At 31.1% G+C, this 144179-nt stretch overlaps 1 pseudogene; it reads right to left on the bottom strand.

The window, feature by feature from the left end:
- Positions 1-24352: 24352 nt before the first annotated feature.
- Positions 24353-136588, bottom strand: LOC147808565 (cytochrome P450 6l1-like; annotated as a pseudogene).
- Positions 136589-144179: the final 7591 nt, after the last annotated feature.

Genomic DNA, 144179 nt, shown 5'->3' with positions numbered 1-144179 from the left:
CCTATAACTATTTCATTTAAATATGCAAATTTAATTGCTAAATTTATTTAAAGAATTATAATAATAATTAATTTATTATTTATCTTTATAAATGTAGTGATTAGTTATTACATCATACCTTAGACTCCTTAATAAACTATGTTTATTAACTAAATATAACAACTAAATATAATAATAAAAGCTTGAATGGAATCTTTGCAGGATTTTGTGCCAATTATTAGCTAAATTATTATCCTATTGCCGTCTTTAATGTCCTAACGGGAACTGGTAGGAAAAATCCATTTAAAGACAATTATCTAGGTGAAAAATGGGTGAAGTTTTTTTAAGGTGACATCCACCGATAACTGAAGATAATTTCAAAAGGCAAAACTTCCCTTAGAGAATAATATTCGAAATACTGGTTTTAAGAACTTCAGAGAATCTTTAGGAGGGAAGTAGCCCTGGCATCCTTTTATAAAGTGATTGCATTTACAATGCGAATGAAACAAGAGTTGAATACTGCCCTTAAACGGGAAAAATCTGCGGCCTTAAAAATTATAAGGATTTATATTCTAAAGTACCTAGGAAAGAAAAAGTACCTCCATTGGTAGTTTTTCCTTACAGAAGAATTCGTAGAGATAGTACAGAATCAGTCCCTGCTACATATTTCATTGGAAAAAGCTATTCATGAAATGAAACGATGACCACAGCAACATTTTACAAATATATTGTAAATGTTTCTACCCATGGCTAATTAAAAATGCAATCAAATTCCTAATTTTGCTTCTTCTGGATAGGTATAAATCTCATATCAATTTGAAACTGAGCAAGTTTTGTTCCTCAAAACAAATTTTCTGGTTTAGTTTTCTACGTAATTCTCGGAAATCTCGTTAGATCTTGAAAACAAAAGAATTGTAAAACAATATGTCTAGAAAATTTTACATCCATTTTTAAATAAGATTTGAGGCATCAACTGATGAAGTTAAAATGCTTTTATGAAATGCGATATTTTTTCATTCGATGTAGAAAACGTTGACTGTAACAAATGCATGCAAAACAGACACCAAGAGTTAATGAGCAAGACAACTTTTCAACAAAACACATGCTTCGAGAGTAACGATGCGCTATTTCTTCAGAAGCTTGAGAAGGAAATCTCACAAGTTATGTTGCAAATTTTTAAAGGAACATTGACAGAAAAGTTTAATCTCCCAAATATCCAATAGCCTGAGCTTTTCTCAAAATTGAGGAATTTATTTCAAAAAGAACAATCGTATAATCAAATTTTGGCTCTGAAGCTGAGACAACTAACATTAATAATGAAAGTATCTTGAAAACTGATTTTGAGATAAGTCCTCTTGAGGCATTGTTAGTTGCAAAAACGATTGGTTTCATAAGTAACTACTAGATATAAGTCAATGAGAGATGGGTTTTACTCAAACTTCGAAACTCCTTTTTCTCATTTATTATCCAGTGAGGAATTCTGGAAATGGAACTGGAAAATCAAAAGAAATTTCGAAGATACATTTACATTGGCCAAAAATTTGGAAAAAAGAGGAAGGTTAAATCAAAAGAAAAAGAAATAAATTACTCATGACGAAGAGAAAAAAAATACTTAAAAAGATTAAAAAAAAAGCTTAAAAAATATGAGGAAAAGATTAAACAAAAAAATGATCGAATTATAATAATAATAAAAACATCATCAGATTACACAATGATAAACATTCATAATTTAGAACGGACTATTAAACTGTGAGAAAAAAATGAAAAACATTTTTTTAAAATTATGTATTCAAACATATTTTACTTTCCATTCCATGACTGAAAAAAAAGTAGCATTTTCCACATTAACTATGGTTATATGCCGTAATTCCAAGAAAAATCTTGTTTTTAGACATTTGTGTGGCCTATGGATTCCTAACGAGCATCAAACATTATCAAAATTAAGTGTTCATTCTCTGGAAAATTTAGTGTTTATTCACTGGTAAGAACTGTTCCTTCACTTGGTCATCTTACTACTTATTATTTAAACCACCAAAAGCTTAAAACAATATTATGTAAGTTATCTAACTTTTTTTTACATAATTTGCATTTAATAACAAATATGTCGACACCATCATTTAGCTAAAATTACAAATTTTGAAATTTTTAGGAATTTTTTTTAAAGGCAAGCTAAGCTTAAGTGTTCCTTCATTGTTTAGTTTACCCTATAAGATGTTGAGAAATTTGCGATGTTGTGAGAGATGTTTAAAAATGTTGACTACGTATTTTTATTAATATTTATAAAATATATATTCAAGAAATTGATAAATATATTATTCCAAATCTATGCATACATATGTATCTTATGGAAATTGTATCAGTTATTGAAAAACAAAATAAAAAAAATAAAAAATAATCACATTAAATGAGCACAATCTGGTGTATTCTATCAGAAGCACGCTTTTTTAAAACTAGACATTTGTTGAATAAAGTGTTTTTTATTCAAAATTCTTTACTAAATTGCAAATAAATTATTAAATGACTAAAAAAGAAACATCGTATTTTATAGTGTGAAAGAAATAAAAATAAAAAGATTAGCAAACGATTATTAGCGAAAAAAATATGAATGAAATTTTACGCTACGCGCGCGAAGTCAAGTTCCTCCCAAGTTTATAACATTTTAATATTAATCGCCCCAATTAGTTATTTCTTCATTGTCGCCAAATTATTTTTTTAAAAATAATTAATTTTAATTTTTCTCAGCTTCTAATAAATAAAAACAGTTGAAACTTTAGATTTTTCAATTGAAAAATATGTAGATTAATATGGTATAAAAAAATTCATACCTTATAATTCAATATTTTTTCATCCTCACTTTAATTAAATAATAAAAAATAATAAATAATTATTAAAAATTATTTTTTGCATAAAATTATCTTTGGGTAAATGAGTTTTATGAGTGGGTGCAATTTTTTTTGAATTGCTTTATTAGTTTTGAAAATATGACTGAAAACGCAAAAAGCGAAATTAACATTAAGGGGTACGAACTTTGAATCGCTCTCCTGACCAAACTATGGGGACCACATTTCCCAGATTGCGGCTACCCCCTATATTTTGAGGATAAGAAATCCAAATATGTAAAAAAAAATGCATGTTTATTCAGAGAAAGTACGTTTTTGTGTCTGATTTCGTAACTTAATTAATAGTTAGCACTAATTAATTAGCATATTTGAGGTCACCCCCAGGAACCATTAAGATTGACACTTAGTTCGTAAAAATCCGATCATTAGAACAAAAGTTATTCAGGGTGATTCGTTTTTTTTTTTGCGGACTGTACATATCAAATCATGTTTTATCTTTATTTTTAATTTAAGTCTACAATCAATATTTCTAGTGTTAAGTCAATTTGTCATATTAAATTTCATTGTTTTATTATTTCACAAGCAAACGGCTTAATTTTTTTTATGGTTACCACAATGTATTCGAATGAACTTCAATGTATGTCACAATTAAATATGTGCTAGTTAAAATATAGAAATTTAATTAGTGAAATATGTATCAATTTATGTTATTATTTATTTATGTCAACTTATGTATATATATGTCAAATTATGTTTATATTTATATATATCAACTTAGATTCGATGAATCAGATATTCAAATGTTATATTTACTCAAGCAAAGTGCTTGTTTTTCTATTAGCTACCACATCGACTGCTAAATTCAAAATGTTATTACTATAAATTTTCTGTAAATTTCTAGATGTATGGGATAGGGGCCGCTAAGTGGCCCAGGTGCCCAATTTTTGTAAATAAAGTAAGTAAGTAAATAAGTCATACAGATATGACTGTAATTATGCATCTAATATTATGCCACCATCTATACTTAATACCACCATCTAATATTATGTATTAGACTGTACAGTCCGCAAAAAAAAAAACGAATCACCCTGAATAACTTTTGTTCTAATGATCGGATTTTCACGAACTAAGTGTCAATCTTAATGTTTCCTGAAGGTGACCTCAAATATGCTAATTAATTAGTGCTAACTATAAATTAAGTTACGAAATCAGACACAAAAACGTACTTTCTCTGAATAAACATGCATTTTTTTTTACATATTTGGATTTCTTATCTTCAAAATATAGGGGGTAGCCGCAATCTGGGAAATGTGGTTCCCATAGTTTGGTCAGGAGAGCGATTCAAAGTTCGTACCCCTTAATGTTAATTTCGCTTTTTGCGTTTTCAGTCATATTTTCAAAACTAATGAAGCAATTCAAAAAAAATTGCACCCACTCATAAAACTCATTTACCCAAAGATAATTTCATGCAAAAAATAATTTTTAATAATTATTTATTATTTTTTATTATTTAATTAAAGTGAGGATGAAAAAATATTGAATTATAAGGTATGAATTTTTTTATACCATATTAATCTACATATTTTTCAATTGAAAAATCTAAAGTTTCAACTGTTTTTATTTATTAGAAGCTGAGAAAAATTAAAATTAATTATTTTTAAAAAAATAATTTGGCGACAATAAAGAAATAACTAATTGGGGCGATTAATATTAAAATGTGATAAACTTGGGAGGAACTTGACTTCGCGCGCGTAGCGTAAAATTTCATTCATATTTTTTTCGCTAATAATCGTTTGCTAATCTTTTTATTTTTATTTCTTTCACACTATAAAATACGATGCTTCTTTTTTAGTCATTTAATAATTTATTTGCAATTTAGTAAAGAATTTTGAATAAAAAACACTTTATTCAACAAATGTCTAGTTTTAAAAAAGCGTGCTTCTGATAGAATACACCAGATTGTGCTTATTTAATGTGATTATTTTTTATTTTTTTTATTTTGTTTTTCAATAACTGATACAATTTCAATAATATACATACGTATGCATAGATTTGGAATAATATATTTATCAATTTCTTGAATATATATTTTGTAAATATTAATAAAAATACGTAGTCAACATTTTTAAACATCTCTCACAATATCGCAAATTTCTCAACATCTTATAGGGTAAACTAAACAATGAAGGAACACTTAAGCTAAGCTTGCCTTTAAAAAAAATTCCTAAAAATTTCAAAATTTGTAATTTTAGCTAAATGATGGTGTCGACATATTTGTAATTAAATGCAAATTATGTAAAAGAAAGTTAGATAACTTACATAATATTGTTTTAAGCTTTTGGTGGTTTAAATAATAAGTAGTAAGATGACCAAGTGAAGGAACAGTTCTTACCAGTGAATAAACACTAAATTTTCCAGGAATGAACACTTAATTTTGATAATGTTTGATGCTCGTTAGGAATCCATAGGCCACACAAATGTCTAAAAACAAGATTTTTCTTGGAATTACGACATATAACCATAGTTAATGTGGAAAATGTTACTTTTTTTTCAGTCATGGAATGGAAAGTAAAATATGTTTGAATACATAATTTTAAAAAAATGTTTTTCATTTTTTTCTCACAGTTTAATAGTCCGTTCTAAATTATGAATGTTTATCATTGTGTAATCTGATGATGTTTTTATTATTATTATAATTCGATCATTTTTTTGTTTAATCTTTTCCTCATATTTTTTAAGCTTTTTTTTAAATCTTTTTAAGTATTTTTTTTCTCTTCGTCATGAGTAATTTATTTCTTTTTCTTTTGATTTAACCTTCCTCTTTTTTCCAAATTTTTGGCCAATGTAAATGTATCTTCGAAATTTCTTTTGATTTTCCAGTTCCATTTCCAGAATTCCTCACTGGATAATAAATGAGAAAAAGGAGTTTCGAAGTTTGAGTAAAACCCATCTCTCATTGACTTATATCTAGTAGTTACTTATGAAACCAATCGTTTTTGCAACTAACAATGCCTCAAGAGGACTTATCTCAAAATCAGTTTTCAAGATACTTTCATTATTAATGTTAGTTGTCTCAGCTTCAGAGCCAAAATTTGATTATACAATTGTTCTTTTTGAAATAAATTCTTCAATATTGAGAAAAGCACAGGCTATTGGATATTTGGGAGATTAAACTTTTCTGTCAATGTTCCTTTAAAAATTTGCAACATAACTTGTGAGATTTCCTTCTCAAGCTTCTGAAGAAATAGCCCATCGTTACTCTCGAAGCATGTGTTTTGTTAAAAAGTTGTCTTGCTCATTAACTCTTGGTGTCTGTTTTGCATGTATTTGTTACAGTCAATGTTTTCTACATCGAATGAAAAAATATCGCATTTCATAAAAGCATTTTAACTTCATCAGTTGATGCTTCAAATCTTATTTAAAAATGGATGTAAAATTTTCAAGACATACTGTTTTACAATTCTTTTGCTTTCAAGATCTAACGAGATTTCCGAGAATTACGTAGAAAACTAAACCAGAAAATTTGTTTTGAGGAACAAAACTTGCTCAGTTTCAAATTGATATGAGATTTATACCTATCCGGAAGAAGCAAAATTAGGAATTTGATTGCATTTTTAATTAGCCATGGGTAGAAACATTTGCAATATATTTGTAAAATGTTGCTGCGGTCATCGTTTCATTTCATGAATAGCTTTTTCCAATGAAATATGTAGCAGGGACTGATTCTGTAATATCTCTACGAATTCTTCTGTAAGGAAAAACTACCAATGGAGGTACTTTTTCTTTCCTAGGTACTTTAGAATATAAATCCTTATAATTTTTAAGGCCGCAGATTTTTCCCGTTTAAGGGCAGTATTCAACTCTTGTTTCATTCGCATTGTAAATGCAATCACTTTATAAAAGGATGCCAGGGCTACTTCCCTCCTAAAGATTCTCTGAAGTTCTTAAAACCAGTATTTCGAATATTATTCTCTAAGGGAAGTTTTGCCTTTTGAAATTATCTTCGCATTGCACTGAGTTATCGGTGGATGTCACCTTAAAAAAACTTCACCCATTTTTCACCTAGATAATTGTCTTTAAATGGATTTTTCCTACCAGTTCCCGTTAGGACATTAAAGACGGCAATAGGATAATAATTTAGCTAATTATTGGCACAAAATCCTGCAAAGATTCCATTCAAGCTTTTATTATTATATTTAGTTGCTATATTTAGTTGTTATATTTAGTTAATAAACATAGTTTATTAAGGAGTCTAAGGTATGATGTAATAACTAATCACTACATTTATAAAGATAAATAATAAATTAATTATTATTATAATTCTTTAAATAAATTTAGCAATTAAATTTGCATATTTAAATGAAATAGTTATAGGAACTATTCATACAACATTTAACTGAATTTTAGGAGTCCTCTATGTCGCTGAACTACTAATTATCCAAGTAAAATCATATTTCACACATACTATTCATTCACTGGGAAATCTATTCTCAGTGAAGGAATGCCTGTTCCTTCACTGGTTAGAAGTTGTTTTTTTCTATTTTTAACATAATTTTGATTTATAATATGACAAAAGGTACAAGAAAATTAAAATTTTTCTTTTATTTTCATTAACTTGAAAAAATCCCAGTAAAGGAACACTTGTTTATACATTTGTTTTTCATCGTTCTGTAATCCAGTCAATAAACACCCCCTAATCTCAGTACTTGCTTCTGTTATGATGCTTAAAATAAATAAAACGTAACTTCAATGACCATATTTTTAATTCTTTTTTTCACAATGAAAAGAAAAAGCATTATTATATGCAATTAATTGTAGTTTAAACGGATAACAACAAACACTGACCTTATAATTTTGTCAAAGAAACAAGGCGTTGAACAGATACTAACAAATTCAAAACTTTTTCCAGAGAAGTCTCAAAGACCAGATAACTAAATGCATTGTTAGAGGACTTCCTATTGTTAGGTAGTAAGATACTCTTACCAATCAATCTAAATTAAAACGTTTAAAATCTTATTTCTAAGAAATACCTATGAAATGTTCCTTCATTTGTTGGTTTACCCTATATCATCCTAATCTTAAAAGAAATTTCCGGAAGTGTATCGCAGAACTATTTTACCAACTATTTAATAAAATTTTAACATTTTAAAATTCTTATTCTTTTCCATTTTACGTTTATTATTTCTTCATTAATATACTAATAATTTTTTTAGAACTTTAATTTGGATTTTCTTTAATTTAGGTTTCCTTTTCAAATTATAGCCAAGTTTTTTTTAAAGAATTATTGTCTGCTAGCTAAGAATAAAACCTTGTTAAGAAATTAAAAACATTCAGCTGTTTAAAATTATTTAATGCAAAACAGCTGATTATTTACTTAGCATACTATTTTTTTTGAAAAAAGAATATAAATTATTGATTGTCTTTTTTTTTTGTTTCTTGTGACTTCAACTTAGATTATCTAAAATAGTGTTGATGTTTTATAAGTCACTGCAAAGAGGATAAAAATACCGAACATTAAAAGCTGTGGAATACGTAGCGAATTTTTTTAATGTCTTAAAATATCTCAGTATCTTAAATGTCGTCCTACTATCTTAGTTGTGAAATTAAATTTTTAATTATCTGACCACGTGTGATTCACTAATTATTTCATTATATCTTTTACTCTTTATGATACCAAGTAGATTTTTTTTCTGATAATATACTAAACTATTTAGTATAATTTTTTACTTTAGCATGATTTCCAAGATATTATTGTAGTATAATTTATAATCAGGAAAATGCCTTATTTTGTTAATCAGGAAATACTAAAAATTGAAATTTGTAAGGATTCCGAAGCTGTGCACACAATACACAATTTCCGACCTTATTTTAATAAAAAAAATTTTAAAAAAAACGTGGCAAGTAGGCTAACATACTTTTTACAGAAACTGTGAAAACTAATTTTTCCTATATTTCGTCAAAAGAGGATAAGAATGATATTGCTCCAAGGGACCTACTCAATAATTTCGCTATTTCCAGAATGAAATCTGTTTGATCGAAACATATTATTCCTTGAAAATTACACGAGGGAAAAATTAATTTTTATTATTTATCTAAGCTTATTCCATTTATTTAATGATAGCGGTATTAAGGTTAAGGATATGCGCCGGAAGCTTCGTTTATTTATTATACTATAAATGCATTAAATCATGTAGCTTGAATAATTTATTTTAAGTAAATTATTTAATAATTTTAAGCAAATAAGGGTGTAAAAATAAACTCGATCGAAATACTCCGAAAGTATACCCTGAAATATATGTAGAATAAACTTTGGAATCGATATATAAAAAATACCTTTTCAAACAACTTCGAGTAGGACGGAAACGCTAACTTGTTTAAAAAAGTTGTCCTTGTTACTATTTAATTTCGATTCCTGGTACTAGGGGACATTCCATTTTCACATTCGACTTTTGAAATTTCAATTGTAAACGGAATTTTTTTATGACCTTAAACTAAAATGTTAAGGCTTGCAGCAAAAAAAAAAAACATTTTTTTTTACTGCATTAATTTTTTTACAAAGTAGTGAATTATTATTTTTTCAATCTAAGAACCTGTGCCTATAACATATGTAAAACTTATTTTAATATCGAGTGAAATAATTTTATATGTTGTGTAACTAAATGGATAATCCCAAGAAACTGAATCGAAAATATAAAAACTTCATTGATTTAAAAAAATAATAGATGATAATAAAAATAGACATGTTTTGAGCGTCCAATAATAAAAGTCACAAGTTATCCAAGCCTGACAAGTCTTGAGAATGGGCGATTATATTTGAAAACTCGAAACATATCGACTTTTACTTCCCTCTTCATATGTTTTGAAGCCAGTTGAGTTTTTATCGTCAATTATACTGTTTTACATTTGGGTCTTGATCATTATTTTGATAAGGATTTTACACTAGTTAAAGTAAGCATATGCATTTTAATATTTTATCAGGATTCATATGGTCTTTAAAAATGTAAGAACATCAATATTGTAAAAGTCATATTTAACTTAAAAATTAACATTTTGACACCAGATATTTTGAGTTAATGAAATTAAATATTTTATCTCTTAAGTTTTTGTGCCCCCATTTCAGTATCTTAAGGATCTTACGAGCTCTGTTTAAAAAGAGATCATCAGATATATATAAGAAAGCAAAAATAACCATAGTAGCAGTATTTGGTGGTAAATGTAGCTTATCGTAATTGAAGAATATGCTATGCGACATTTTATGGTGAATTTGCGAACGTATAAGTTTCAGAATGTATCGAAACATGAGGATGCTATTTGCTAATCATCTTTATCCAAAGGAAACTATGTAACCTAAATATCTAGTAGAATGAAGCGATTTTTTAAAAAATGAATCCTACAATTTGCAACATATTATTTCAATATCTTATTCTTAAACATAACATATTTCAATCTTTTTAAAAGGCCACTAAACATTCAGCAATTCCTTGAGTTATAGAAAAAAGAAATATCGTAAATTATAGAAAGCCTTGTGAATGTGCATTAGAATTATTATACAATCTCTATTTTATTTTTCAAGCACTTTTTTTTTCTTCAAACTTTCTTGCCTAGAAAACTCGATTAATACTGTAAAAATGATTATCCCTAAAATTTTGTATATAGCTATAATAAGTTATGCTCATTTTATTTTAGTATAAAATCCTCGAATAAATATAGTAAAAACAGTGTAATCTAAATAATATCAGATAAAAAGTTAATGTATTTAAATTCTAAAAACTATCATAAATAATTTATAAATCGATTCAAATTTACTTTTCAAAGGAGATTAAAATAATATTTTTTTTGCTTTTTGGACAGAAATCCCCTAAAAAAATTGTTTATGGCCTGGAAACTTCGAGATATTTTCTATTAACAATAAATTAAGCCCCTCCGAGCAATCACTGAACACTATTTCAATTTTTTTACTATCAGAGTTTGGTTGCGTAGCAACCTAGTAAAATTAAGCACTCCTCTTTTGAATTAGTCAATGGGTTATCTTAAAATATTTATTTACGCAGGCGACTTTTTTTGGCGGTTTTCTGGACTATCGCCAAATATATAAACCTTTATTGCGGCCCAATTTACCACCCAATTTTTTTAAAATTTTGTCTACCCCCACTAATTCAAGGGTCTAGATTCCAAATATGTAAAAAAAATTATATGTTTATTCAGAGAAAGTACGTTTTTGTGTCTGATTTCGTAACTTAATTAATAGTTAGCACTAATTAATTAACATATTTGAGGTCACCCCCAGGAACCATTAAGATTGACACTTAGTTCGTGAAAATCCGATCATTAGAACGAAAGTTATTCAGGGTGATTCGTTTTTTTTTTTGCGGACTGTACACTCTTATGTACAAATTATCAACTATACATTATTATTTTCTCAAACGACTTTGCTTGCGTTGCCTCTCTGACCCCCACTCCTCCCTAAATCTCCCATTAACTTCGATGGAGGTGTAGATAGACCTTCGGGCTAGGAACATCAAAACAATAATTTTATATCGGTAATATTATGTATTGCAATGCCTCTTAAAAAGCAAACAAAAATAGTCAACTGTTAGTAAAATTTTCTTTGTTGTTATCTACCGATTAATTAATTATTTTGGCGTGTCAGGAGCAGTTGGCATCTCTGTAATAACAGTGTTACCAACAGGCCTAAAATTACCTACATATAAAGACGGGAAAACAGTAAAAACTGGTAGAAAATAAATTTCGTTTTCAACTTTTTTTCGGGAATAATAAAATATCCATACCCACCAAATTTTTTTCACGGATACAATTTATATATTGAATTACTTCTTTCCCAAGAAAAAATTAACAACAATTATTTGTTTGTTGCTAAGAATAGATTTACTTCTCCCGAATATTTTCTATTATTGAAATAGTTCCACTACCAGTATTTCCTCTTTTCCGTCTCGCTTTCAGGCCTGGTTACCAGATTTAGAATCAGATATTTTATTATATAAAATGTAATATTGTTTATCGCAAACTGTATCGCTAATTCAAAGATGCATGGTCAAAATTAAAGATCAATCCCTGCATGTTTAACACGTTGGGCGCCACCAACGCTTGCGGTAATATTGCGGTCATGGCTTGAAACTTGTTAAAACTGAAATCTAACTAGGGAAGTGTGACTCGCCAATTTTGAAATAAACTAGTGGGATGTATGCCTTATGAGGAATAATTTTAGGAGGCAACATTCGTTTCGGCCCATAGAAGGTCCCATGAGAGATAAAAAATAATTCAATATATAGAAAAATCGGTATTTTATTACTTCAATGGAGACTATTAGTTATTGTAATTATCTCATACTCCAATAAATTTTGTGGTACTTTCACGTACTACATAATGCATATTTATTGTCAAAATTGATTTCGAAAATTTTATATATCTGTAGTTTTGCAGAAAAACCTGTTAAGTTTATTAAAAAAAAAATTGGCATGAAATTATTAAAAAAAAAAATTTTCAAAAAATTTTCCAATATAAAAACAAGTGAACAGTAATAAATTTTATTTATATGAGAGTCGAAATAAAATGCGCATTTTCCCAAACTGGGGGATTTTTTTGTGAGTATAGCTTATGTAACATCCAAAAATGTGATTGATTAAAAATCAATTTTTTTCATATTGTTAGATCTTGCAAAAAAATCTGAAATAATTTATGTGATTGCAAGAAATTAAAATGCATTTTTTAAAATAGTTTCAAATTTTTTCAGCGGGAAATTTGAACTTAAAAATTTTTTAATATTTCAATTCGATTTTTTTCATAAAAGATCAACTGTACTGTATACACAAAATTTGAGGTGATTTGTCACTTTAAGGTGGAAAATCCACTGATATCTATGTCCTGTGAATTGTTCAATATTTTGTCAAAACATTGCTATTTTTATAATATTATTCATGCAATTATTTTTATATCTGATATCCTAGCTAATTTTTGAAATATTCAACTTTTAAAGTTGGCATTCTCCAATCTTGACGCATAGGTAAGAGTAGCGCCGCCATATAGAATAGCACGGACCTAAAACGTGTAGTCTCTTTTTATATGGCTGCTGTACTCTAAACTATGTTTCAAGATAGGAGGCGGCCAACTTTTAAAGTTAAATATTTGACAATAAATACGTATTATATAGTACGTGAAAGTACCACAAAATTAATTGGAGTATGAGATAATTACAATAACTAATAGTCTGCATTGAAGCAATAAAATACCGATTTTTCTATACATTTAATTATTTATCTCTCATAGGACCTTCTATGAGAGATAAAACGAATGTTGCCCCCTAAAATTATTCCTCATAAGACATACATCCCACTAGTTTATTTTAAAATTGGCGAGTCACACTTCCCTAGTTTCCCTTGTAAGTACTTTCGCGAGGGGAAAGTCGCGGGTAACAGCTAAACGGAGAAAATATTTGGCTAATGCATTGTTTAAAACTAATTTACTTGTTATGATTGGAAAACGGGTTGAAGAATTAGAATATTCAATTACCGCAGTTGTGCTGTATGTTAGACTTGGATATCATTAAAGTTTATATATTGAAGATTGTTTTGAAATTCTACTAAATATGATCACCGAAGGTGGTTGCTAAAATATTAAGGTATATATTAAGGCTTAATATAAACCTTAATGCAATCCCTAAACAAATTATTGGACGCACTATAAGATTTCATGTAAAATCTTAATTATCATGTGATACTATACAGCTTTATTATTTTTACTCTGGTTTGCACTTGCAACCAGCGTTCGCGTATCATTTGATTAAATTAGACGATATATAATAAAAATTCGATGAATCGATAAATTTAGACGATATATTATATAAATTTGGAATAATTATTATATTAAGTATTATATTTGTATATAATAAATTAAACCAAATTATTAGATGCTCCGTAGTGTTTTAATAATTGCATGTTTTGCACAAGTATTTTTAACTTTTATATTTAAACATACAAGTAATGGGTTTTTATTCAGGAGATTTTGTATATGCTTCCTATTTGTATTTATTTTTAACGTATTGCATTACAATATTAACCAAATGATACACGGACAAAAGCAAGAACAAACCGGTTATATGTAAAATTATTTATTATAATAACGTATAAAGTTGGGCAGAAACTGTTTGACTATATAAAACAAATTATAAAGATGATGATGATCATCATTAAAATTTATCTGGGAGCCAGAGACCGTCAAAGGCCCTTTTCTAACTCATCTTGAAATTTTATCTTTAAGGTGGATCTTTCTGGTAATTTGATTGCAATTTGGAGTGAAAAGAAAATCAAATATTTTGTATTTTAGATAAAGTTGCGTAGCTGCAAAAATAAGCTACCGTGGCCAGAGGTTTACGTTTTATCTTAAGTTTTCAAGAGTAAAAGTTTTTTAAACCCTACGGTGTCACAATTTATGGTCTTTTCAAAAAATTTGAAATTTAGTTTTGCAATATGATAATCTAAAAAATCTATGTTGAGACCGCGATCTATGTTCTTATTTGGGATAAACGATCTTGCAACAAAAAAAAAACTAAATTTTAATTATGACAAATAGAAAGTAAACAGATCTTTAAGATCATCTAAAGAATCAAATTTACTTAATGCTTGAACATTCTAATCGAAATGTATTCATATCAAGAATAAAAAGTTATCTAAATATATCGATTGTCAAAGTGATCTAAATGACTAAGAACTTGTGGGAAATCAACTTGCTATCCAAAATGGCCGTCAGCGAAATCTATCAAAAACATATTCTACATTTGATTTCATTTTGTGGACAGAAATAAAACGATATTGAAATATTTTTTATCTACCACATCAAAATATAAATTATAATGAATATAAGTTTTAATCACATGGACTGGTAAATTTTTAAATAAATCATTTATCAAATTTAAATAATGCATCCGCCAGTGAAAACCTCAGCTGGTAGATGTAATGAGTACATTATGAGAATTTATACTTAGTTAACGATAAAATTCAACGCATAGAAATTGACTCGCCGGCATGTAGTCCAAATTCTACCTGTTCTGAAATCGGATAATAGTTTAGGTTTCTTTAAAATTGTGGGTGTACACTTTTATGTGAAAAGGCGTCTTTAATACAAATAAAGCATTACTTTGATTTGTGTGTTTAGAATATCATGGATTAACCCCAAGTTCGAATGCCTTATATCTTTTATTTCGATTTACATATGTTGCAAATAATACATTAAGAATTTCTAAAATAAAAGTAAGTTTGAAATGCGCCGTTGCAGTATATTTTTTAATGCAAAATACTTAACGCACTTGGCAAACTCTTTGGCCAGGGACTGTACCTAAGGTGGTTTAATATATACCGTTGGTAATATATTTAGGTGAAATATGTTAAGCTAATATATATTAAGGTTTAATATATTAAAGAGTGTATTAAACCTTACTGTAATAAAGTTTAAAAGCCAATTTTTAAGGCTTTGTGTAACAAATCGTAAAAGATCTGCGCGTGAAGCAAAATTGCTGAGCTGCGTCAGGTGAAGTCGTTGTTGTAACACAGTAATGCTGGGCGGCTTCCAACTTTTTACACTTTGTAAAAATTTATTCTAGCTACGTTTTAATTTCAATATATTATTTTTTAATAATTTGAATTTATCTTTCACACCACAAGATATAAATGATTTAAAAGTTCATATACAAGGCCACATAGGTCTAATTTTTCCTTGTCGAAGATTATGAAATGTTGGTAAAATCACCCATCACTTTGAAAGTTTTGGATTTTAAGTGTCTACCACTGTATAAAATATTTTGCATACAGTTTAGTAGCTGACAGGTCTGGTATAACATCACGTACCTGCCAACGATTCATCCTTTCTAGAAGGATTTACCCAAGAGACACTAAAATGGTAATTAAATTGTAATTTTAGGCAGATATCATATTTTGCATTTTGGAAAACTTTATGCGGAGTACAATGAGCAGTTTCACATATTAATATAACAATTGTTAATTTTTTTGCAAAAAAATATTGGTGGTCGAAAAGGTCATAAATTAAGATTTTACTGCCACTTTAAAAATAGAAATAACATTTTACGCCAAATGTGTAAAAGTAGGCAGTTATGATATTATTTAACCTCTTATGGACGGGCGAGTCTTTCATGCATTCTCAGGGTGTGGATAATCAGGGTAAAAATAAGATAAAACTGGTAGCCAAACTGGTTACTATTTAGTTCGAATTAAAAATTCATTCAAAACTCAAATATTGTATGTGTTAAATTTAAAGTGAAATCAAAAATAAATCTGTCAAATTAGCCTTGCCCAAATTTAAGCTACCATTTTCTATTTTTCACTATCATGATTCTGAGATTCCGAACGAATACATTTATGACTTGCCCGTCCCGAAAAGGTTAATGAAACTACTTACATTGAAGCAGGAGGATGCATTCTCAAAGTTTCTGACACGGTGGAGTCCATAATCTTTATTTCTCGAATATCTTCATTTCCCAATTTTCCCTAAAATGTAGATTAACAGCCCACTCATATTTAAGTCTTGTGAATAAGAGAAACGGCACAATTCTTAAATAATATATAGCTATCTAAGAAATTGAATTATGGGTCACTATTTCAGATCATTGAAGTTTTTACTCATAAAAGTATTGAAATGTTGATGTTTTTGCGTGTTTTCTGAATTATTACAGAAAAAAAAATTGTGAAACACATACAATTTTATTGTTTTAGCTATAAGTGCTTAGTATGTTTGGAAAGTTTTGTTTCCATTAATATTATTATTCTCTCACACATTTATTGATAATGGTTAGCTGATAAAGTTTATTGATATATACTTAAAAATATATTGATAACGAAATGGCTACCATTCTTTTATTTATATGTTTGTTTTTTTTTAAATTTACTTTAGATTATAGAAAAGGAAAACGATATTTGTTTATCTACCGCAACAAAATATAAATTATAATTAATATATATTTTCATCTTCCCAGCTATTATAATGATTTTTATAATAGTAATTTTGATGTGTATAATACATCCGTCAGCGAAAAATGCAGCTGGTAGATGTAATGAATACATTATTAGAGTTTGTTCTTAATCTGCTGCAATATTTAAGGCATAGACCTTGACTCGGTATATAATCCAAATGCTCGTTGTTCCGAATTCGTATAATTGTTTAGTTTTCTTTACTTAGGTTAATTTTTTAGGAATGAGGACACTTTTTAGTGAGATCGCGTTTTTAGTACAAATAAAGCATTAATTTGATTTATGTGTGTTGAATATCATAGATAAGCCGCAGTCTTAAATCTTTCATTTTGAGTACCATATATAATGCAGATATTCATGAAACCATGAGGGATCAGTGGTTTGCGGACATTTCGAAAAAATCAGATTCAATTCTTACCGGCGGCTTTTCACAATGACAGTTGACCACAAAGGAGACATTGCGGACCCTCAACTATCAGCTATTGATATTTTCGCAGGAATGCTTTTTTTTTTACCAGTGTATGAAATCTGGATTTTTATAGCTTTATATAGAATGCCTAAAATTGACCTACAAGGTTCCAAATTATTATTATGATATTTGTTCCAAATGATATTTTATGCACTACTACCAAGCATTCAATGGAATGCCTAATGACAAACAGGCAATCGCGGGAAGTACAATTCCTAGTGAAATGGAACCTTGAATCAGGTAAGATACTTGTATATGAATGCAACAATAAATTTGTTTCCCAATGTAATTTTTATGGTCCTGTTAAATTGAAAAGTATCTGGTTCAACGGAAAATTCTGGCCGTGAAGGAATGCCCTCAATTTTAAAAGGATGCAAAATGTGCCGATATAAATAACTGAAAGAGAATTCATACCCTTCAATATGTATATATCAGATGCACTGCTTAGCTTTGTTGGATAGTTTCTTTATATGCATATGCTTTTTTCCTCTATATATACTCTGTCTCTTTAAGCTACAACATTACCATTGAGTAAAATTCTTTACAACATTCTGTAAAATGAGGCTCTTGTTTTCGAAAATATAACCTTATTGTTGTCCTAATAATTGCCTCAAAATACTGCATAAGTTGCAGAAGAAACATTAATTCTCGTTTCTTCCACAAGAGTATGAAATGTGTTTGAATATGAGAGTATGAAATGCCACTTTGCTTTTAAACTGTAATTCAAAAGCAAGTTGGCATTTCACACTTTTATACAAAACACCGAAATTATCTTTAAATTTAAATTTAAAAACAAAACATGGTAAAATTAGCACAAATTTACATAAGTTAAAAAAAATATGTTTGAAATTTAGAACCTACAGTTGTATTTCAACTGTTCAAGCTCCTCTCTGTTTGTTGCTCATCCATGTTGATCTGTTTCGTCTTTTTCAACAGCAAAATTATTTTCCTTTTCTCTGGTTTTTGATCTTCAACAGCATCCATCAGATTTTGCAAAAAATCGTCGTATTTCTAACGCTAAAGTAACAAGCGAATTAGGCATAACTTTCAAAATTTAGGATAATCAAATTCTGGAAGAAGTTAAAAAGTTGTGATAACTATTTCATGAGAAGTAATAATAAAGTCTTTAATTTTAAAGGCTTTATTCTCATGTTTAGGTTGTATATTTTCTACTCTTTGCGTAGAAATTCTTTTGTGGTAGTAAATTTTTCTTTTTAATGTCTGACTTTTTGCTGAGTAATTTTGATGTAAAGTTATACTCCCAACCACAATAAGTAAATGATTCAAAGGCTGATATAAAAGAACACCTCTTCTTCAGTTTCTGGCGTGAATACTCAGATTTTACTGTAACTTAACAGAGACTTCACAGCCAACACTTGAATCTTTTTTCTTGCCAAAGCCATTTAGTCTCAATTTATATCATGCTATCAGACGGAGGTACTCTGCTACAATTTGTGCCAAGTTTCTGGTGTAAAGGCGCTAAAAATGTTATCAAAATTAACTAATATCTGGAAAGATTTCGTTTTAAATGGTCTGTCAGTCTATAAAATATTTTGCCAAAAAAGGCTGTAGTTGGTTCCCCTGAATGAGAAGCATTTTTAGAGTATCTATAATCAGGATGAGAAGAAAAAGTGGTATCAGAGCTACAGGGTCTACCGGAATGTGTCCCATTATACATTAACGTGTCCCATTATACAAGGATTATACATTAACGTGTCCCATTATACGAGGATTCAAAAGGTGCTTTTAGAAAAGAAATCGTTGGGCATTTATCCTTAAATGTAGACCTCTCATGTATAGCTTATTTCTGACTGATACTTGCATCACAAGTTTGGACATGCTCTTTTGCGCCATGCATGCCGTGTCTCTTTAATCTAGAACAATACCATTGATTCAAAGGGAAAATAACCCAACACTTTTATTTGTGAAACAGCCTTTTGCATTACTGTAAATTACTGTTTGTACTACTGTTTTGCATTACTGTACTGAAGGTGTATTCTTTCGAGAACAGAATTATCCGGTAGAACTAATATCTATCATAGATTTATTAGATAGCTGGGTGGCTTATTATTCTTTGCCTCATTTTATATACTACCCCTACTTAAGTAAAAAGGAAAATAATGCAAGCATGTTCAAAACTAATGTTAATTTGTTATGCGGATAATTAAGTATAAGTAAAAGCGATTCTGTTACATATAACATACTTCTACAAATTTTCTTTGCCTTGCCTGAAAAAATCGGAAGTATTGTCTACTCAGGAAGTACTACTACTGTGACTATCGGAACGACTCTGTAACTTAGAGCGTTTAGGAATAACTATCCTCATTTTTCTTTACATGTTCATTACATATGATACCCATAATGTGCGCTGTAACAAGACAATACCATTTATGTAACACTCAACAGTATTATTACTTGAAACTCGAATGAAGGAATAATACCGAACGCAAGTTTATCGGTATACAAAAGCACTTAATGATTCCCTGTAAGTAAGGATGTGGAAAGGGGGTATTTTCTAGCAGCTGTTCTTTCTTCTTTTAACATTAATGCAGAAAGAATCTGGAAAACAGAATTTTTATTATATCTTAATTCAAAACTTTAGTTCTTCAGAATTTTCACAATTTTTGATGAAAAGATTCATGTCGAAAAAAGAGTTTTTTAACAATTCACATTTTTCAAAGTTGCTATCTAAACAGTAAATTATTTTACCCCCTTAAATATTTTCAAATAAAGTTCTTTGAAGTCAGTATGTCTAACTAATCTTAATTGCATGATTATCAGGTCCTATATATTTTTTTAATTGTTGTAATGGTGTTCAAAATCATTGCAAATCATAATTATTAAACCCAAAATTAAATTAAGTATTATAACTTATCTTACTTATACTTCAGAAAAATTCTGTTGTAAGAATTAGGAGAATTGGGAAAGTAAGACAAATAAAAAGTATAACTGATAACATGATTCTTAACAATAACCTACCACAATTTCGCCAGTAATTGTAACAATGTTTGTGTTTACAAGAACTTCATTTTCATGTATTCAAAATCATTGCAAATCACAGTTTTATTAAATCCAAAATGAAATTAAGTATAATAACTCATCTTACAACTCTATTTATTTCAGAAAAATCTATTGCAGAAATTAGGAGTACTGTGCAAGTTAGACAAAAAAAAAAAAAAAACTATAACTGATGACATGATTCTTAACAAAATACATTATAAAAATTTTAAAAATATTATCATAATTAATTTTTTTTAACTACCACTATATTAAAGAAAATTATATTACAGCTTAGCGTTGCTACGCATGTCTTATTTTTAGATTAAAATTTATCTATATAATTTCGGAACAAGCTTTTGCAAAGCTATACAATTTTTAAATAGCCCTGTTTTATCAAGATAGTTGTCATCCCTAATGCTTTTTATAATAACTGTTATTTTTTATGAAAGACCTGCTGATACCGGGTACTTTTGCAGTTTTCCTCTTTAGACAAAATTTTTAACAAGTCTGCCTACTTTCTAATGTTATAATACTACTTCTTCAAAAATTACCGAAGTCTAAACTTTCAAATTTTTCTGTTATTCAGACTTCTTGTAATCGCACTTGTATCTTATCAATTATTATTACAATATTTTTTTTTGTATATATCACACATTTTACTGTTTTGTATATTAGTCATTTGACGGCATTCGTCAGTTAAATTTGGCAATTTAATCTCAGAGAAATAGGTTATAGAGCCGCAAAGCTTGTGTCTTGATGAAACGCTTACTTTGAAGCGTTGGAAAAGGGAAACGAAATTTCTCTATCTACCACATTAAAATATTAATTATATTGTATATAAATGGTAATTCGAGCCATAACCTAATACCACAGTAAAGAAAAGTAAATCTAAATAAGACAACTTCCAGCGAAAACTTCAGCTGGTAGATATAACGAGAACATTATGAGAGTTTATTCTTTGTCAGCACGAAGGGCCCTCGTACCGTTGCTTCCACACCAGTTAAATTAGCACACAGACTCGCATCACTTGTGAAAGAGCTCCAAGACCTTTTAAAAAATGAAGAAGCTATTTACAGAGGATCATAGGAGAGACCTCTCTAGCTCAGTGATTATTTTATTTCCCAATTCCTTTTCCCATCAACACTGAACTCTAAATTTCAGACTTTCAGTGTATGTCATAAATTAACGTGTGCCAATTAAATATAGAAATTTAATGTGTGAAATATGTATAAATTTATGTTGATATTTATTTATGTCAACTTATGTATACATATTTCAAATTATGTTTATACTTATCTATGTCAATATCTGTCAAATTATCTGTGTCAAATTCTGTATATCTGTGTCAAATCTGTATATCTGTGTCAAATTAGATTCGATGAATCAGATATTCATATGTTATATTTACTCAAGCAAAGCATTTGTATTAGCTACCAGCAAATATATATGAAGCCGTGAGAGATCAGTGGTTTGCTGAGACTGCCAAGATATGCGGTTCAATTCTCTGCGGAGGCTTTTCACAATGACAGTTGACCACTAAGGAGTCATTGCTACGACATAGTAGACCCTCAACCTCTATATCCTAATATTTTTGTAGCAATGATTTTTTTTTACCAATATATGAAATCTGGATTTATATAGCTCTATATAAAATGCTTGAAATTGACCTGCAAAGTTCCAATGATTATTATGATATTAGTCCCAAATGATATTTTATGCACTACTGCCAAGCATACAATGGAATGCCTAATGACAAACCGGAAAATGCGGGAAGTATAATTCCTAGTGAAATGGAACCCCGAATTTTGTAATATCTAGCATTTGTATTTAAATACAACAATAAATTTGTTTCATTTGGTTCAACGGGAAATTCTGGCAACGAAGGAATGCGCCAAATTCAAGAAGTATAATAAGGGAAAGAGAATTTGTACCCTTCAATATATATGTATCAGATGGACCGTTTTGGTTTGCCGGAGAGTTCAGTTTCTTTATAAGTGTAAATATGTATGCACATGCTCTATCTCTTCTAGCTACAACATTACTATTGAGTTAAATACTCTACAACGTTCTGTGCTATTTTGAGGCACGTGCTTTCGTGAATATAACCTTATTGTAGACCTAATAATTGCCTCAAAATACTGTATACGCTATAGAAGAAATGTTAATTCTAGTTTCTTCAAGAAGAGTATGGATTGAATGAAATGAGTTATTATTTTTGCTAATATTATTATTCTCCCTCAAGTATATTGATAATGGTTAAATGTTAATATATATACTGACAAATATATTAATAACGAAATGGTTACCATTCTTTTATTTATAAGCTTTTTGTCGAAATCTACTTTAGATAACAGTAAAGAATATGTATATATATATTATTCCTCTAGATTAAATTACTCCTCTGTGCATCTGCGACGCTCATTATGGGAGGAGGAGAGGCAGAGAGGTAATGTAGTCTATCCAAACTATTACTCTCTTCTAAGATTAAGATCTACATCATCTATTTTCGCTCCACTGTAAATAGGTATAAACTAGTTTTTCGACTTTGTTTTTACTCACTATGTTGTAAACTTGAAAAATATTATTTTTTCGACTATGTAAATAGCTTAATTTTCATGTTATTCTGACTTCTTGTCATCGCACTTGTATCTTATGAATTATTATACAAATCTTTATATATATATATATATATATATCCCATTTTACTGTTCTGTATGTTAGTCATTCGACCGTTGAATTTGGCAGTTTAATCTCAGATGAATAGGCTAGTGCCGAGAGGCAGGTACTTCGATAAATGCGCTCACGTTAAAGTATCAGAGATGCCAACTGCTCCGGACACAACAAAAAAAAAACGGTAAATAACTGCAAAGTAAATTTTGCAAACATTTGACGATTTTGCATGCTTTTTAAAAGGTATAGCATGACTAAAGTACCATAAAGTGGTGAATTATATACGCTTACGAATTATTTAGAAATAGTGGTGGATAAAAATCTACTAAATTGAATTTATTAAACCAAGAATGAAAATTGATAAACTACCACTTTAAAATATATATTTGCTGTTCGGAGCAAGTTGGCATCTCTGAAGTATTAAAAAAGAGAAACCAAAATTTATTTATCTACCACACCAAAATATTAATTATAATTAATATAAATTTTGATCATTGCAATATATCTGAGTTTTAAATTATAGATTTTCAATTTAAACAATACGTCCGCCATTGAAAACTTCAGCTGGTAGATGTATTAATGAGTACATTATTGGAATATATTCTTAGTCAGCCGTAAAATTCAACTCATTGAAATTGATTCGCCTACATGTAATCCAAATCCTAGCTGCTCTGAATTTGTATAATTGTTTAGGTTTCTTCTAATAAGTAGGTGGACACTTTTTTGTGAGAACACGTTTTTAGTACAAATAAAGCATTAATTTGATTTTTGTGTATAGAATATCATGGATTGACACCTATTAGAAAGCTTTAAATCTACACTTGTTGCAAATCATGTATTCAGAATTTTTAGAATAAAGGTAATTTTAAAATGCGCCTTTGCAGTACTTTTTTTAATGCAAAATGTTTAACACACTTGGCAAACTCTTAAGACAATTTTTTTTTTATCTTTCTGACTACTTTCTAATCTTATAACACTGTTACTTCAAATATTATAATAGTCTAATACTTTCAAATTGGCTGTTTCGATCCCACTAAAAAAAATCCAAATGAAAGTGCTGTTGCTAGCAGCTCTGTTCTCGGCACTAATTTATGATCTATTAGTTAGTATATGATTCAAAAGAATATGAAATACATTTCCCCAAAAAAATGAAATATTTATTTCCTTATAAAGAATTTCTACAATAAAGGTAATCCTTGATATACACCTTTGCAGTGTTGCTTTTAAAACAAACAATTTAAAAGGCCTGCAAATAAATTTAAAACAAATTCCCAAATTAATCATTAGGTAAAGAACTTCTACAACGAAGGAAACCTTTGAAATACGTTACCTTTCAAAACACGGCATAGTATAAGTTAAAGATACATTGCGTCACGTAACTTCCAATACACTTTTAGAAATTAGATTTTTGCTGTAGTGAATTTATGTCTTGTTTCTAAACCTAGAGGTAATTCCTATACACTGAGAAAAGGCGTGAATTTCCTGTACTCCAATGGTACCTGCAAAAAAGTCACTAAATTTAATATTTCTTTTAAGATCTATAAAAATAAATTAGTAAAATCAAAGGTTATTTACTTTTGATGTTAAATGAGTTTTGATTCTATAATGATGCAATATGTTTGCCGTACATAATTTGATTTCCATCAGAGCGAATCTCATCCCCAAACAGTTTCTTGGTCCTTCGCCAAATGGTAAATAGGCGTACTGAAAATGCTTTTGCGGAGATGAATCCATGAATCTAGAAACAAATAAAATGGAATTCGATAATCATGTTCAAAAAGGATGAAAGAGTGACATTAATATAAAGATATCAGCTATGGCGTTTTCTTTTTATAAAGTAGTTTTTTATGCTGATTTTAGGAAAACCGTTATGGTTTTTACTACAGGTTTTGAAGACATTAGACAGACTTTGGAAATTTACGTTACATTCCGTACGCTTTCCTCCGTAAGATTTGAAGCATGCTTTTTTTTTTAATCTTGCTAACCGTTCCGTAGTGCAAGCTTCAAGGACTCTGACCATTCTGCCAAAAACTTAGCTTCAAATTAACATTAAAGCCGTGTTCCAAATTGATCAAATAAAACGCCAACACAAAATGAAAATGAAGGATTCGTTATTACGAAATGTTAAAATGAATTTTGTGATGTTACAACAATCGGTTGATTAAATTTTTTTTTAAATTATATGCGTTAGTTTAAAATTTTGGTCGTCGAATTGTAATAGGTCCTTAAGAAACTAAATATTTTTGGTTATTTGAAATTAGAAAATATATTTTCTTTAATTATACAATTTAGTTTAGTTTAACTTCCATAATATCCACGTTCCATTATAAATGTTCGTTTTGGATATGTGGTCGAAGGTAAGATAATATTCCACAACGATAAAGTGATTAAATTTGGGGAATTTTTAAAAATCTCTTTTTCATTCACGTAAATTTGATAATTTTTCATGGACACAACTGTATTTTACTAGAATTGAAGCATGAGCACTTCAGGAGCAATTACTTCAAATCATACGTACGGCGGCATACGGAATGAAACATAAGAGTGTGAAATCTACTTCTTTTTAAAAAACTCCATTTTCATAGAGTTCAATTTCCATGGAATTTACTTAAACGAGGTGCAACAACTACACATTTTCGCCACGCATACAAGGAACTTGCGAAATGTTTTCCAAAAGGAATAATTTTCGCCAGAACCACCTAAAAAAGCGAAAAGAAGAGCAAGGAAAAAGAGCACTGGAAAATAGCATAGGTAAACAGCACTACTTGAACACCTACTTGAATTTACTTCTTCAATAAGAATACACTGTGTGAGTTCGTTGCCAGACTCAAATTTACAACCTATATAATTTACTGTTCCACGAACGGTAACCACAATTCTGATTATTTACATTTTCATAGCATAGCATAGCATTCGCCTCCAAGAAAATTATGATCCACGTTTCACCTCTCGGGATTAAATATTTCAGGATCTTGAAAATAATCATCGTCATAATGCATTGCGTAAAGTGGAAAAAGTATAATCATCCCCTTTGTCACCACTATCCCTGTGTCTCCTAATTTGTAATCTGCAGTTGCTACTCTACCTGACCTAAACAAATAAATGAATAAAAAATAAATTCAATCTAAATGGAATGTTTTAATATTAATCTTTCACAATTTTTGATCCTTTTGCTTAGTATGCTCTGGAAAATTTTTGTTTTCACTGATCTTATTATTCTCTCACAAATGTATTGATAATGTAGATTGATATGTACTTACAAATATATTGATAGCGAAATGGCTACCATTCTTTTATTTATTTGGTTTTCGTTGGAATTTACTTCAGATTGTAGAAAAGTAAAACGAAATTTGTTTATCTACCGCACCATAATATTAATTATAATTAACAAGTATTTTAATCTTTGTAATTTCAGTTAGCGTTCGTAAGTTTTTGAATTAGATTTAAATAATACATCCGCCAGAGAAAACTTTTGATGGTGGATGTAATGAGTACGTATTGAGAATTTAATCTTAGTCAGCGGCAATACTCAATGCATAGAACTTGGCTTGTTGGTATCTAATGAAAATGCTATCTGCTCAGAAATCATATAATTGTTTTGGTTTCTTCACAATCATATGGTGGAAACTTTTCATTGAGAACGCGTTTTCAGTACAAATAAAGCATTAATTTGGTTTGTATTGTGCGTGTGGAATATCATAGATAAACCACAGTTTGAAAGCCTTAAATCTTTTATGTTGAGTTTCATATATATATTGAAAATATATACATGAAGCCGTGAGGGGTCAGTTGTTTGCTGACCTTGCAAAGATATGAGGTTCAATTCTCAGCGGAGGCTTTTTACAATGACAGTTGACCACTAAGGACACATTGTCGACCCTCAACTTCCATTTCCTGATATTTTTGCAGGAATGCTTTATGCTTTTTTTCCTTTTTTTTTTAAACCAATAAATGAAATCTGGTATTCTATAGCTTTATATAGAATGCCTAAAATTGACCGACAGAGTTCCAAATGATTATTATGATATTAGTTCCAAATGATTTTTTATGCTCTACCGCAAAGCATTTAATGGAATGCTTAATGACAAACCGGCAAAAGCGGGACGTACAATTCCTATTGAAATGGATCCGCGAATTAGGTAAGATCAAGTACTTGTATATAAATGCAACATTAAATTTGTTTCCCAATGTAATTATTATGGTCTGGTTAAATTGAAATTTATTAATTTCAATAGAAAATTCTGGCAGGAAAGGAATGCGCCCAATTTTACAAGGATATTTAAGTGAAAGAGAATTTGTACCCACCAATATGTATGTATCAGATGTACCGTTTAGTTTTGTTGGATAGTTTCTCTATAAGTTTAAACATGTATGCACATGCTTTTTTCCGCTATATATGCTCTTTAAGCTACAACATTACCATTGAGTTAAATACTCTACAACATTCTGTAAAATGAGGCTCTTGTTTTCGTGAATATAACCTTATTGTGGACCTAATAATTGCCTCAAAATACTTTATAAGTTATAGAAGAAATGTTATTTCTCGTTTCTTCTACAAGAGTATGAATAGTTGAATGAAATCAGTTTGAATATGAGCGAATGAAATGCCAATTTGATTTTAAACTATAATTCAAAACAATGTGGCATTTCATACTTTTATACAAAACAACGAAATTATCGTTAAATTTAAAAAGCAAAACATGGTAAAATTAGCACAAATTTAGATAAGTAAAAACTATAGTAATATGTAGTTTGGAAAAAAAGCAAGGTGGCATTCTAGAAATTTATACAAAACAACGAAATTATCTCTAAATTTAAAAACAAAACATTGTAAAATTGGTACAAATTTAGATAAGTTAAAAAGTATAATAATGTATAAGTTGTTTTAAAAGAAAAGCAAGCTGGCATTTTATACTTTTACACAAAACAGCGAAATTATCTTTAAATTTAAACACAAAACAAGGTAAAATTAGCACAAATTTATAGGGTTGTTCGATAATTAATGTCGTTTTTTTTCATGTTTTCCAAAGTGAATTTTTTTATAATAACAACAAATATTAATCAATGATATATTGACCATTCTGTTGGATTACCTTTTGCCACCTTTCGGTAAGTTGAAAAATTCCACGTTCGAAAAAGCTTTGATTTTTAGAAGCGAAGAACTGGTCCAACTCATTTTTAATAGCCTGATCGGAATCGAAAGTTTTACCATTCAAATGGTTTTGAAGGGATCGAAACAAATGGTAATCCGATGGTGCTAAGTCAGGGCTATAGGGTGGATGTGGCATCAGTTCCCAATTCAGCTCCATTAATTTTTGACGAGTTATCAAAAATGTGTGGGGCTGGCGATATAATGATGAAACATAACTCTTTTGCGATTGGCCAGCTCAGGGTGTTTTTTCTTGATTTCTTTGTTCAATTTCGATAGTTGATGACAGTAGACATTTGAATCAATAGTTTGATTCCTTGGAAGCAGCTCAAAGTAGACTATCCCCTTGCAATCCCACCACGCAGAAAGCATAATCTTCTTTTGGTTATATTGGCTTTGGATGTCGATTGTGGGGGTTCATCTTGCTTGGTCCATGATCGTTTTCGGACTACGTTATCGTAAACAATCAATTTTTTATCACCCGTTAGGATTCTTTTCAGAAATGGGTCGTTTTTGTTACGATTCAGCAAAGTTTCGCATATGTTAATGCGTTTGGTGAGGTGGATTTACTTTAATTCGTGAGGAACCCAAACATCCAGTTTGTTTAAGTAACCAAGCTGTTGTAAATGCAAGTAAACGGTTGAATTCGATATGTCGAGCTTCTCTGCTATCTCTCGAGTTGTCATACACCGGTTAGCTTCGATTAACTCCTTTATTTTGTCGTCATCAGTAGTGGTTGGACGTCCAGTATGTGGTGCATCTTGCAAATTAAAATTTCCAGCACGAAAGCGAGCAAACCAACGCTGACACTGGCGTTCAGTAAGGCAGTCCTCACCATAAACTTCACACAATTTCTTCCGAGCTTGCACCTCATTTTTGCCCTTTCGGAAGTAAAACAATAAAATATGACGCTCTCTTTGAGTGTCCATTTTCAACTAAATTTTTAACCAACTTGTTGTTGACACTCTGGTTTTGACTAAAGAAAGTCTAATCTTTAAAATAGAATACAATAATATAAGCCACGCAATCACTACTGCATTAAATATGCAATTCAAATCATCTATGAGAAAAAAAAGACATTAATTATCGAACAACCCGATATATCTAGGAAAGTGCCTCTTAATTTTTGGATTTAGGAAGACGTGCCTGTCTCTAGGACGAGATGAAAAGAAACTCGATTATTCAGGAAAACTTGCATATCCGTGTGGAGAAGAAATACTATGATTTTATCAACTACATCACTTTTAATAATCCTTTCAAGCAGAGACAACCAATAATCAAAATAGACGGTAACGCAATAAAATCAGTAAATCACATCAAATACCTAGCTATAATATTAGATCATCATCTAAACTACCTAGAACCCATTAAATCACTAAGAACAAGAGCCACAACACTACACAATAATCTCATAAAACTAGCCCCAAGGACCTGGGGCATTAATACTAAAATGCTCAAACATTGGTACAAGACAGTGGCAGAAAAAGCCTTTACGTGCGCTGCAGCAGCATTGGGTACAGAATTAAATAAAACCGCGATCAAAGAGCTGCACAAGGTGCAGCGGCCCCTACTAGTCAGAATAACATGATCATTCAAAACAGCACCCACACCAGGTCTGAATGTTCTGGCAGGTTTACCGCCATTGTACCTGCAAATCCAAAAGGAAGCACTACTAGCTAACACACTTAGATTCAATAAAAAAAACACACAATATAACATAAAAGCGGGTGATTATCAACAAAAGATAAAAACACATATCGTCCACCCGGCCCATAAGACTAGCCGTAAATACACTAACCTACCAACAAGTACTGGAGCTAGCAAGACAACGACGGTACAAATCTACACCGATGGCTCCAAAACAGACAATGGCGTGGGAGCTGCATACTGTGTTTACCACAACAACCAACATACAGATACATACAAATTTACGCTGAAACAAGAAAACACAGTGTTTCAAGCAGAGGTTTTAGCCATCAAAGAAGCCAGCAATTGGTTAGAGACACACAGCTGCAAAGATGCAACAATTTTCACAGACAGTCTGGCTAGTATACACGCTATTAGAAAAACGAAACAAAAAGACCCGCACGTGGCAACAACACAAAGACAACTAGAACACCTAGTCAGAAAATGCAACACACAAATACACTGGGTGGCAGCGCACATAGGTAATGAGGCAGCGGATCTAGCGGCTAAAGACGCAGCAGCAGGTCACGGGGTTCCCAGCGGTGTTCTGCTTCCACCATCGAGCCTAAGAAATAAACTTAAAAACATCACACAAAAACTTTGGCAAGCATACTGGGACGAAAATGAAAAAGGCTATACAACAAAATCATATTATCCTAAAGTAGATACAGACCGACTCATAGGCCATCCAGCAGCAATACAATTCCTTACAGGACATGGCTTCTTCCCCTCATTCTTACACAGGATGCAGCGAATAAACACAGACACATGCCCATGCGATGACACAGGTACCCCAAGTCACTACCTGCATGACTGCCCACTAACTGAATCGTAATAAATAATAATAAATAAATAAATCAAAAAAATACCTGTGACGTGACTAGCTATTTTATATTGTACTGTTATTGTCGATGTCCATCCTTTGAGTCTGTAATGTAACACTGCTAGTTAATCTATGTAAAATTAAATTGTCGCTGCTAGGCCGGGATAGCCTGGTCAGTGGGGTGCCGGGCCCATGTCCAAGAGTTCGTGGGTTCGGTTCCCGCCGGTCGAAGACTCCCCGTGTAGTAAATGGTGACCGATGCACGTTAAATCTGTCGAGTCTCAAAGTCCTCCATGTTCCCATAACAAATCAATACCTCTGGGGGTACCGATCCAGGAGTTTCCTTGTCTTCTGGATTGGTTCAAAATTACAAGGCTACGGGGTTAAACATTAGTAGTCGTAAACCCAAAAATTGGGTCGACTGTTCAACGGCGGTCATAAAATAAAATAAAGTAAAACACTTACACAAGATAGAAATTCATGCTATGGAGTTATCAATAGTTTTTAATAGCAGAGATGCCAACTTGCTCCGGACAGCAAATATATATTTTAAAGTGGTAGTTTATCAATAGTGATTCTTGGTTTAATAAATTCAAATTAGTAGATTTTTATCCACCACTATTTCTAAATAATTCGTAGGCTTATATAATTCACCACTTTATAGTTCTATGCCTTGTAAAAAGCAAGAAAAAATAATCAAATATTTGCAAAATTTCTTTGTAGTTATTTACCGTTTTTTTAATTATTTTGGCGTGTCCGGAGCAGTTGGCATCTCTGTAATAGTAAGGAAAATGTTCATTTTTTGATGCTTTTACGCTGTCTCTGATTTATCGCTGCAAAATAATTGCAAATCACATAAAATTTTATCGTTTTACCTAACAAGTGCTTAGTATGCTCTGAAAAGTTTTTGTTTTCACTAATATTATTATTCTCTCACCAATGTTTTCATAATTATTATTAGCTGATATAGTTGATTGATATATACTTACAAATATATTGATAACGAAATGGTTACCATTCTTTTATTTATAAGCTTTTTACAGAATTTACTTCAGATTATAGAGAAAGAAAACGAAATTTGTTTATCTACCACAGAAAAATTTTAATTATAATTAATATACATTTTAATCTTATAAACTGCACCAAATGTTCTGTCGTTTTTCATAGAATTAAATAATACATCCGCCTGTTAAAATTTCAGCTGGTTGATGTAATGAGATCATAATGAGAGATTAATATTATTCAGCGCATGAAACATGACTCGGGATATAATCCAAATGCTAACTACTCTGAAATTTTATAATTGTTAAGGTTTCGTTACAATTGCATGAGGACACTCTCTTTACTGAGAACGCGTTTTTAGAACAAATAAAGCATTAATTTGATTTGAGAGTGTAGATTATCATAGATAAAACACAGTTTGAATGCCTTAAACCTTTTATTTTGAGTAACATTTATATAGCAAACATATATGAAGCCGTGAGGGATCAGTGGTTTGCTGAGATTGCGAAGATATGCGGTTCAATTATGAGCGACGGCTTTTCGCAATGACAGTTGACCACAAAGGAGTCATTTGGGACCCTCAACCTCCATGTACTGATATTTTTGCAGGAATGCTTTTTTTTATCACTATATGAAATCTGGATTTTATAGCTTTATTTAGAAATATGTATACCGATTTATTTATTAGCCTAAAATTGACCAACGAAGTTCAAAATGATTATTCTGATACTAGTTCAAATTGATATTTTATGTACTAGTACCAAGCATTAAAGGGAATGCCTAATGACAAACGCGGGAAGTACAATTCCTAGTGAAATGGAACCCCGAATTAGGTAAGATCAAGTACTTGTATGTCAATGCAACAATAAATTTGTTTCCAATGTAATTAAAATGGTTCAGTAAAATTGAAAAGTATTAGTTTCAACGGAAAATTCTGGCAACGAAGGAATGCGCCCAATTTAACAAGCATAATAAGTGAAAAAGAATTTGTACACATCAATAAGTATGAATCAGATGTACCATTTAGGTTTGTTGGACAGTTTCTTTATAAGTGTAAATATGTAAGCACGTGCTTTTTTCTGATATATATGCTCTGCGTCTTTAAGCTTCATCATTACCATATAGTTAAATACTCTATAACATTCTGTTCTGTATACTAGTTTTTCGGTTTTGTTTTTACTCATGCCGTTGTAAATTTGTACATATTTATTTTTTCGACCATCTAAATAGCTTATTTTTTCTGTTAATCAGACTTCTTGTAATCGCACATGTATCTTTCCAATTATTATTCAAATAATTTTTTTTTGTATATATCGCACATTTTACTGTTCTGTATATAAGTTAATCGACTGCATTCGCCCGTTGAATTTGGCAATTTAATCTCAGATGAATAGGCTAGTGCCACAAGTCAGGTACGTCGATCAATACGCTCACGTTAAAGCATTAAAAGAGAGAAATGACATTTCTTATCTACCACAACAAAATATTAATAATAATTATTATACTTTTTAATCTTTTGAATGTAGCGATATACTACTTGACAAAAAATCATAAAATACATTCGCCAGTAAAAAACAATAGCTGGTAGATGCAATGACTACATTAATAATATTATCAAAATAAATCCATAATTTATATATTTTGATAACTTTTGATTAAACTGAAAGTTTTGTCTCTTTGCAAATGTCTGTTTTAAGTTTTCTGTGAATTGTGAAAAATTTATATTCAAACATTCCATTTAGACTTAATTTATTTTTTCTTTATTTATTTATTTAGGACAGGTTGAGTAGCAGCTGCAGATTACAAATTAGGAGACGCATGGATAGTGGTGACAAAGGGGATGAATATACTTATTCCACTTTACGCAATGCATTATGACGCTGAATATTTTCCAGATCCTGAAATATTTATTACCGATAGGTAAAACATGGATCATAAGTTTTCTTGGTTTCGAATGCTATGCTATGCTATGAAAATGTAAATAATCGGAATTATGGTAACCGTTCGTGGAACAGTTAATTATTTAGGTTGCAAATTTCAGTCCGGAAACGAACTCACACAGTGTATTCTTATTGAAGAAGTAAATTCATGAAGTTAGGTATTAAGTAGTGCTATTTACCTATGCTTTTTTCCAGAACTCTTTTTCTGTGCTATTCTTTTTGCCCCTTTGGAGCTTTTTTAGTTCGTTCTAGAGAAAATTATTCTTTTTGGAAAACATTTCGCATGTTACTTGTATCTGCGGTGAAAATGTGTAGATGTTGCACATCGTTTAAGTAAATTCCATGGAAATTGAACACTGTTCAATGAAAATTTATTTTTGTCAAAAGGGAGTAGATTTCTCACTCTTACGTTCCATTCCGTATGATTTGAAAAAATTGCGCCTGAAGTGCGCATGCTTCAATTCCAGTAAAATACAGTTGTGTCCGGGAAAAAATAACAAACTTACGTAAATGAAAAAGATATTTTTTTAAAATTCCTTAATTAAATCACGCTATCGTTGTGGAATATTATCTTAACTCCGACCACGCATCCAAAACAAACATTTACAATGGAATTTGGATATTATGGAAGTTAAACTTCTTCCAAAGTCTAATTGAAGTAAATATGTTCTCTAATTTCAAATAACCGAAAATAATTAGTTTCTTAAGGACTTATTATAATTCGACGACCAAAACTTTAAACAGAAACATAAAATCTTTTTAAAAATTAAATCAACCGATTGTTGTAACATCAAAAGATTCATTTCAGCATTTTGTAATAACTAATCCTTCATTTTCATTTTGTGCTCGCGTTTTTTTTTAATCTATTGGTAACACGGGCATTATGTTAAATTGAAGTTAGATTTAAATAAATTAAAAAAAATTTTTTTTAACAGGAATGGGCAGAGTGCTTGTAGCTTTGTAAATCCAAGCCAACACTACGGAACGGTTAGTAAGATTTCAAAAAAAGAGTTCTTCAAATCTTACGCATGGAAGCTTACGGAATATAACGTAAATTTTCAAAGTCTGCCAAATGTCTTCAATACCTGTTGTAAAAGAGCAAAGCGGTTTTCCAATTTGAAATCAGCATAACAAACGACTTTATAAAAGGTAAACGCCATTGCTGATATCTTTATCTTATTTATCAGTGTAAGCGTCTTATAATGTCACTTGCATCCTTTCAGAACACGATTATCGAATTCCATTTCACTTGTTTCCATATTCATGGATTCATCTCCGCAAAAGCATCCGCAGTACACTTATTTAAAATTCGGCGGGGGACCAAGAAACTGTTTGGGGATGAGATTCGCGTGTATGGAGATCAAATTATGTAGGCAAAAATATTGCATCATTACAGAATCAAAACTCATTCAACAACAAAAGTTAAAAATCTCTGAATTTACTAATTGATTTTTATAGATCATAAAAGTAGTATTAAATTCAATGACTTCTTTTTACAGGTACCATTGGAGTACTGGAAATTCACATCTTTTCTCAGTGCAAAGTAATTACCTCTTGGTTTAGAAAACTATAATTCACCACAGCAAAAAATTTCTAAAAATGCATTGGAAGTTATGTGACGCAATGTTTCTTTATGTTATACAATACAGTATTTTGAACGGTAACGTATTTCAAAAGTTCCCTTTATCACAAAATTTCAAAGAACGTTGCAGCTTTCTTTAGCTCTTTCATTTGAAAATTTTTCGCAGTGGTAGCAACTAAAATTTTGCACAATGGAAAATTTTATGTTTACATAGTATTTGACGTGATAGCGGCACACATAAGAAGCCAGGGCTTGGAAATTGTTTATTTTAAAAACAACACTGTAAAGGTATATATCAAGGATTACTTTTATTGTAGAAATTCTTTATAAGGAAATAAATATTTCATTTTCTTGGAAACGTATTTCATATTCTTTTGAATGGTATACTTATAAATGGATCATAAATTAGCGCCGAGAACAGAGCTGCTAACAACAGCACTTTCATTTGGAGATATTTATAGTTGTAGCGAAACAGCCTATTTGGAAGTCTTAGACAATTATAATATTTGAAGTAACAGTATTATAAGATTAAGAAGTAGTCAGAAACACAAAAAAAATTGTCTTAAGAGATTGCCAAGAGCGTTAAACATTTTGCATTTGAAAAAAAAGGCTGCAAGGGCACATTTCAAAATTACCTTTATTCTAGAAATTCTTGATGCCTGATTTGCAACCCAAAATAAAAGATATAAGGCATTCAAACTAGGGGTTAATCCATGATATTCTACACACACCAATCAAAGTAATGCTTTATTTTTATCAAAGACCAGTTCTCTCAGAAAAGTGTACACCTACAATTTTAAAGAAACTTAAACAATCATACAATTTCAGAGCAGTTAGCATTTGGATTATATGCCGACTATTCAAGTTCTATACGATGATTCTCATAATGCAGAGATGCCAACTGCTCCGGACGAGCCATAATCAATTAAAAAACGGTAAAAGTACCAAACTAAAATTTGCAAATAATGGTTTAATTGTGTTAACTTTTTAAACGGTACAACGTGACCTAATTGCAACGAAGTGGTGAATTATATAGGCCTTCGGATTATTAAAAAATAGTGGTGGATAAAAACCTAATGAATTGAATTTATTAAACCAAGAATCACAATTGATAAACTACCACTTCAAAATATATATTTGCTGTCCGGAGCAAGTTGGCATCTCTGACAGAGATGCCAACTTGCTCCGGACGGAAAATATATATTTTAAAGTGGTAGTTTATCAATTCTGATTCTTGGTTTAATAAATTCAATTTAATAGATTTTTATTCACCACTATTTGTAAATAATTCGTAAGCTTATAAAATTCTCCACTATCTAGTATAATGTATTTCAATACCTCTTAAAAAGCAAACAAAAATAGTCATCTATTAGCAAAATTTTCTCTGTTGTTATCTACCGATTAAGTAATTATTTTGGCGTGTCCGGAGCAGTTGGCATCTCTGTAATAACTGTGTTACCAACAGGCCAAAAATTACCTACATATAAAGACGGGAAAACAGTAAAAACTGGTAGAAAATAAATTTCGTTTTCAACTTTTTTTCGGAAATAATAAAATATCCATAGCCACCAAATTTTTTTCACGGATACAATTTATATATTGAATTACTTCTTTCCCGAGAAAAAATTAACAACAATGATTTGTTTATTGTTAAGAATAGATTTACTTCTCCCGAAAATTTTCTATTATTGAAATAGTTCCTCTACCAGTATGTCCTCTTTTCCGTCTCGCCTTCAGGCCTGGTTACCAGATATAGAATCAGATATTTTATTAGATAAAATGTAACATTGTTTATAGCAAACTCTATCGCTAATTCAAAGATGCATGGTCAAAATTAAAGATCAATCCCTGCATGTTTCACACGTTGAGCGCCGCCAACGCTTGCGGTAATATTGCGGTCATGGCTTGAAACTTGTTAAAACTGAAATCTAAGTACTTTCGCGAGGGAAAAGTCGCGGGTAACAGCTAAACGGAGAAAATGTTTGGCTAATGCATTGTTTAAAGCTAATTTACTAGTTAGGATTGGAAAACGGGTTGAAAAATTAGAATATTCAATTAACCTCAGTTGTGCTGTACGTTAGACTTTGATATCATTAAAGTTTGTATATTGTTAAAGATTGTTTTGAAATTCTACTAAGTATGGGCACCGAAGGCGGTTGCTGAAATATTAAGGTATATATTAAGGCTTAATATAAACCTTAATGAAATCCCTGAACAAATTATTAGACGCACTATAAGATTTCATGTAAAATCTTAATTATCATGTGATACTATACAGCTTTATTGTTTTTACTCTGGTTTGCACTTGCAACCAGCGTTCGTGTATCATTTGATTAAATTAGACGATATATAATAAAAATTCGATGAATCGATAAATTTAGACGATATATCATATAAATTTGAAATAATTATTATATTAAGTATTATATTTGTACCAGCGGGTGACCGAGCTCCGCTCGGAGAAAACAGGTATCGAAGCTAACTCGAAGATTTAAATTTTCACTTGTGATTTATCAAAACAATACATGCCATAAGAAAATTTGTGAAACCATTGGTGAAAAGATAACCGGTTAAAGTGCACCATTGTAAACTATCTAAACAAAGTTAGAGTTTGGAAAGGGAACTATTCTATACAAAGGTAAAGTTTGAAAAGTCATAGGAAATAAAATGTAATTGATAACAAAAAATTTTACAATTAAAGAAATGGTACAAAGTGAGCAGTGTAAAGATTGAAGTGTGTTGAAGTTCAATATTTTTGACAAATTTATTTAGAAAAACCAAACATATATACATACATAAGAAACATATTATAAACCTATAACAGCATAAACATAATAAACATTAATCATCGATTGCGAAGTCTTCCATGTTGTCCAGGTAGTTTCTTGTCGGAGAGGCAGGTGCGGCTGGTGAGTTTCTCTTGTTCAGGACTTCCTTCCATACGACGTTTCGGGTGTGGGTTGGATTCTCTGGAGGCAGCAGGACCTTCAACGCACTTTGACGCTTGACTCTTGAAAACGCGACGTAGAGCATTCCGTGCACGAAGACCGTCGTGAGGAGAAGCACGCCGACGAATTCGAATGTTTGGACTTGGGACTTGTGTATCGTAATGGCGAATGCTGGAGTAACTGAGAATTGGTGCCGTTGCATAGTTGCGCCAAGCTGTGATTTGCTGGAATCGAGCGTGATCCTTGGAAGGTGTACTTGTCGGCCTGCGTGTTCACCGATGATGATCTTAGCCTTGATGATGTTGTTGCAAAGTTCGGTGACAATCAATCGTGTTCCGTTGCACATTCCTTCAGAGACGTCCAAGTTTCGGAGAAGCATGATGATGGCGTTCTTCTTGAGCTTCAGATTGTGGGGAGGCAAGTCGGCGATGTTGATCGAGTTCAGGAATTCTGGCGCGAATTGAATTCCCCCTTCATGTTGATCCTTTACCGAGTCGAAACTTGTGTATGTCTTCTCTTCGCCTGGAAGCATAGCGATAATCTGCTCGTTGATCTTGTCCTTATCGTCGTTCAATGGTGCAAGAATAGCGCGATTCTTCATTGCTTCGTAGTTCCCACTTCTGAGGCATGGTCCGAAGATTTCATCGATGAGGTTACCACCAGAGGGAATTTCTTCCGGGACTTCTATTTCGCCGAGTTCATTCACTTCGAGTTCCCCGTCGCCGACCTTTAGCAGGTATTTCGCGAATTCTTCTTCTTCGGGATCAACGCGCATGTTCTTTTCAAGCGAATAAGTCTTGAAGTGTTGCCACAGATGGCTTCTCTTGATCAAAAGGTCGAGTATTTCGCTTTTGTTGGCACGTTGTTGAACTGGACAGCTCTGTCGGAAGTCGCCACCAAGCACTATGACTTTGCCTCCAAACGGAATGCTGTTGCAAATTGCTCGTAGGAGTTCGTCGATGTTGTGCAAGCCGTATTTTGACATCATCGGAGCTTCGTCCATCAGACACATGTGGGCTCCTTTGAGTGCGTTCGCCTTCAGTGATCCTGGTTTGATGGATGATCTTGAGTCGGATGTAAGCGGGACTTTCAAGCCAAAGGTTCGGTGCGTTGTTTGACCACTCGGTAGAAGAATCGCTGCTATCCCGGTGTAAGCCATGCATTTCACTTTCTTAAGCCTTCCGGTAACGATGCGATACAGCGTGCTGTAGACGAATGTCTTCCCGGTTCCTCCTGGTCCATCTATGAAGAAGCATTTCGCAGCAGGAGTCGGGTCTTCAAGTGCTTGGATTATGGTGTCGACGATTTCACGCTGCCTTTCGTTGAGTTGCTGGTACATGCGATCTCCGATTGCTGTTGATTCGTCGACGTCGATCATATCGTGTTCCAAATCTTGCTCATAGTTGTCGATGTCATCCTTGCCATGTGTCTGCACCCAGTATCGGAAGTTGCGGCCTTCGGTAGCTTCGGTGTTCAGCTTATGCGCTATGATTCGGTAGGCACGCTTTATCGCTTCTTCTATGGAGCCACCAGTGCGTCTTGCTTCTCGAATGAAATCTTCCACGAGGTCCTCTTTGAACAGTTCCCATGATCTCTTCGGGTTTTCTGGCGCACCAAGTATCAGGATTTGAGCGAAGAGTATGCGCATAACACTTGGCATTTTCGATGAAGCAGATTCGCGGAGTCTTTCTACGTACTGTTGGTCGTCGTATGTGAGGCCTCTGGCTAGACAGGCTTGCTTGTAGGTTGCGTGCTGGACACCGTCGACAATGTAGAGGTCTTTGAAGTTAGTTGGTTCTTTGACGTGGAACAAAAGCGTGCGCAGGAAGAAAAGTTCTGGCTGGGAAACGAAGTTAACTGGATGTACGCGACCAATTCTGCTGCAAGCATTCACGTTCTTCTGCCAAGTGCTCGTCTGGCCAATCCATCGGTAGTGCTCCGGCATTTCATGGTAATAGTGGTAGGTGACTGCCTTTCCGTTCGCTTCGTCTTCTTTCAGCGCGGTGTTCAGCGCTCGAAATCCTTGAATAGGCGCCAACATGCTTCAACTGGTGAGATATAGCGAGCTTCCACGTACTTCTCCGGCTCGTTGTAGATGATCGTCTGCTGGTTTTCGACGGCCTTTATCGTAGCACAATCATGGCCCTTGTAGATGTACTTGTAGAGGTATTTCACCGGTCCGATGCTGCCGACGAATTCGACATTGATGTGGCATTGATACTTCTTGAGCAGGTAGGCGTTGTACGGGACGACGTGGCGGTTGTCTGTGGTGACGCGCTGGCCGTTGCAGTCTTTCCTGTAGATGGCTTGCTCATTCGAGAATTCTGGGTTCATTGGATCCAACAACGGATTGTAGCGTCGGCTTTTCATCGTCCACCAGCGATGTCATGTCTTGATGTTCCATTGGAAATCCCCATCTGCACTGGTCTCTTCCATGTTTGCTGACCATGCACGGAGCGCTTGGGTTCATATCACCACACAGGTTATGGATCATCCATTTCGAGATCAGTTCCTTGAGTTCCGGATCATCTTCTGAAATTCCCTCCGAGATAAAATCGTCAAGTTGGTCACCGCTGTGAATCTTGTCCGCTGGCGCCATAATCACTAATAGGTGCATGTGCGATAAACCTCGCTTTTGGAACTCGATGGTGAAGACGTATGCGGATGCTCTTCCAAAGATTTGATGTGTCATGATGCCTTCGACGATTTGGCGGAACTTGAGACGTGCGACTCTTGCAACGATGCCTGGACGGGTTAGAGCCAACAGGCTTTCCGGAATTGCGGCGTTGAATTCATTGCGTATCGCTGACAGGAGTTCTGGCCACTGCGGATTGCAGGTAACGGTGATAAAAAATTCGGGTTATCCAAATCTTCGCATTAATGCCATGGAGTCTTCGAAATTCTCGGTGTACCAGCGCGTTGATCCGGGAAAAGATGAAGGTAAGATGGTTGTTTCGCCAATTGCAGCATCTTTTTGCGCAGCCAAGCTTCTGAGCATGTTGTGAACTCCGGCGTATTTCTCGGCTTGAATTTCACGCTGATGGCTCTTTATCCACTGTATGCAATTTCTTTTGACGCGAATGTAGGTGTCGACCACGTATTGCTGGAGTAAGCGCCCGCCAAAGTGAAAGTGAAGTGCATTACACTCGAAAAATCGTTGATCTATTCCTGCATTTGTGCAATCGATCGGGAGTGGCTTGGCATAATTCGGACGGTAGGCGAGTCGGTAACAGGCTAATTCTGCGCGTGTAACATGATTTCTTGATGGATAAGACGTGAGCAGCGGCATTCCAACATAGAATCCAAAAGTTCCTCTCGGGTAGAAAAGCGGGTAGGTAAAAGGCTCGACGCGACCATCGATGTTGCTTAGCAGCGTGATTTTTTTCCGCGTTCTCGCATGACCATTTCATTCTCTGGGATGCTTTGATCGGCGTTGAGAGTCAAGACTGCGGCTATTTCGTTTACAACTGGTGCGTTGAATCGTCGAGGATCGTCGCCTTCACGGTTTGTAAAGACGAGGTGGACATTGGGCGGTTGTACTCCGGCTGCGATTGCGCGTTGGTTGGTTTCTTCGATCACTTCTCTCATCATCATAAACGATTGGGCGAACGGGTTGTTAAAGCGCATGATCTCCTCGAGTAGTTGCAATAGTTCTTGGCTTAACTCTCGGTTGAGCTCAGATCGCGCAGCTGTAGCCTCGTCCGGGTCCATGAAGTACATTTGGGCAAACTTCGGCTGTTCAAATCCACCTTGCGGGTCTTGAGTCGGGCGCGTTGCCAGGTTGATCTTGTGATGGACTTGACCGCCGGCGATAAACGCGTAGATTCCATGTTGATTGACGGTTCTGTCGTCGTCGACTTTGAATGAGGCAAGTGCAAAGCAGGCGTCGATGTTGCGGATCCTTCTGTGGAATTCTTCCGTTAGGCGGTGTTGTCGTGCAAATAGAAGCGCTAATTCGTTTGGAAATTCGGGCATTGGTAGTTTGATTCTTCCATGTAAGCAGCAGTCGCCAAATGAATCTACGTGTATTTTGTTCTTCACTCTTTCTTCTGGGAAATGCAAAGCGCCATCGTGGATGCAAGCGACGTTAAATGGACCAAGACTTTGATATTCCACGTCGGAAGTTGCAGCATTTTTGTAGGTTGACGCAGACCGAGATTTCGCAGCTCTACGGAGTTTTTCATTACGGCGGCGTTGTTCCTCTAGGCGAATGTTGCGGCCTCTCATTGTTTCGTTTTTTCGTCTGCGTCTTTCATAATCGCGGTATTTTACTCGTTGAGATGCATTAAGTTCCATCAATATATCCGACATTCGTTCCTTGCTACGCTGCTTGACTGCTCTTGTCGGGCGCAACGGCGTTATCATCGGGTCTTGGATATTCAAAGCGTGCATATTGGTCGAAGATGTGAAAGATGCGGCTTCAGATGGTCCCGACATGTTCAATTGGTCACTGTTCACAACGAATTCGTAAATTTGCTTCCGTTCATCCGCTTCTTGAAAATTCTTGTCCAGGAAAAGGCGTCGATGAGAGAGGTATTGTCGAGCATAAAAGACGATGTAAACTCCGCAGGAAGACGCGTCATCTTGGTGGTTGTAAGCGTTGCGAGTTTTCACGATGCATCCTTTCAGCTTTTCATTCGTAACAACGGTATTCAAAACGTGTCGCAGTATTTTTCTCAAAACAGCATCGATGGTCAGCGGGTTGTCGACTGGATCGCAGACTTATAGTTGACGTTCTCCATAGCTTGCTTCGTAAATTCCTAGCATCCAGTGCTCGCCTCTATCCATTTCAGCTCTCTTGTGATGGGAATGAGTAGCACGTCGAATCCTTGTTGAACGCCGTATAGATAGTTGGAAGCCTTGTTCTGGTCGCTGATATCGTTGAGAAGAGCCATTCCTTCATAAGCGCCATCCGCTGTTGTAACGTAGAAGCGTGCGACAAATTCAGGGTGAAGTACGGCAACTTTGACGGTCGGGTAAGCTTGTTCGGCGTAATGGAGAAGCATTCTGACAATGATGGTATCTTCTAGTTGTCCATTTGCGGGTAGAATTGAGTTGATCGCTAGTTGTTCCAAAATTCCGGCTCCTTGAAGAATTTCATGTAGAGGTGCGTTCTGCATGTTGAAAATGTAGCTTGAAATCTGACGAATGTTGAAATGTCGGACTTTGTTGACGGTGATTTTAACACAAAAGTTAAACTTTTCTCCACTTCGATAAATGTAAACTAATGCGAACCTTACAATTAAATTATTAATTCCTTCGTATATTATTGGTTTAAGTTGTCAAAAATTAATATTTCAATTGTAAGGTTCGCATTAGCATACATTTATAAGAGTGGAGAAAAGTATCTATAGCCATTATGGCGAACTAATAAAGTTTGAAAATATCCTATCTGTAACTCCGAACTGCTCGACCGTAGCGCTTCAAAACCTGCGCCAATCGATTCCTCGTTGCCAAAAACCCCAGACCCCCAAGTTTACCGGAGTTTATTAAATCTGGGGCGATTTTCGACTTGGCAACCATTCCTCGTATTATAGTATAAGATATAATAATTAAACCAAATTATTAGATGCTCCGTAGTGTCTTAATAATTCCATGTTTTGCACAAGTATTTCTAATTTTTATGTTTAAACATACAAGTAATGGGTTTTTATTCAGGAAATTTTGTATATACTTCCTATTTGTATTTATTTTTAACGTATTGCATTACAATATTAACCAAATGATACACGGACATAAGCAAGAACAAACCGGTTATATGTAAAATTATTTATTATTATAACGTATAAAGCTGGGCAGAAGCGGTTTGACTATATAAAACAAATTATAAGGATGATGATCATCATCATCATTATCATTAAAATTTATCTGGGAGCCTGAGACCGTCAAAGTCCCTTTTCTGACTCATCTTGAAATTTTATCTTTAAGGTGGATCTTTCTGGTAATTTGATCGCAATTTGGAGTGAAAAGAAAATCAAATATTTTGTATTTTAGATAAAGTTGCATAGCTGCAAAAAATAAGCTACCCTTGCCTGAGGTTTAAGTCTTATCTTAAGTTTTCAAAAGTACAAGTTTTTTTAAAACCTGCGGTGTCACATTTTATGGTCCTTTCAAAAAATTTGAAACTTAGTTTTGCAATATAATAATCTAAAAAATCTACGTTGAGACCGCGATCTATGCTCTTATTTGGGATAAACAATCTTGCAACAAAAAAATACTAAATTTTAATTATAACTAATAGAAAGTAAACAGATCTTTAAGATCATCTAAAGTTCTAAAGAATCAAATTTACTTAATGCTTGAACATTCTAATCGAAATATATTCATATCAAGAATCAAAAGTTATCTAAATATATCGATTGTCAAAGTGATCTATATGACTAAGAACTCGTCTGAAATCAACTTGCTATCCAAAATGGCCGTCAGCGAGATCTATCAAAAACATTTTCTACATTTGATTTCATTTTGTGGACAGAAATAAAAAGATATTGAAAATTTTTTATCTACCACATAAAAATATAAATTATAATGAATATAAATTTTAATCACATGGACTAACGAATTTATTAACAATTTACACATAAAATTTAAATAATGCATCCGCCTGTGAAAACCTCAGCTGGTAGATGTAATGAGTACATTATGAGAATTTATACTTAGTTAACGATAAAATTCAACGCATAGAACTTGACTCGCCGGCATGTAATCCAAATTCTACCTGTTCTGAAATCGGATAATAGTTTAGGTTTCTTTAAAATTGTGGATGTACACTTTCATGTGAGAAGGCGTCTTTAACCCCTTGGGGACGGGTGATTCAGAAAAGCATTCGTACAAAATCAGAATCAAGTTGTAATTAAATAAAAAACGGTAACTTAAATGTGGTCGTTGCTAATTTGACAGACTTACTTTGCTTTTACTTTAATTATTGTTAGTTTAATTATATATATAATCAATGTTAATTCAAAGTATACCTAAATAGTTTTATTTTGAACAAAGTAATGGTGAATTAAATAAATCAAACAATTATAACTCCGCCCACAAATAAACTGCTAAAGAAATACTTTGATTACCAGTTTTATATTTTTACAATGATTGATGCAGTTTTATGCTGTCACGTATTTGTGACAGTCGGCGCGAAAGGGTTAATACAAATAAAGCATTACTTTGATTTGTGTGTTTAGAATATCATGGATTAACCCCAAGTTCGAATGCCTTATATCTTTTATTTCGATTTACATATGTTGCAAATAATGCATTAAGAATTTCTAAAATAAATGTAAGTTTGAAATGTGCCTTTGCAGTATATTTTTTAATGCAAAATGCTTAACGCACTTGGCAAACTCTTTGGCCAGGGACTGTACCTAATGCGGTTTAATATATACTGTTGGTAATATATTTAGGCGAAGTATGTTAAGCTAATATATATTAAGGTTTAATATATTAAAGAGTGTATTAAACCTTACTGTAATAAGGTTTAAAGGCCAATTTTTAAGGCTTTGTGTAACAAATCGTAAAAGATCTGCGCGTGAAGCAAAATTGCTGAGCTGCGTCAGGTGAAGTCGTTGTTGTAACACAGTAATGCAGGGCTTCTAACTTTTTACACTTTGTCAAAATTTATTCTAGCTACGTTTAAGTTATAATATATTATTTTTTAAAAATTTGTACTTATCTTTCACACCACAAGATATAAATGATTAAAAAGTTCATATACAAGGCCACATAGGTCCAATTTCTCTTTGTCGAAGATTATAAAATATTGATAAAATTATCCATCACTTTGAAAGTTTTGGATTTTAAGTGTCTACCACTGTATAAAATATTCTGCATACAGTTTAGTAGCTGACAGGTCTGGTATAACATCACATACCTGCCAACGATTCATCCTTTCTAGAAGGATTTACCCAAGAAACAGTAAAATGGTAATTAAATTATAATTTTAGGCATATAACATATTTTGCATTTTGGAAAAACTTAAGCGGAGTACCATGAACAATTTAACACATCAATCTACATATTATTAATTTTTTTTTTTAAAAATATTGGTGGTCAAAAAGATCATAAATTAAGTTTAGAAATACAAGGAATATATAGAAAGCATGCAATTTACTGCCACTTTAAAAATATAAATAACATTTTACACCAAATGTGTAAAAGTTGGCAGCTTTGATATTATTTAACCTCTTTCAGACGGGCGAGTCTTTCATGCTGGATATGTAGGGTTCCACAGTAAGCACCACCAAGCGATTCATCTTATACTGGTTTGTACTGTGCCCAAAAGTAATGAAGGAATAATCTTATGCTGGAGTCTTGCATGCATTTTCAGGGTGAGGATAATCAGGGTAAAAATAAGATAAAACTGGTAGCCAAACTGGTTACTACTTAGTTCGAATTAAAAATTCATAGTTCAACTTTTAAAACTCAAATATTGTATGTGTTAAATTTAAAGTGAAATCAAAAATAAATTTATCAAATTAGCCATGCTCAAATTTAAGCTACCATTTTTTATTTTTTACTATCATGATTCTGAGATTCAGTACAAATACATTTATGACTTGCCCGTCCCGAAAAAGTTAATGAAACCACTTACATTGAAGCAGGAGGATGAATTCTCAAAGTTTCTGTCACAACGGCGTCCATAATCTCCATTTCTCGAATAGCATCATTTCCCAATTTTCCCTAAAATGTAGATTAACAGCGTATTCATATTTAAGTCTTGTGAATAAGAGAAACGGCACAGTTCTTAAATAATTTATAACTATCTATGAAATTGAATTATGAGTCACTATTTCAGCTTATTGAAGTTATTACTCATAAAAGTGTTGAAATTTTGATGTTTTTGCGTTTTTTCTGAATTATCACAGCAAAAATATTGTAAAACGCATAAAGTTTTATTGTTTTAGCTATAAGTGCTTGGCATGTTCTGGAAAATTTTTGTTTTCATTGATATTATTATTCTCTCAGAGATGCCAACTGCTCCGGACATGCCAGAATAATTAAAAAAACGGTAAATAACTTCAAAGGAAATTTTGCAAATATTTGACTATTTTTGCCTGCTTTTTAACAGATATAGCATGACGTAAGTGCTATAAAGTGGTGAATTATATAAGTCTACGAATTGTTCAGAAATAGTAGAGAATAAAAAGCTGAACTGAATTTATTAAACCAAGAATCACAATTGATAAACTACCACTTTAAAATATATATTTGCTGTCCGCAGCAAGTTGGCATCTCTGTTCTCTCAGAAATGTATTGATAATGGTTAGCTGATAAAGTTTATTGATATATACTTAGACTATATTGATAACAAAATGGTAACAATTCATTTTTATTTATGGCTACATATATTTATATGTTTTTTTGTATAAATTTACTTTAGATTATAGAAAAGGAAAACGGAATTTGTTTATCGACCGCAAATATTTCTATAATTCTGTATTTTGTCCGCTGAGAGCCCTTATAATATGCTCATAATTGTTTTGTTTATTTGTTTTAAGGATTAATAAATTGATTTGTTGCTGTTACAGGGTTCCCGCGGTCCTTGAAAAATTTAAAAAGTGGTAGCAAATTTAGGGTGGAGCTACAATATACTTTTTTATTTTAATAAACTTTTTTATCGTAAAGTGCTGAAATTTTCGTGCATATATATATTTTTTAGAAAACAATTTTTAGTGGTGGCTACACAGAAATAAAAATGTCAAAATTTCTTTTATTTTCATTACCACTTTTTAAAATTCTCAAGGACCGTGGGAACCCTGTGTTACATTGGTGGATATATTTCAAAAGCAATAATGCACATGACATAAGGCATAGAACTTGACTTGGTATATAATCTAAATGCTCGTTGTTCCGAATTCATATAATTGTTTAGATTTCTTTATTTAGGTTAATTGTTTGAGTATGAGGAAACTTTCGAGTGAGATGGCGTTTTTAGTACAAATAAAGTATTAATTTGATTTATGTGTGTAGAATATCATAGATAAGCCACAGTTTGATTGCCTTAAATCTTCTGAGTACCATATATAATGCAAAAATATATGAAACCGTGAGGAATCAGTGGTTTGCGGACATTTCAAAGAAATGAGATCCAATTCTCACCGGCGGCTTTTCACAATGACAGTTGACCACAAAGGAGACTTTACGGACCCTCTAACATCAGGTCTTGATATTTTCGCAGGAATGCTTTTTTTACCAGTGTATGAAATCTGGATTTTTATAGCTTTATATAGAATGCCTAAAATTGACCGACAAGCTTCCAAATTATTATTATGATATTAGATCCAAATGATATTTTATGTACTACTACCAAGCATTTAATGGAATGCCTAATGACAAACAGGCAAACTCGGGAAGTACAATTTCTAGTGAAATGGAACCCCGAATTAGGTAAGATACTTGTATATAAATGCATCAATAAATTTGTTTCCCATTGTAATTATTATGGTCGTGTTAAATTGAAAAGTATTTGGTTCGACGGAAAATTCTGGCCGTGAAGGAATGCGCCCAATTTTACAAGGAAGAAAAATGTGCCATTCAATATGAATGTATCAGATGTACTGCTTATCTTTGTTGGATAGTTTCTTTATATGCATATGCTTTTTTCCGCTATATATGCTCTGTCTCTTTAAGCTACAACATTACCATTGAGTTGAATCCTCTACAACATTCTGTTCTATTTTGAGGCTCTTGTTTTCGTGAATATAACCTTATTGTTGACCTAATAATTGCCTCAAAATACTGTATAAGTTGCAGAAGAAACATTAAATCTCGTTTCTTCCACAAGAGTATGAATTGTTGAATGAAAAGAGTTTGAATATGAGAGTATGAAATGCCACTTTGCTTTTAAACTATAATTCAAAAGCAAGTTGGCATTTCATACTTATATACAAACCAGCGAAATTATCTTTAAATTTAAAAAAAAAAACATGGTAAAATAAGCACAAATTTAGATAAGTTTAAAACTCTAATAATATATAAGTCTGAACTATAATTCATAAGCTATTCATACTTTTGCAAAAGAAAAACACTGAAATTATATTTAAATTTAAAAATAAAGCATGGTAAAATTAGCACAAATTTTGATAAGTTAAAAACTATTATAATAAATAAGTTTGAAAAAAAAATACAAGGTGGCATTTCGTACTTTCTGAAAAAAGAACGAAATTATCTCTAAATTTCAAAGCAAAGCATTTTAAAATTAGCAGAAATTTACATAAGTTAAAAAAAATTTCATTAAAATTTAGAACCTGCAGTTGTATTTCAACTGTTCAAGCACCTCCCTGTTTGTTACGCATCCATGTTGATCTGTTTTATCTTTTTCTTCCAACATTCTTTTCCTCTTCTCTGGTTTTTGTTTTTCAACGACATCCATCAGACTTTGCAAAAAATCATCGTATCTCTAACGTAAAAGTAACAAGCGAATTAGGCATAACTTTCGAAATTTAGGATAATCAAATTCTGGAAGAAGTTAAAAAGTTGTGATAACTATTTCATGAGAAGTAATAATAAAGTCTTTAATTTTAGAGGCTTTATTTTCATGTCAAGGTTGTTTATTTTGTACTCTTTGCTAAGAAAAATATTTTTAGTGGTAGTAAATTTTATTTTTTTAATGTCTGATTCTTTGATGAGTAATTTCGATATAAAGTTATACTCCCCACCGCTATAAGTAAATGACTCAAAAGCTCTTGTAAAAGTTCCCCTCTCCTTCAGTGTAAAGGCGTTAGAAATGTTATCAAATTAACTAATATCCGGAAAGATTTAATTCTAAATGCAGAGATGCCAACTGCTCCGCACACGCCAAAATAATTAAAAAAAAACGGTAAAAAGCTACAAAGTAAATTTTGCAAATATTTGACTACTTTTGCTTGTTATTTAATAAGTGTAGCATGGCATTAGTGCATTATGTGGTGAATTATATAAGCCTACGAAAATTATGTGGTGAATTATATAAGCCTTTTTTAGAAATAGTGGTGGAAAAAAATCTACTAATTGAATTTATTAAACCAAGAATCACAATTGCTAAACTACTACTTTAAAATATATATTTGCTATCCGGAGCAAGTTGGCATCTCTGTAAATGGTCTGTTAGTCTATAAATTATTTTGCTAAACAAGGTCGGTAGTTGAATCAGAAACATTTTTAGAGTATCTATAATCAGGATGAGAAGAAAAAGTGCAAAAATCGGAAGTATTGTTTACTCATGTTCATTACTTATGACATACCTGCCAACCCTTCCGGATTTTCCGGAAGATTTTGTTTTCATATTTAAAGTGGTAGTAAATATATACTATTCTTTTTCTTTTATAAACTTGATTTTTAAATGATTTTGATCACCACTATTCTTGCAAAAATTAAGCACATATATTAATATGCGTTACTATCATAGTTGTCAACTTAAGTTTGCTCATATACAACGTATTTGCTTGCTTAAAATTGAAGATTTCATTCCATTTTAATACCACTGGGAAAAATGATAATGGAAGGGATTAAAAGTTGGCAGGTATGCATATGATACCCATAACGTGCGCTGTAACAAGACAATACCATTGATGTAACACTCAACTGTATCAATAGTTGAGACTCGAATGAAAGAATAAAACCGAACGCAAGTTTATCGGTATACAAAAGCACTTAATGCCCTTTAAGTAGGGGTGTGCAAAAGGGGTATTTTCTTACAGTGGTACCCAATTCTTTCAGCTGCTTTTTTTTAAATATTAAAGCAGTAAGAATCTGGAAAACAGAATTTTTATTAAAATGTCCTACGTTTTCATTCAAAATTTTCATTCTTCAGAATTTTCCCAATTTTTGATGAAAAGATTCAAGTAAAAGAAGAGTTCTTTAACAATTCACATTTTTCAAAGTTGCAATGTAAACAGTAAATTATTTTACCTCCTTAAATGTTTTCAAATAAAGTTCTTTAGAGTCAGTATGTCTAACTAATTTTAATTGCATGATTATCAGCTCCTATATATTTTTTTAAATTGTTGTAGTTTTGTAAATCAGTGAAAATCATAATTATTAAACCCAAAATGAAATTCAGTATTATAACTTACCTTACTTATATTTCAGAAAATATTTCATTTTACCTATAAGTGCTTAGTTTGCTCTGGAAAATTTTTGCTTTCAGTAATATTATTATTCTCTCACAAATGTATTGATATTGGTTAGCTGATATAATCGGTTGGTATATACTTACAATTATATTAAAAACGAAATGGTTATCATTCTTTTATTTATATGTTTTTTGTTGAAATTTACTTTATTAGAAAACGAAATTTGTTTATCTACCGCACCGAAATATCAATTATAATTAATATATATTTTAATCTTCAGAAAATCATTGTATGAATTAAGTATTAAAACTAAATTTAAATGATACATCCGCCAGTGAAATTCTCAACTGGTAGATGAAATGAGTACATTATGAGAGTTTATTCTTAATCAGCTTCACTCTTCAAGGCATAGAACTTGACTCGGCGTATAAGAACTTGACTCGGCGAAGCTCCATCAAATTTGTTTAGACCAAAGCTCTATCAAAGTTGTTCAGAACAAAGCTTCATTAAAGTTGTTTAGACCGAAGCTCCTTCAAAGTTGATCTAGCCGAAGCTGCATCAAAGTTGTTCAGGCCGAAGCTTCATCAGAATTGTTCAGACCGAAGCTCCATCAAAGTTATTCAGACCGAAGGCCTATCAAAGCTGTTCAGACCAAATCTCCATCAAAATTGTTCAGACCGAAGCTTCAGAAAAATTGATCTGACCGAAACCACTAACGTGACCAAGGTCGGTGAGAAGTGAATACTGAATTTTTCAGAAATCATCTGGTTGCTGTTCAAAGTGAAATTTTTCATTAAGTCTCAGTAGAAATTAGTGGTTGATACAACAATTGACATCACAATATCTTTATCGTTTAACTAAGTTTTATTGTATTCAAACACACATTAACACAATCCCCTGTATATATACATTTTCACTCCTCTAGATGAAATTACTTCTCTGTGCACCTGCGAAGCATATTATGGGGAGAGGGGATGTAGAGATGTAAAATAATCTGATCCAACTTTTATTCTCTTCTCTGATTAAGATCTACATCATCTATTTTTCACTCCGCTCTAAATATGTATATACTAGTTCTTCGGTTTTGTTTTTACTCATGCCGTTGAAAATGTGTATATATTTATTTTTTCGACTATGTAAATAGCTTATTTTTTCTGTTATTCAGATTTCCACAAGTCAGGTGCCTCGATCAATACGCTCACATTAAAGCATTAAAAAAGGGAAATAAAATTTCTTATCTACCACAACAAAATATTAATAATAGATATTACTGCAATTGCATTCCAATTACCAGAAAGAACTCAGATGAATTAGTTGGAGCCCCTAGCGGGACTGATGCTAAGATAACAAACACATATGAGTTACCAGGAAGAACTAACTTAAAGACCACTAACGGCCCCAGACGCACAGATATATGCGATGGTCGAATTTAATCAATAAACTAAATATTTCATCCGCCAGTGAAAACTTTAGCTGGTAGATGCAATGAGCACATTATGAGAATTTCTTCTTTGTCACGAATGCAAAGCATAGAACTTGACTCGTCTGCATATAATCAAAATGATAGCTGTTCTGAAATCGTAAAATTGTTTACCACGTTCACGCCGGGGTGGCGCACCGGAGTAGAAACTGGTAACAAATAAATTTCATTTTTTAGTTTTTTTCCGGGAATAATAAACATCCATAACTACCAATTGTTTAAAAACAATTGGTAGTTATGGATTTTTATTATTATTTTAACGGATGCAATTTTTATATTGAATTGCTTCTTCACCGTGATAAATTTCCTTACAGTGAATTGTTATTGTTGAGAATAGATTAACTCCTCCCGAATATTATCTAAAATTGAAATAGTTCAACTACCAGTGTTTTCTCTTTTCCGTCTCGCTTTCAGGCGCAACACCAGGCGTGAACGTGTTAAGTCACTTCATTGAAAAGTTAGAGAGCTATCCCATGAATCACCATGGCTTGCAGTACCGACATTGTCATTAACACTTACATAAGATAGAAAATCATGCTCTGGAGTTTTTAATAGTTTTTTATAATAAGTATAATGTCCATTTTTTGATGTTTCAGCGCTGTTTCTGAATTATCACAGTAAAAAAAATTGCAAAACACATACAATTTTATTGTTTTACCTATAAGTGCTTAGCATGCTCCGGAAAATTTTTGGTTTACACTAATATTGTTCTCTCACAAATATGCTGTTAATGGTTAACTGATAAAGTTGATTCATGTATACTTTCAAATATATTGATAACGAAACGGTTACCATTCTTTTATTTATATGATTTTTTGTTGAAATTTACTTCAGTTTGCAGAAATGGAAATTTGTTTATCTACCGCACCAAAATATTAATTATAAATAATAATCATTTTATTCATCTGAGCTATGAGAAGTTTGGAATTTATACCTATTTAGGTTTAAATAATACATTTGCCAATGAAAACTTCAACTGGTAGATGTAATAAGCACATTATGATAGTTATTCTTAATCAGTGGCAAAATTCATCGCATAGAACTCAATTATGCATATTATCAAATTGCTAGCTGCTCTGAAATCTCATAATTGTTTAGGCTTCTTTACAATTGTACAAGGACACTTTTTAGTGAGAACAGGTTTTTAGTACAAATAAAGCATTAATTTGATTTGTGCGCGTAGAATATCATAGATAAACTACTTGAATGCTTTAAATATTTTATTTTGAGTTGCATACATATTGCAAATACACTGGTTATCATAAATTAAGGAAAATTCACAAAAATCGCGATAACTCAAGAAATTACACATGGAATTTTATGAAACTTACCCACAATATACAACACATAGTAAGGTATTAAACAACATAAAAAGAAATTATCAGACATTAATAGTAGTATAGAAATTAGCACATGTATAAAATAAACAAATTGGAAGTATCGGTTTGCAATAGAAAAAGTACCTTTAATATGGAATATGATTGCCTCTAGAAGCAATACAGCACAAACAGCGATGTGTGATGCTTTCAATTATGCGGTCTATCAGTTCAATAGGAAGTGAGAGCCATTGCTCTTGTAAAGCAGTTGCAAGCGTGGCAAGGGTCTGAGGGGGCGGATTGATGGCAGATACACGCCTCCCTAGAGCATCCCAAACGTGCTCGATAGGATTCAAGTCCGGGGATCGAGCTGGCCACTCCATGCGAGTAATTGTTTCCTGTTGAAGATAATCATCAACAATGCGAGCTCTGTGTGGTCTTGCATTATCGTCCTGTAACAGGAAGCAATCACCAATTGCCCCGGCATATGGGCGCACATAAGCATCAAGGATGTTGTCTCGATAAACCTGAGCATTCACGGTTCCCCTTGGAAAGACATGGAGGTATGTGCGCCCTCCTAAGGATATGCCTCCCCAAACACAGACACTGCCTCTTCCGTATGCATCTCTTTCACGGATGTTTGATGGATGATAACGGGTCCCAGGTTCTCTCCATATCAAATAACGTCTACTGTCACTTTCTAGACTAAACCTGGACTCATCCGTAAAGAGAACAGGCCTCCATTGATCTGACGTCCAGTGGACATGTTGTCGGGCCCACTGCAAACGGTCTCTCCTATGGCGTGATGTGAGCGGCACGCAAATGGCTGGTCGTCTCGCATACAGACCACCTTCGTGGAGCCTTCTGCGCACAGTTGACGTTGACACCAACCTTCCGGTGGCTGCAGCAAGAGAGGATCTAAGATGTGTCGGAGTAGCGGTTCTATTCCTGCGTGCACTTAATGTCAAATATCGGTCATCGGCACTGGTCGTAACAGTTGGCCGTCCTTGACTGAACCTCCTAGATGCCGAATCTGTGGTTTGAAATTGCCTCCAAAGTCTATGAACCACAGATGGACTCACATTTAGCCATCTGGCCACTTCTGATTGACTCTGCCCTGCCTCTAGTCTCCCGATGGCTCTCCATCGTAGTTCTTCAGGCAAATGATGCCTAGAGGTCATTATTACGAATTGGCTATCTCAGATTTTCAATGTCGCAATCACAGTAAAATTTGTGTGCTTTCTCTCAAACTTGGACTTTTATGCTCCAGGCAGATGACGTAAGCCGAGTGCAGCGCCACTAATTTGCATATTGCAATTTTACTCAGCTACTCTTAGTGGACAACATATGCAAATTTTGCACGGTTTGGCTTACTTTTGAAAGAGTTATCGCTATTTTTGTGATTTTTCCTTAATTTATGATAACCAGTGTATATATGAAGCCATGAGGGGTCAGTGGTTTGCTGATATTAAGGCGACCTTTTATTCAAACTTGCTGCATCGGGACTCCAACCCATGATCCATCTACCACTGAGGATATTTTACGTTAGCACTGTGATCAGGGCAAGCCGGATGCGAAATTCGTTTCGACAAGCGATTATTGGGATTCAGGTCACTTCATTGAAAGGTTAGCGCTCTATCCTCTGATCCATCATGGCTTGCAATACCGACACTGTCGATAACATTTACATAAGATAGAAAATCATGCTATGGAGTATTCAATAATTTTGAATATTAAAGATAATGTTCATTTTTTTATGCTTTTACGCTGTTTCTGAATTATCACTGGAAAAAAAATTGTAAAGCGCATACAATTTTACTGTTTTGCCTGTAAGTGCTCAGCATGCTCCGGAAAATTTTTATTTTTACTAATATTATTATTCTCCCTCAAATATATCGATAATAGTTAATTGATATATACTTACAAATATATTAATAAAGAAACGGTTACCATTCTTTTATTTGTATGCTTTTTGTTTAAATTTACTTTAGATTAAAGAAAAGAACGTATATATATTTTTTTCACTCTTCTAGAAGTAAATTACTCCTCTGTACACCTGCGAAGCCCATTATGGGGGAAGGAGAGGCAGAGAGGAATTGTAATCTATCCCAACTATTACTCTCTTCTCCGATTAAGATCTACATCATCTATTTTTCACTCAGCTGTAAATATGTATATACTTGATTTTCGATATTGTTTTTACTCACTCCGTTTTAAATTTTTTATATATTTATTTTTTTGATTCTGTAAGTAGCTTATTTTTTCTGTGATTCAGACTTCTTGTAATCACACTCGTATCATATCAATTATTATTCAAATCTTTTTTTTTATGTGTGTGTATATATCACACATTTTACTGTTCTGTATATTAGTCATTCGGCCGCATTCGCCTGTTGAATTTGGCTATTTAATCTCAGATAATTAGGCTAGTGCCAAAGTTAGGTACCTCGATCAATATGCTCACATTGAAACATTTAAAAAGGGAAACGAAATTTCTTTATCTACCACACCAAAATAATAATTATAATTAATATAAGTTTTAATCTCTTCAGATTCCACGTGCCTTATATATAAATTCAAAAATTAAATAATATATCAGCCAGTGAAAACTTCAGCTGGTAGATGCAATGAGTACATTACGAGAATATATCCTTAGTAAGCGGTGTAATTCAACGCTAAGAACAAACATATGCGCAATACATGTGTAGGACAGAGTCAAATTTAAATTTGATGTATGCTTATAATGTACGTACTTTGTATAATACCTCCTCCCTCCCCATCGTACAAAACACTAAAAAATAGCAAATCCCCTCCTTCGAAGTCTCTGCTTACATAGGAAATAACGGTCGTTAGCAGTGAGTTTTGCAACAGTTACTCACGGTTTTTGACTAATTTTTTATTAACTTAATAACTTTTTGAGTAAATTTTGACCATTATAAGAAATAAAAATTGTTTATTTATTATAACTTTTTTTCCCACTTCTTATGTGCTAATTATGAAAATGACGTGAAGTGTCAGGCTGAAGAGAAGCCAAGATTTTCCAAAAATACAATGCGTTTTTTCCCTAATTTTTTAATGTTTGAAAACTTATATTTTCTTGTGCGAATAAAAACTTACAAAACTTGAGAATTATTTATTGATTATAATGATTTTCTTCTAAATGAAAAAACTTCGACAAAATTGAACATTTTTAACAAAAATTATAAACTATTTGTCAGGTCTAAGTCCTAGATAATTCTTAACGGCGAGATGGTACGTATTTAGCTCATAATTATAGCTTTGTTTAGAGTTTGAGGCACTTTAACTGTGCCATTTTTATTTTCCTAGACGAAATAGCATTGAAAAATGTTATATATGGTGATACTCTTTCTGTAATTCTTTTTTTTAAAATTTATTTATTCACTTCTAAGTTCATGGATTCATCTAATGTTAAACATCCACAATATGCATATTTACCATTTGGCGAGGGACCAAGGAACTGTTTGGGAATGAGATTTGCTTTGCTGGAGATCAAGTTATGTATGGCTAACATATTGCATCATTACAGATTTAAAACTCATTCAACAACAAAAGTAAGAATTTGTATGTTATAGATAACCCAAATTATAATATTTGTTTCGGTATTGGTTTCTGTTTTGTTTTTTACTTAATGTTTAAAGCAACACAGATGAAGAAAAGCTACTTAGCTTTAACCATTATGTATTCTCATTTTTTTTATCATGTGTAGGTCACTTTATGTGGCCTGTTATTGAGGAATTAATATAAAATATTTTTTTCTTATTTCCAATGAGCTGCACAAGTACGCACACATGAGGAGACCTAGTGCGTTCTCCAGAAGTGGTATCCACTCTTTCAGGACCACCACAATGGGTGAGATACCGTTGGCCATGTTAATTTGGATGTCTAGTTTCTACCACACTAGATGGCAGCACCATCTAGAGTGGTACAATATAAAATATTTTAGGAGACATTTTTTTTATATAATTCGGAAACTTAAACAGGCTGGTCACAAGTATAAATATCTTGCGCCAAACTGCTCTCGATATATAGTCACTACTTTTTTATTACTTTTAGAGAACAAACATAACTAGAGAACTTATTTATCCCCAATATTCACAATGACTTTGAATAATAAAATTAGCTTGGTTAAATGTGAGGAGATATTACGAAGTTATAATAGTTTTAATTCATGTTTAGATGAAAAAGTGTTTTATTCCAAAGCACTTTTTACGAATTTGTTCTTTTAAACTTTATGCTTTTCTCGACGCTTAATATTTCATTTAAGAAATGCTAAGAAGTTATCAAATATTTGGATTTAAGTGATCAATGCCTTTTTATATAATACGAGCAATAAAGCACCGGGCAACAACAAAAAATGAACCACCCAGTATAACTTTTGATGTAATGATCGGATCTTCAAGCTCTAGAACTCAATCTTAATGGTTTGAGAGGGTCACCGCAATTACTGCAGACGATTTTTTATTAATTACTGCAGACGATATTTTATTTAACGAAATCAGGCACAAAAAAATCAGACATTTTATAGTTCCTGCGAAATCGAAATTTTAAAAAGTCAGTTATTTAAAGTTCTATTTCTCAAAACCCATTCGACCGATTTTTCTAAGCAACTGACGCAGATCTTATTAACGCTCGTCCACAGAGGGATTCTCATTGCTCACGTTGTAGGGCCTACGGCGGATTTGCACCAATCAGAATCGAAAATTGTTTTGCGTTTGAACTTTATTTAACTAACGTTAAAAGTAGTTGCCAGGAATCGCAACAAACTACTGTTTTTTGGTATCACACAACTCACTACACTACTTCTTTTTAAAAGTAGAGCAATACGCAACAAACTACGGAAAAAAGTAGCGACTATAGTAGTTTTAGTTACAGTAGTATAGCGACTATAGTAGTAGTAGTGAGGTACTTCCTACCAATGGTCGAAATACGCACATTATCGTTTGTTTTAGTTTTTATCTTTAAATTGTATGACTCTGTGAATGGAGCTGATCCGGACACATAAGCTGTTGTAAAAGCGACACAATCGGACTTTTTTTTTTTAATCCGTAAACCATCAATCTGTTTTGTAAGTAGATTGTATATTGGACAATTGTATATTATTGTGGCGATTGTGTGTTTGAGGAACTCAAATCAAACGGACGGAAATGAGTCAAATTGACTCATATCCGTAGAGATAGGTATACCACCTAGAGAATTTCAATATTTCCACGCTTTTGAAGAATAAAGACGAACGCAAGTTTATCGGTATACAAAAGCACCTAATGATTACCTTTCAGTTAGGGTGTGCAAAGGGGGTATTTTCTAGCAGCGGTTCTTTCTTTTTTAACATTAAAATAGAAAGAATCGGGAAAACAGAATTTTTATTAAATTGTCCTATGTCTTAATTCAAAATTTTCATTCTTCAGAATTTTCACAATTTTTGATGAAAAGATTCGCGTAGAAGAAGAGTTCTTTAAAAACTCACATTTTTCAAAGTTGAAATGTAAACAGTAAATTATTTTACCTCCTTAAATATTTTCAAATAAAGTTCTTTAGAGTCAGTATGTCTAACTAATCTTAATTGCATGACTATCAGGTTCTATATATTTTTTAAAATGTTGTAATGGTGTTCAAAATCGTTGCAAATCATAGTTATTAAACCCAAAATGAAATTAAGTATATTTCAGAAAAAATCTGTTGTAAGAATTAGGAGAATTGGGCCAGTAAGACAAACAAAAAATTATAACTGATCACATGATTCTTAACAATTACCTACCACAATTTCGCCAGTAATTGTGACATTGTTTGTGTTTACAAGAACTTCAATTTCATTGACACTGCACGGCATATTTTACAATGGACAAATACCTTGTTAACGTTTTAAAGATAAAATCATAATAATTTTTTTTCTACCAGTATATTAAATAATACTATATTACAATCAAATCACTTAGCTTTTATAAGTAATTATATACTGTTTGTCTATAAAAAATGTATTCACTTAGACACAATAAGCATCCAAAAAGGTATTTGTATATTAACATAAATTTATTTATTATACTGGTAGTACGAGGTTTTAACTTCGCTAAGTAATTTCTGTAGGTTATATTTTTAAGTTTCGAAATCAGTTTCATAAACATTCTCTGAATAAACCTTTTTTCACTGAATTTGGATTCTTAAATCTAAAATAACAGGGAGCAGTCGCAATCTGCAAAGCATGATGCCCATTTAATCATACTGAAACAATGGCATAATATTAACAATAGCTTTTTTTTTTATAAAACTTCTTAACAATGTCATTAAGCGCAAGAAGATTAATTTTAATTGTCATAACAATACGACAAAACAAAATCATTGTTTAAAACGTTAACAATCAGAGTGTTGAAATATATTTTTGTCATTCCAAAGCTTGTATTTGGTGTGATAACTTGAATTTTGTTTAAGAGTTATTTAAAAGCGGTTTTGATTCCATTATCATACCTGCCAACTTTTACGCATTTGGCGTAAAATTTCTTTTTTATATTTAAAGTGTTAGTAAATATATACTATTTTTTCTTTTATAAACTAAATTTTTAAATGATTTTCATCACCACTATTCGTAAAAAAATTAAGCTTATATATTTATATGTGTTACTTTCATGATAGGCAGCTTAAGCTTTTTAAAATACAACGTATTTTTTTGTTTAAAATTGAAATTTTTATTCCATTTTAATACCACTGGGAAAAATCATAATGGAAGGGTTTAAAAGTTGGCAGATATGCATTATGGAATGCTTTCAACGAATAAAGCGATTTTTCGCTAATTTGTGCTGCTGCGGCGGCGATGGTGATGTTGGTGAGAATGGTGATTTGGAGTTTCAGGTAAATGGTAACATTCCTCATACAAAATACTAACGTTATTAGCGTTCTGGCTAATCCAGCGTCTCAATCAGTGATTTGATTCGCCATAAATTAAAAGTGATATACTGCCAAATATCAGTGGTTAACTTTGATCAAAATTTTGTTATTTAAACAGATAGTGGTTTGACACTGGCATTGATAAAGTTGAGTCGGATGGCTCTAGTCTTTTTTATAATCATTTTAAGATTCATTAAGAACTACTCACCAAAAGGATTAAACATCAATAACTCAAAAATGTTTCCTCTTCAGGAACATCACATGGGCAACATCAAAGTCACCAAATTTTCAAGATCACACTCGATTAGTAAAAGTTTAACTACAGACTTCACCTCGTAAGTGCTATAAAGTGGTGAATTATATAAGCCTACGAATTGTTCAGAAATAGTGGTGGATAAAAATCTACTACATTTAATTTATTAAATCAAGAATCACAATTGATAAACTACCACTTAAAAATATATATTTTTTGTCGGAAGCAAGTTGGCATCTCTGTTCTCTCACAAATGTATTGATAATGGTAAACTGATAAAGTTTATTGATATAGATACTTAGACCCTATAGATAACAAAATGGTTACAATTCTTTTATTTATATGTTTTTTTGTAGAAATTTACTTTAGATTATAGAAAAGGAAAACAAAATTTGTTTATCTACCGCACCAAAATATAAATTATAATTAATATACATTTTCATCTTCCAAGTTGTTATGCTATGATACTAACAAATTTTGATTTATATAATACATCCACCAGCGATAACTGTAGCTGGTAGATGTAATGAGAACATTATTAGAGTTTATTCTTAATCAGCTGCAATATTTACTTAGAATTTCTGGAATAAAGGTAGTTTTGAAATGTACCTTTGCAGTGGTTTTTTTTTTAAATCAAACATGTTTAACGCACTTGGCAGATTCTTAGGGCAAATTTTTCTATGTTTCTAACTGCTTCTTAATCCCATAATGCTGTCACTTCTAATATTATAATAGTCTAAAACTTCCAAACTGGCTGTTTCTCTACCACTAAAGAAATCTCCAAATGAAAATGCTGTTGGTAGCAGCTCTGTCCTCGGCATTAATTTATGATCTATTAGTTAATATACGATTCAAAAGAATACAAAATACGTTTCAAAATTATTGAAATATTTATTTTCATGCATAGAATTTCTACAATAATGGTAATTATTATATATTACTTTGCAGTGTTGCTTTTAAAACAAACAATTTACATGGCCTGGCTTCTTATGTGCGCCACTATCACGTCAAGTACTATGTAAACATAAAATTTTCGACTACTAATGCAAAGTATTCTTTACACTGATTTACGGGATTCCTAAAAACTGACACTTTTTCAAAACTGCTATTATTATTAATAATCAAATAAAATGAATATAATTTTTTTAAATAAATGTCTAGCGTTAAAAAAAAAACATTGATTGATAGAGTGAAGAAAATTATTTTTTTTCCTTGAGCCGTCAACTCAGTGAGAATTTTTAAGTTATTAAAAAGAAAAAGAAATGGTAAAAGTAGACACTGTTCCTTTCTAATTATTTACATCAGCGAAAACCATGCAATCACACTAGTTATTTTTTTCAGTGCGTTTGTAATTGTAAACAATGCGTAGGTTGCCATTTTTCCTAATTTGCAAACAAAAATTAAGGTTTTGAATGCAATAAATACCTTTTATTACATTTTATAAACTGAATTGAACAGCAAACACAATTATTGAGTTTGTCATTATCAATGTTCAATTCCGTAGTCTTGTAATTTAGAACCCAATCCAGAAGACAAGGGAACTCCTTGATCAAGTATTGGAAGAAATTTGCCTTCGTGAACGACTTTTTGATAAAACTTGCTGCATCGGGACTCCAACCCATGATCCATCTACCACTGAGGTTTTTTTGCGTTAGCACTGTGGTCGGTGCTAGTCGGATGCGAAATTCGTATCGACAAGCCATTGAAAGGTTAGCGCTCTATCCTCTGATCCACCATGTCTTGCAATACCGACGCTGTCGATAACATTTACATCAGATAGAAAATCATGCTATGGAGTATTCAATAGTTTTGAATATTAACGATAATGTTCATTTTTTGATGCTTTTACGATGTTTCTGAATTATCACTGTAAAAAAAATTGCAAGGCGCATACAATTTTACTGTTTTACCTGTAAGTGCTCAGTATGCTCCGGAAAATTTTTATTTTTACTAATATTTTCTCCCTCATATAAATCGATCATAGTAAATGATATGTACTTACAAATATATGAATAAAGAAACGGTAACCATTCTTTTATTTGTATGATTTTTGTTGAAATTTACTTCAGATTGGAGAAAAGAATATATATTTTCTTTACATTCCTCTAGATGGAATTACTCTTCTTTGCACCTGCTGAGCCCATTATGGGGGGAGGGGAGGTAGAGATGTAATGTATTCTATCCCAACTATTACTCTCTTCTCCGATTAAGATCTTTATCATCTATTCTTCATTCCGCTGTAAATGTGTATATACCTTGCTTTTCGATTTTGTTTTTACTCACTCCGTTGTAAATTTTGAATATATTTATTTTTTCGACCATGTAAATATCTTATTTTTTCTGTTATTCAGACTTCTTGTAATCACACTTGTATCTTATCAATTATTATTAAAATCCTTTTTCTTTATTTTTTTTTATGTGTGTGTATATGAGCAATTCTACAAATAAACGCCAATTAGAAGGCCAAAAAAAAATTTTTTTTTTGGGGGGGGGGCACGTTATTTCTACTTAAATTATTTATTTATTTATTTATTCTATCGTTATTTCTTCTTTTTTACACCCTAAAAAGGCAGGAAAAAATCATGAACATGAAATTTTTTCTTTGTGACATACTTTAAATGACAAAATACCAATTTTCAATTTTTCCCGATTTTTCAATTTACGAACTTTGATTAAGTTTTTTTATTTTTGTTTTTTATACTAAAATATAATCTTGTAGTATGAAATCTCTATAAATACATTTTAGAGAGACATTATAATATTATATTTATGTAAAGGTCGTTTTATCTGAATAAATGGCTCAGATAAAAGCCTCATTTTAAAAACGAGATTTATGACACATTTTTTGCATATAAGTAATTAATATGTTTGTTGTTGCTGTTGTTTGTTGTTGTCTTTGATGGCTATAGAGGGCATAGTTTCAATCCTCTGCTCGCCACTAGCTAATTTAATATGAGCAATTCTACAAATAAACGCCAATTAGACGGCCAAAAAAAAAATTGTGGGGGGGCACCTATTTCTACTTGAATTTTCTTCTTTTTTACACCCTAAAAAGGCAGGAAAAAATCGTGAACATGAAATTTTTTCTTTGTGACATACTTTAAATGACAAAATACCAATTTTAAATTTTCCCCGATTTTTCAATATACGAACTTTGATTTAATTTTTTTATTTTTGTTTTTCATACTAAAATATGATCTTATAGTATAAAATCTATAGAAATACATGTTATTTAGACATTATCCTTTCATTATTTGTAATAAAATAAAAATAATAACTTACTTTAGTTTCAATTAAATTTTTATTTATAATAGTGTTCAAACCTAGCTGTTTTTTTTATTGAATTTAGTAATTTGTATTAATTGTTATGAAATTTTGCTACTATAATAAAGCTAAACTCAAAATTCTTGTAATATGTAATTGTTTCAGTTATATAAAAATTTTATTTACAATAAATAATATTTACATATAAGTGAATAAATTATTATAAATTAATCATAGATAATGCAATTTTTGGCTGCTTTTTGAACTGACTTAAACTCGGTATCGGATAAACATAAAGTACTTTTATTTTTCATTTTTTTTTCATATGGAGCATGAATTTTACACAGTACTTGCGTCGGTAAGACATCTTGAATATCAGGTGTTGCTGGCCATGTTAATACACATCTTTTTCTAGATAAAAAATTAGCTGTCAAAATACCATTTTGAATTTTTTCTATTTTTCCCGGATACCATTTATCATAAATGACTACAATCCAATCATCTGCAGCATAAGTTTCTGGGGTAAGTTTTAAGCTACTTACAGCGTCCACAAGTTCATTGGAAACCGTTTCGGTATATTTTATTGTACTTTTTTCGAGGTCATAATGATTGCAATGACCATTCAAAATACATAAATCGCAAGACAAATATCGAAAATTGAGCTGACTTTCTTCAGATCTTGTCCAGAATATTTGAAGCACAACAGTTGTTTGAGGCACTGATGGCACTTTTTCTGGTATTAAATTGTCTACTAATTTCATATCTTCTTCAGTTACTAAGAATGGTGAAATTTTAGTATCTTTACTTTTAATAATGTCAAAAAGACAACAGCAAACAACAAACAACAGCAACAACAAACATATTAATTGCTTATATGCAAAAAATGTGGCATAAATCTCGTTTTTAAAATGAGGCTTTTATCTGAGCCATTTATTCAGATAAAACGACCTTTACATAAATATAATATTATTATAATGTCTCTCTAAAATGTATTTATAGAGATTTCATACTACAAGATTATATTTTAGTATAAAAATTAAAAATAAAAAAACTTAATCAAAGTTCGTAAAATGAAAAATCGGGAAAATTTGAAAATTGGTATTTTGTCATTTAAAGTATGTCACAAAGAAAAAATTTCATGTTCACGATTTTTTCCTGCCTTTTTAGGGTGTACAAAAGAGGAAAATTCAAGTAGAAACAGTGTGCCCCCCCAAAAAAAAATTTTTTTTTGGCCGTCTAATTGGCGTTTATTTGTAGAATTGCTCATATATCACACATTTTACTGCTTAATATTAGTCATTCGCCCATTCAATTTGGCTATTTTATCTCAGACAATTAGGCTAGTGCCCAAGTCAGGTACCTCGATCAATACGCCCACATTGAAAATTAAAAAGGGAAACGAAATTTCTTTATCTACCACACTAAAATATTGATTGTAAAAAATATATATTTTAATCTTATACGGTTTAACGTGAGTCCAACAATTGTATTCCAAACTTGAATAATGCATCCGGCAGTGAAAACTTCAACTGGTAGATGTAATGAGTACATTATGAGAATTTATTCTTAGTCAGCGGTGTAGTTCAACGCATAGAACTTGACTCGGAATATAATTCAAGTGCTACCTGTTCTGAAATCGAAAAATTGTTTAGGTTTCTTTAAATTTGTAGGTGGACATTTTCTTGTGAGAACGCGTCTTTAATACAAATAAAGCATTACTTTGATTTGTGTGTTTAGAATATCATGGATTAATCCGTTTTAGATGGCCTTAAATCTACATATGTTGCAAATCATGTATCAAGAATTTCTAGAGTAAGGGTAATTTTAAAATGAGCCTTTGCAGTATTTTTTTTTAATATGAAATATTTATCGCACTTGGCAAACTCTTAAGACAAATTTTTTTTTAATGTTTCCGACTACTTCTCAATCTTATAATGCTGTTACTTCAAATATTATGATAGTCTAAGAATTAATGTAACAGTCTAAGAATTGGCTGTTTCGCTACCACTAAAAAATCTCCAAATGAAAGTGCTGGTGTTAGCAGCTCTGTCCTCGGCACTAATTTATAAACTATTTGTTAGTATACCATTCAAAAGAATACGAAATACGTTTCCAAAAATTGAAATATTTATTTCCATATAAAGAATTTCTGCAATAAAAGTAATCCTTGATATATACCTTTGGGACCGTTCAAAAAGTACGCACACAAAAATGGAGACATTTTAACCCCTCCCCCTCTTCGCACATTACCGTACATAAGGTCTTACTCCCCCCCTTAAAGTACGTACATTTTATTAGTCTGCCCCCCTTTTTCATAAAAATTAAAATAATTATGTTTTAAATAAAATTAAATATTAATTTAAAATAATTTATTCATTTAAACTATATAAACAATAACACCCAACTTTTTGAGAACTGATTTACTCATTGTTACAAGTGGTCGCCGTGTGAAAAAAATACAAGAACAAACATATGCATAATACAAAACAGGAAAAAATCAAATTTAAATTTGGTGTATGCTTATAATGTACGTACTTTGTATAATACCTCCCCCTTCCCCATCGTACAAAACCGTACAAAATAGCAAACCCCCCCCCCTTTGGGATGTACGTACTTTTTGAACTGCCCCTTCTCAGTGTTGCTTTTGAAACAAACAATTTACAAGGCCTGGCTTCTTATGTGTTTCACTATCATGCCAAATACTATGTAAACATAAAATTTTCCACCACACAAAATTTTAGCTGCCACTACTGCTAAAATTTTCCAAATGAAAGTGCTAAAGTAAGCTGCTACGTTCTTGGAAATTTTAACAAATTCCCATATTAATTATTAAGTAAAGAACTTCTATAATAAAGGGAACCTTTGAAATACGTTACCCTTCAAAACATTGCATTGTATAACTTAAAGAAACATTGCGTCACGTAACTTCAATATACATTTTTAGAAATTAGTTTTTCGCTGTGGTGAATTAATGTCTTTTTTCTGAACTAATTCCTTTACGCTGAGAAAGGGCGTGAATTTCCGGTACTCCAATGGCTCCTGCAAAAAAAAAAAGGTCACTAACTTTAATATTTCTATTGCGATCTATAAAAATCAATTAGTAAAATCAAAGTTATTTACTTTTGTTGTTGAATGAGTGATTCTGTAATAATACAATATGTTTGCCATGCTTAATTTGATCTCTATCAGAGCGAATCTCATTCCCAAGCAGTTTCTTGGTCCTTCGCCTAATGGTAGAGAAGCGTACTGAAGATACTTTTGCGGAGATGAATCCATGAATCTTGAAACAAATGAAATGGAATTCTATAAACATGTTCTAAAAGGATGCAGGTGACATTATAATAAGCTTACTCGGAAAAAGAAGATAAAGATATCAGCTATGGCATTTAACTTTTATAAAGTAGTTTGTTATGCTGATTACAATTCTGAAAACCGTTTTGCTCTTTTATTACAGGTTTTGGAGACATTAGGCTAACTTTGGAAATTTATGCTACGTTCCGTATGCTTCTATCCTTAAGATGTGGAGCAGGCGTTATTTTTTAATTCTTTCCAATCATTCCGTAGTGTTGGCTTGGATTTGCGAAGCTGCAAGCACTCTGCCCATTTCTGTTAAAAATAGTTTTTTTAAATTTATTTAAACCTACCTTCAAATTAACATAATGGCCGTGTTACGAATAGATCAAGAAAAACGCCAACACAAAATGAAAATAAAGGATTCGTTATTATAAATTGTTAAAATGAATCGTGTGATATTACAACAATAGGTTGATTTAATTTTTAAAAAAAAATTATATGCTTTAATTTAAAATTTTGGTCGTCGAGTTATAATAGGTCCTTAAGAAACTAAATAATTGTGGCTATTTGAAATTAGAGAATATATTTACTTTAGTTATACAATTTAGTTGGAAGAAGTTTAACTTCCATACTATCCACGTCCTATTGTAAATGTTTGTTTTGGATTTGTGGTCGAAGTTAAGATGATATTCCACAACATTAGAGTGATTAAATTAAGGACATTTTAAAAATCTATTTTTCATTCACGTAAGTTTGATACTTTTCCCCGAACGCAACTGTATTTTACTGGGATTGAGGCATGCGCACTTCAGTCGCAGATGCGCAATTACTTCAAATCATACGTATGGGAGCATGCGGAATGAAACGTAAGAAGTCCGAAATCTACTCCCTTTTGAAAAAAATCCATTCTCATGGAACAGTGTTGAATTTTCATGGAATTTACTTAAACGAGGTGTAACTGTATAACACAAACGGTAACCGCAATTCCGATTATTAACATTTCCATGGCATCTTTTATCATCTCTTAGGTGGCAAACTCGAGTATTTCTCAATCTATGGGCAACATTACAGTTATTATTTATTTTGTTAGGTTGTCTTAAGTAATAAAGTAAATAATGTCGAATAGTTAGAGCGACATTAACTATTTAATTAGAAAAATATATATTATACTAGGAGGCTTCGCATATATATATATATATATATATATATATATATTTATATGTGTGTGTGTGTGTGTGTGGGAGTTAGTGCAGCATTAGATGAAATAATGACGATAATTTAACAAACATAACAATTTACTAACAGCAGTTAGCATTATTGACATGTCCCGTGAGAGCTGCCTTCTCGCAGTGGTCTCCGGAATTCATGTGACTAAGAATTAGATTGTTCTATGGTATAAAGTTAAGAGTTAATTATAAATTCGGGAGTTTCCCTTCGGGACTTCCCCTTCTGGTCTGGCTGGCGCCACTCAATGTCAAGAGGATGATGCAACTTCCTTTAATATTACAAGATGGTGAATGACGTAATGTTCGAAGCTATTACACTATAATACTGTTACAACAGCTCTAAACTCCACATAAGGATAGTAATTATATAAGTAAAAATTAAGGTAGTATTGTTAAGTTGAAACACAATATTTTTAGTTTTGATGTCAGCAATACAATTCAATTTTTCACAAAAACGATTGTTCCCATTATTAAATTCAGTGTCAACAATTCAAATTTTTCTGAGGCAACTCTTAACCTCTAAATATTATTTCTTATATGTACACATTTCTAAATGTCAGTATTCAACCACAAAACAACTTAAAGTCCTCAAACTTAGCATGAAGTTGTAAAATGTAATGAAAGAGGGTCATAGCAATAATGTAAGCAGAAGTAAAGTTAGTACTGTATAATTAAAACAATATTTTTTTCAATGAGCCAAGTTCTTTAAGAAGCAGTTGTAGAAGTAGCTGGATAGAAGTTTTTTTTATTTAAAACTTTTTATAAAATTTCTTTAAAAACACAATTGTTAATCTGGACATTTGGCGATACAACACTTATAGAATTAAAGTATTTGTTAGGGCGCTTTTTCATTACACGACACGATAACGACAAAACGGATCCGATTGTCGGCGAACGACATAGGGTCAAGTAAAATACATGGTCAGCAACGGAGCGCTTTTTCACTCACCGATACGATAACGATTATGTCGTATCCGACAAGACGATATCGTTTGTCGGAATCAAATGTCGGTTAGGCAAGCAAATATCTCCTCAAATTGTGGCGATTTTATTAATTGTTGTGTATCTTTCCTATTTTATCTCCTTTTTTGATATCATTATTTTATTCTTTTAATCAATTTTAATATTTTATTAGATCATGTCAAATGTAAAATTCGAAAATAAAAGTTTTATATAATTTATTCTCATGTCTGGTTATAAATTTTTAATTTCATGAAGTTGCATTTTTTACATTATAATGAGGTTGAAAGACGTAAACAATCATAAAAGTTTCATTGAAAATTTTTATAAATTCATTATATTTCATGGTATTTTTTATAATAGTAATGGTTTGATAAAAAGGCAAATAAAGACCCTTATGTATTTCAAACAGAACTCGATCTAACTACTGGTTTCTGCTTGATTGAATAATATAAAATCTGTTCCCTGATTCAACTGAAACATTTTTTTGAAACATGATAGAACGGCTTCATAAGATAAATTTGATAAAACTCATTTAAAAAATCATCTAAAAAGATTATTCTAAATGAAACTAATATTTTAATTCGATTTGAAAATAAACGTTAATACTTTAAAACATTTAAAGAATTTAAGTAATGTTAAGGGGGGTCAGGACCCTTTAACGCCTTAAACGATACAATGAAATACCATATTTTCGACACACTGTAACTATCTTTGAATTTATCCTAAAGCTATGAAATTTTTTTTATCATTTACTAGCACTATTATCAATATAATTAAATAGCTAAATTCAAAAAAAATCATTCATAAAAAAAATACAGACTTTTTTTAATATAGTGAAATTTTTTTATTTTCGAAAAAGTGAGTTTTATTGCGCGCAAAGCGTACGAGTCAAATATCATCAAAATAATGTCAAACTAATTTTAAATTAAAGTTATAATTACCCTAAACCTGTGTTACCTAATATTATTTTGATATACATATATTTTAATTTTCTAAAAATTAAAAAAGTTTAAGTTTTTCAAATTTCTATATTTTTGGCACATTACACAATTATTTAAAAAAATTTTAAGAGAGTAATGGTTTTTATAGTAGGTACCAGTTGTAGCAAACCATATCATAAAACTTTTCCTAAAGTTTCGTACAATTCTATCAATTAGTTCTTTGTACGCAGTGCGCACAAGTTCAACATATCACATTTTGAGAAAAATGACTTTAAAGTTAAAAATTTGTTTTTTTCGAATACCACTCAATATATTTTTCTAAAAATGCCTAAATAAATAAAATAAATCATTTTACAATACCTACATACAACTTAAACAGTAATACATTAACTAAATTTGACTTATAAACAAAATAAAGTAACATTTCACAACGACTTGTCACATAACGAGCATCGAGTCAAATAGTAATCAACTTTTCAAACATTAGAAATGATTGATACAAAAACCAAACCAACCTAAATGATAGATTTTTGAGATTTATAAAAATCTAAAAGATGATGTTTTAAAATAAATTTTCAAAAGCAAACAAAAGATTTTCAAATTAGTAACTTTTAAAAAATTGTTTATAAAAATGACCACAAAGTTAAAATTTTGATTATTATAACAATATCCATTTTTATGTTTATCTAGAAATCCTAAGTAACCTCAAAGACATAGATATAAAGGAATAAATTTCTTACATTTTATTATTTTATAATAAAATCAATATAAAAAAAAAACATTTAAAAATTAAAAGCCACCAGAAATATACATATCCCCCCCTTCACTTTTTTTCATTCTCTCATTTTCACAAATCTTTTTTTGTCGTTTCACTCTACGAGCTACAATAGACTGTTCACTAGCTCGCTTTTCAGCTTTTGTTACGCGGAGTTTATCTTGAGCATGAAAGTTTTGCTTTGCTTTTTTGTTGATTTGTAGCTCCAACAGTTTCATAATAGACATCAAAGACTTTTTTCCATCGTTAAAAACACAAACACCCATACATGCAGCTATTTCGGCAACATTTTTGCCAGCACTAGCAAATTTAGGGCAAAACTTCCATATGAGTGAGTTCAACGACTCATTTGGGTTTTGGGTCTTACCCCCCAAACATCTTTTCAAAAGAGACGGATGAGACAGATCCTTAAATATTGGCTTTATTGCCTCCATAACAACTTTAGCAACCAGCATTGGGTGCTTATACTCATGCACTTTGTTGTTATGCACAGCTTTATTATAGCTGCACCAACTATTTTCGCCTTTCGGACAAAACCAGTGCATCGGCTCTTTATCCGTGCTGCAAGTATGAGCCCATATGGCCCAAATCGCTGTTCGCATGTTGACTGAGTTATTGCTGTTTTGGCGAATTGCATTGCCATAATAACTTGTAATTCTATTTATTGTTACGTCTGTCAGTCTTCCCCGACCACCTATCGTCTTACCATCTGAAAGCCTTTTTTTGCCATATGAAGTTTTGAGTTTTCGCAAACGAGTGCCCATTCTCTTCTGTATGTGTCCCACACACTCCACTTTGGTTATCGAAACATCTTTTCCATATGGCTTTGCCTCACAAATAGCCTGGAAAGTTTTACAATCACCATCGCCAATGTATGTTTCATACTTGACGTCATATTTTTCTTCAGATCTTTGGAAAATCCTCTTCATGCCGTCAACCTCCATTTTTCCAGAAGAGCCGGCATGATTTTTCTGGCACACTGTTTTATGAGAAGATAGCCACTTATGATATCTCAAGCCAAACTTTGGACCCTTGTACGAAGCACAACCTTTGCAGAATGTCGACATTACTTCTATGTCAACAGCTTTTCCTGTCTCGCCGCCTACCAGGGTACATACGCCTATTAAAGACGTATGACCTCTGGTTTTCCAGGTGCCGTCTCCACTGACGGTTAGACTGTTTGGATTATCTGATAGACACTTTTCCTCGTTAACTGCCTGTTCCATGGATGACAAAGCAACTTCTTTTGATACTTCCAATATTTTAGAATTAATTTTATCATAAGATTTCTGAGTTATGGGCTTGGGCAAGCACATCACAGAACAAAATGTCTGCAGACTTGAAAGTCCACCACCAATGCACCGCATTGCAAAAACAGATCTTCTGTTTACTTCTGGAATGTTCTTATTCACTCCTATCAGTTTGCAGCTTTTAAAAACATCCCTTTTCTGACATGCTTGACATGTTATTTCAAAAGAAGACAACAATCCACACTGGGATTTCTCAGTCATTTTCAAGGAAGCATGACAAATTCCACAAGCAGCTACATTATTGAAAAAACTTATCAAGGAAGCAACATCAATAAGGCGATAACCATCAAAAGTCTCTTTAGTTTCAGTTTCGATATCCTTGAAACTGGAACATGACATCGAAAGCTTTTTCTTAGAAGCACTTTTAAAATCCTCTTTTTCAATAAAAACATTGCAACTGCCCACATTTACACTTTGCCGAAATTGATTTCCACGAAATCTTCTCTTTTTTGGTCTCTGACCAGATCTACGAGGATTATTCATGATTATTTATAATAAATAAATCAAACCGAAACTAGATTTTTGACTAAAATGAAAGCTAATAGACGGATGTACAAATATTAATCTAAGATTAAAAAACGCATGCAATTCGAATATAAACAAATAAAATCTGCAAAGGGTTGGAGCAGAGTTGAGTTGTAGACACTTTAAATCTCAGATTATTATTAGAAACTATAAGATAAGCCCGAAATGAAGCAATTCGCGACCACGCCCACTAAAGCAATTGTTGGTGAGTGACTTGTCTTCTAACCCTTATAACTTTTGAACCAATTGAAAGATTTCGAAATGTAAGATATGAAAATGCGCAGAATAATGCAAGGAATAAAAAAAAATGATTCTTGAAAAATCGATTTTTTGAGAGTTTTAAGGGTCCTGACCCCCCTTAAGTGATTACAGACATAATTTTAAGTGTAGATTGGCGGCACTTAAAAACCGCCAAATCTGTAGCTGCTGTAGCGTTAATACGTAAGTACCATTTCGTGCACCCAAAAACGTTTCTGCACTGCTAGCTTTTTTCTTCTAAAATAAAGTAAGAAGTTTGAGACGACGATTATCATCCGGCATATTTAAAGTTTGCAGAAAAAAATCACAGCAGAACACAAGCAACTGCTCACTTGTTGGGTCTTTGTGCCAACTAAATTAAATGAACACCAATTTACGATACTACCAATAATTTTATCAAAAAAATAACATATTTTATTTCTTAAACATTTTAGAACACAACAACATTAATTATGTATCTAACTCTGTTGCCAAAACGAATTCAAAACTAAAACTTATAATTTTTCAAAACACGTTCAAATAAATTATTTAAATTTTATGTCTCTACACACTCAAGCTCAAAACATTGAATGAACAAGAATTTCTACTTCTCGGACTAACGATATCGGACAAGTGAAAAAACAATTGCTTAAACGATCCGGCAACGACATTGTCGTTCACACATTTGTCGTCCGATTTTGTCGGTATCGTGTCGTGTAATGAAAAAGCGCCCTTACGTCAAGCGCTCAAGTATCATAGTTTTGATCTAGTTGCGCTTCTATATCATTTTGATTTATGTTGCTAAGTTAACTTTCAAAAAATTCTATGGCTGGCAACTGCATTTATATTTTTTAAGTTGTTTATTTTTATTTCTTTTAGAATTCGTTCCTTTTCTTAGCGAAATGTTTTTTAACCTAACTGAATTCTTTGCCTACTGTTCTCTGTATATATGAAGAAAATAAAGTAAATATTTAAGAGTTGTGAAAAGAATCTTATTTTGTTGTACAAAGTACTTCTTTAAAAATGAAAGCTGTTGCCACCAGCGGAAAGGAAATACAGCCAAAATTTGGGAGCCACGTAAGAGAATTATATATATTAGATATTCCTGGATATGATTTCGATAATTTCGTGCCTCAATTGAATTATCACTTAATAATTTTTGCAGTATCTCGGGAATGTCCATTTGTGCAGGCAAATAAATTTTTCCATCGTGGCAGCATTTTGTATATTTGCCAGAAAAATTTCTTTCTTTGGCCCAGAAGTAAGCATTACAATAACTACATTGTTCCGTCAATGAGCCAATATTATACTCGTCGACATCTTCTGTTACATCTTGAACAGTTATTTTGCACTTGATCTCTGCAATCTACGTCTTCCATAACATTCCTCAACACTTTCTTGGGCTCTTCGAACACGTTTTCTTTCATTACGTTTAAAAGCCCTAGCAGCTTCACTAATGTTCTGCATTTTAAAGCGTGAAAATTCATTGCATAAATAAACGCGAAATATAAAAAAATTCAATGCATTCAATACAAACACTTAGACGTTTTTTAGAGGTTTAGGTTGCTCCCAGTAAAAAAACATTTCTTAATAAATTGGATTTTCATATTCACGATTCATATTAATTTCCTGGAGACTTTCATTTTGTTTCATCCATTTACTTTTAGTAACGGCCTAAATGAACAATCATGAATTCCACTATACGAATATTGGCGGCAGAGGACGGAGGACGAAACCTCCCCCACAAGAATCAGTACTTTTTGAATTCTTTAACATGTAAAGCACCTCAATGCATAGAATGCTGTCAGTAGTTTTCAGTGAACAATTAAATGTTTGCACATTTGTCTGTGTTTAACTCTCAATACATTTTTTAAAGTTTCTTTTGGCTGAACCTGATAGGGGGACCGTGCTGAGAAATTACCTTAAGATGCTGAGAAATTGATTCTCTCTGTCTTCTATATCTTTTTTATATCCGTCCTTGACAAAATTTTTAGATTACGACTACTAATGTTCAACCTTGTGACTTTGAACCCAATCCAGAAGACAAGGTAACTCCTGGATACCCAGATAACCTCAAGGTAACCCAGAGGTATTGATTTGTTATGGAAACATGGAGGACTTAGTGACTCGACAGATATAACGTGATTCAGTCATCATTTACTACACGGGGAACCGCCTTCAGTGGGTGGGGATCGATTCCACGACCTCTTGCACATGGACCAACCAGACAGTCCCTGCTTCACATCGCCAAATTACAGTCCCTGGCCATATTATTAAACGCACTGTAGGATTTTATGTCAAATTATAATTATCAGTTGATATTATACGGCTGTATTATTTTCACTCGAATGAAACCGGTTTGCATTTGTTGACGCTCCTGTATCAATTGGTTACCATTGTAATGCAATACGTTAAAAAAAATATAAAGATGAAGTATATAAAGTAAATAAATTGAATAAAAACCCATAACATGTATGTTTAAATATAAAAGTATTGCATGTAAACTCATGTAATTATTAATAAACTACAGTGCGTCAAATAATCTGATGTAATTATTATAATATACTGAGATAATGCTTAATATAATACATATTCTATATTTATATAATCTATCACCTAATTTATATTACATATTGTCTAGTTTGATACGCTAACGTTAAAAAGTGCAAACCGGTTTCAGTCACATTAAAACAATAAAGCTGTATAGTATTACCCGATGATTAAGATTTTGCATAGAATCTTATAGTACGTCTAATGATTTGGCCAGGGACTGTAGTGATTTTTCTTTCTAAAATAAGAACTTTGTAAATAGCAAAACTTCGGCCCCTTACTTGGCTTATATTTATTTTATCTTGTAAAAAGTACGATAAAAAAGCTGACAGTAGAGTTATATTTTAATGATTTATTCAATCAAAATTATTCTTCTTTTATCTGAGTAATAACCTTGTCTATTCTGAAGGACGGGTAAAATAGACAAAACAATTCCCTTAGATTTTCTTTTTAAAAAATATTACCGATTTAAATTTTTTTCTGAATTTAATATCTAAACAACAGCTCCCCATTATTTTTTTTAACTCAAAATCAAAGTTCATTATTAAAACAAGCTCTATGAACCAGAACGTTCCTCAGTTTTAGATACTTTTAGCATGTACAGCCTTTCAAACTTCAAAAAATGCCAAGTCTGCATTTTTATTTTTCATAAGATTTTATTTTCATAAAGTAAGTAAGAAAATTTGCATCTTTATTTATAGAATACGTTGCCCATTCGATTTAATGCCATTCACTTTGTCAATGAATCACCTGTATTTAAATATTTTTTCAACATCTTGAAGATCTTCCTGTCTGAAAAAATGAGGAATAGGGTAAGACTGTAATTTTTTTTATTATTTAAGCCGTTTAATTTCCTCTAAAGTATAAATTGGTAAGGAATTTAATTTTAATATTCTGTGAAATTTTTTTTTTTTTTTTAAATAACACCAGTTTTATGATTTTCCAAGCATAAGCATCGTATTTAAAGTAAACTGTAGAGTATTATGCAAGTACATTATACTCTAAGATATATATTTATAAGTGCTAATGAATCAACTATTATATATTAGTCGTGTAATAAAAGCATAATTTTGCATAAAAAAAACATTACCAAAATCAAAAATACCATTTTAGTTTTTAGCTTTAAATCTAAACAGGTCTCTGAAATTTACAAACTTATGCATGTATGTACGTCAGATTCATTTTCTGCCAAAATATATTCAAATTTTATGAAAAACATTGTGTAGGCAGCGAAAAATTAAATTAAATTAGATTAAATTTTAACGTGTCACCAGTTATAACTTTTAAACGGGTGGTCAGATTTTTATTCTGGAAAAGTGCTACATCTCAAAGAAGTCTCTAAAATGTGTATAACAGATAACTGTTATCGTAGCTATATGCTTTTTTTGACAAAAATGCACTTTTTCTGAAGAGACCTACCTTTTAATCGAATTTGTAATTTATTCCTTAAAAATAAGAGGGCAGTATACAAAGTTTTGTAACTTTTAAAATTTAGTTCCTTAAACAGTTCAAAAATATTTTACTATAATGTTATATATGTGAAAAATTTCTCTTTTTATGTTTTGAATGAATGGTTTAACTACAATAATAATTTCACAAAAAGTTATAAGCCGTCAGCTCCGAGAAAAATATTCATCAACTTATACAATTTTATCAGTTATAATTATACGAATAACTAAGTGTTGCACACATCATGTCTTTTGAACTGTTTTTACCGTATTGTTTGGCACAGCATGTCCTCTTTTGGAATAACAATCAAATATACCCAGAAAAAGAAACCCACCCATGTAATCTCTGACGCCAGCTGATCGTTTATAACCATTGTTGAACAGCAAACCCAATTTTAGTTTTACAACTGTTCAACTCTGTTAGTCTTTTAATTTTGAACCCAATCCAGAAGACAAGAAAATTCCAGGATCAAGCACTGAGAGAAATTTACCTCCGGAGAGGACTTTTTTGATCTCTGGAATTCGAACCCGGTTAACCTCATTGTAAGGCAAACATTCCATCACGGAACCAGCTGAAAGTTTTTTTTGTAATATTATTTTTTTAATAACCGTTGTTGAACAGCTGACCCAATTTTGGATTTACCACTACTAATGCTCAACTCCGTAGCCTTATCATTTCGAGCCCAATCCAGAAGACAAGGGAACTCCTGGATCAAGTATTAGGAGAAATTAGCCTTCGTGGAGGATTTTTTGTTGGAACCAACTCGCATTCGCGTTACACGGAGAGGAAAACCGCGAAAATCTCCCACAAAAGCGTAGAGAGTAATTAGATAAAGTTGCGTAGTTGCAAAAAATAAGCTACCGTGGCCTGAGGTTTAAGTCTTATCTTAAGTTTTCAAAAGTACAAGTTTTTTTAAAACCTGCGGTGTCACAATTTATGGTCTTTTCAGAAAATTTGAAATTTAGTTTCGCAATATGATAATCTAAAAAATCTATGTTGAGACCGCGATGTATGCTCTTATTTGGGATAAACAATCTTGCAACAAAAAAAAACTAAATTTTAATTATAACAAATAGAAAGTAAACAGATGTTTAAGATCATCTGAAGAATCAAATTTACTTAATGATTGAACATTCTAATCGAAATATATTCATATCAAGAATAAAAAGTAATCTAAATATATCGATTGTCAAAGTGATCTAAATAACTAAGAACTTGTGGGAAATCAACTTGCTTTCCAAAATGACAGTCAGCGAAATCTATCAAAAACATTTTCTACATTTCTTTTCATTTTGAAGTAAAAAATAAAACGATATTGAAATTTCTTTATCTACCACATCAAAATGTAAATCATAATGAATATAAATTTTAATCATGTGAATATATAAATTACTTAACTATTACTGCATCAAATTTAAATAATGCATCCACCAGTGAAAAGCTTTAGCTGGTAGATGTAATGAGTACATTATGAGAATTTATTCTTAGTTAGCAATAAAAGTCAACGCATAGAACTTGACTCGCCGGCATGTAACCCAAATTCTACCTGTTATGAAATCTGATAATTGTTTAGGTTTCTTTAAAATTGTCGATGGACACTTTTATGTGAGAGCGCGTCTTTAATACAAATAAAGCATTACTTTGATTTGTGTGTTTAGAATACCATGGATTAACCCCAAGTTCGAATGCCTTATATTTTTTATTTCTAGTTACATATGTTGCAAATAATGCATCAAGAATTTCTAAAATAAAAGTAAGTTTGAAATGTGCCTTTGCAGTATATTTTTTAATGCAAAATGTTTAACGCACTTGGCAAACTCTTTGGCCAAGGACTGTACCTAAGGTGGTTTAATATATACCGTTGGTAATATATTTAGGTGAAATATGTTAAGCTAATATATATTAAGGTTTAATATATTAAAGAGTGTATTAAACCTTACTGTAATAAGGTTTAAAGGCTAATTTTTAAGGATTTGTGTAACAAATCGTGAAAGATCTGCGCGTGAAGCAAAATTGCTGAGCTGCGTCAGGTGAAGTCGTTGTTGTAACACAGTGATGCAGGGCTTTCAACTTTTTACACTTTGTAAAAATTTATTCTAGCTATGTTTAAGTTTTGTTTTAATATATTATTTTTTAATAATTTGAATTTCTCTTTCACACCACAAGATATAAATGATTTAAAAGTTCATATACAAGGTCACGTAGGTCCAATTTCATCTTGTGGAAGATTATAAAATGTTGGTAAAATCACTCATCACTTTGAAAGTTTTGGATTTTAAGTGTCTACCACTGTATAAAATATTTTGCATAAAGTTTAGTAGTTGAAAGATCTGGTATAACATCACATACCTGCCAACGATTCATCCTTTCGAGAAGGATTTACCCAAGAGACAGTAAAATGGAAATTAAATTTTAATATTAGGCCGATAACATATTTTGCATTTTGGGAAAACTTATGCGGAGTACAATAAACAGTTTCACATATTAATATACCCATTATTAATTTTTCTTTAAAAAAATATTGGTGGTCAAAAAGATCATAAATTAAGATTAGAAATACAAGGAATATACATACCTGCCAACTTCTAATTCCTTCAATTATGATTTTCCCCAGTGGTATTAAAACGGAATTAAAATTTCGATTTTAAGGCTACACGGTACCCTTTTTTAAAAAAAATTTTTAAGGCCAGTAATATAAAAAGTAATAATAGATTTTCATTTGTATTATATTATTAAACTGATTTTCAAAAAGAAAAGGGAAATCGACAAACCACAATTTAAAAAATTTAAAATTTTTTAAAAAATTCAAGATTTTTTTAAATTTTTATAACTTTTTTAATTTTCAAAATTTTTCAGTTATTTTAAATAATATAAATATCTTAGATTATTAGGAACAAAAGTTAGTATGGATTTGATGCTCTGATACTTAGTTGAATCTTAATTATTTTTATCGTTACTAAACACGTGGAAAACCCGAAAATTCTAAAAACTCCAACTTCAAATTTTTATTAAAAAAAATGTATACATCTCACACTGAAATCCATACTAACTTTTGGTCTGTATATACATAAAAGTTTCTACAAAAAATTTCAAGGCTTTATCTTTAAAGGGAAAAAAGCCTTAGGGAATCGAAAACAGTGGTATCAACAAAAAAGAAAGTCTGAGAAAATGACATTTAAAGTAAAGAGAACCATAAAACCAAAACTAAAAATGCTTGTACAGTCCTACTTTCTTAATATATTATAAACAAACTTATTGTTGGTCCAAAAACACTAATTTACTTGAATATTAATAGTATTATATTTTTTCACATTTAAAATTTATATGTAACCTGTATCAGCTAAAATACACGTAACATTGGTTTAGACAAACAAAGCAATAGGATTAAAGAAATAGTATATTTATTATTATATAAATATTCATAATTATATAAATATTCATAATTATATAAATATTCAGTCAATCAAGTATAACAAATATTCTGTTACGAATGTATTTATAAATTAAAAAATATTAGTCTTAAAAAAGACTTTTTATAAATAAAAATTTAGTAAAAACACAACTTTAGAACGCATCCATCAAACACCGAACATAAATAAACAACAATGCTTCTAGAAGTGAAAGTGAAATTTGATAACTTTTGGAGAAAGTGAAAATTAATAATCATCGAAATAAAGTAAGTCTTTTTTTGAAAAAAAAAGTTTTAAAATTAGATTTAAAAGAAAACGAAACTAACCACGCCCCCTCGCTTGTCAAATTGTGAGTCTGACACAACTCGGAAAAATCCGAATATCTCTAAAACTAATTAGATCTCAGATGCAAAATTTTTCAACTTGCTTCCCAACCACATTAGCCACCCAAAAATGCAAAAATATTTTTTTGCATATTTTTGCGAATTTTAGGGTACTGTGTAGCCTTAAGCAACAAAATACGTTGTAATTGAAAAAACTTGAGCTAAATTTATTAAGAGAAACGCATAATAATATATATGCGTAAGTTTTTTAAAAATAGTGGTGATCAAAATCATTTAAAAATTAAGTTTATAAAAGAAAAAATAGTATATATTTTCTACCACTTTAAATATAAAAATAAAATTTTACGCTAAATGCGTAAAAGTTGGCAGTTATAAATATTTAGAAGGCATGCAATTTTCTGCCACTGTAAAAATAGAAATAACATTTTACGCCAAATGTGTAAAAGTTGGCATTTATGATTTTATTTAACGTCATTCAGACGGGCTAGTCTTTCATGCTGGATATGTAGGGTTCCTCGGAAAGCGTCACCAACCGCTTCATCTTATACTGGTTTGTTCTGTGCCCAAAAGTCATGAAGGAATAATCTTATACTGGAGACCTGCATGCATTCTCAGGGAGTGGATAATCAAGGTAAAAATAAGATAAAACTGGTTACTACTTAGTTCGAATTAAAAATTCATTGTTCCACTTTTAAAGCTCAAATATTGTATGTATTAAATTTAAAGTGAAATCAAAAATAAATTTGTCAAATTATCCATGCTCAAATTTAAGCTACCAATTTCTATTTTTTACTATCATGATTCTGAGATTCCGTACGAATACATTTATGACTAGCCCGTCCCGAAAAAGTTAATGATACTACTTACATTAAAGAAGGAGGATGCATTCTCAAAGTTTCTGTCACAACGGCGTCCATAATCTTCATTTCTCGAAAAGCATCATTTCCCAATTTTCCCTAATATGTAGATTAACAGCGTATTCATATTTAAGTCTTGTGAATAAAAGAAACGGCACAGTTCTTAAATAATTTATAACTATCTATGAAATTGAATTATGGGTCACTATTTCAGATCATAGAAGTTTTTACTAATAAAAGTATTGAAATTTTGATGATTTTGCGTGTTTTCTGAATTATTACGGGAAAAAAAATTGTAAAACACATACAATTTTAGTGTTTTAGCTATAAGTGCTTAGTATGTTTGGAAAGTTTTGTTGTCATTAATCTTATTAATGACTCACAAATGTATTGATCATGGTTAGCTGATAGAGTTTATTGATATATACTTAGAAATATATTGATAACGAAATGGCTACCATTCTTTTATTTATATGTTTTTTTTGTTGAAATTTACTTTAGATTATAGAAAAGGAAAACGAAATTTGTTTATCTACCGCAAACAAAATATAAATTATAATTAATATATATTTTCATCTTCCAAGCTATTATAATTATTAAATCATGTAATTTTGATGTATGTAGTACATCCGCCAGCGAATACTGCAGCTGGTAGGTGTAATGAGTACATTTTTAGAGTTTATTCTTAATCGCTGCAATATGTAAGGCATAGAACTTGACTCGGTATATAATCCAAATGCTAGTTGTTCCGAATTCGTATAATTGTTTAGGTATGAGGACACTTTTTAGTGAGATTACGTTTTTAGTACAAATAAAGCATTAATTTGATTATGTGTGTAGAATATCATAGATAAGCCACTGTTTGAATGCCTTAAATCTTTTATTTTGAGTACCATATATAATGCAGATATATATGAAACCATGAGGGATCAGTGGTTTGCGGACATTTCGAAAAAATGAGATTCAATTCTCACCGGTGGCTTTTCACAATGACAGTTGACCACAAAGGAGACATTGCGGACCCTCAATCATCAGGTCTCGATATTTGCTTTTTTTACCAGTGTATGAAATCTGGATTTTTATAGCTTTATATAGAATGCCTAAAATTGAGCTACAAGGTTCCAAATTATTATTATGATATTAGTTCCAAATGATATTTTATGCACTACTACCAAGCATTCAATGGAATGCCTAATGACAAGCAGGCAATAGCGGGAAGTATAATTCCTAGTGAAATGGAACCCCGAATTAGGTTAGATACTTGTATATAAATGCAACAATAAATTTGTTTCCCAATGTCATTATTATGGTCCTGTTAAATTGAAAAGTATCTGGCTCAACGGAAAATTCTGGCCGTGAAGGAATGCCCCCAATTTTAAAAGGATGCAAAATGTGCCGATATAATTAACTGAAAGAGAATTCATACCCTTCAATATGTACAATCAGATGTACTGCTTAGCTTTGTTGGATAGTTTTTTTATATGCATATGATTTTTTCCGCTCTGTCTCTTTAAGTTACAACATTACCATTGAGTTAAATTCTCTACAACATTCTGTAAAATGAGGCTCATGTTTTCGAGAATATAACCTTATTGTTGTCCAAAAAATTGCCTCAAAATACTGTATAAGTAGAAGAAGAAACATTAATTCTCGTTTCTTCCACAAGAGTATGAATAGTTGATTGAAATGTGTTTGAATATGAGAGTATGAAATATAATTCTTATAATTCTTTGTCTCGTTTTATCTTCCCCTACTTAGGTAAAAAGGAAAATAATGCAAGCCTGTTCAAAACTAATGTTAATTTGTTATGCGGATAATAAAGTATAAGTACAAGCGATTCTGTTACATGTAACATACTTCTACAAATTTTCTTTGCCTTGCCTGAAAAAATCGGAAGTATTGTTTACTCATGTTCATTTCATATGATACCCGTAATGTGCGCTGTAACAACACAATACCATTTATGTAACACTCAACTGTATCAATAGTTGAAACTCGAATGAAAGAATAAAACCGAACGCAAGTTTATCAGTATACAAAAGCACTTAATGATTCCCTTTATGTAGGGGTGTGCAAAAGGGGTATTTTCTAGCAGCTGTTCCCATTTCTTTCAGCTGTTTTTTTTTTTTTTTTTTTTTTTTTTAGACATGAATGCAGAAAGAATCTGGAAAACAGAATTTTTATTAAAATGTGCTACGTTTTCATTCAAAATTTTCATTCTTCATAATTTTCCCAATTTTTGATGAAAAGATTCACGTAGAAGAAGAGTTCTTTAACAATTCACATTTTTCAAAGTTGCAATGTAAACTGTAAATTATTTTACCTCCTTAAATGCTTTCAAATAAAGTTCTTTAGAGTCAGTATGTCTAACTAATTTTAATTGCATGATTATCAGCTCCTATATATTTTTTTAAATTGTTGTAATTTTGTAAATCATTGCAAATCATAATTACTAAACCCAAAATGAGATTAAGCATTATAACTTACCTTACTTATATTTCAGAAAAAATTTCATTTTACCTATAAGTGCTTAGTATGCTCTGGAAAAGTTTTGTTTTCAGTAATATTATTATTCTCTCACAAATGCAGAGATGCCAACTTGCTCCGGACAGCAAATTTATATTTTAAAGTGGTAGTTGATCAATTATGATTCTTAGTTTAATAAATTCAATTTAGTGGATTTTTATCTACCACTATTTTTAAATAATCCGTAGGCTTATATAATTCATAACTTTTAGAACTGTTGTCATGCTGTACCTTTTAAAAAGTAAGCAAAAATAGTCAAATATTTGCAAAATTTTCATTGTAGTTATTTACCGTATTTTTAATTATTTTGGCGCGTCCGGAGCAGTTGGCATGTCTGCAAATGTATTGATAATGGTTAGCTGATATAGTCGATTGGTATATACTTACAATTATATTGAAAACGAAATGGTTATCATTCTTTTATTTATATGTTTTTTGTTGAAATTTGCTTTATTAGATAACGAAGTTTGTTTATCTACCGCGGCAAAATATTTATTATAATTAATATATATTTTAATCTTCTGAATATTATACTATAATCTTTATACAATTCTTAAATTTAAATGATACATCCGCCAGTGAAAGCTTCAGCTGGTAGATGAAATGAGTGCATTATGAGAGTTTATTTTAATCAGCTTCAATCTTCAAGGCATAGAACTTGACTTGGCATATAATCCAAATGCAACCTGCTCTGAAATCGTATAATTGTTTAGGTTTCTTTCAACATGTATGAGGACACTCTTTAGTGAGAACGAGTTTTTAGTACAAATAAAGCATTAATTTGATTTGAGCGTGTAGATTATCATAGATAAACCACAGCTTGAATGGCTTAAATCTTTTATGTTGAGTTACATATACAGTGCAAATATATAGTATATGAAGCCGTGAGAGATCAGTGGTTTGCTGAGATTGCGAAGATAAGCGGTTCAATTCTCAGCGGTGGCTTTTCACAATGACAGTTGACCACACAGGAGACATTGTGGACCCTCAACCTCCATGTCCTGATATTTTTGAAGGAATGCTTTTTTTACCAGTGTATGAAATCTGGATTCTTATAGCTTTATATAGAATGCCTAAAATTGACCGACGAAGTTCCAAATGATTATTATGATAGTAGTTCCAAATGATATTTTATGTACTACTACCAAGCATTCAATGGAATGCCTAATGACAAACAGGCAAACGCGGGAAGTACAATTCCTAGTGAAATGGAACCCCGAATTAGGTAAGATACTTGTATATAAATGCAACAATAAATTTGTTTCCCAATGTAATTATTATGGTCGTGTTAAATTGAAAAGTATTTGGTTCAACGGAAAATTCTGGCCGTGAAGGAATGCGCCCAATTTTACAAGGAAGCAAAATGTGCCATTCAATATGTATGTATCAGATGTGCTGCTTAGCTTTGTTGGATAGTTTCTTTATATGCATATGCTTTTTTTCGATATATATGCTCTGTCTCTTTAAGCTACAACATTACCATTGATTTAAATACTCTACAACATTCTGTTCTATTTTGAGGCTCTTGTTTTCGTGAATATAACCTTATTGCTGACCTAATAATTTTCTCAAAATACTGTATAAGTTTCAGAAGAAACATTAATTCTCGTTTTTTCCACGAGTGTATGAATAGTTGAATGAAATGTGTTTGAATATGAGAGTATGAAATGCCAATTTGCTTTTAAACTATAATTCAAAATTAAGTTGGCATGGGAAAATAAGCACAAATTTAGATAAATTTAAAACTATAATAATCGGTAAGTTTGAAATATAATTCAAAAGCAATGTGGCATTTAATACTTTTAGAAAAAAACACCAATGAAATTATATTTAAATTTAAAAACAAAACATGGTAGAATAAGCACAAATTTAGATAAGTTAAAAACTATTATAATAAATAAGTTTGAAAAAAAAATACAAGGTTGCCTTTCGTACTTTTTGAAAAACGAACGAAATTATTTTAAATTTCAAAACAAAGCATGGTAAAATTAGCACAAATTTACATAAGTTGAAAAATTATCATTAAAATTTAGAATCTACAGTTGTATTTCAACTGTTTAGGCACCTCACCGTTTGTTACGCATCCATGTTGATCTGTTTCGCCTTTTTCTTCCAACAGCAAGATTCTTTTCCTCTTCTCTAATTTTTGTTGTTCAACGGCATCCATCAGACTTTGCAAAAAATCATCGTACCTCTTATATAAAAGCAAGAAGCGAATTAGGAAAGCGGGAAATACAATTCCTAGTGAAATGGAACCCCGAATTAGGTAAGATCAAGTAATTGTATGTAAATGCAACAATAAATTTGTTTCTTAATGTAATTATTATGGTCGAGTTAAATTGAAAAGTATTAGGTGCAAGGGAAAATTCTGGCTGAGAAGAAATGCGCCCAATTTTACAAAGAAAATAAGTGAAAGAGAATTTATACCCTTCAATATGTGTATATCTGATGTACCGTTTAGTTTTGTTGCATAGTTTCTTTATAAGTTTAAACATTTATGCACATGCTTTTTTCCGATATATAGGCTCTATCAACATTACCATTGAGTTAAATTCTCTGCAACATTCTGTAAAATGAGGCTCTTGTTTTCGTGAATATAACCTTATTGTGGACCTAATGATTGCCTCAAAATTCTTTACAAGTTATAGAAGAAATCTTAATTCTCGTTTCTTCCACAAGAGTATGAATAGTTGAATAAAATCAGTGTGAATATGAGAGTAGGAAATGCCAGGCACACTTTAATTTCTTTTTAAGATTTCCTTCTTTTAGATCAGGGTTTCTTAACCTGTGGTTCATGGACCCCTTAGGGATCCATGGATCATATTTTGGGGGTCCACCGACTACTCCTAATTTTTAAAACGTGTGGATCAATAATATTATTAGAGGCCCTGGCCATATTATTAGAGGCCCTGTAGGATTTTATGTCAAATTATAATGATCGGTTGATACTATACAGCTGTATTATTTTCACTCGAACGAAACCGGTTTGCATTTGTTGACGCTCCTGTATCAATTGGTTACCATTGTAATGCAATACGTTAAAAAAAATATAAATAGGAAGTATATAAAAAATCTCTTGAATAAAAACCCATAACATGTATGTTTAAATATATGAGAATTGCATGTAAACTCATGTAATTATTAAAAAACTACAGTGCGTCCAATAATTTGATCTAATTATTATAATATACTGAGATAATGCCTGATATAATACATATTCTATATTTATATAATCTATCACCTAATTTATATTACATATTGTCTAGTTTACCCGATTGATACGCTAACGTTAACAAGTGCAAACCGGTTTCAGTCACATAAAGACATATAGTATTACCTGATAATATTACCTGATATAAGCTATATAGTATTACCTGATAATTAAGATTTTGCATAGAATCTTATAGTACGTCTAATGATTTGGCCAGGGACTGTGGTGATTTTTTTCGAATATCTAGTATCTAATATCTAGTATAGGGAAATACAATTGCGAGTGGACACGAATTAGGTAAGATCAAGTACTTGTGTGTAAATTCAACAATAAATTTGTTTCCCAATGTAATTATAATGGTTCAGTAAAATTGAAAAGTATTAATTTCAACGGAAAATTCTGGAAACGAAATAATGCGCCCAATTTAACAAGCATAATAAGTGAAAAAGAATTTGTACACATCAATAAGTATGAATCAGATGTACCATTTAGGTTTGTTGGACAGTTTCTTTATAAGTGTAAATATGTAAGCACGTGCTTTTTTTCCGATATATATGCTCCATCTCTTTAAGCTACAATATTACCATTGAGTTAAATACTTTACAACATTCTGTTCTGTATAATAGTTTTTCAGTTTTGTTTTTACTCACGCCGTTGTAAATGTGTATATATTTATTTTTTCGACTATGCAAATAGCTTATTTTTTCTGTTATTCAGATTTCTTCTAATCACACTTGTATCTTATCAATTATTATTCAAATCTTTTTTTTTTATGTGTGTGTATATATCACACATTTTACTGTTCTGTATATTAGTCATTCGGTCGCATTCGCCCGTTGAATTTGGCTATTTAATCTCAGATAATTAGGTTAGTGCCCAAGTGAGGTACCTCGATCAATACGCTCACATTGAAGCATTTAAAAAGGGAAACGAAATTTCTTTATCTACCACAACAAAATATTAATTATAATTAATATAAAATTTAATCTCTTCAGATTCTGCATGTTGTTAATAAATATTAGAAAATTAAATGATACATCAGTCAGAGAAAACTTCAGCTGGTAGATGTAATGAGTACATTATGAGAATATATCCTTAGTTAACGATAAAATTCAACGCATAGAACTTGACTCGTCGGAATATAATCCAAATGCTACCTGTTCTGAAATCGAAAAATTGTAGGTGGACATTTTCCTGTGAGAACGCGTCTTTGATACAAATAAAGCAATACATTGATTTGTGTGCGTAGAATGTGATGGATTAACCCCTTTCAGAAGGCCTTAAATCTACATAGGTTGCAAATCATGTATCAAGAATTTTTAGAGTAAAGGTAATTTTAAAATGAGCCTTTGCAGTATTTTTGTTAATGTGAAATGTTTAACGCACTTGGCAAACTCTTAAGGCAAATTTTTTTTATTGTTTCTGACTATTTATTAATCTTATAGTACTGTTACTTCAAATATTATAATAGTCTAAGACTTCCAAATTGGCTGTTTCGCTACCACTAAAAAATCTCCAAATGAAAGTGCTGGTGTTAGCAACTCTGTCCTCGGCGCTAATTTATGATCTATTTGTTGTTATACAATTCAAAAGAATACGAAATACGTTTCCAAAAAATTTAAATATTTTTTCCATATAAAGAATTTCTACATCAAAAGTAATCCTTGATATATAGCTTCAGGGCCGTTCAGAAAGTACGTACACAAAAATGGAGAAATTTTAACCCCTCCCCCCTTTCGTACATTACCGTACATAAGGTCTTACTCCCCCCTTAAAGTACGTACATTTTATTAGTCTGCCCCCCTTTTTTCATAAAAATTAAAATAATTATGTTTTAAATAAAATTAAATATTAATTGAAAATAATTTGTTCATTTAAATTATATAAACAACAACACCCAACTTTTTGAGAACTGATTTACTCATTGTAACAAGTGGTCGCCGTGCGAAAAAAAATACAAGAACAAACATATGCATAATACATGTGTCGGAAAAAGTCAAATTTAAATTTGGTGTATACTTATAATGTACGTACTTTGTATAATACCTCCCCCCTCCCCATCGTACAAAATAGCAAATCCCCTCCCTCCCTACTTCGGGATGTACGTACTTTTTGAACGGCCCCTTTGCAGTGTTTCTTTTGAAGCAAACAATTTACAAGGCCTGGCTAAACATAAAATTTTCCACCATTCAGAATTTTAGCTGCTACTAGTGTTAAAATTTTCCTAATGAAAGAGCTAAAGTAAGCTGCTACGTTCTTGGAAATGTTAACAAATTCCCAAATTAATTATTAAATAAAGAGCTTCTACCATAAAGAGAACCTTTGAAATACCTTACCCTTCAAAACTCTGCATTGTATAACTTGAAGAAACATTGCGTCACGTAACTTCCGATACATTTTTAGAAATTAGTTTTTTGCTGTGGTGAATTAATGTCTTTTTTCTGAACCAATTCCTTTACACTGACTTCCTGTACTCCAATGGCTCCTGCAAAAAACAGGTGACGGACTTCAATATTTCTTTTGCGACCTATAAAAATCAATTTGAAAAATCAAAGATTATTTACTTTTGCTGTTGAATGAGTTTTGATTCTGTAATGATGCAATATATTTGCTATCCATAATTCGATCTCTATCAGAGCGAATCTCATCCTCAAACAGTTTCTTGGTCCTTCGCCAAATGGTAAATAAGCGTACTGAGGATGCTTTCGTGGAGATGAATCCATGAATCTCGAAACAAATAAAATGGAATTCGAAAATCATGTTCTAAAAGGATGAAGGATGCAAGTGACATTGTAAGAAGCTTACTCAGATAAACAAGATAAAACTATCAGCTATGACATTTATCTTTTATAAAGTAGTTTGTTATGCTGATTTCAAATCTGAAAACCGCTTTGCTCTCTTACGACATGATTTGAAGATATGAGGGGGACTTTGGAAATTTGCATTATATTCCATACGCTTCCATGCGTAAGATTTGAATCACGCGTTTTATGAAATCTTACTAACCGTTCCGTAGTGTTGGCTTGGTTTTAGAAAGTTACAAGCACTCTGCCCTTTTCTGTTATAATATTTTATTAATTTATTTAAACCTTCCTTCAAATTAGCATAATGACCATGTTACAAATAGATCAAGAAAAGCGCCGACTCAAAATGAAAATGAAGGATTCGTTATTACAAAATTTTAAAATGAATCACGTGATGTTACAACAATCGGTTGATTTAATTTTTAAAAAAAAATATCATGGGCTTTAGTTTAAGATTTTGGTCGTCGAATTATAATAGGTCCTTGAGAAACTAAAGAAATTTCGCTTATCTGAAATTAGATAATATATTTACTTTATATATACCATTTAGTTATAAAAAATTTAACTTCCATAATATGCACGTTTCATTGTAAATGTTTCTTTTGGATTTGTGGTCGAAGTTAAGAAAATATTTCACAACGTCAGTGCTGTTTAAATTAAGGAATTTTTAAAAATCTCTTTTTCATTCATATAAGTTTTATACTTTTTTTCCAGGAGCAAGTGCATTTTGCTAGAATTGACACATGCATCAAACCATACGCATACGCATATATGGCAACGTTACTTTTAAAAAGTAACGAGTAAAAGTACAAGTATTTTTAAAAAAAGTAACGAGTAAAAAGTAAAAAGTTCTTATTTTAAAAAGTAACGAGTAAAAAGTACAAGTAAAAGTACAAGTACAAAATCAAAAAAGTAACGATTTAAAAGTACATTTCTGGGAAATCGAAAATTCATAGTAACCTAAAATTGTATTGAATAATATTCTTATGTTCTTTAATGTTTTTGCAAAATTGTTGTTATTTATTTAATTATTTTTAATTTTGAAAGTTATGGACATTAATTTACTTTTAAATTTGGAAGAATATTATAATATAATTTTATAATATAATCGTATAATATAATTTCAAATCAAATATAATTTTAATATCAAACTTTTTATGGAATTGCACGAAAAAAATTTTTTATCTATTGATTTAAATTTTTAGTTTATTATTCTTATTTATTTAAATTACCATTGATTTAAAATTGTTTTACTCTATAGAAACGCGTTTTAAAAGCACAAACATAAACAAAGCAAACACGGGGTTTCAGAGAGCTTTGTGATCTTTGAGCTAGTAAAAAATAATTGAATGTGCAGTATAAGTTGAAACAAAACAGTCTAAAGTCTTATTTGTCACAATGGCTAATGCTGAAGTTGTGCGAGAAAATAATTTTCCGAACATTTCTGCCTAACGGAATAATTAAAATTTGTAAACGAATTTTAGTATCAGCGGCTAAACTAATACCTTCGAGCTTTCAAGAGTTAAAATAGTAATTATAATAGTTTTCAATGGCACAAATAGTTCTGAAGTTCTTAAGAGATCTGACTAGGCGTTGTTTGACAAGGTGGGGCGTAAACATAACTTTAGTAAAAAATGTACTAGGTAAAAATGTATTTAGTAAAAAATGTATTAAGACAAAAATGTATTATTAGTGAGTTCAAAAAGAAAACTGAAAAACGTAATAACAAAATCCAAATTTTTTTTATTTAAAATGTATTAAATATATGCATAAAACTCAAAAATGAATGAAAATAACTTGTAGCAATAAAGGAAACGAAGGAAATAAAAATATGACCACCGAAGCCGACCTCTTCAGGGGGTACCGGCCCCAGTAGCCATAAAACAAAACCTTTTCTATTGAGGGGGAGGCAATTGTCTAAAGTAACACCCTCAGTAACCCGAAGGTTTTGTATAGAAGTCCAGGAAAAAACATGAAATACAAAGAACCAATTAATTAAACTCAAACAAATTCATCAGAAAATAAAATTATTGACAATCCAAAAAAATTCACCATAAATACTAAAAATTAATTATTTAAAATTAAATAATGAACTTATATTTGGAAAAGATCTATTAACATCAATTGTCATCCTCTACAAGTTAAATAAAATGTATTTGAACTTGATTGGATAAATAGAAAGAATTATTATCTGTCACAATGAACCAGAAGGGAAAGTAATAATTTTATTTAAAAGAATGCGTCGATTTTAAATGCTTAATTTCTTTTAAATGGTATTTTTTTTCTAAGCATAATACAACTATATTCTTTATAAATTGAAGTCGAATAAAGTTTTTTTAATTTCTACCTTTGATACATTTGTTTTGTTTTTCGTTAGAGGAACTTGGAAAAAATATCTTTCTTTTTTTTAACGTTAAATTTCAACAAAAAAAAATTAAATAAGTTTTATCTTTAGTCAGTGTTACGCTCATGTTATTTAAAAATCTTTTTCAATTCTAGTGCATAAATTTTCAATGCCAGTTTGATAAAAATCAATTTATTTTAAAACAAAATTTCTTGAGATGACAGATTGGACATCTCTCATATTTTCTATTCTTAATGGAATAAAGTAAAGTAAGGTGGAAATCCTATAGCGCAATATCGGTTGAGTATGGAGGCTAGTACAATACCTCCATCCCAAATCCATTGATTTTTTACAAGGTTCATCCTCCCCACCAATGCTAATCAGAAAGATTAAAATTATTGAATCTAAAATTTGAAAAGTGCTTCAAAGAAAAGAAATAAACTGATTAAATATTTACAAGCAAGCAAGTCCCTCTAACTTTAAAATATCGTTGGCGCGACTTATAGTACACAATTATAATTAATAAACCTCAATAATGTTGATTAATGAGAAACGAATACCAAAATTTACGGAAACGACAGTTCTTTATTCTTTCCCTATTATTAACTATACCCTAGTTTATATTAACTTAAAGAGAGTATTTTTTTTTATTTAAATAAAAATTTATATTTGCTAATTCAAAATAAATATTTGTTCATTTATTTAAATAAAAAAAGATAAAAGTGGTAGAAATCATATTATTACGGAATAAAATCTAATTCGGATGTTACAAAGCTCCTTCAATAGTGAACATTTAAAATACCCAGAAGCCAAACCAGAAATCAAAATTATCTGTTTACATATAAAAAGGAGTCTCTTTGATGTCAGCAACAAAGGCAAATTGATGTTTTCTAAACATAAGCATGATACACAATAAATATCCTGAATTATACCTTCGTTGTACTGTAAACAATTTAATGATGTTCCAGTAGAAGTTAATGCACTTGCGTTAAACACAAATCTCAAAGGGGTACTTTTGGATTCAGTTCCAAACAGACAATGATGAGGAATATAATACTGCACATCTGGTTCTTCAGACTCTTGTACTTCCTCCATATGACCCATATTTAAATACTCGAGCATAAATGCTTTGTGAAGTTCACAAAATTGAGGTTCTCTAGCAAGACGATTCCATAAGGAATTGAAACACTTTACAGCTTTTTTCTTAGATTCACCCAGACACGACGGATCTTCTCTAAAGGGCATTTTAACAACATATTTTCCACTCTCAGTTCTTGATTAATTTCCAAGAAAATGCTCTTCACAAATTTCAGCTTCTTTAGTTTTAGAAATTTTAGACTCACTCTCTCTACATTTTCTATTTACCAAATAGTTTTTAATGTTTTTTCTAACTCAAAATTATCTGTAACGAGCCCACGATATATTTTATTTTCGTTTTTGGTCGGAAGACTCCCACTGACAATATACCCGAAAACGCTATTTTGCAATCTTAAATTTGTATCCTGAAGGAAAATGTGACCCGATTTTCAGATTTCATAGAAGTGTTCTGCTCCTTACAACAAATCAATAGGACTCGGAATAAATATTATTTAGCGATAGAATATTTACATTTAAGAGGATTAGCGGGTGTAAGTTCTGTAATTTTAGGAATTACTGCAAAATTTAAGTTTAAATCAAAACTCTTATCTCTATTTAAAATAGTAGCATTAACTTTCGATTTTATGCTCAGAAACATATTATTTATTCCCGATACAGTTATATTTGAACATGACCTATTTAAATTAAAAGAATCTGCTAACCTTTTATTCATAAAATTAGAATTCGCTCCCACGTCTAATAATCCTCGAACTTCAAAACACTTATTTGATTCATCTTTAATTAAACAAATATAAGTGCTGAGTAAGATTGTTGTTAATTCTTTTCCCATTGTAGTAGAAGAAAATATATTCTCCCCACCCTCACATACGACAAGCGTCTCGTAATACACAGGCATTTGGAAAATTGGTTCCTATTTTCATTATTCATTTGATTCCAAACTATTTATTTTTTGCTCTCACGGAAAGTGAAGAGAAATATGATGCCTTTTTCAGCAAAAACAACAAAAGATTTTGTTTCTACACTCACTTACGTTATGATTATTTAAACAGTTAAAGCATAAATATTTTGATTTAACGAACTCAACTCGATCACTTACGAACATATTTTTATAAATAGTACATTTATACAGAGGATAAATTTCATCACATAAAATACATTTAGTATTTTTTACATCCGTTATAAACGCTTTTGACATAGTTTTCGAGTTATTTTTATAACTCATCATCAACTACGGGTTTTCCCCAAGAAGTATAAAATAAATCTATCTCCCTAGCTAATTCTTCAAGTTTAAACCAAGAACTTGCTTCTTAAATTTATAAAGCACATAGCCTCTCTATCAAGTGTTTGATTAATTTTATCAGATACTATTAATTGCTTTAAAGTTTCGAAGTCAGTTACATTTTTTAACTTTAAATAATATTCCCAACTCGTTATTAATCTAAACGCGAACTGCACGTACGTTTCACTCGTCATTTTTTACGCTTTCCTAAAATTCTCTAAACAGATTTTTTTTTGGGGGGGGGGATGACTCGAATTCTCTCAAAACTATAGTTTTAACTTTAGAATAATCTCCCAATTCGTCATCTTTAATGTATGTAATTTGACTTGTGGCTTTTTTCCCTAACAGATTTAGAAGAATTTCAGCCTTAAATTTCTCAGGGACATTTTTTGAAATAAAAGCTCTTTCTAAAGACGAAAAGAAATATCCCCGTCCTTCTGGTCTATTAGGGATTTTATAAGTTAAAGTCCTCACACTTTTAATGAGAGAGTCTAAAGATTCTACACTTTCGTTTTTCACACTATCAACAGGTAGTTCACTTTTAGATTCGATTCGCAATTTAGCGAGCTCAAGTTCCGATTTCACTCTTTCAGTTTTTAATTTTTCAATTAATCGGATTTCATCACTTTTTCTTTCTTCGATTATGTTATTTGCTAACTCTTCAACTAATTCAATGTTATTTTTATACGTATCACAACTCTGAATTGCTGTATTTAGATCAACAATAGTTTTCATATTAGAAATGTCTACATTAAGCTCGACAGCAAGCCGAACATAGTCCTCTTTTTTAGCACTTTTAAACATATTGAACTTCAATAACTAAATAATAAATCACGTACCTCTTATTAGGTATATTATCCACTAATTTCACAACTGATAGCTCTGATAGACAGGACCAACAATGGATCTGACGATAGCTCAGATTACATAAATTCTCGATAAAATAAAAGTTCTCTAAACTCAGAAAATGGACTGTAATTATTAGTCACAATACTTTATTCACATAACTCATTTCTCCCATCCGTGCTCTTCGGATTCATAACACACACACTAAAATTTCATAGATGGTGCTTCTGGCATCAATAAGGAGCTTAGATTTATGTTAATTTTAGAACTATAGAATTGTTTTTTAACATTTTTTATTTTATTTTCGGAAACTTTATTTTATAAATAAATTACCTTGTTCGACAAATTTGATAAACATTATAACTTATGTTAGAAAATAAATTTTAAAAAAATACATTCATATACAGGAAACCCCTATAAATCCAATAAACTACAAATTATATTTTGTTTTTAAATATAAATTTTTTTTTTATTTTAAAATATTTCATGATGGCAAATTTCGGATTTGTAATAACGATGTGCAAGACTAAATCCACTCATAATCAAAAATTATGAACAAAAGTTTGATTTTAAAATTTTATGATATGAATAACTAATACGTTTACGTAATAGTATATATGTTACGTTTAATATAATTCAAAAAAAAATATTTTGTTGCAAAATAAAAAAAATTACAATATTTTAGATTTTTTTTAATGTATACTACATTTCCATTAAATAAAGCATTGTTTTTATAATTAATTACTTTAACGTTAAAAAATGTAAAACTTGTGCCAAAATTTTTTGCAATAGTAATATGAAATGTGTTATTTAAATTATTTTAAAAAGCATCCTATGCGCACACAATGTTAACAAAATTTTTAATTAACATATTTAAATGAATGAAAAATGATTCAAATTAATATTAAATGTTATTTTATAAATAGAGAATAATTAGATATTAAAATATTACTTACTTTTTTCAAAAAAGATGAAGTCTTCTTAAAGCAAAGTTTCATAAATAAGGATTCGCAATCTATGTGTAGAAATACTTGCTGAACCACCGATAGATGGCAGCGTTTATTGTAAATTAAATTGTAACCACAACTGTAAAAAGATATTGTTAAAAAAAAAAGAGATATCTACGCCTTTTGAATGTAGTTGTAGCTGTAGTAGCCTTTTGTCCTGTATATCCTTATAATATATTTTTGTTGTTACTTACCCCTTTGTGGTTATTGAGTAGTTTTCCTGTTTCTCAAGAAAACGAGAAAAATTATAAATTCACTAAAAGTTTAGATAAATCTTCGGTGTATTTCATAACCCATTAGAATTAATTAAACTGGAAAAGAGAAACTATGCACATTAGTATAGGTCTCCGCGAATAAAAAGAGAAACGTTTTTTTCTTTTCTTCTTTATGGTTACTTTTTGGAGGAGTAGCAAAAACCAAAAAAAAAAAATAATCTTTGTGTCAATAAGACGTCAAAGATACAGTTCATTTGTTATTTAGACAAAACTATTTTCTAAGAGGAAAAAACGCATTCCATCCCATGCGGTGATAACAGTATTCCATACATATAAATTCCCTATATTAGTTATTCCTAGTCCCTGCAGTATTCATATGGACATTTGTTCATTCCAACTCCCCTTGAGACGATAACCACTAGTATTCAAAACTTTGGCTATTCATGTCATCCTTTATCACAGGCAATTTTCAGAAGTTGAATATTCTGGACACACAATTCTGGAGAACACAGACCATTCACAATGATAGTTGCAGTCGAAAAAAGATCAAAAGAGCCGTCTTTTCCCTTTCAGGAATGACAATTTTAAAAGGTCAAGGTATTTAAACACGAAGTTAGCTGTGAATTCATATGTATTGCACATTAATTTTATAAATTAAAAAAACATAAGCATTTTTTTTAAATAAAATTTTTTTTAGAAAGCTTACCGAGTATTAGAAAAAGTAACGATTTTATTCGACATTTCCGTTACAAATACTTGTACTTTTTCCCTAAAAAAGTAACGAAAGTACAAGTAAAAGTACTAAATTTAAAAAGTAACGAAGTACAAGTAAAAGTACGTACTTTTTACTTGTTCCGGCGGTACAAGTAACGAAAGTAAAAGTACTGCCATATATGCGCATACGGAATCAAACGTAACAGTCAGAAATCTACTCCCTTTTGAAAAAAATCAAGTTTCATTCACCAGTGTTCAATTTCCATTGAATTTACTTAAACGAGGTGTACCAACTGCATAACACAAACAGTAACCACCATTCAGATCATTAACATCTTCATAGCATCTTTATACATAGCATTCTCCACCAAGAAAATTATTATGCATGTTTTACCTTTCGGAATTAAATATTTCAGGATCTGTAAATTATTCAGCATCATTATACATTGCGTAAAGTGGAATAAGTATATTTATCCCCTTTGTCACCACTATCCCAGTGTCTCCTAATTTGTAATCTGCTTTTGCTATTCTACATGACCTAAATAAATAAATTTAAAAAAAAGTTAATTGAGTCTAAATGGAATGTTTTAATATAAATTTTTCACAATTCACAGAAAACTTAAAACAAACATTTCGAAGAGACAAAACTTTCAGTTTAATCAAAGGCTATGAAAGTATATAAATTTTGTATTCATTTCGAAAATTGCAATGTTACCAGTAGTGATGTGCGAAAAACGAACGAATCGATATTTCAATCAACTCTTTTTTGTGAATCGATTCATCAAGTTCGTTTTTGAAAAAGAATCGATTCTTTTTTTTTTTTGACAATATTTTGTACTCTACACTTTATAAGCTTATTCAGAGTTAGAACTTATACTTACTAAACATCCGCATATGCATTTGATACACCATTTCGTTTATGATACTCACTCTATGAGTTCACATAATACTCACTCGAGTATCATGTGAATGACAATCTGATTGGTTGAAAATATTTACATGCGAACAACTTGCCAATAAGGTAGTCGTATGTGTGAGAGTTTTCGCAAGCGGAAAAATCGCATCCAATGAGAATGACCCCGATGTCAACGTTAGCGCACAACCGGTTTCCGGAGGTGATTAATAAAATGGACTCACTTGAAGGATGAAGGGAATTGAAAATACTATTAATGCGATACTGCATTCTGATGCAGTTATAAGTATGCATTACTCTCTCTTTTTTTCTTTTCATCTACGAAATTAATAAATTCTATTGATAAACAACAATTTAAAAATGTCAACAACAACTGAAAAGCTGTCTTCTCCAGTTTCGGTTCTTCCTTTCAAATAAAAAAGATATTAATGCTGTAAAGCTCAGATATTACTTTTCAGTCCTTTAATATTAAAGAGCGAATTTTTTCATTCATATGGTTAATTTTCAGTTTATAAATTTCAGTAAATATGAAATAAAGCAGAGTTTTATGTTATCGTTTATTCTATGCCAAGGAGCGAGAGCCATAGAAAATGAAACCGTTGCGCTGATTGGGTAATGAACTTACGTATGAATGCAAATGTCTGATTGGTTGAAAATGAACTGAATGAGAGAAAAAGAGTCGAGAATCGAATGAACGATTCTCTGATTGGTTGAAAATGAGTTGAGTCGAATAAAAGACTCAATGAACTGTTTGCCTATCTCTTAGCATTAAAAGAATCATAAAGCCAAATGAAACGATTCTTTTGAACTGTTTCCTATCCCTTAACATTGAAATCGGCTCAAAGAGTTGAATTGAACTTCTAAACGATTCATTTGAGTCGTTTCGTATCTCTTAACATTGATATCGGCTCAAAGATTTGATTTGGATTTCCAATCAGTTCTTTTGAGTCGTTTTCCTATACTTTAACATTGCATTCGATTCACTGAACTGTTTAAATGATTAATTTGAGCGGTTTTATATCTTTTAACATTAAAAGAACTGTTTTGTGAAACGAATCGATTCTTTTCGCTATTATCTTACTTTCTAAAATTAAAGATACCTTCAGAGGGATGGGGGTTATGAAAAGGGGCATGTAACTAAAAAATTTTTAAAAAAAGGACAGTGTTTTTTTTTTTTTTTTTTTTTTTTTTTTTTTTAAGAAAAAGATAAAAAAAATATTTATTTATTTTTTTAAGGGGTTGAAAAACTGTTTATTGAGAAAAATTTGAGCATTTAGAGTAAATATTTTTTTAATGCTGGCGGGGGGGGGGAGGGATATTTTTTATTTTATTTATTTATTTTTTGTTAGGAATACTTTTAGACAAACTTATAGAATATCAATTCACATAATTCTCATTTTTTCAAGTTTTAATTTTTTAAGTTTTAAAACGTAATTCAACTATTTATTATTTTGTTTCACGTGATACATTTTGAATTTCTTTTCATTATTATAAGTGAATTTACTGTTTTATTTTTTTACGAATATTTTTATTGTTAGTTATCCGTCTTTATATTGACAAATTTAAAAAAAAAATTAATAAAATTGTTGTTTCAAACAAATTTTAACAAAAAAATTAAAAATATTAAAATTTTAAAAAAATTATTAGTATTGCCTAGACTAGCAGTTCCCAAATGGTGTTTGGCGGAACCCTTGGGTTCCGTTTAGAATTACAGGGTTTCCACTAGTTAGTACTTTTTATAGTCACATTCAACTGGACCACCCAAGTGGAACATTCTGCTTCTGAACCCTAGAGCCCGAGATCTAGATTAACGGTTCCCAATCGGTGTTGCGCAAAGGCCTATGGATCCGTGGAAAAGTTACAGCGATTACACGAGATAGTACTTTTATAGCCACTCAAGTAGAACATTCAACTTCGGCACCCTAGAGCACAAGGTCTGAAAGAGTAGTTCCCAAATGGTGTTACATGGAACCCTTCGGTTCCATTAACAGTTACGGGGGTTTAGCGAGCTAGTACTTTTTATGGCCAGTGATGAATTTCAAAACCTCAGGTATTTAGATACAATCTGATGATACGATTCTATTTAGATACAATTTATTTAACATATAACCAATAAAATAGAAATGGCATTTTTTTGAAGAAAATATAATATTTCTAATAACAATATAATGCATAAATTATGAAATGGACAGGCATTCATAAAATATTGCATTGATATTTCTCATTACACTTTTCGAATCAAAATAATTATCTTCTTTAATAAAGAAATATGTTTCCTTAATTACCATTTCCAACGTTTTTGGCAGTTTTTCTAAATTTTCATTACGAAGTAGAACATAATTCGGCTTATTTTAACTTATTATTTATTTATTTCAAATTATTTATTTTCAACTTAAACACTAAAATGGAATTCCTAATTAGACTAAATATAGCACAAGAGCTGAAAATTTAACTTTCGGATATTACTGATAAAACGATGAAAATTCATCCTTCCTCTAGTTAAATACTTTAAAAATATTTTTTAATAGGCTATAACGGTCAGTATTTCCTTAAAAAACTTTATTTATAAAGTCAGGTGTTCCGATGAAAGAAGGTTAATTATTTAGGGTTCCACAGCCGAAAAATATTGAGAGCCCTTGACCTAGATCAACTAATTCAAATACTAAAACAGTCTAAACTAATTTGTGCGACCTCCTTTTATAAAGACTCTTCTATTATAACGACCATTGATTCTAAAGAATCGATTCCTTTAAATGAATCGATTGGCACATCACTAGTTACCAGCAAGTCTAAAAGTCTCAATATATATAAAGACGATAAAGAGTAAAAACTGGTAGCAAATAAATTTCGTTTTCAACTTTTTTTCGCTAATAATAAAATTTCCGTTGTTACCAATTTTTTTTTACTGATACAATTTATATATTGAATTACTTCTTCCCCGTGAAAAAATTAACAACAATTATTTGGTTATTGCTAAGAATAGATTTATTCCTCCCGAAAATTTTCTATCATTGAAATAGTATTTCCACTACCAGTATTTCCTCTTTTCCGTCTCGCTTTCAGGCCTGGTTACCAGATTTAGAATCACATATTTTATTAGATAAAATGTAATATTGTTTATCGCAAACTCTATCGCTAATTCAAAGATGCATGGTCAAAATTAAAGATCAATCCCTGTATGTTTAACACGTTGGGCGCCACCAACGCTTGCGGTAATATTGCGGTCATGGCTTGAAACTTGTTAAAACTGAAATCAAAGTACTTTCGCGATTGAAAAGCCGCGGGTAACAGCTAAACGGAGAAAATATTTGGCTAATGCACTGTTTAAAACTAATTTACTTGTTAGGATTGGAAAACGGGTTGAAGAATTAGAATATTCAATTAACCTCAGTTGTGTTGTACGTAAGACTTGGATATCATTAAAGTTTTTATTGTTAAATATTGTTTTGAAATTCTACTAAATATGAGCACCGAAGGCGGTTGCTAAAATATTAAGGTATATATTAAGGCTTAATATAAACCTTAATGAAATCCCTGAACAAATTATTAGACGCACTATAAGATTTCATTTAAAATCTTAATTATCATGTGATACTATACAGCTTTATTGTTTTTACTCTGGTTTGCACTTGCAACCAGCGTTCGTGTATCATTTGATTAAATTAGACGATATATAATAAAAATTCGATGAATCGATAAATTTAGACGATATATCATATAAATTTGAAATAATTATTATATTAAGTATTATATTTGTATATAATAATTAAACCAAATTATTAGATGCTCCGTAGTGTTTTAATAATTGCATGTTTTGCACAAGTATTTTTAACTTTTTTATTTAAACATACAAGTAATGGGTTTTTATTCAGGAGATTTTGTGTATACTTCCTATTTGTATTTATTTTTAACGTATTGCATTACAATATTAACCAAATGATACACGGACATAAGCAAGAACAAACCGGTTATATATAAAATTATTTATTATAATAACGTATAAAGTTGGGCAGAAACGTTTTAACTATATAAAACAAATTATAAGAATGATGATCATCATTATCATTAAAATTTATCTGGGAGCCTGAGACCGTCAAAGTCCCTTTTCTGACTCATCTTGAAATTTTATCTTTAAGGTGGATCTTTCTGGTAATTTGATTGCAATTTGGAGTGAAAAGAAAATGAAATATTTTGTATTTTAGATAAAGTTGCGTAGCTACAAAAGTAAGCTACCGTGGCCTGAGGTTTATATCTTATATTAAGTTTTCAAAAGTACAAGTTTTTTTAAAACCTGCGGTGTCACAATTTATGGTCTTTTCAAAAAATTTGGAATTTAGTTTTGCAATATGATAATCTAAAAAATCTATGTTGAGACCGCGATGTATGCTCTTATTTGGGATAAACAATCTTGCAACAACAAAAAAACTAAATTTTAATTATAACAAATAGAAAGTAAACAGATCTTTAAGATCATCTAAAGAATCAAATTTACTTAATGCTTGAACATTCTAATCGAAATATATTCATATCAAGAATAAAAAGTTATCTAAATCTATCGATTGTCAAAGTGATCAAAATAACTAAGAACTTGTAGGAAGTCAACTTGCTTTCCAAAATGGCCGTCAGCGAAAACATTTTCTACATTTGTTTTCATTTTGTAGTCAAAAATAAAACGATATTGAAATTTCTTTATCTACCACATCAAAATATAAGTTATAATAAATATAAATTTTAATCATATGGACATAAGCATTAGTGTGAAAAACATACATAATTTAAATAATGCACCCGCCAGTGAAAACCTCAGCTGGTAGATGAAATGAATATATTATGAGAATTTATCCTTACGAACGATAAAATTTAACGCATAGAACTTGACTCGCCGGCATGTAATCCAAATTCTACCTGCTCTGAAATCGGATAATTGTTAAGCTTTCTTTAAAATTGTAGGTGGACACATTTATGTGAGAACGCGTCTTTAATACAAATAAAGCATTACTTTGATTTGTGTGTGTAGAATATCATGGATTAACCGGTTAACGCCCAGCGTCATATATTTAAGACAGTTCCTTTTTTCAAAGACATTCATTGTGGTTGATTTAATTTTTAAAAAAAAAATATTATCGGCTTTAGTTTAAAATTTTAGTCGTCAAATTATAATAGGTCCTCAAGAAACTAAAACATTTTTGCTTATCTGAAGTTAGATAATATATTTACTTTATTTATACAATTAAGTTATAAAAAATTTAATTTCCATAATATCCACGTTCCATTGTAAATGTTTGTTTTGGATTTGTGGTCGAAGTTAAGAAAATATTTCACAACGTTAGTGCTGTTTAAATTAAGGAATTTTTAAAAGATCTCTTTTTCATTCATAAAAGTTTTATACTTTTTTCCAGGAGCAAGTGCATTTTGCTGGAATTGACGCATGCGTCAAATCATACGTACGGTAGCATACGGAATGAAACGTAAGAGTCCGAAATCTACTCCCTTTTGAAAAAAAGTCAAGTTTCATGCACCAGTGTTCAATTTCCACTGAGTTTACTTAAATGAGGTGCAGCAACTACACAACACAAACGGTAACCACAGTTCCGATTATTTACATTTTCATAGCATAGCATAGCATTCTCCACCAAGAAAATTGTTATGCATGTTTTACCTTTCGGGATAAAATATTTCAGGATCAGGAAATTATTCAGCTTCATAATGCATTGCGTAAAGTGGAATAAGTATATTCATTCCCTTTGTCACCACTATCGCATACCTGCAACACTTCAGGATTTTCCGGAAGATTTTGTTTTTATATTTAAAGTGATAGTAAATATATACTACTTTTTTCTTTTATAAACTTAATTTTTAAATGATTTTTATCACCACTATTCTTACAAAAATTAAGCACATATATTAATATGCGTTACTAACATGGTTGTCAACTTAAGTTTGCTCATATACATCGTATTTGTTTGCTTAAAATTGAAGTTTTAGTTCCATTTTAATACCACTGGGAAAAATGATAATGGAAGGGATTAAAAGTTGGCAGGTATGCTATCGCAGTGTCTTCCAATTTGAAATCTGCAGCTGCTACTCTACCTTACCTAAATATATAAATGTAAAAAAAAGTAAATTAAGTCTTAATGGAATGTTTAAAAATAAATTTTTCACATTTCAACTCAACAACAAGAATTTTTTTCATGATTCACAGATAACTTAAAACAACATTTGCGAAGAGACAAAACTTTCAGTTTAATGAAAAGTTAACAAAATATATAAATTTCGTATTTAATTTAAAATAATGCCATATCTGCCAACTTTCACTCTTTCCGAGAATGGATTTTCAGTGTAGTTGTAAAACAATAAACAATCTGACTCAAAAATATATTTATATTTTGATCCCGTTAAAATTTGCTCGTGCAACGATTATTCTGCTTTTATATATTTATTGTAATTATTTATAAGTAGTGGTGGTCAAACTCATTTATAATTATTATTATAATTCAAAAAGTTAATTGGAATAACCTGTGTATTGCTACCACTTTAAATATGAAAATAAAATCTTCGGGAAAATCCGGAAGAGATCACAGGTATGTGCTGCTGTTACCAGCAGGCCAGAAAGTCCCTATTTATGAAGACGGGAAAGAGTTAAAACTGGTAACAAATAAATTTCCTTTTCAACTTTTTTTCGGGAATAATAAAATATCCTTATCTACCAAATTTTTTACGGATACAATTTATATATTGAATTACTTCTTCCCTGAGAAAAAATTAACAACCATGATTTGTTTATTACTAAGAAGAGATTTACTCCTCCCGAATATTATATAATATTAAAATAGTTCTACCACCAATATTTTCTCTTTTTCGTCTCGCTTTCAAGCATGGTTACCAGATTTAGAATCAGATATTATTAGTTAAAATGTAACATAATTGATCACTATTTCAAACATGCATGATCAAAATTGAAGATCAATCCCTGCATATTAAAAACAGCTGGGATTGAATTATGTGAACTTCTCAATGTAAACTAAAGTGGATGTACAGGCCCGCTTCAATTTCTTTTTAAGATTTACTAATTTTAGATGGTTTGATTACTATTTCCCTTAGTGCTTTCTCAAGGGCATATTTAATATGTTATTTCATTTCTATGAGTTTTGGTTTTTCTCCTTCTCTGTTGATCCTTTAAGTTCTCTCATGAAGGGTAATAAATTATTTCATTTAATCTTAAAATATTCTTTGTCAAATATTCTTTTCGTTGTGACAGGCAACTTGGAATTTATATATATATATATATATATATATATATATATATATATATATATATATATATATATATATATATATATATATATATATATATATATATATATATATATATATATATATATATATATATATATATCAGGTGTCACCATAAATTCAGGTATTTCTCTATCTTTGGGCAAAGCTAGAGTTATTATTTATTATGTTAGGTTGTCTTAAGTAATAATTTAAATAATGTTGAATATTTATAGAAATATATATTGTATATTTATGGAAATATAAACTTCGTTAGGAAGCAAGTAAGTAGATTTAATTTTTGATATTTTCTAAAATGGCTGTAGAAATTCGAAGCGTAAACGGCGATAGTTTGCTGCATAATGTTGGTGTCGGAGTTCGCCGTTTGTGAGCAATATTTTAATCTATTAATACTATACTTTACCGCAATACTGATAATATTGCAGGCATGGCTTGAAAATTGTTAAAACTGAAGTCAAAGTACTTTCTCGAGGGAATGGTAGCAGGCAACAGCTAAACTGAGAAAATATTTGGCTAATGCATGGTTTAAAACTAATTAAAGTGTTAGGATTGAAGAACGAGTTGAAGAATTAGAATATTCAAATAACCTCAGTCATGCAATTAACAGGTGATACTATACTGCTTTATTGTTTTTACGCTACTGTAGCCGATTTTCACTTGCTTACGTTCGTGTATCAATTGATTAAATTAGGCGATATTTAATATAAATTCGATGAGTGGATAAATATAGACTATATATTATTTAAATATGGAATTATTATTATATTAAGTATTATATTAGTATATAATAATAATTAGACCAAATTATTAAACGCACTACGTTGTTTTAATAATTGCATGTTTTGTACGAGTTTATAGGCAATATTTTTATATTTAAACATATAAGTAATGGGAGGAGGTATTCAGGAGATTTTGTATATACTTCCTATTGGTATTTATTTTTAAAGTATTGCATTACAATACTAACCAATTGATGCATGAGCGTAAGCAAGTGCAAATCGGCTTCAGTCGCGTAAAAACAATAATGCTGTATAATATCATTTGATAATTAAGAATTTACATTATTTACTTAAAGTGCGTCTAATAATTCAGGCAGGGACTGTATTCACCTTTACCTAACGTGGTTTAACCCTTTTGAAGGCTGTGGTAAGTAGGGGAGAGTGGGGTCAATTGTAACATTTTTTCCTTAACTATTTTTAACTGACAAAAATTCCAATATATTATTAGTATTAATTGACAGACGAGTAAAGTAGACTATCCTCAACTAGAAAAAAAAAATAAATACCTTATTTTAAATGTTATTATATCAGTTATTAACAGTTTTTGACAGTCGTGCACTTGTTACAATTGTCCCCACTTACGGGGTCAATTGTAACAGTTCATAAATTCAACTAAAACATAGTTAATTATACATATTATCATAGTTGTGATATATTTTTTTATTGATCAAAATAGTAATGATATTTTAGGAGTCAAAATAATGATGAGCAGAGACCTAAAGGGTTAAACTTTAAGGAGTTAAAAATTTTAATTTATGCTGTGAAAGGTGACAAATGAAATAATGCACATGCAACATAATATAAATGATATAGGAAACTATTGGTGGTTCTAGTTAAGTAATGGTTTGTAAACATAAAATTATTTATTTTCAGCTGTTACAATCGTCCCTTTACTTATTGTAACAATTGTCCTCAAGACGCCATTTCAGCTTCATTTGTTAAAAACAATGCTAGTTAATTAACAAAACTAATCTTTTTTTTTCAAAATGTTAATTAAGGTGTCCACTTACATATTCGGTTAATAATTTTTATTTGTTTAAACAAAATTACTTTGTTACAATATAATATTCTAATACCAAAAAAAGTACTTACGTAGCGTGAAAATATCTTTTGTGAAGTAACTCTTTCAAAAGTACCTAAAAATGGTTGCCAGCAGGTGTGTACATGTAGATTTATTAAATAGACCTTGTGCGCCACCTAGGAATCAAATCTAGAACCCGACACTCGAAATATTTGCTCTGTTACAATCGTACCTTGTTACAATTGACCCCACTCTCCCCTATACTTACCACCATGTTTTACCACTTTTAATTCAGGTTTCCACTTTTCAATAACTTCAGCTTTCTTGAAGTGAGTTTGAATAAAATTGGTATCCATTTTTCACTTTTAAAAAACGTATAAAAGTTATAAAATACATAATTTCTTTTGAAGTTTGTGGCATTTAAGGAATTTATTTTATAAACAAAGAAAACTAAAAGTCAGTGAGTTCCTAATAGGTCATGTTAAATATATTTACCACCAAAAAAATGGCAGTTTTATAAACTAAATGAGTTTTTTTTTATATATCAATTACTGTTCTTAAAACAATTTCAATTTCAAAAATACTTTAATTTACCTTTACTAGAAATAAAGGGCCCGTTAAAGGGTTAATATATACCGTTGGTAATATATTTAGGTGAAATATATTAAGGTAATATATTAAGGTTTAATATATTAAAAAGTATAATAAACCTTATTGTAATAAGGTTTTAAGGCCAATTTTTAAGCCTTTGCGTATCAAATCGTAAAAGATTTGCGCGTGATACAAAATTGTTGAGCTGCGTCAGGTGAAGACTTTGTTGTAACAGTGTGATGCAGGGCTTCCAAAATTCTACGCTTTTTTGTAAAAATTTATTCTAGTGGTACCTAAGTTTAAGTTTTAATATACTACTTTTTAATCATGTGAATTTATTTTTCACACCACCACATATAAATGATCTAAAAGTTCATATACAACGCCACATCTATCCTACTTCTCCGTGTCGAATATTTCAAAATGTTGGTAAAATCATCCAACACACTGAAAGCATTGGCTTTTAAATGTCTGCCTCTCTATAAAGTATTTTGCAGAAAGCTGCCAACGTTTCAACCTTTCGAGGAGGATTTACCCCAGTGGTAGTAAAATGAAAATTAATTTACAATTTTAAGCAGATAACATGCTTTGCACTTTGAAAAGGCTTATGCGGAGTACTACGAACTTTTTCATATATTAATATATATATTATTAATTTTTTTAGAAAAAAAGTATTGGTTGTCAAAAAGATCATAAATTAAGTTTAGAAATACAAGTAATATATAGAAAGCATGCAATTTACTGCCACTTTAAAAATAGAAATAGCATTTTACTCCAAATGTGTAAAAGTTGGCAGTTATGATATTATTTAACCTCTTTCAGACGGGCGAGTCTTGCATGCTGGAAATGTAGGGTACCTCAGTAAGCGCCACCAACCGATTCATCTTATACTGGTTTGTTCTGTGCCCATAATCCATGAAGGAATAATCTTATACTGGAGACCTGCATGCATTCTCAGGTAGTGGATAACCAAGGTAAAAAGAAGATAAAACTGGTTACTACTTAGTTCGAATTAAAAATTCATAGTTCCACTTTTAAAGCTCAAATATTGTATGTGTTAAATTTAAAGTGAAATCAAAAATAAATCTGTCAAATTAGCCATGCCCAAACTTAAGCTACCGTTTTCTATTTTTTACTATCATGATTCTGAGATTCCGTACGAATACATTTATGACTTGCCCGTCCCGAAAAGGTTAATGATACTACTTGCATTGAAGCAGGAGGATGCATTCTCAAAGTTTCTGACACAACGGCGTCCATAATCTTCATTTCTCGAATAGCATCATTTCCCAATTTTCCCTAAAATGTAGATTAACAGCGCACTTATATTTAAGTCTTGTGAATAAGAGAAACGGCACAATTCTTAAATAATTTATAACTATCTATGAAATTGAATTATAGGTCATTATTTCAGCTCATTGAAGTTTTACTCATAAAAGTGTTGAAATTTTGATGTTTTTGCTTGGTTTGTGAATTATCACTGTAAAAAAATTTTAAAGCACATAAAGTTTTATTGTTTTAGCTATAAGTGCTTAGTATGTTCTGGAAAATTCTTGTTTTCATTGATATTATTATTCTCTCAGAGATGCCAACTGCTCCGGACACGACAGAATAATTAAAAAAAGCGGTAAATAACTACAAAGGAAATTTTGCAAATATTTGACTATTTTTCCTGCTTTTTAAAAGATATAGCATGACGTAAGTGCTATAAAATGGTGAATTATATAAGTCTACGAATTGTTCAGAAATAGTGGAGGATAAAAAGCTACTAAATTGAATTTATTAAACCAAGAATCACAATTATTAAACTACCACTTTGAAATATATATTTGCTGTCCGGAGCAAGTTGACATCTCTGTTCTCTCACGAATGTATTGATAATGTTTAGCTGATAAAGTTTATTGATATATACTTAGACCATATTGATAAGAAAATGGTAACAATTCTTTTTTACATTTATGGTTACATTTATTTATATGTTTTTTTGTAGAAATTTACTTTAGATTATAGAAAAGGAAAACGAAATTTGTTTATCTACCGCAACGAAATATAAATTATAATTAATATATATTTTTATCTTCAAAGTTGTGATATGATACCTTTAACTCTTTTTTTGAATTTTTAAAAACATCCACCAGCGATAACTGCAGCTGGTAGATGTAATGAGTACATTATTAGAGTTTTTTCTTAATCAGCTGATTCTGGTAACATCATTGAAAGGTTAGCGCTCTATCCCCTGAGCCACCATGACTTGCAATACCGACACTGTCGATAACATTTACATGAGATAGAAAATCATAATATGGACTAGAGGGGAGGCGTGAGAATATTCAAGAGAAAATATTATTTAAAAAAATTTATTAACTGGATGAAAGGAAAGCGCACATACACATAGAAAACAAAATACATTTCGACATATTTAATAACTTATTTAAGGGAAACAACTTATTAAATCAAAACTTAAGGTGGGGAGCCTAGGGTGGCTAGGCTTTGAGGATTTTTCCTAATTTTCTGATTAAGTCTGTGTGGCTAAATTTTTTTCTATAGCATCTTACACCTATTTCTAATATATACCACGTATACGTTTAATTGCAAAATAAAATTTCATTTATTTTATAGTGCAATTTCAAAATTTTAGCTTCTGAGCCTAAAATTTTCCACAGGTTCCAAAGGTGAGCCATATAGTGAAATCACATTTTTTCTTACCCAAATTATATTTGGACTGGCAAACGTCTTTTAAAAAGGCACTTTAAGTGTCTTGCTGGTAGGAACAAGTTTCCCGACTTATAAGATATTTGTTTTTAGAGTGTATAATTTGTTTATTGATTTTACATTGATAGCTCTTGTGTTGCGTCACTAGCGATTCTTTCGAGTTAACTCTTTAGAATTAATCAAGAATTATTGAGTAAATTTTTTCAGAAGGATTAGCCAACAAGTAAGAGTTAAAGAACCATACTAGAGTTAACTAACTAAACCCATAACTAGTTTAAAAATACCCAAATTTACAAGAAAATACCAGAATCGACCACAAAAACACTCATAACTACCACAAAAATAAGAAAATACCTGAAAAATTACTTTAAAATGCAAACAAAACAAAAAACTTGAAACGAAATATCGCAAACTCTACTAAAGTGCAGAGAACGTCAAAATATAATGAAAATTTAAAAAATACCAAAGTTCCACATTTGCTTAAAATGAAATAAATCAATTGACATTCAAGTCAATCATTCCTTTTTGAGAAATAATATGCTTCGTAATGATTTATAATTAACTCTTTTATAGATTTCACGTTTGTTTCCGAAGTTGGCCCACGTGTCCCCAAGGTGGCACCGGTGTCGGGCCACCTTGGGAACATGCATATGGTCTCTCTCGCCACTTGCACGACTTAAAACTATTAATCTAATAGATTAATTCGAATTAAAATAATGTGGTTAAAGAAAAATAAATAAACCTTCAGAAAACATATCATAACTCAAAGTTCTAAGAATTTAAACACATATAAATTACAATATCTTCTTACCCGGAAATTAGAACAACTGCAAAAAATTAAATCCCGTCATACAATGGAGGTCATTCAAGGAAATATCTTCCAATTCAGCCTCGTGCACCTCAGATACAAGATTTACCAAACAGCAGGGACATCTTACTATTCAAAATAAATTTACTTTTACTTTGGGGGGTGGGCAACGTTAGAAGCACTAACCACCTTTGGTTCACCCACCTAACTTAATCAAAACATACTAAATTTAAAAAATAAAAATAATAATTTTTATTGACTTCCTTGGGCCTGTCTTGTAGAGCAAAGTTTTTTGAGGTGAGGCTTAATATTAGAAATAGCCACTCTCAGTTCTTTTTCTATATTTGGCCGTGATCTATATTTTGTCTTTAAAGACGCCACAGCAGAAATTCCAGTTTCACAAAGGTAGGATATTGAAAATGGTAATAGAATGCGAAATGCCCTTGTTTTCAGTGCACAAAAATCATCCTCCTGCCTAAAATTCAAATAGTGATTTATTACTAAATTGTATTTTGGTTTCGCCACTTGTAGTGAAGTCTATGAAATTTTCTTCTTCATCAATTGAGAGTCCTTTGGGAGGCTTATGAAATGGATTCCTAACCCACTCATAACTTGCTATCAATTTGTCGTCAGCAGGAAAATACTTTTTAAAATTCTTTATCAGCATGGCTAAATGATTTTCAATGGTTACAAAAACAACTTTTTTATGTTCTTCTTTAGCCTTTTAAGGTTTAGTATAATCATCCGCATTTTCAAACATTGTTAGGCTTTTCTTGCTTTAAATTTTTTAAATTTCTGTTCCACAATTTCAATTTTCTACAAAAGGCTTTAACTTTATCACTCGTATCCAACATATGTGTATTTACCCCTAGGAGAAGAAGATTCAAGTTATTTAATTTCTTACTTTCTAACCTTCCGGATATCGAACGATCACCATGGTTGCATATTCCGATGCAATATTTGCATTCTATGTTGGCCTCATTCATAACATCATTTAAAACAGCAAATAATGCTAGCGCCGTCGCATTGAGTTCTATTGATTTACAGAAAAGTAATTCTATTACTGACATATTATCACAAAATCGAGCATAGGCAATTAAATGAGCATCTATATTAATATCGGTTGCTTCATCGAGCTGTATTGAAAATAATTTGTCACGCAAAATCGAGAAAAGCTGACATTGTGCATTTTAAGCTATATCACCAATTCCACGACAACAGCATCATTTGAAAAAGCTACGGACTGCGATTGTTTTGAAAAATTATCATCTAACATAGTTTCTACAATCTCAATTGATGCTGGCTTTTACTTTACTTTTGTTTTGACAGTTAGTTAAAAATAATTTAGACAGAATTCAAAATACTCAATATATATTATTGTTGTATAAATTTTACTGTAAGAGGGGGGCGCGATAAAAATTATGATTAAAAACTGGGCCGCGAATACTGAAACGTTGAGAAACGCTGGGCTAGTGCCACTACTCAGGTACAGGGGTGAAAGCGAGACGGAAAAGAGGAAAGGCTGGTAGTAAAACCATTTCAGTTATAGCTAGTTTTGGGGAGGAGTTTACTTATTCTTTTTTTAAATTTTTCAACAATATCTACTTTATATTGGAAAAGAAGCAGTTTTATATATATGCTAGAATTATAAAAGAAATCTTGATAGTTACAGATATTTCATTTTTTTCGAAAAAAATGCTGGAATGAAATGTTTTACGTACCAGATTTTTCTCTTTTCCGTCTTGCTATATAAGGGCTTTCGCCCATGCTCAGGTACCTCCACCACTACTCTCCCATTAAAACATTAAAAAAGGGAATCTTTATCTACCACGCCAAAATATTAATTATATTTATTATACATTTTAATTTTGAGGTATATAAATGTCGTTGGTTCTTAACCTGTAATAGTGCATTCGCCAGTGAAAACTTCAGCTGGTAGATGTAACGAGTACATTATTAGAATTTATCTTTAATCAGCGGTGAAATGCACCGCATAGAACATGACTCGTCGGCATATAATCCAAAAGCAACCTGCTCTAAAATCATATAATTGTTTAGGTTTCTTTAAAATTGAAGGTGGACATTTTTTTGTGGGAAACGCGTTTTTAATACAAATAAAGCATTACTTTGATTTGTGTGTGTAGAATATGATGGATTAACCCCCATTAGAAGGCCTTAAATCTTTTATTTTGAGTTAAATATGCTGCAAATATATATGAAGCCGTGAGGGATCAGTGGTGTGCTGACATTGCGAATATATTCTGTTCAATTCTCATCGGAGGCTTTTCACAATGACAGTTGACCACAAAGGAGACATTGTGGACCCTCAACCTCCATGTCCTGATATTTTTACAGGAATACTTTTTTTACCAATATATGAAAACTGGATTTATATAGAATGCCTAAAATTGACCGACAAAGTTCCAAATGATTATTATGATATTACTTCTAAATGATATTTTATGTACTTCTACCAAGCATTCAATGGAATGCCTAATGAACTAATGACAGACCGGCAAACGCGGGAAGTACAATTCCAAGTGAAATGGAACCTGGAATTAGGTAAGATTAAGTACTTGTTTATAAATGCAACAATAAATTTGTTTCCCAATGTAATAATTATGGTTCCTTTAATTTGAAAAGTATTAGGTTCAACGGAAAATTCTGGCCGCGAAGAAATGAGCCCAATTTTAAATGGATAATAAGTGAAAGAGAATTTTTACCTTTCAATAAGTATCTGATGTACCGTTTAGTTTTGTTGGATAGTTTCTTTATAAGTTTAAACATGTATGCACATGTTTTTTTCCGCTACATATGCTCTGTCTCTTTAAGCTACAACATTACTATTGAGTTCAATACTCTACAACATTTTGTAAAATGAGGCTTATACGTTCGAGAATATAACTTTATAGTAGTGCTAATAATTGCATCAAAATACTGTATAAGTTATAGAAGAAATGTTAATTCTCGTTTCTTCAAGAAGAGTATGAATAATTGAATGAAAAGTTTTCGAATATGAACGTATGAAATGCCACTTTGCTTTTAAACTATAATTCAAAGGCAAGTTAGCATTTCATACTTTTACACAAAACAACGGGAATTATATTTAAATTTAAAAAGCAAAACATGGTAAAATTAGCACAAATTTCCATAAGTTAAAAACTAAAATAATATATAAGTTTAAACTGTAATTCAAAAGCAATGTTTCATTTCATACTTTAAAAAAAAAATAGTGAGTGGAGTCCCTCCGCGCGGAAGAAGTTAAACTTCGTAACCTGCGACGTTAATTGTAGAAGAATCAGCAGTCGTAGAGGGATCACTAGTTCTATTCAACGACTCTTTTTCTTGCTCCGCTCGCTTCCGTGCTCTGTAATAACGGTAATATTGTGTATTTTTCCCTCGTGGACCTCTTGAACTAGTGGAAGTGCTTGTGGTGCCTCATCGTCTCGCCCTGGAAAATGTATTTGTATTAATAATGTATGTGAATGGGTCATAATGTAATTTCAGAAGAGATAACCTAACAATCAATTGATATTCACAAGAGACGTCCCTTGACATAGCCTTTAATCCTTCGCACTGTCTGTGGGATTGTTTTCACTCATTTTTTACAATTGTTATCCACTAAATTTGAAAATAAAGAATACTATCCTATTAAATTATATGTGTATCAAATCAAACTTAAAAAATATTTATCGAAAAACAATTCGCGATCGCAACGAACTATAGGGGGCGTTGTTGTATGAGACGCATACCTGCGATTTCTATATGAACCGTCATTCAGTTACTCTGTAGACGTCGTTAATGTAGCGTGTAGCATTGCAACGTTCCTTCTTTATTGTGGCTTATTAAATTTAAAAAAGAAAAAAGCTTGATATTCTTTCTTGTACAACCGAAAACAAAATAGTATCTCTTTTTATTAGAGAAGGAATATCCAAAACACATCGGAAAAATATTTGTACATTAACAGAAAAAAATATGTATATTCTTATAAGAGTTAAAACCTAATGCCCGAGAAATAGTATTACTAAATTTAATGATATAACATGAAAGGCCCATTTAAACTTTACATTCTATAGTTTTAAGAATCATATTAGTTCAAAAATTAAAATGAACAAAAAGTATACATAAGCCTCATAATTTTATGAAATTTAATTTTGTAAACAAAGTTTTTTGACAACAATTTTTATCAAAAAATTTCAAGTTTCAATAAAAATCATTATTTAGAAACTAAGAAACGTAAAATAAAGAATGCTGACGAAACAAAAACAAAAAAACAATTCTTTTTGTCGCCATTTTTAGTGCTACGAAAATTCGTCTTTGGGATTTGCCAAAAACAAAACAAGATGCAATTTTATTTTTTCAGGAGGGAAATATTTTACCGAAAAAACGGAAATGTACCAATTCCCACAACATGAAACTTTATCTTGGTAAACGTACGGTTTGGAAATGTTATTTCATTTGGAATCTTATTTATCAGAGTTCATATGGCGATATGATTGTTTTGAATCTATGCTAAACTCTATATCGGCTCATTTTCCACCGAAATCCGATTAACTATTTTGATTTTAAATAAAGTGTTTTATTTTATGAATTGTCGCAAAAATTTTAAGTGTAGATTGGCGGCACTTAAAAACCGCCAAATCTGTAGCGGCGGTGGCGTTAATACGTAAGTACCGAATTTTTATTCCATACTTTTCTGAGTCATATTACTTCAAACATTGGAATATACAAGAAGTATACATAAACACATAATGTTATACCATTTAATTTTTCAAAAAAAGTATTTTGAGAACAATTTTTATCAAAAAATTATAAACTAAAAAACGGAAAATAAAGAATTCTTAGGATAAAAAAACAAACGATTTTAAGAATTCTTAACAATGAAATAAAAACTTTCATATTGTTTCTTTTTTTATTATTCTTATAGTTCTTAATCAGACGTAAAAAACCATTCTGTAGAGAACCATCATCAAATGGAAAAAAAATATTTACAAGCAATTTTTTATTGTAAAAATCATTGCACTTACCTGATTTATAATTCCCGGAGAATTCCAAAATGATAAGTTCCTTGTTTGAAAACTTTATTCTCTAATAATAGATACATAGTTTATCCCTTCATTACTTTTAGATAACATGCTACACAGCAAAATTTTATAATTGATATGAATTTGAATATGTAGCTAAAAACAGAATAGCTGAATTCTAGTTGAACTTATTCTTTCAAAATTAAAAGAAACTTAGCAAGAAAACGATTTAAATTAATTAAGAATCAGCACAAATGGCACTATTTCAAGTAACTTGGATAATTTTTTATTGTTGTTTTCCGAATTACATGGATACAGAAATATATACTATTCTATAACGAAGAAGAATATGCTATAACTATTACAATTCTGTATGTTCTGAATTCATATTTATTCACTGGAATGACGAAAGCAATGTTGACTTCACTTTAATTCGTAATGAATTGAAGACAGAAGAAATGCATTTTACCTTAATACACACATCTGTAACAGTATCCGAAATCGGAAGTCATCAGTTGCAAGTTTGTTGATAATAGAAATTAAAAATTATTGAGGAATTTTTCTTCAAATGTTTGGCGTGTTCTCTTCCTGAAAGATTTACTAATATTCTGGAGATTTTTTTCAAGTTCTTCGGCCTTTTCCTTAGGGAAATTTTGTTTCTTATTTGCTGCTAAAAAATGGCGTCTGATTCTGTCAATGACTTTGATGGAACTAAATGAAAACGTGATAAATTAATGTCCGATATTTACGGGCTCCCGCTAGACGGCGTACTCGAGCGTTGCGATCGCGAATACTTTTACGACTTTTATTCTTTTTATGCTAGTGAGAAAGAAAACAATATGGAAATGAATGAGGGAAAACTGGATCCCACCACGTTATTTCCCGACCAATAAAAATGTGGCATTAAACGTTTAACGCAACCTAGTTGGAAGTCGCTTAAGAAGTATAACTTCAAAAACAACGAAATTAAGTTTAAATTTCAAAACAAAACATCGTAAAATTAGCACAAATTTAGATAAGTTAAAAAAATATGTTTAAAATTTAGAACCTTCATTTGTATTTCAACTCTTTAAGTACATCACTGTTTGCAACGCATCCATATTTACCTGTATTATCTTTTTCTTCCAAGATTCTTTTCCTCTTCTCTGGTTTTTGTTCTTCAACGGCATCCATCAGACTTTGAAAAAAATCATCGTATCTCTAACAGAAAAGCAACAAAGAAATTAGGCATAACTTTCGAAATTTAGGGTTATCAACGTCTAGAGGAACTTAAAAAGTTGTGATAACTATTTCATGAGATTATTCTTAATTTTATAAGCTGTAATTTCATGTCAAGGTAGTTTATTTTCTACGCTTTGTGGAGAAAAAAATTCTTAGCGGTCGTAATTTTTTTTAATGTCTGATTTTTTGTTGAGTAATTTTGATATAAAGTTATATTCCCCACCACTATAACTAAATGATTCAAATGCTGATATAAAAGATTACCTCCCGATCAGTGTTTGGTGTAAAGGAGCAAAAAATGTTGTCAAAATTGTTAACTAATATTCCGAAAGTTTTAATTCTTAATAATCTGTCATTCAATAAAATATTTCGCTAAAAGTGTCGTAGTAGGTTCCCCTGTTGAGAAACATTTTTAGAGTAGCTATAATCAGGATGAGAAGAATAAGAAGTGGTATCCGAGCTACTAGGTCTGTCGGAATGTGTCCCATTATACGATAATTATACATTAACGTGTCACATTATACGAGGATGCAAAAGGTGCCATTATGAAAAAAAAGTTGTTGGGCATTTATCCTTAAATGTAGACCTCAGATGTACCAATTAGTTCTGTCGGATACTTTCGTCACAAGTTTGAACATGTATGGGCATGCTCTTTTGCACCATATATTCTGTGTCACTTTAATTTAGAACAATACGAAGGCTAATTTCCCAATACTTGATGCAGGAATTTCCTTGTCTTCTGGATCGGGTTCAAAACTACAAGGCTTCGAAGATGAATGCTACGTAGTCGTGAACTCAAAATTGGGTCGGCTGTTCAACGACGGTTATAAAATGAAATAAAATAAGAAGAATGACTTATTTTCATCGTTTTATCATTCATAATCTTAAATTAAATCCGACAGTTGAATTTTTAGTCTAGTCTAGTTATGTCTAGTTTTTAGTTTAATTAACCTTATCTAGGTGTGAACTATTTTTGGTGCATATACATAAGCTGAAAGTGAATGAAATAAGCCAAAGTATTATTTCCGTTAAATTTAGAACTAAATATAACTGCATTAAAAGTATAAAATGGTTTTTAGAAAATATTTCTTTATTAACGAAATCAGTATCTAGCGGGCCAAAGACAACGCCTGTAGTAAATAGTGGCTGGTGCGCGTTAAATATGTAAGGTCATTAAGTTCTCCATGTTCCTATAGTAAATTATAAGACTGAGGGTATTGAATTTGAGATTGATAGTTCTCTGGTTCAGTTCAAAATTATGATCCTTGGATGATTGAATGGATCTTCCCTATAAACGGGCTTGACGTATGAGTGTCGAATTCTTGGCCAAAGATGACGCCATTGGGAAACAAAAACAATCGCAGCACTTGCCTTAATGGCCTATGACAACAACAAAGTTAGTTATTTTATTTTGGTTTGCAAAGAGCGATGGGGAATACTATTGCAATTTAATGCTTGCATTTTTCATAATTTATTCAATACATTGTAATTAGAAAGAATATATTTTCTTTAACATAAAAAAAAAATTGTTATTTATTTTTATTAGCACTTTAAATAATTTCGTAAAAGCAATCTAAATATGGAGTAAATAATGGATAGTCTAAATGTAATTATATTTTTCAAAAAGTTTTAGAAAATATGTTTACAAAAAGTCTTAACTCTCGGAACCTCTTAACTTTTCCACGGAACACCATTTGGGAGTCGCTGCCTCATAGAGTATGACAGTTTATCTATAGAATGAAGTTAAAATCCCACCCACCAAATTGATCCCTACGTCTTTGTTTATTTACGTGTTGTTTATTTATATTTCGAGCCTAGGATCGAACAAAATATTAAAATTATAGCCGCTCTGAAAGCAAATTTAGATTTTCGTAATTATTATCTTAAATTTGGAGCAGCACGTTTGGGTGACAAGCGTTTAAAAATAAGAAAACTGCTTTTTTTCCTACCAAAGTGAAACATTTTGCTTATTTTTAATTACTGCTTCTGACCAAACTACTTAACAAAATTTAATTTTTGACTCATATTATTCTAGGCGGAAGCAATTTTTCTTCTTTTGAAAAGTTTAGCTCACAGTAGTTCTTGTTTGCGGTGCCCAAATTAACTTTTGCAACATTTGCAGCTTTCTGAGAAGCGATTCGAGGTACATCGTTTTTCGATATAATTTCACTGAGCTATTTAAATAAGAATTTTAAAATTTGTACCAAATACACATGACATGCCAATACAATTATAATGATCCCTATTTCTATGTTATCAATTTTTTATACTAAGATTAAGCCTCTTTTCACACAAGGATTTGACTTCCAGGCTTCCATCACTTTTGAAGTGAGTGCATGCAGTGAGGATGATCGATTTGACTGGCAACATAATCTGCGCTCTAATTCATCCCAAGGTCGTTCTATGGGATTTAGATACGCGGTCTGAGGAGGCCAGTCCAGTTTTTGAACAGCCATTTCGTTAACCCACGTCTATGCAAACCTCCATGTATGAATGGAGCAGTTATCCTGCTTTAAGGGAAATGGACCTTAACTGAAATATTGCCATAGATTTAAGAGTGCAGTTTTGTCCATATACATCTCAGAGTTTCTCTTTCCAAACACAGGAACTAAAGGGCCAAACCACAGGAATCACTCCCACACCATTATTCTCCCACCACCATAAAAACCGTGTGTCTGGATTCTTTTGGCCAGACAGTGTATTTTAACACCGATGCGTCTTCCTTATATTTTTTTCAAACTTTTTCATTACAAGCACAAATATATATTATGACATTTTTTTTTAATTATAGGAAAAAACAATCTAATTGTTACTAAAAACATCCAAAATCCAAAAAAGAATATGAGAAGAGATATTTCCTCAGAAGAAACGCCCACTTTGTTTACGACACTCTGTGGTTGATAAGGTTGATAGCTCGCATAACCTCAAGCGGGCACCAAGACTCTGAATCTGAATTTTTGCCCTAGGGCAAACTGGTACTTTTGGCATAGAGCCCACTTTGAGTTATGCATTTTACGCTTATTTATAAGTGTATATGTTTTTTTGTACAAAATTAGGAATTTTTTTTTTTAAGAAAATTAAAAATTTTAAAGAGTTCCCATGCATTAAATAATAGTTTATTCGTTTAATGTCTCCTAGAAGTTACCTGTGCCATCTTATGAACCTATGTTCCAAATTTACGAACACCAAAAAATAAACTTTTAATCCTTTTTTTTTACCAGTTTTAATCGAAGCAATATTATTTAATATTTCCCATTTTATTAAAACTCAGCTGCAACAATGGAGCAACGACATGCTGTCAAAAGAATTCAACAGATATTTTCACTTTGATTATTATACAGTGGAAGTAGTAGTGAATATTTCAGTATTACAGCCTTTTGGAAGGAGCAGGTTGTCACAGTGACTGTAACAAAGGATTTTATTAACTGAGACAGTTTTTTATTAGGTCCTAGTTCACTATTATGAAATTAAATAACGTTATGTTGCTAATAAAGAAACTAATGCATATAATATTGTATTAAAAGCACAGTTTTTAATTCGAAAAAATATTACTAAAATCGACGATACCATTTTAATTTTGGGCTTTATAAAACTAAGGTTTGAAATTAAAACTACCCTATGCAGTAATGTAAGAATAATATTCTTTCAAATGGAATGCATTACATATCTATGGTAAATAATGGTAAGTAGATAATGTATTATATATAGTAGATAGATATGTATATAGTAGTATAGATGTATATGTTAGTATATATGGTAGATATGAATGATAGTATGTATGGTAGATAGATAATGTATATGGTAGATATGTATGGTAGTATATATGGTAGATCGATAATGTATATGGTAGATAGTGTATATGTGTATAGTATAGTTTAGATAGTGCATAGAATATATAGTGGTATGGTATAAATAGTATAGACGATAGATAATGTATTCCATATTCCAAATGGAATACATTATCTTCCAAAATATGCTCCAATTTTGTGAAGGGCGTTGTGTTTACTATTCAGGAAGTTTCTGCTCCTTTCGATTTAATGCACATAGAAGCAGTGAAAAATCCCTTCAAAACTGGCATACTAACAAAAAATATATAAAGTTTCAATAAGTCACTGAAACAACTTGCGATTTCTTGTTAACTATCAGTGCTATATTTTATAAGTTACATTTGTCAGATACATATAAGTACATTACAATGTTTTAAATATAAAGAAAAGCAATGGAAAATGGTAAAAAAATGAAAAATATGACAACCGAAGCTGACGTCGTCAGGGGGTACCAGCCCAGGAAATCATAAATGCAAAACCATTTCTATTGAGAAAGCACGACAAATGTCTAAGTTGCTCTCTCTCTGTACACAAAAAGTTTTGCTAAAGTTCAGGTAGAGAAAATACAGTACAAATCACAAAAACCAAGTATAAAAGTATAAAATCTAAACAAATACATAAGATTACAATGCTCAAAAACTTACTTGAAAACAAATCCCAAAACCAAAGTAGGCAACTGACTACCAAGCATCAACTAAATTGAAATAAACGAAGTGAATAATTGAAATGTAGTTTCTAATTGCTTTAATTATTTTGATTTCTTTTCTTAATGTTTTAAAAATCTCAGTTTGAACAGATGCTTGACGATTGCCTCCTCTCCCAGAGTTGAAATTCTTCCCCCATCTTGAATTTACTTGAGAGAGTCATAAAATAAGAAGTTTAAGCTTTATGATACAACCAAGTGAGGAGTTGCTTCCAATGCATTTCCATGGGTGAAAGCCCTTATATAGCAAGACGGAAAAGAGAAAAACCTGGCGCGTAAAACATTTCATTCCAGCATTTTTTTCGAAAAAAATGAAATATCTGTAACTATCAAGATTTCTTTTATAATTCTGGCATATATATGAAACTGCTTCTTTTCCAAGATAAAGTAGATATTGCTGAAAAATTTAAAAAGAGAATAAGTAAACTCCTCCCCAAAACTAGCTATAACTGAAATGGTTTTAATACCAGCCTTTCCTCTTTTCCGTCTCGTTTTCACCCCTGTGCATTTCTTATGCTAAATAGAATAAGACCCAACCCATGTCAATTAGACTAATACTGTAGAACAGAGATGGGTTTGTAAAAAGTATCAATGTATCTGATATTCTGCTCTTATTTCTTTGAAGTATTAAGAACTTCAAATGAAATTATGAAATTAGCCAATACATTTAGTATCAATTAAATTTTGAAATTTTAAATTTAGTTAAAATCTTATTTGTAAAGAAGCAAATGAAAAATATCTTATGTTTTGTAGTTTGCATATAAATCACAGTGCCAAAAACGCTTGTATCAGTTATCAATTGCGAGTTGAATTAAATAATAATTTCTAATGGAACCATTTACAAATATTAAGTTTGTGTATTTTTGATATATGTGTCTCTGACACTTAAAGATTCGGGTTTTCGTAACTGTTAATTTGTATCAGTATCAGTTTGTAACTGATACCAAAATGAATTGATACCTTCTTATCTCTAGTCCAGAAGATGAAAGATGTTTTGTAAGCATAATGTGAAAATGTATAATTTTTAATTGTTTATTTACTGATATTCCTACCGAGGCATAAAAAACAAAATTTTTTCGGTATGTTTTTCGATTCAGCGAAAAATATAAGATAAATTAATACCTCACTGTCTAGATTTTAAAAATTAAATTTCTTCCCCGTTTGATATTCTGTTTAAATACAAAAAGCTCAAGAGTCCAGCTCAGCTTTAAAGAGGGTCAAACTCCAAGAATCCATATAAGGCATAAAGCACAAATTTTAAAACTATTTCAAGCTCTTTCCTTTTTATTTCCGCAGTGAGCAGTTTGTGGCACTGGAAATGGCCTTTTTAACAATACAATACAAATGGAAAGCCTTCTTTTATTCTATGCGTTATTCTCACTTCCTAACTCCAACTAGAACACAAAATAGCAATGCTCAATCTCTTTCCAAGTGGAAAAACTCGATAAAAACATTATTATAGAAAAAAATTGATAAATCGGTTTTATCTATTCTAAACTTCAAAAAGATTCCCGATTATCAAAAAGGAAAAAAAAAATTTGATTGTCTGTTTTTCATCTACCACAACAAAATATTAATAATAATTAATATATATTTTAATTACATTAGTACTGGCATTTTTCTAAAAACAATGAGTTTATATAATACATCTGCTAGTAAAACCTTCAGCTGGTAGATGTAAATGAGTACATCATGAGAATTTATCTTTAGTCAGGGGCGAGATTCAACACATAAAACTTGACTCGGCGTATAATAACTCTGAAATCGTATAATTGTTTAGGTTTCTTTACAATTTTATGTGAACACTTTTTAGTGAGAACGTGTTTTTAGTACAAATAAAGTATTAACCGGTAAACGCCCAGCATCATATATTTAGGACAGTTCCTTTTTTTAAAAACATTCATTGTGATGGGAATCTTTTTTCAGAATTTTCATTTATCTTGGTGAATTAGAAGATTCTCTGATACCACAATGATTTAGTAATTTCTGACTAGATCTAGAATTAAAAGGAGCAAGTACTTTTTGATATATCAAAGACTTTTTGAATGCCCTTACAGTAGAAAAACCAATTAATTTCGATATTATATTATACCACATTTTCCATAAGACCACTTCTTGTATCATTTCAATATATAAAGCCGGGGCAAAACGGGTTAATTTGATTTGTTTGTGTAGAATATCATAGTTAAACCACAATTTTAATGCCTTAAATCTTTTACTTTAAGTTACATATATATTTTAAATATATATGAAATCGTGAGGGATCAGTGGTTTGCTGACATTGCCAAGATATGCGGTTCAATTCTCAGCAGCGGCTTTTCACAATGACAGTTGACCGCAAAGGAGTCCTTGCTACGACATTGTGGACCCTCAACCTGTATGTAATGATATTTTTGTAGCAATGCTGTTTTTTTTTACCAATATATGAAATCTGTATTTTTATAGCTTTATATAAAATGCTTAAAATTGACCTACAAAGCTCCAATGATTATTAGGATATTAGTTCTAAATGATATTTTATGTTCAACTACCAAGCATTCAATGGAATGACAAACCAACAAACGCGGGAAGTACAATTCTTTGTGAAATAGAACCCCGAATTAGGTAAGATCAAGTACTTGTATGTAAATGCAACAATAAATTTGTTTCCAATGTAATAATAATGGTTCAGTAAAATTGAAAAGTATTAGTTTCAACGGAAAGTTCTGGTAACGAAGGAGTGCGCCCAATTTAACAAGAATAATAAGTGAAAAAGCATTTGTACACTTTAATATGCTTGAATCAGATGTACCATTTAAGTTTGTTGGTCAGTTTCTTTATAAGTGTAAATATGTAAGCACATGCTTTTTTCCGATATATATGCCCTGTCTCTTTAAGCTACAACATTGCCATTGAGTTAAATACTCTACAACATTCTGTTCTGTATACTAGTTTTTCGGTTTTGTTTTTACTTATGCCGTTTTAAATTTGTATATATCTATTTTTTTCGACTATCCAAATAAATTATTTTTTCCGTTAATCAGACTTCCTGTAATCGCAATTGTGTCTTTCCAATTATTATTCAAATCATTTTTTGTGTATATCGTACATTTTACTGCTCCGTATATAAGTTATTCGACCGCATTCGCCCGTTGAATTTGGCAATTTAATCTCAGATGAATAGGCTAGTGCCACAAGTCAGGTACCTCGATCAATACGCTCACATTAAAGTAATAAAAAGGAGAAATGACATTTCTTATCTCCCACAACAAAATATTAATAATAATTATTATATTTTTTAATCTTCATCAACAACTCAACTCACAAAAGATACACCTTACAGCAAGGGGGATAAAAGCGAGTAGCAGTCAACCTAGCAACTCAATTAAGTAATTTCAGATCTAAATAATACATCCGCCAGTCTAAAACTTCAGCTGGTAGATGTAATGAGTACATTATGAGAATTTATTCTTAGTCAGCGGGGAAATTCCACGCATAGAATTGGACTCGTCGGCATGAAATCGAATGTGGACACTTTTTTGAGACAACGCTTCTTTAATACAAATAAAGCATTACTTTGATTTGTGTGTGTAGAATATCATGGATTAATCCCAAGTTAGAATGCATTATCTCTTTTATTTTGAGTTTCAATATGTTGCGAATCATACGTCTAAAATTTCTAGAATAAAGGTAATTTTGAAATGTTCCTTTGCAGCATTTTTTTTAAATGCAAAATGTTTAACGGACTTGGCAAACTCTTAGGCAAAATGTTTTATGTTTCTGACTGCTTCTTAATCTCATAATACTGTCAGTCTAAATACTATAATAGTCTAAGACTTCCAAATTGGCTGTTTCGCTGCAACTGAAAAAATCTCCAAATGAAAGTGCTGTTGTTGACAGCTGTGTTCTCGGCACTAATTTATGATCTATTATTTAGTATATAATTCAAAAGAATACAAAATACGTTTCCAAAAAATTTAAATAATTTTTTTTCCGTAAAAAAAATTTCTACAATAAAAGTAATCCTTGATATATACCTTTGCAGTGTTGTTTTTAAAACAAACAATTTCCAAGCCCTGGCTTCTTATGCGTGCCACTATCAAGTCAAATACTACGCAAACATATAATTTTCCACTATACAAAATTTTAGCTGCTACCACTGCTAAAATTTTTCAAATGAAGCCGCAACGTTCTTGGAAATTTTGTAATCTATTTGCTGGGAGTCACAGCAAAATAAGTTAAAAAAATCCCCAAATTAATTATTAAATAAAGAACTTCTACATTGAAGGAAACTTTTGAAATACGTTCCCTTTCAAAATACTGCATTGTATAACTTCAATTAACATTGCGTCACGTAACTTCCGATACATTTTTAGAAATTTTTTGCTGTGGTAAATTAATTTTTTTTTTCTAAACCAAGAGGTAATTACTTTGCACGGAAAAAAAGCGTGAATCTCCTGTACTCTAACTGTACCTGCGAAAAAAAGGTGACTGACTTTAATATTTCTTTTGCGATCTATAAAAATCAATTAGTAAAATCAAAGGTTATTTACTTTTGTTGTTGAATGAGTTTTGATTCTGTAATGATGCAATATGTTTGCCATACATAATTTGATCTTCATCTGAGCGAATCTCATTCCCAAACAGTTTCTTGGTCCTCCGCCGAATGGAAAATAAGCGTACTGAGGATGCTTTTGCGGAGATGAAACCATGAATATGGAAACAAGTAAAATGGAATTCGATAATCATGTTCTAAAAGTATGAAGGATGAAAGAGTGACAATTTAAGAATCTTACACTGATAAATAAGATTAAGATATCAGCTATGGCTTTTACCTTTTATAAAGTAGTTTGTTATGCTGATTTCAGATGGAAAACCGTTTTGCTCTTTTGCTACAGATTTTGAAGACATCAGGCAGACTTTGGAAATTTACGTTATGTTTCGTACGCTTCCTTGTGTAAGATTTGAAGCACGCTTTTTTTGAAATCTTACTAACCTTGCCGTAGTGTTGACTGGTTTTACAAAGCCACAAGCACTCTGCCCACTTCTGTTAAAAATTGCTCTTTTTTTTAAATTTATTAAAACCTACCTTCAATTTAACATAATGTCCGTGTTACCAATTGATCAAGAAAAACGCGAGCACAAAATGAAAATGAGGGATTCGATATTACAAATTCTGAAAGGAATCTTTTGATGTTAAAACAATCGGTTGATTTAATTTTTTAAAAAAATTATATGCTTCTGTTTAAAGTTTTGGTCGTCGAACTATAATAGGTCCTTAAGAAACTACATATATTTGGCTATTTGAAATTAGAGAATATATTTACTTTAATTATACGATTTAGTTGGAAGACGTTTAACTTCCTTAATATCCACGTTCCATTGTAAATGTTTGTTTTGGATGTGTGGTCAAAGTTAAGATAATATTCCACAACGATAGCGTGATTAAATTAAGGAATTTTTAAAAAATCTCTTTTTCATTCACGTTAGTTTGTTACTTTTTCCCGGACACAACTGTATTTTACTGGAATTGAAGCATGCGCACTTCAGACGCAATTACTTCAAATTATACGTACGGGGGCATACGGAATGAAACGTAAGAGTGTAAAATCTACTTTCATTTGACAAAAATCAGTTTTCATGGAACAGAGTTCAATTTCCACGGAATTTACTTAAACGAGGTGCAACAACTACACATTTTCACCACACATACAGGAAACTTTCGAAATTTTTTCCAAAAAGGAATAATTAAAGGAATAAAAAAGCTCCACAGGAGCGAATAGAAATATAAGGAAAAAGAGCACGGGAAAAAAGCATAGGTAAATAGCACTACTTAACACCTACATGAATTTACTTCTTCAATAAGAATACATTGTGTGATTTCGTTTCCAGACTCAAATTTGCAACCTAAATAATTTACTGTTCCACGAACGGTAACCACAAGTCCGATTATTTACATTTTCATAGCATTCGCCACCAAGAAAACTATGATCCATGTTTTACCTATCGAGGTTAAATATTTCAGGATCTGGAAAATATTCAGCCTCGTAACGCATTGCGTAAAGTGGAATAAGTATATTCATCCCCTTTGTCACCACTATCCCAGTGTCTCTTTATTTGTAATCTGCAGTTGCTATTCTACGTGACCTAAATAAATAAATAAAGCAAAAATAAATTGAGTCTAAACGTAATGTTTTAATATAAATTTTTCACAATTTACAGATAACTTAAAACAAACATTTCGAAGAGACAAAACTTTCAGTTTAATCAAAAGCTATGAAAATATATAAATTTTGTATTCATTTCGAAAATAGCAATGTTACCAGCAAGTCTAAAAGTCTCTCTATACATAAAGACGGAAAAGAGTAAAAACTGGTGGAAAATAAATTTCGTTTTCAACTTTTTTTCGTTAATAATAACATATCCGTTGTTACCAATTTTTTTTTACGGATACAATTTATATATTGAATTACTTCTTCCCCGTGAAAAAATTAACAACAATTATTTGGTTATTGCTAAGAATAGATTTATTCCTACCGAAAATTTTCTATAATTGAAATAGTATTTCCACTACCAATATTTCCTCTTTTCAGTCTCGCTTTCAAGCCTGGTTACCAGATTTAGAATCAGATATTTTATTAGATAAAATGTAATATTGTTTATCGCAAACTCTATCGCTAATTCAAAGATGCATGGTCAAAATTAAAGATCAATCCCTGCATGTTTAACACGTTGAGCGCCGCCAACGCTTGCGGTCATGGCTTGAAACTTGTTAAAACTGAAATCAATGTACTTTCGCGAGGGAAAAGTCGCGGGTAACAGCTAAACGGAGAAAATATTTGGCTAATGCATTGTTTAAAACTAATTTACTTGTTATGATTGGAAAACGGGTTGAAGAATTAGAATATTCAATTACCGCAGTTGTGCTGTATGTTAGACTTGGATATCATTAAAGTTTATATATTGTTGAAGATTGTTTTGAAATTCTACTAAATATGAGCACCGAAGGTGGTTGCTAAAATATTAAGGTATATATTAAGGCTTAATATAAACCTTAATGCAATCCCTAAACAAATTATTAGACGCACTATAAGATTTCATGTAAAATCTTAATTATCATGTGATACTGTACAACTTTATTATTTTTACTCTGGCTTGCACTTGCAACCAGCGTTCGCGTATCATTTGATTAAATTAGACGATATATAATAAAAATTCGATGAATCGAAAAATTTAGACGATATATCATATAAATTTGAAATAATTATTATATTAAGTATTATATTTGTATATAATAATTAAACCAAATTATTAGATGCTCCGTAGTGTTTTAATAGCTGCATGTTTTGCACAAGTATTTTTAACTTTAATATTTAAACGTACAAGTAATGGGTTTTTATTCAGGAGATTTTGTATATACTTCCTATTTGTATTTATTTTTAACGTATTGCATTACAATATTAACCAATGGATACACGGACATAAGCAAGAACAAACCGGTTATATATAAAATTATTTATTATAATAACGCATGAAGTTGGGCAGAAACGTTTTAACTATATAAAACAAATTATAAGGATGATGATGATCATCATCATTATCATTAAAATTTATCTGGGAGCCTGAGACCGTCAAAGTCCCTTTTCTGTCTCATCTTGAAATTTCATCTTTAAGGTAGATCTTTCTGGTAATTTGATCGCAATTTGGAGTGAAAAGAAAATCAAATATTTTATATTTTAGATAAAGTTGCGAAAGCTACAAAAATAAGCTACCGTGGCCTGAGGTTTATGTCTTATCTTAAGTTTTCAAAAGTAAAAGTTTTTTTAAAACCTGCGGTGTCACAATTTATGGTCTTTTCAAAAAATTTGGAATTTAGTTTTGCAATATGATAATCTAAAATATCTATGTTGAGACCACCAGAAATCGGATAATAGTTTAGGTTTCTTTAAAATTGTGGGTGTACACTTTTATGTGAGAAGGCGTCTTTAATACAAATAAAGCATTACTTTGATTTGTGTGTTTAGAATATCATGGATTAACCCCAAGTTCGAATGCCTTATATCTTTTATTTCGATTTACATATGTTGCAAATAATGCATTAAGAATTTTTAAAATAAATGAAAGTTTGAAATGTGCCTTTGCAGTATATTTTTTAATGCAAAATGCTTAACGCACTTGGCAAACTCTTTGGCCAGGGACTGTACCTAAGGTGGTTTAATATATACCGTTGGTAATATATTTAGGTGAAATATGTTAAGCTAATATATATTAAGGTTAAATATATTAAAGAGTGTATTAAACCTTACTGTAATAAGGTTAAAAGGCCAAGTTTTAAGGCTTTGTGTAACAAATCGTAAAAGATCTGCGCGTGAAGCAAAATTGCTGAGCTGCGTCAGGTGAAGTCGCTGTTGTAACACAGTAATGCAGGGATTCCAACTTTTTACACTTTGTAAAAATTTATTCTAGCTACGTTTTAATTTCAATATATTATTTTTTAATAATTTGAATTTATCTTTCACACCACAAGATATAAATGATTTAAAAGTTCATATACCAGGCCACATAGGTCCTATTCTCCTTGTCGAAGATTATAAAATGTTAAAAAAATCACTCATCACTTTGAAAGTTTTGGATTTTAAGTGTCTACCACTGTATAAAATATTTTGCATACAGTTTAGTAGCTGACAGGTCTGGTATAACATCACGTACCTGCCAACGATTCATCCTTTCTAGAAGGATTTACCCAAGAAACAGTAAAATGGTAATTAAGTTATAATTTTAGGCAGATTACATACTTTGCATTTTGGAAAATTTTATGCGGAGTACAATGAGCAGTTTCACATATTAATATACACATTGTTAATTTTCTTACGAAAAAATATAGGTGGTCGAAAAGATCATAAATTAAGATTTTACTGCCACTTTAAAAATAGAAATAACATTTTACGCCACATGTGTAAAAGTTGGCAGTTATGATATTATTTAACCTCTTTCAGACGGGCGAGTCTTGCATGCATTCTCAGGGTGTGGATAATCAGGGTAAAAATAAGATAAAACTGGTAGCCAAACTGGTTACTACTTAGTTCGAATTAAAAATTCATTCAAAACTCAAATATTGTATGTGTTAAATTTAAAGTGAAATCAAAAATAAATCTGTCAAATTAGCCATGCCCAAATTTAAACTACCATTTTCTATTTTTTACTATCATGATTCTGAGATTCCGAACGAATACATTTATGACTTGCCCGTCCCGAAAAGGTTAATGATACTACTTACATTGAAGCAGGAGGATACATTCTCAAAGTTTCTGACACAACGGCGTCCATAATCTTCATTTCTCGAAAAGCATCATTTCCCAATTTTCCCTAAAATGTAGATTAATAGCCCACTCATTTTTAAGTCTTGTGAATAAAAGAAACGGCACAATTCTTAAATAATTTATAACTATCTAAGAAATTGAATTATGGATCACTATTTCAGCTCATTGAAGTTTTTACTAATAAAAGTGTTGAAGTTTTGATGTTTTTGCGTTGTTTCTGAATTATCACTGTAAAAAAAATTGTAAAGCACATAAAATTTTATTGTTTTTGCTATGAGTGTTTAGTTTGTTCTGGAAAAGTTTTGTTTTCATTAATATTATTATTCTCTTAGACATTTATTGATAATGGTTAGCTGATAAAGTTTATTGATGTATAATTATAAATATATTGATAACGAAATGGCTACCATTCTTTTATTTTTATGTTTTTTTGTTGAAATTTACTTTAGATTATAGAAAGGGAAAACGAAATTTGTTTATCTACCGCACTAAAGTATAAATTATAATTTATATATATTTTCATCTTTCCAAATGTTATAGTTTTCTAGAATGGATATTTAATTTACATAATACATCCGCCAGCGAAAACTGTAGCTGGTAGATGTAATGAGTTTGAGTACATTATTAGAGTTTAATCTTAATCAGCTGCAATATTTACGGCATAGAACTTGACTCGGTATATAATCCAAATGCTCGTTGTTCCGAATTCGTATAATTGTTTAGATTTCTTTACTTAGGTTAATTGTTAAGGAATGAGGACACTTTTTAGTGAGATCGCGTTTTTAGTGCAAATAAAGCATTAATTTGATTTATGTGTGTAGAATATCATAGATAAACCACAGTCTTAAATCTTTTATTTTGAGTACCATATATAATGCAGATATACATGAAGCCGTGAGGGATCAGTGGTTTGCGGACATTTCGAAATAATGAGATTCAATTCTCACCGGCGGCTTTTCACAATGACGGTTGACCACAAAGGAGACATTGCGGACCCTCAACTTTCAGGTCTTGATATTTTCGCAGGAATGCTTTTTTTTACCAGTGTATGAAATCTGGATTTTTATAGCTTTATTTAGAATGCCTAAAATTGACCGACAAGGTTCAAAATGATTATTATGATATTGGTTTCAAATGATATTTTATGTACTACTACCAAGCATTTAATGGAATGCCTAATGACAAACCGGCAAACGCGGGAAGTACAATTACTAGTGAAATGGAATCTCGAATTAGGTAAGATACCTGTATAAAAATGCAACAATAAATTTGTTTCCCAGTGTAATTATTATGGCAGAGATGCCATACTTGTTCCGGACAGCAGATATATATTTTAAAGTGATAGATTATCATTGGTACCTCTTGGTTTAATAAATTAAATTCAGTAAATATTTATCCTCCACTATTTCTAGTAATGTTGAAATTTTGGATTATATTAATAATAATGATATATTTAGCATTAATACTTTTGATTTTGAAAATTTGTATACAAGTATACCACATAAACAGATTATTGAAATTTGCGAAAAAAAATTTTTGATAAGTATTTATTTAATGAGAAAATTGATAAGTCTTATTGGTTGGATTTATGTAGGTTTAATCTTTTTGAAAAAGTTCTTATTAATGGTTTAGATTTTTATAAACAAATTATTGGAATTCCACTAGGTAATTCCTTTTCTAGTCCTTTTGCTAATATTTTTTTTGCATTTTTTTTAAACTAAATCTCTTGAGTTTAATGAATTTAATGCTTTTGGGTATATTGATGATTTGATTTTGTTTAATTGTGATAATTTCAATTTTATTTATAGTATTTGTCCTAAAGATTTGGTTTAGAAGAAAACTAATGAGAATTGCTTAAATGTTGAATATTTAGATGTTAAAATTGATATTGTTGATAAAATAATTAAAATTGGTGTTTTTGATAAAAGAAAAGCTTTTAAATTTAAAGTTATTTTTTTTTCTGCAAATTTAATACTAATCTGTGTAATAAAAATTTCAAAAATTTAGTTTTTTCAAAATTGGCTAGGATTAAAAATATTTGCAATAATGTTGATAGTTTTCAGGAGGCTACGAATAATTTTTTGAATAATTTGAGTAATAATGATTTTCCTTTTAACTTTTGTAATGCTAATTTTTTGATTAAGAAAACGATTAACGAATACTAGATTTTTATTTCTTTTAACAGGGCGCAATTCAAGTCTTAACTGAGCAGCCCCAGTTAAGCATTATATTAATTTGTTACGTAATCTTCTCTTTTACTTTTCTTCTCTTTTTTTCAATCTGCGCATCTCAATAGAGGGCGTTGTTTTCTTTTGTTTTAAGTGTTTCGTTTGCTAGTGAAATCGCTGTTTTTCCGGTTAAATGAATTTTTTATTTTCTCAAGTTTTTGTTCGAATTTCTTTTCTGAATGGTTTTATGCATTTCATGTGTTTTTTCCTGGTCATATATAAAACCTTCGGGTTACTGAGAGAGTTAATTTGGCATTTGTCTTCTTTCTCAAAAGAAAAGGTTTTGTTTTATGGCTACCGAGGCCGGTACCCCTGAAGACGTCAGCTTCGGAGGTCATATTTTTATTTTATTTCCATAGATTTTTTATTGCTTCAATTATTCTTTCTTTTCAAAATTCTACTGCTTTTAAACGCGTTCCTTTCAAAGATGGCTTTATTAATTTAGCATTTAATATTTTGTATTCTTTTACTACCGTGCTTCAAGCTCATCTTCCAAAAGCCCTGGGAAAAAACCATTTAATATTAAAAAAAAAAAAAAACAATTCACGACATAAGATTACGTCATTAAGCAATGATATGAATTCGTATTGAAATTAAAAAGAAATGATTGAATGAATTGATAAGAATAAGTATTGAAATTTTGATGTTTTTGCGAATCTGATTTATCAACAAATAATAGAGTTTATTAACTTAATTCATAACCATTCATGTTCAACAGAAATGTTAGAAATTTTGTAAATCTGAGGGCAATTTTCATAAAAAGCAAAAAAAAAAAAAAAAAAAAAAAAATATTAAATTTTATAAATAAGCAAACAATATTGCAAAAATAAGTTTTTAATCCACGAAAAAAGTTTTAAATCACGCAAGAATAATGAAAAAATATTATTCCCGCAGCTGAATTATAAGGATTTAAAGGTTTATTTTATTTTGAATTCTTACAGTGAACATTTTCAGGGTTCCCGCGGTCCTTGAAAATTTTTAGTCGAGACTATAAATTAGTTTTAATGTTGGAAGATATTTATTAATTTAATTTATCACTTTGTCATTAAGTGGTTTAGAATAGAAACTGGAACTTCCATGCAAATATACTTTCTTCGGAAAAAAATTATAGTGGTGGTTACACAGAAATTAAATTATTGACATTTGATTAATTTTCGTCACCACTTTTTTAAATGTACAAGATAAGCGGGAAACCTGTTTTTAAATTGCTACAAAATTATGCAGCATTATTCAGGAGATGCCAACTTGCTCCGGACAGCGAATAAATATTTTAAAGTGGTAGTTTATCAATTGTGATTCTTGGTTTAATGAATTCAATTTAATGAAGTTATTATCCATCACTATTTCTAAATAATTCTTAGGCTTGTATAATTCACCACTTAGTAGTTTTACATCATCCTATACCTATTATAAAGCCAGCAAAAATAGTCAATATTTGCAAGATTTACTTTGTAGTTACCGTTTACTTAATTATTTCGGCGTGTCCGGAGCAGTTGGCATCTCTGTTATTCTAACGTTAGTTGAAAGTCCTTACCCTATCATAAATTTATTTTAACGGATAGCGACGCATTTATACTTCTTCGGAATGCTAAAACTACTTTAATGAGAGTAGAAGTTGGCAATTACGATTCTCGTAATTTTATAATTTATTGTATGACTGGCAATCATATGGTATAGATTTTATTTTCGCTTAGTTTATAGATATTTACTTATACTATTTTATAACCACATGCTTTTCATATGCATTATCTATTTCAACAATTAATTTGTCTTGCCATTGTTGGTTCAAAGCCAGGACATAAGCCACGTAAGCTAGTGTTGATGTCGTAATTTCCTGACCAACAATGTAAAATAAGACACACTGTGCTACAAGCTTAACTTCCGAAAGCTCTGGAAAAAAACATTTAATTTAAAAAAAATAATGCTCGCAATAAGATATTTTAAGTTGTTAAGCAATGATATGAGTGTCAAATTTTGTATTTGGGAGCATTATCTTACTCTGGTTGAGGTGAAATGATGGTTGAATAGATGAATGTAAAACTATTTTTTTTTTTTTCTCTCTCCCACCGTTAATTTCATGATAAATTAGCACATTTCTTGAAGAAATAAAGCTTCATTTGCATCAATATATATGAAGGCTGTGGTGAAAGCCGATTTAATTCGAGCGCTTGAAAATTGCAGCCCATTCTCAAGACTCACCAGTCACGAATGAGGAAAACATAAGTAATTTGAAGTGGAACACATAAATTAACCTCCAAAAAATAGGAAAGTAAGTTTTTTAAAAAAAAAAAAAAACTGGAAAAACCGCTATGGAACCACAACTATATATGTATGTTACAGTGAATAACCGAAATCAAGAGAATGTCGACTTTCACTTTTGAATGTCAACTATCACTTAGTCAAATTGGTGAATGTCCGAAATATTTATATCCAATTTGATATAAATGTATTCGTTGATGTCATTATATTTATTCGATATTAGAATAGCAATTGAAAATAGATTAGGAGAAATATCACGGTTCGCAGTACCGGTTAAATGCATACTGGGCAGTGCCACTTTTCCAAAAAATATGTATGGCACGCTAAGCAAATGTATACCGAGCAGTGGCACTGAACATTTAAAAAAATCAGTGTAGGATATACCAGGTAAATGTATAAAGGGCAGTGGCACTAAACTATAATTATTACATATTTCGAACATTCACCAAAGCGACTATGTGATTGTCAACATTCACTAGTGGAGGTCAACAACAATCGAGCTGGGGAAACATGAGTGTTTGGAGTGCCGGTTAAATGCATACTTGGCAGTGGCACATGACATGACCTTTAAAAATCATTGATGAAAGGCATACCGAGCAAATGCATACCGAGTAGCGACACTGAACCTAAAAAAAAAACATTGATGTAGGGCATACCGGGCAAACATATATTAAATCTTGTATATTAAATTAATAACTTGGTGCAACGAGTGGGATCCGATTTTGTTTCCTTTTCTTTAATATAAATGGCATAAAAGTTTAGTAATCATTATATGATATTAATAAAAACTGTATTTAACCTGATGATGACCCACAGAAATGTATGATTCATTGCACGGTATTCCTTACTCTGAATTCCAGGATTCCTATAAACTGACACGTTTTCTAATCATTATTAATAATCAAATAAAAAAAAGCGAAAATATTTATTGATTGAGTACAGATTTTTTTCCCCTTGAGCTGTCAACTCAGTCAAACTTTTTAATTAATTAAACAGAGAAAGAGATGAAAAAAATTAGAAACTGTTCCTTTCTCATGATTTACATCAGCTATGCAATCGCACTAGTTATTTCTTCAGTGCGTTTGTAAGTATGAACAATGCCTAGGTTGCCATATTTCCTACTTTGCTAAAAAAATTCAGATTTTGTATGCAATATTGATATTCTATTACATTTTATAACCGTTGTTGAACAGACCCAATTATTGAGTTTACGACTATCAATGTTAAACTCCGTAGCGATGTAATTTTGAACCCAATCCAGAAGACAAGGGTACTCCTGGATCAAGTGTTGGGAGAATTTTGCCTTCGTGGAGGACTTATGATCAAACTAACCCGCATTTGCGTTACATGGAGAGGGAAACAATCCACGGTTAGCTTAGCGGCAAAGGGACACCTATCCATTGTCCGTCTAACATTGAGTATATTTAACGTCAGCTCTGTGGTCGTTGCGAGCCGGGTGCGAAATTCGTATCGACTTGACATTACTGGGATTCAGGTCACTTTATTGAAAGATTTGCTCTCTATCCCCTGATCCACCATGGCTTACCATACCGACATTGTCGATAACATTTACATAAGATAGAAAATCATGCTACGGAGTTTTTAGTAGTGTTGAATATTATCGATCATGTTCATTTTTTGATGCTTTTAAGCTGACTTTCTGAATTATCACTGTAAAAAAATTGCAAGATGCATAAAATTTTGCAGTTTTGCCTATAAGTGCTCAGCATGCTGCGGAAAATTTTTATTTTTACTAATATTATTATTTTCCCTCAAAAATATTGATAATGATTAAATGATATAGTTGTTTGATATACGAGTATACTTACAAATACATTAATAAGGAAATGGTTATCATTCTTTTATTTGTATGCTTTTTGTTGAAATTTACTTTAGATTAGTGAAAAGAATATATATATTTTTTCTTCATTCCTCTAGAGATGAAATTACTCGTCTGGATGAAATTACTCCTCTGTGACGCCCATCATTGGGGGGAGGAGAGGCAGAGAGGTAATGTAATCTATCCATTCTATTACTCTCTTCTCCGATTAAGATTTACATCATCTGTTTTTCACTCCGCTGTAAATATGCATATATTTGTTTTTCAATTTTGTTTTTACTCACTCCGTTGTAAATTTTGTACATATTTATTTTTTCGAGTGTGTAAATAGCTTATTTTCTTTGTTATTCAGACTTCTTGTAATCGCACTTGCATCTTATCAAGTATTATTCATATCTTTTTGAAGAGATACTTCTTATGCGACTTCCAACAGGGTAGCGTTAAACGCTTAACGCTACATTTTTATTGGCCGGGAAATCACGTGGTAGGATCCAGTTTTCTATTATTCATTTCCATATTGTTTTGGTTCTCACTAGCATAAAAGTAATAAAATTCATAAAAGTATTGTTTTTCTGTAAATATTTTAGTTTGATTAGATACACATATAATTTAACAGGGTAGTAATTTTTATTTTCAAATTTAGTGGATAACAATTGTAAGAAATGAGTGAAAACAATCCCACGGACAAAGCGACAGATTTAAGGTTATGTCAAGGTACGTCTCTTGTGAATATCAATTGATTGTTAAGTTTTCTCTTTTCTAATTGCCATTTATATTTCACCAAAAGCAGCCATGAGGGATGTTAAATTAGTTACTGCAAAATCTTTATTGCCACTATCCACTGCAGGTTCACAAGCTCTGGCGGACGTTACTGGTGATCCGTGGCGGCCTGTGATCCTTGCAGGAAATTTTAATGTGATTTCAATTTTTTAAATAAATGCCTAACGTTAAAAAAAATATTGATTGATAGAGTGAAGAACATTATTTTTTTCCCTTGAGCTGTCAACTCAGTGAGAATTTTTAAGTTATTAAAAAGAAAAAGAAATGATAAAATTAGACACTGTTCCTTTCTAATTATTTACATCAGCGAGAACCATGCAAACACACTAGTTATTTTTTCAGTGCGTTTGCAATTGTATGGTTTTTAAATGTCTACTACTCTATAAATTATTTTGCAGAAAGCTTATTACCTGCCAACGCTTAAACCTTTCGAGGAGGATTTACCCCAGTGGTAGTAAAATGGTAATTATTTTACAATTATAAGCAGATAACAGACTTTGCACTTTGATAAAGCTTATGCAGAGTACAACAAACAATAGTACATATTCATACCTGCCAACTCTCCCGGAGATTTTGTTTTCATATTTAAAGTGGTAGTAAATATATACTATTTTTTATTTTATAAATTTAATTTTTAAATGATTTTGATCACCACTATTCTTACAAAAGTTAAGCTTATATATTAATATGCGTTACTATCATGGTTGTCACGCATTCGAACATTGGATCTCACTGAGCGAAGTTGTTTTATAACTGAGCTCGGAGCTAACATGTCAACTCACCGATTTGGCCGAGGAGGGAAGGTTTTCCGACCCTCTCACGAACCAACTATCGACCATACCACCCTGAAGGAAGAGATGAGACGTAAAGTCAAATTTCTTTTTGCAGACTCTGTAGAGAAGATTGCTGAACAAATACAAAGATATCAAGATTATGTTGATGAGTACTCAATGATGTTGAAAACAGCTCCTAATCATCACTCTCTTACTAAGAGCAGATATGAATCGATTTATGCAAATGAGGCATTGGAAGCCGCGAAAATGGCCTTGTTATCAAGACCTGCACCGACCGCTGACTTGGAGGAATCTACGCCCAAGACTTTTGATATTCATACAGATAAACTCAAAGAGCCAGTGGAACCTGTAGCTGAAACCCCGGTTGAAACTACTAATGATCAAGAAACGCCAATCTCCAACCCCATCCCGGAGATAGCTCCCATAAAAACAGACTCAACTACTGAAAAACAGACTAAGAAGAAAAAGAAGCGGAAGAAGTGCAGTGTCAACACGGCGACACAAATACGCACAGGGTCCGAAACAGATAGCGAACCCATTCGCCCTAAGAAGAAGATCGCCTCCACAGCTACAGTGAAAGACTCCCCATCCAAATCAACTGATACCGCAATCCCGGCAATCGTCGAGACTCCAGCGGTAAACAACGAACCGATGGAAATTCTACAGACCACCAGTAGATATTTGAAAGCCCTCATCCGAGGACTTAGTCAAGAAATCGAAACTCCTGATCTCGAAAAAGAACTAACAGTTTTAGAGCAACGGACAACCAAAATCGAACAGTTGAGGAAGAGGCGGGGCCAGGACCTTAAGCTCCTCCCCCTCTACCTAGTCATCCTACCAGATAGTGAAAAGCATCGTGATATTTTCAACATCAAGAGACTTTTAGATACTCCTGTTAGAATAGGAAAAATTTCGTGGCGGGCGCCACGAAATACAATGCTACCGATGCAAGAAATTCGGGCATACACAAAAGACCCGCGCAGCTGAGCCTGCCTGTATGAAGTGTGCCAATGCACATTTCACGTACACTTGTACAAAATCACAGAGCGAGCCAGATAAATGCGTAAACTGCCTAGGTTAGCACCCAGCCTGTTTTTCGGGCTGTGGTGCAATCAGATTTCTTGTACTCGCACTTGTATCTTACCAATTATTATTCAAATCATTTTTTTGTATATATCGCACATTTTACTGTTCTGTATATAAGTTAATCGACTGCATTCGCCCGTTGAATTTGGCAATTTAATCTCAGATGAATAGACTAGTGCCACAAGTCAGGTACATCGTTCAATACGCTCACATTAAAAAAAGAAAAGAAAAATCTTATCTACCACAATAATATATTAATAATAATTATAATACTTTTAAATCTTTAGAGTTTCAGCATATCATTGAAATTTGGAAAAAATCTTTATATTACATCCGCCTGTGAAAAACTTCAGCTGGTAGATGTAGTGAGTCAATTATGAGAATATCTTCTTAGTTAGCGATGAAAATCAACGTATAGAACTTGAATAGTCGGCAAGTAATCCATATGCTACATGCTCTAAAATTTTATAATTGTTCAGGTTTCTTTAATATTGTATGTGTACACTTTTTTGTGAGAACGCGCCTTTGAGACAAATAAAGCATTACTTTGATTTGTGTGTGTAGAATATAATGGATTAACCCCCAGTTAGAATGCTTAATATCTTTTATTTTGGGTTACATATGTTGCAAATCATGCATCAAGAATTTCTAGAAAAAAAGGTAATTTTGAAATGTGCCTTTGCAGCCTTTTTTTTAAATGCTAAATGTTTAACGCTCTCGGCAAGCTCTTAAGACAATTTTTTTTATGTTTCTGACTACTTCATAATCTTATAATACTGTTACTTCAAATACTATTATAATTGTCTAAGACTTCCAAATTGGCTGTTTCGCTACCACTAAAAAAATCTCCAAAAGAAAGTACTGTTGTTAGCAGCTCTTTTTTCGGCTCTAATTTATGATGTATTTGTTAGTATACCATTCAAAAGAATATGAAATACATTTCCAAAAAGATGAAATATTTATTTCCATATAAAGAATTTCTACAATAAAAGTAATCCTTGATATATACCTTTGCAGTGTTGTTTTTAAAACAAACAATTTCCAAACCCTGGCTTCTCATGTGTGCCACTATCACGTCAAATACTATGCAAACATAAAATTTTCCTCTATATAAAATTTTAGCTGTTACCAATGCTGAAATTTTCCAAATGAAAGATCTAAAGTAAGCTGCGACGTTTTTGGAAATTTTGTGATCTATTTCCTAGGAGTCATAGCAAAATAAGTTTCAAAAAAATCCCCAAATTAATTATTAAATAAAGAACTTCTACAAAAAGCGGAACTTTTGAAATGCGTTACCTTTCAAAACACTGCATTGTATAACTTAAAGAAACATTGCGTCACGTAACTTCAATATACATTTTTAGTAATTTTTTTGCAGTGGAGAATTATTGTTTTTTTCTAAACCAAGAGGTTTGTTTTTTACTTTGCACTGAGAAAAGATGTGAATTTCCAGTACTCCAATGGTACCTGTAAAAAAAAGTCATTGAATTTAATACTACTTTTACAATCTATAAAAATCAATTAGTAAAATCAAAGATTTGTACTTTTGTTGTTGAATGAGTTTTGATTCTGTAATGATGCAATATGTTTGCCTGCATAATTTGATCTCCATCAATGCGAATCTCATCCCCAAACAGTTTCTTGGTCCTTCGCCGAATGGTAAATAAGCGTACTGAGGATGCTTTAGTGGAGATGAAACCACGAATATGGAAACAAGTAAAATGGAATTCGATAATCATGTTCTAGAAGGATGAAGGATGCAAGTGACATTATAAGAATGTTACACTGATAAATAAGATTAAGATATCAGCTATGGCGTTTACCTTTTATAAAGTAGTTTGTTATGCTAATTTCAAATGGAAAAACCGTTCTGCTCTTTTGCTACAGGTTTTGAAGACATTCGGCAGACTTTGGAAATTTACGTTGTATTCTGTAAGCTTCCATCCGTAAGATTTGGAGCAAGATTTTTTTGAAATCTTTCTAGCCGTTCCTACAAGTCGTAGTGTTGGCTTGGTCTTACAAAGCTACGAGCACTTTTCCCATTTCTGTTAAAAATTGTTTTTTTTTTTATTTATTTAAACCTACCTTCAAATTAACATAATAGCCGTGTTCAAATAGAACAAGAAAAGCACCAACACAAAATAAAAATGAAGGATTCGTTATTACAAAATGTTAAAATGAATCTTATGATGTTACAACAATCGGTTGATTTAATTTTTAAAAGAAATTATATGCTTTAGTTTAAAATTTTGGTTGTCGAATTGATCCTTTAGAAACTAAATGTTTTTGGTTATTTGAAATTAGAGAACATATTTACTTCAATTATACAATTTAGTTGGAGGACGTTTAACTTCCATAATATTCCCGTTCCATTGTAAATGTTTGCTTTAGATTTGTGGACGAAGTTAAGATAATATTCCACAACGATAGCGTGATTAAATTAAGGGATTTTTAAAATACCCTTTTTCATTCACGTAAGTTTGTTACTTTTTCCATGGAATGAAACGTAGGAGTGTGAAATCTACTCCCTTTTGACAAAACACAATTTTAATAAAACAGTGTCCAATTTCCATGGAATTTATATAAGTGAGGTGTAACAGCTACACAATTTCGTCACAGATACAAGAAATTTGCGAAATGTTTTCCGAAATTAATGATTTTCGCCAGAAGCACCTAAAAAAGCTCCAAAAGAGCGAAATGAAAAGCAAGGAAAAAGAGCACTGGAAAAAAGCATA

Source organism: Parasteatoda tepidariorum, chromosome 5, assembly GCF_982258835.1.
Source record: "Parasteatoda tepidariorum strain Cologne lab strain chromosome 5, Ptep-v5.0, whole genome shotgun sequence".
NCBI lineage: Eukaryota > Metazoa > Arthropoda > Arachnida > Araneae > Theridiidae > Parasteatoda > Parasteatoda tepidariorum.
The sequence above is the reverse complement of the archived record's forward strand: the minus strand, read 5'-3'. Positions and strand labels throughout refer to the sequence as shown.